Source organism: Cetorhinus maximus, chromosome 6 (genome assembly GCF_964194155.1).
Source record: "Cetorhinus maximus chromosome 6, sCetMax3.hap1.1, whole genome shotgun sequence".
NCBI lineage: Eukaryota > Metazoa > Chordata > Chondrichthyes > Lamniformes > Cetorhinidae > Cetorhinus > Cetorhinus maximus.
Genome location: NC_135884.1, coordinates 5,735,953 through 5,866,852, shown reverse-complemented (window position 1 = coordinate 5,866,852; position 130,900 = coordinate 5,735,953). Strand labels below are relative to the sequence as shown.

Sequence of the window (130,900 nt, the reverse complement as noted above, 5' to 3'; positions counted from 1 at the left end):
TCTTCGAACAGAGGCCTGAATAATCCCCATCCACCACCGCTCTCTGTCTGGCTGAACTTGTTCTCTCACTGAACAATTTCTCCTTAAACTTGTCTAAAAAGCTCTGAAGAAGGGTCATACAGACTTGAAACGTTAACTCTGTTTCTCTCTCCACAGATGTTATCAGATCTGCTGATTTTTTTTCAGCATTTTCCATTTTTAACTCAAGTTGACTGGGATCAGTGACCATGCATGGGAAATCCTTGCTGCTGACTGGAATGCCTGAAGAAAAAATGTCAACTGTGATTAAATATACCCCATGCTCCAGCCATTATTTGGCCAATACATCCATCCTTGTGACGCACTGCCTTCCTATACTAATTGGAAAGCAAAAAGGCACATTACTCAATTGGGCGATGGGGAGAAGGCGGGAGAATGGGGTTGAGAAACTTATCAGCCATGATTGAATGGCGGAGCAGACTCGATGGGCCGAATGGCCTAATTTCTGCTCCTATGTCTTATGGTCTTGACTGTCAGCCAAACAGCCTTTTGTTTGCCCTATTTTCAATATTCTTATATCTGGTAAAGAGAGATATTCAAAGATTTTTTTTTAAAACTATCCTTTCTAAAACCATCTTTTTTCCAGGATTGTACAGAGCAGTGGCCTGAAGATTGATCTTCAATTCCTGGAGACTCCAGGTCAATCCTGGAGGGTTGCCATCTCTAGTCAGGAAGGGAAGAAGAGCATGGCAAAAGTAGAGGGCAAAAGAGATGACCAGATAACGGGAAAGAGAACCCGCCAAAAGGAAAAAAACATCAGTTGACCTTGGGCCAGCGCTATTCATCGGTGCCAGCTGAAGAAGGGACAGCCACTCACAAATCGGCCTCTACAGCTACAACAGACAATGTTTAAATACAAAAGTGATATGCATCCCAGGCGCTGCCTATCATTGCCCGAGATGGTTGGATGCCAAAGAGATCCAAAGGAACCTGCCCCTCCCAATCCCTGTGTCCTCCTCCAGCCATTCAACCCTCCAAGATCTCCACACTCCTCCAATTTTGCCCTCTTGAGCACCATTGCCAAAGTTCATTGCTCCACCATTGGCAGCTATGTCTTCAGCTGACAAAGCCCTAGGCTCAGGGTTTCCCTCCCCAAACCTTTCCCTCTCTCTTTCCCCACTTAAGACGCTCCTTAAAACCTACCATCTTGACAAAGCTTTTGGGTCACCTTTGGTAAAACCTCTATATGTAGGTCGGTTTCAAATTTTATTTGTTAATGCTCGTGTGAAGCATCTTGGGACATTTACTTAAGGGCGCTATATAAATACAAGCTCAAGAAGAACCCAGCAGCAAGGAAGTGTTTGTGGGGTTGGGGTTGGAGGGTTAATGAAAGGTGCAGTTCAGGAGCCTTTAGAAGCGGAGGAGAGACACAGCAAGGTGAATCAGTTTAGTAAGGAATAACAAGGCTTAAACATGATGATACCAAATTATCTAAACAGTTTGGAATGATTCGAACTTGGATTAGTGAATAATTCCATCGAGTGACTGCATATTTATTCTTCTGTCCTGCGGTATTAAATAATAGGATTTGCACCATAATATTCCAATTGAATGTGTAGAAGTGACCTGCTCCATTAGCTACAGTGTTTTTATGGCTGGTCCAAATAAGTTTCTCATCAATGGTAGGAGGTTCAGCAATGTAAAGGGGTGATGGTTAGATTCTCTCTCATTGGAGATGGACATTGTCTGACACTTGTGTGGTGCAAATGCTACTTTCCACTTAACAACCCAAGCCTGAATACATGCACACAGGCTGCTTCAATATTGGAGGAGTTGCGAATGCTACTGAACAGTGCAAAGATCCCCACCACTGATCGTGTGATGGAGACAAGATCATTGATGAAAAAGCTGAAGATATTTGGCCTAGAATGCTACCCTGAGCAATTCCAGCAGTGATGTCTGAGATGATTGACCTCCAACAACCACAACTATCTTCCTTTGTGTTATGTATGACTCCAGCCAGTGGAGAGTTTCCCCCCCTGATTCTCATTGGCTTCAGTTTTGCTCGGGCTCCTTGATGCCACACTTAGTCAAATGCTGCCTCGATGTCAAGGGCAGCTATCCTCACCTCACCGCGGGAGTTCAGCCCTTTTTGTCCATGTTTGGGCCAAGGCTGCAAAGAGGTCTGGAGCCGAACGCCCTGGCAGAACCCAAACTGAGATTCAGTGAGCAGCTTATTGCTTTGTCAGTGCCGCTGGAGAGCTCTGTCAACGACCCCTTCCATCACTTTGGTAATGATCGAGAGTAGATTGATATGGCAGTAAATGGCTGGATTGGATTTGTCCTACTTTTTGTGGACAGGATATACTGGGACAATTTTCCACTTTGTTGGATAGATGCCAGTGATGTAGCTGCACTGGAACAGCTTGGCGAGGGGTATGGCCAGTTCTGGAGCACAAGTCTTCAATTCTATTGCCAAATGTTGTTACGACCCATAGCCTTTGCAGTATCCAGTGCCTTCAGTCATTTCTTGATATCATGTGGAATGTGTCGAATTGGCTGAAGACTGGCAATTGTGATGCTGGGGACCTCATCAGCAGGAGGCCGAGATGGATCATCCACTCAGCACTTCTGGCTGCTGATGGTTGCAACTGCTTCAGCATTATCTTTTGCATTGATGTGCTCAGCCCTCCCATCATTGAGGGTGTGGATATTTGTGGATATTTCTCTTCCTATTAGTTGTTCAATTGTCCACCACCATTTGTGACTGGATGTGAAATGACTGCTCCATTGGCAGCTGTGACTTAGGCTGTCTGGACCCTAAGCTCTGGAATTCCCTCGCTAAACCTCTCCACCTTTCACTCCACCTTAAAACTTAGATCTTTGATCATACTTTTGGTCTATAGAGGGGCTTTCCCAGGGATCGGTACCAGGACCACTGCTTTTCTTGATCTATATTAATGATCTAGACTTGGGTATACAGGGCACGATTTCAAAATTTGCAGATGGAAATATTGTGAACTGTGAGGATAGTGATGGATTTCAAGAGGACATAGACAGGCTGGCGGAATGGGCAGACAATTATAGATAAAATTTATTGCAGAGAAGCGTTTTTACTCATTCACGGGATGTGGGCTTCGCTGGCTGCACCAGCATTTATTGCCCATCCCTAGTTGCCCTTGAGAAGGTGGTGGTGAGCTGCCTTCTTGAACTGCTGCGGTCCATGTGGTGTAGGTACACCCACATTGCTGTTAGGAACAGAGTTCCAGGATTTAGACCCAAAGACAGTGAAGGAATGGTGAAATATTTCCAAGTCAGGATGGTGAGTGGCTTGGAGGGGAACTTGAAGGTTGTGGCGTTCCCATGTGTCTACTGCCCTTGTCCTTCTAGATGGTAGTGGTCATGTGTTTGGAAGGTGCTATCTAAGGAGCCTTGGTGAATTCCTGTAGTGCATCTTGTAGATGGTACACACTGTTGCTACTGTGTGTTGGTGGTGGAGAGAGTGAACGTTTGTGGATGTGGTGCCAATCAAGCGGGTTGCTTTGTCCTGGACTGTGTCAAACTTCTTGAGAGTTGTTGGAGCTGCACTCATCCAGGAAAGTGGGGAGTATTCCACCACACTCCTGACTTGTGCCTTGTAGATGGTGGACAGGCTTCGGGGAATCAGGAGGTGAGTTACCCGTTGCAGGATTCATAGCCCCTGACCTGCTCTTGTAGCCGCAGTATTTATATGGCTAGTCCAGTTCAGTTTCTGGTCAATGGTAACACCCAGGATGTTGATAATGGGGGATCCAGTGATGGTACTGCCATTGAACGTCAAGGGGCTATGGTTAGATTCTCTCTTGTTGGAAATGGTCATTGCCTGACACTTGTGTGGCACAAATGTTACTTGCCACTTGTTAGCCCAATCCTAGATATTGTCCAGGTCTTGCTGCATTTGAACATGGACTGCTTCAGGATCTGAGGAGTCGTGAATAGTGCTGAACATCTTGCAATCATCAGTGAACAACCCCACTTCTGACCTTATGATGGAAGGAAGGTCATTGGTGAAGCAGCTGAAGATGGTTGGACCCAGGACATTGCCTGAGGGACTCCTGGAGTGATGTCCTGGAGCTGAGATGACTGACATCCAATAACCACAACAATCTTCCTTTGTGCTAGGTATGACTCCGACCAGTGGAGAGTTTTCCCCGATTCCCATTGACTCCAGTTTTGCTAGGACTCCTTGATGCCACAATTGGTCGAATGCGGCCTTGATGTCAAGGGCAGTCACTCTCACCTCACCTTGGGAGTTCAGCTCTTTTGTCCATGTTTGAACCAAGGCTGTAATGAGGTCAGGAGCTGAGTGGCCCTGGCGGAATCCAAACTGGGCATCAGTGAGCAGGTTATTGCTGAGCAAGTGCTGCTTGAAAGCACTGTTGATGACCCCTTCCATTACTTTACTGATGATCGAGAATAGGCCAATGGGATGGTAATTGGCCGGGCTGGGTTTGTTTGCTTTTTGTGTACAGGACATACCTGGGCAATTTTCCACATAGCCGGGTATTTGCCAGTATTATAGCTGTACTGGAACAGCTTGGCTAGGGACGTGGCAAATTCTGGAGCACAAGTCTTCAGTACTATTGCCGGAATATTGTCATGGTCCATAGTCTTTGCACTATCCAGTGCCTTCAGCTGTTTATTGATATCACGTGGAGTGAATCGAATTGACTGAAGCCTGGCATCTGTGATGCTGGGGACCTCCGGAGGAGGCCAAAGATGGATCATCCACTCGGCATTTCTGGCTGAATATTGTAGCAAATGCTTCAGCCTTATCTTTTGCACTGATGTGCTGGGCTCCCCCATCATTGAGGATGGGGATATTTGTGGAGCCTCCTCCTCCAGTGAGTTGTTTAATTGTCCACCACCATTCATGACTGGATGTGGCAGGACTGCAGAGCTTAGATTTGATCCTTTGGTTGTGGAGTTGCTCAGCTCTGTCTATCACTTGCTGTTTATGCAGTTTGGCACGCAAGTAGTCCTGTTTTATAGCTTCACCAGGCTGACACCTCATTTTTAGGTATGCCCGGTGCTGCTCCTGGCATGCCCTCCTGCACTCTTCATTGAACCAAGGTTGATCCCCTGGCTTGATGGTAATGGTAGAGTGGGGGATAGGCTGGGTCATGAGGTTACAGATTGTGTTTGAGTACAATTCTGTTGCTGCTGATGGCCCACAGCACCTCATGGATGCCCAGTCTTGACTTACTAGATCTGTTTGAAATCTATCCCATTTAGCATGGTGGTACTGCCACAGAACTATGGAGGGAATCCTCAATGTGAAGGCAGGACTTCGTCTCCACAACAGTTGTGCGGTGGTCACTCCTACCGATACTGTCATGGACAGATGCATCTACAGCAGGCAGGTTGGTGAGGATGAGGTCAAATACGTTTTTCCCTCTTGTTGGTTCCCTCACCACCTGCCGCAGACCCAGTCTAGCAGCTATGTTGCTTAGTACTCAGCCAGCTTGGTCAGTAGTGGTGCTACCGAGCCACTCTTGGTGATGGACATTGAAGTCCCCTACCCAGAGTACATTCTGCACCCTTGCCACCCTCAGCACTTCCTCCGAATGGTGTTCAACATGGAGGAGCACTGATTCATCAGCTGAGAGAGGGCAGTACATGGTAATCGGTTAGAGGTTTCCTTGCCCATGTTTGACCTGATGCCATGAAACTTCATGGGGCCCAGAGTCGACACTGAGGACTCACAGGGCAACTCCCTCCCAAACTGTATACCACTGTGCCGCCACCTCTGCTGGGTCTGTCCTGTCAGTGGGACAGGACTTAGCCAGGGATGGTGATGGTGGTGTCTGGGACATTATCTGTGAGATATGATTCCGTGAGGATAACTATGTCAGGCTGTTGCTTGACTAGTCTGTGAGACAGCTCTCCCAATTTTGGCACTTGCCCCCAAATGCTAGTAAGGAGGACTTTGCCGAAATGTGAGGTGATACATTTTGGTAGGAAGAATGATGAGAGGCAATATAAAATAAAGGGAACAATTTTAAATAGGGCGCTGGAGCAGGGGTACCTGGAGGTGTATGTGCATAAATCATTGAAAGTGGCAAAGCGAGTTGAGAAAGAGGTTAATAAAGCATACAGGAGGCTGAGCTTTACAGATAGAGGGGTGGAGTACAAAAGCAAGGAAGTTACGGTGAACTTTATAAACCACTGGTTCAGCCTCAACTGGAGTATTGTATCCGATTCTGGGCACTGCACTTTATGAAGGATGTGAAGGCATCAGTGAGGGTGCAGGAAAGCTTTAGAAGAATGGTTCCGGGGAACAGCGACTTAAGTTGCGAGGAGGACTGGAGAAGCTGGGGCTATTCTCCTTAGAGAGAAGGTTGAGAGGAGATTTAATAGGGCCGTTCAAAATCATAAGAGGTCCGAACAGCGTAGATAGGAAGAGGTTGCTCCTATTGGCGGAACGGTCGAGGACCAGAAGACACTGATTTAAGGTGATTGGCAAAAGAACCAGAGGCAACGTGAGGAAATTATTTTTTATGCAGCGAGCGGTTAGGATCTGGAATGAATTACCTGAGAGTGTGGTGGTGACAGGTTCGAAAGGAAATTGAGTAATTAGCTGAAAAGAAATGACATGTCTGTGGGAAAAAGGCAGGGATGTGGGACTGGTTAATTTGCACTTACAGATGGCCCAGATACGATCAAATGTAACCATTCTATGATTCTATCTGTCCTGATTCCTCCTTATGTGATCAAATTTTGTCTGATTTTGTCAGCTCCTGTGAAGTATCTTGGGACGTTTTACTATGTTAAATGTGCTATATAAATGCAAGTGAAGTAAAGCTTTTACTTGATAGCATAAGTGGGAATCTGTCTATTAATTTCACAAGTTCTGCTGGCTTTTCCCTCTGCTGGCTCATTTCACTGGATGAAAAGCTGGCTGTTGATAAATCTCCTGAGACTGGAGTTCATCTGAAATTACCCATATCTACACCAGAACATGAAGACAAGGAACTGTTGTTGTGTACGTTGGACTTTACAGGACAGTTATGTTTTAAACTGTCACCTTTAATTCAAGGCAAATTGGAGTAGTTTGGAGTGAGGGACCTGACCTTCTACAAAATCTGACCAGAGACAAGCCCATGTGGCCTGGTTGCCATGGGGACAGGGACCCAGGTCAAAACTTATTGAAAGGTACAAGTTTAACACATGGAAACAAAGGAGGAAGCAGCTGGTCTTTCTGCATACAGACTCTCAGAGTCAGTCAGACAGAGAGATTTGGGGAAGAAGACCCACAACTATACAAGGCACTAGTTAGACCACGCCTAGAGTGCTGTTAACAGTTTTGGTCCCCTTATCTAAGGAAAGATATACTCGCATTGGAGGCAGTCCAGAGAAGGCTCACTAGATTGATTCTGGGGATGGAGGGATTTTCTTATGAGGAGATGTTGAGTAGGTTGGGCCTGTATTCATTGGAGTTTAGAAGAATGAGAGGCGACCTTATTGAAACATATAAGTTTTTAGGGGGCTTGACAGGGTAGATGCTGAGAGGTTGTTTCCCCTTGTGGGAGAGTCTAGGACCAGAAGATATAATCTCAGAGTAAGGGGTCACCCATTTAAAACAGAGATGAGGAGGAATTTATTCTCTCAGAGGGTAGTGAATCTGTGGAATTCTTTACCGCACAGAGCTGTAGAGGCTGGGTCGTTAAGTATATTCAAGGCTGAGACAGGCAGATTTTTAATCAGTAAGGGAGTCAAGAGTTATGGGCAAAAAGCAGGAAAGTGGAGTTGAGGATTACCAGATCAGCCATGATCTCATTGAATGGCGGAGCAGACTCGATGGGCTGAATGGCCTACTTCTGATCCTATGTTTTATGGCCTTATGGTTATGATCTAACAGGTGCTGCTATGCCAAGCAGAAAAAAAGGACTATTTTCGAGTTAACCACCAAGCAGAGTGCTGGTGAGAAAGGATTCCCAGTTTGAAGAACCAAGGTTTGTGGAGAGTTATAGACCAAGGAGTCGTCAGAAGTTGCCTTGCTACTGGAAGTCCAATTGACTATGATCAGAGGATGGAGTGAAGAGACTTTGTTTAAAATGGCACTGGAGGATTCACCCTGGTGGGGGGCAGGAGGAGCTTGGGACTTTAAACACAAAACTATACATTTCTGCTGAGAATCTGGTATAATGTATAAATGTGGTGTGGGATTTTCAGTAGTGTTCAGAAAATAATGGGGAACACTTTTCTGTAGTTTAATGGATTAGTTGCCTACTAAGTAAATGTTCAGTCAATGTTATTTGTAGTTTGTTTGCTACAGTAAAAGTCTGGGAACGTGAAATCTAGTGCGATTGCTTTGGTCACTGGAAAATTCATTTTCTTTTAAAAAGCTTTCGCTCTCCACGGGGATTGTAACACTATTTCCAGATGTGTGTATATATTGTTTAGCTTTAGCCACAGGATCAAGAGCCAGAGGGCACTGATTTAAGGTAATTGGCAAAAGAAGCAATGGTGACCTTAAGAAAATCTTTATCGCGCAGCAAGTGTTTAAGATCTGGATTGCACTGCCTGAGAGAGTGAGTGGAGACAGGTTCAGGCAAGGCATTCAAGAAGAACTTGGATTGGCATCTGGAAAGGAAGCATATGCAGGGCTATGAGGAGAAGGCCGGGGGTTGGCACTAGGTAAATTGCTCTTTTGGAGAGTTGGCGCCGACACGACGGGCTGAATGGCCACCTTCAATGCTGTAACAATTCTGTGATATATAATATAGATTTTAATCCCTCCTATTTTGTCAGGTTCCTTCTGGTGGCACAGCTTTTCCATAGGAACAGACACTTCTAATCAGCGCACTCAACTGGAGTTTGCTGGTACTGCAGGTTTTGCATGCAAGAAACAGAATCCTGCACCTCTACAGTGTTGAAAAAAAACTAAAGAGCAGAATATCAACATCTAAAAAGACGAAAGCTGGGTTAATGATTCAGGCATAGATTTTACCCTCCATAAACTTAAACTCATCCAAATCTCTGCTACCCACATACTAGCTTGCACCACATTCTGTTCACCCATCATCCCTATGCTCGATGACCTACATTGACTCCCAATCTGGTGATGCCTCAACTTTAAACTTCTTATCCTCATCTTCAAATCCTTCCATGGCCTTGCCCACCTCCTTAAAGCTCTCTCCTCTCTAGCTCTCTCTCTCTCCTCCTTTAAGACACTCTTTAAAAGCCTATCTCTTCGAGGAAGCTTTTGGTCACTTGTCCAGATGTGTCCTTATGTGGCTCATTGTCAAGTTTTGCTTGATAACCCTCCTGTGAGGTGCCTTGGGATGTTTTACTTGGTGAAAGACATGATATAAGTGCAGGTTATTGTTGAAGTTGATGGAAATGGAAAAAAATGGGGGAGATTCCCAATAGGTTCCCAATCACATGGTCAAAATCTATACATTAGGAGGAGTACAGCCCCTGTTGTGGGTTGTGGTGGGGGCAGGGGAAGAGAATACCAATTCCATGTTATGGTACCCATCATGGGATATAAAAATTGTTCTCCCACTCCACATTTACATTTGTGCTGTGGTTGAATTTTGGCTGCCGAATTGAGTTAATCAAAATTGTTAGAACATCAAAAGGCCAGACAAATTGATGGGATGGGCAGGTAGGTGGCAGATGAAGTTAAAAGCAGAGAAATGTGAAGTGATTCATTTTGGTAGAAAGAACATGGAGAGACAGTATAAAATAGAGGGTACAACTCTAAAGGAGGTGCAGGAGAGGGACCTGGGCGTATATGTACCTAAGTCATTGAAGATGGCAGGACAGGTTGAGAAAGCAGTTAATAAAGCATACAGTATCCTGGGCTTTATTAGTAGGGGCATAGTGTACAGGAGCATAGAGTACAAGAGCGAGGAGGTTATGTTGAACTTGTATAAGTCACTGGTTCGGCCTCAGCTGTGGTATGGTGTCCAGTTCTGGGTGGTGCACTTTAGGAAGGATGTGAAGGCATTGGACAGAATGCAGAAAAGAGTCACGAGAACGGTTTGAGGAATGAGCAACTTCAGTTATGAAGACAGGTTGGAGAAGTTAGGACTGTTTTCATTAGAGAAAAGAAGGCTGAGAGGAGATTTGACAGAGGTGTTCAAAATCATGAGTGGTCTGGACAGAGTAGATAGGGAGAAACTATTCCCACTCATGAAAGGATCGAGAATGATTTAAAGTAGTTAGTAAAAGAAGCAATAGTGATATGAGGAGAATTTTTTTCACTCAGCGAGGGGTTAGGGTTTGGAACGCTCTTCCTGAGAAAGTGGGGGAGGCAGGCTCAACTGAAACATTGAGAAGGGAATTAGACTGTTATCTGAAAAGGAAGAATGTGCAGGGTTACAGGGCTAAGGCGGGAGAAAGGAACTAGGTGAGTTTCACATTGGGAGAGCTGGTGCAGGCACAATGGGCCAAATGGCCTCCTTCTGCACCATAACAATTCCTGTGATTCTGCGAAAATAAAAACACCATCCTACTCAAAGAGGCTTCCTGCTCCCGACATAATTTCTTCCTGTTGGGAAGAGAGGTACCACTGATGTTAATGGAAGCTAGAAGGGCAGAGGAGCCTCCAGTGAATCTGTATATGGTACATGCCCAACAGCAGCCTGGGGAGAAACAGGGACGCGGAGGGAGAGGGGGACGCGGAGGGACTGTGCGCGAGTGAGTGAGAGAAGGGGGAAAATGAGAAAAGGAAGACACCCAAGAAATCGGGGTCAATTTTACATCACACCTGCCTTCCCTTATGGAGCCCTATAAAGGAAGGCATCCAATGCAGGGAGAATGAATTTTTAAAAACATACATAAAAATAATAGCTACGGCAGGATTTGGAAAGGCACAGTACCCCTAAGACTAACAGCTAGGGTGCCCTCCTGGAAAGTGTGTGCTACACGCACACGGACGTCAGGCCTGGAGGATCGGGCTCAACGTGAATGGAATAGCCCAGCTATAGTCATCGTTTAGCCTCCTCAATGGAGGATGGACCTATGGGTGAGGTTCAGGGGAGTGGATAGTTGGGACAGATGGTCATTTTCCCCAACCCCTTTTCTTTATCCCGACAGAATTGAAACCTAGTCAGACATCTACCCCTCCCACCACCCCCCCGCCCCCACCTCCCAGCCCCCACGAATCCCTCCATTCCACAGCCCTCAGGAAAGACACGCAGAAAGGGGTTTGAACACAGTGTCCCGACTGCATGGGCAGCCCAGCTGACCAGGGGTTTGCTTGCACTCGGTTCATAAAATTAATAACATATCATAATAAACTCAAACACTGTATAAGGGAAAAAAAAAACTTGCAATGATTCGAAAGTATGCAAAGACAAAAAGATTTAAAAATAAATTTTTTTTAATTAAATTCCCTCCATCCTTCAATAAACAGCACCCGGCGGGTGGAGTCCTCAACAGTGACCCATGTCTAAAGGTCAGAGAGCCCAGCAGAGCCACAGTTACCTAAAGGCAGTGAAATTCCCCAACCAGTATACCATCGCCAAGCAACAGCCATTCATAATGAAGAGAACCATCTTAATTAATACTGCGGCAGACAGACATCGTCTCCTCTCTCTTCACCCATCCTCCGCCCGCACCCCCCACCCCCCTCCCCCCCCACCCACCCACCCCCCGAGAATTAATAAGGGAACTTAAGTGGGGCAACGACGGTGGAGTAATAGAGAGCGAGCAAACACTGGGAGAACAGGGGGTGGCCACAATTTCAAACTTTCCCTGTATTCTTTTGTTTCAAATTTCATTTGTTCCAGAGTAACTTCAGCAGGAGAGGAGGGGAAAATAAATTAGCCTCCGGCTCGCGAGCGTTTGGAGAGACAATACTGTTTAATAGACGCAAACACAAAGAAACACCACAACTTTCCAACAATGGGGCTCGGAGCAATGCCTGGAATTTTCTCCCCCCCCACAAAGTTTGGGGGCGGGGGGGTCGTTGGGAGGAGATGGTGGGGGGGGGTTGCTGGCATGAAGAAAAAATTAAGCACCTCACCCCCACCCCCCCAAGCCCCAAAGGAATGTGACGGGGGGGTGGGAGGGGAGGGGCATAGTTGTGGGGTTGTGGGAGGGGGCCACAACTCTCATGTTCACAGATTGGCAAGTGTATTCAAAACAGGTGGATTTATAAAATCCCATAATCGGTACATTCCAAAACTGAAATCTCAGGATGTTGGATGAGGCAGCGGAAGGAGTGATGTGGCAGGTTTTCCCCTAACTCTCAGCATTCCCCAACATCCCCCCTGCCCCCCGCCCCCCACCCCACCCCCGTCCACCCTCAAGCATTCATAATTTTCCACCGATCACTGTCGATACTGTTGATGCTTCCGACTGTCAGATCGTCCAGGTAAGAAGCTGAGCTGTCAATCTGTGTATTGGAATAGGGGCCGGGCTCCAGTGCCTCCTTCTTTGCGACAGAGTGGGTCTGGGGCAGATGCACGTCGGTGTCATCCGGCTCATCGACCTGCGACTTGTAGGAGAAGAGAATCTTGGGCTCGGACCTGCAGGGATGAGCAGACACTGTAAACTGCCAAAAACTCAAAGGAAGATTGGCTGCCATGTTTCCCTACATTACTGTTACTTTGAACAATAGTTCATTGGCCCTGAAGCAATGAGGCTTGGGTTAGAGAAGCAAGACCTGTAACTCAACCAATGCTGTCCTTAGGGAAGCTCTCTCAACCCCTCCCTCAGTTGTGGCTCAGTGGGTCCCACCTCTTGATTCAGAGGGTCATGGGTTTAATCTTCACCCCAGGGACTTGAGTGCCATATTTAGGCCCATGCGCTCAGTGTAATACTGAAGGAGTAGTGCTGCATCAGCGCAGCTGCCACCATACGTAGATGTAAAAGATGCACTGCAATTTGCCAAGGCTCCTTGGACAGCACCTTCCAAACCCACGACCTCTAACACCCAGAAGGACGAGGACAGCAGACGCATGGGAAAACCAGCACCTGCAAGTTCCCCTCTAAGCCACACACAATCCTGACTTGCAACTATATCACCGCTCCTTCACTGTCTCTGAGAAAAAATCCTAGAGCTCGCCACTTAACAACACTGGGGGCGTACCTAAACCACATGGACTGCAGTAGTTCAAGGCGCCAGCTCATTACCATTTTCAAGGGCAATTAGGGATGGACAATAAATGATGGCCTTGGCAGTGATGCTCACATCCAATGAATGAATAAGAAAAAAAATCCCATGGCACTATTTTGAAGTTTGGTCTGGCCAATATTTATCCTGCATAAAATATCATTAAAACAGGTTACCCTGGTCATTATCTCATTGCTGTTTGTGGGAACTTGCTCTGTGCAAATAGGCTGCCCTGTTTTCTACATTACAACAGTGATTACACTTCAAAAAAATACTTCATTGGCTATAAAGCATTTTAGGGTGTCCTGAGCTTGTGAAAGATTCTACAGAAATGCAAATCCTTCAATTGTTAGGCTCATGGCATAGAAACTATAAATAAAAGCATTGATTTTACTTTGGAAATTAATGGTGCTGACTGAGATAGACTTATAAGCACTGGTAGCTTACCCAAAGAAACCCTTCAGGAATGTAACATACATCAGCGGAGCAAATAGACTGAAATAAAGGAACGTGGTGACATCCACACAGCTACAACAGGAGAGAAGGGAAATGTGTTACACAAGTTACAACCAACAGTAAATTAATGCATCATGTGGAGAAGTTATGTTAAACTTGTATCAAGCCTTGGTTAGACTATAATAAAAAACAGAAAATTCTGGAAAAACTCAACAGGCCTGGCAGCATCTGTAGAGAGAGAAACAGAGTTAATGTTTCCAGTCCATATGACTCCTCTTCACCTGAAGAAGGTTCATACGGACTCGAAACGTTAACTCTGTCTCTCTCTCCACAGATGCTGCCAGGCCTGTTGAGTTTTTCCAGCATTTACTGTTTTTATTTCAGATTTCAAGCATCCGCAGCGTTTTGCTTTTATCTTGGTTGGGCTATACCTGGAGGGCTGTGCATCATTTAGAAAAAGGATGTAGAGGCACTGGAGAAAGTACAGAAAAAGATTTACAAGGATGATACCAGGACTGAGAAGTTATAGCTGTCAGGAAATACAGAACAGACTTCTCCAGAAACGGGAAGTCAGAAAGATGGGCTGGTAAGTCTTTAAAGTTCGATAGGATGAATGCGAAGATGATGTTTCATATCTGGAGTACTGTGTACTATTTTGGCCTCCTTACTGGAAAAGAATATATAATTGCATTAGCAGTTCCAAAAGGGTTCACTCAGCTCATTCCTGGCATGAGGGGCTTATCTTATGAAGAAAGGTTGAACAGGTTGGGCCGATACCCATTGGAGTTTAGAAGAATGACAGGTGATCCAATTGAAACATAGAAGATCCTGGGGGGACTTGATAGGGTGGATAGCGGAAGACTAGAACCAGGGGACACAGTTTAAGAATAAGAGGTCTCCCTTTTAAGAAGGAGATGAGGAGAATTTTTTTTCTCTCAGAGGGTCTTTGGTCTGTGGAATTCTCTTCCTCAGAAAGCAGTGGAGTCTGGGTCATTGAATTTATTCAAGGCACAATTCGATAGGTTTTTGATAGACGTGGGAGGCAAAGGATATGGGGAACAGACAGGAAAGCGGAATTGAGACCACAACCAGGTCAGCCACGATCTTATGGAATGGTGGAGCAGGTTCAAAGGGCAGAATGGCCTACTCTTGCTCATAAGTCCCATGTTCCTATGTTCCCCCTTGTGGGGAGACTAGAACTAGGGTCTATATATATAAGATAATCACTAATAATTCCAATAGGGAGAAACTTCTTTTGCCCAGAGTGGTGAGAATGTGCAACTCGTTACCACATAAGTACTTGTAGCGAAAAGAATACAGGAATTTAAGGAAGCTTGATAAGCACTATGGAGAAAGGAACAGAAGGATATGCTGATGGGATTAGATGAAGAGGGTTGGGAGGACGTTCCTGTTCAACAGCAACACCATCATCGAACCGTTGGGCCGAATGACCTGTTTCTGTGGTGTAAAACTTTATGCTTGGTTTGGAAAGAGCAGTTCTGGGCACTGTTGCATCTTTGTTGCATAAATCTGTCCTTCTCTGTCCTTTCTTTCAGTTCTGTATCTTCACCCACCACCTTCACCCATACCCCCGGAAATGCCTTCACCATTGTGTAATCCTGCAGTGGGCTTCCTTAATCTATATGTGTTTCAATAGGTATGTTCAGTTTGCATATTTTGATACAGAATGAAAGCTTTTAATTTTTTTTAAAAACACTAAACCATTAATACCATTTGATGCCTCAATGTCGACTTCAATGATGGCATTTCACCTCAGTCAGAAGCCTGCAGGGTCAACCCCCATAACAGGATTTAATCTGGACAGGGGCTCCAGAGCAATAGAGTTTGGTATTGTCGGAAAGGGTAAATCCCCTTCTGACCACCTTCCCCATAAACCATGTGGGTTGCCAAAATAAGAGCATAAGAAATAAGAGCAGGGAGTAGGCCATTTAGCCCCTTAAATCTGCTCTGTCATTCAATAAGATCATGGCCGATCTAAATTGGGCCAATGCTCGCTGGAGGTTAGAAGAATGAATGGCGATCTCATTGAAACATACAAGATTCTGAAGGGGATTGACAGGGTAGACACAGAGAGGTTGTTTCCCCTGACTGGGGAATCTAGAACAGGGGGGCACAGCCTCAGGATAAGGGGTTGATCATTTAGGACTGAGATGATGAGAAATTTCTTCACTCAAAGGGTTGTGAATCTTTGGAATTGTCTTCCCCAGAGGGTTGTGGATGCTGCATTGTTGTGTACATTGTAGACTGAGATTAATAGATTTTCATCTCCCAGGGATTTGAGGGATATGGAGAATGGGCGGGAAAATACGGTAGAAGATGATTGTATTGAATGGCGGAACTAGCCTGAGAGGCCAAATGATCCACTCCCGCTCCTATTTCTTGCGCTCTCATAGAGAATTCCAAAGATTTGCAACAATCTTGAGTGAAGAAATTTCCCATCTCATTCTGAGCCCTTATACTGAGACTACGGTCCCTATTTCCTGACTTCCCAGCCAGGGGAAACAGCCTAGAATACACGCAAAACAATCTCCAATAGCTCCTGTATATAGCTCTCACCACCCCAGTCCTGTTGTAATATTAACCCACACTTACCACAATCCCACTGTAACATTAGCGCACAGCAGTGCACTGCCAACCCCTTGGATCAGGTTCAATAACGACAAGATCGCAGCATAGATGTAGAAGCTTTTCTTGGCTGCAGGGGTTTGGAAAAGAAAACAAGTCAAGACAAAGCTCTGAAGAAGAGTCATTTGGACTCGAACCGCTAACTCTGTTTCTCTCCCCACAGATGCTGCCAGACCTGCTGACTTTTTCCAGCATTTTCTGTTTTTATTTCAAGACAAAGCTGGGTTCCTTTCAGGGAGAAGTGCAAAAGGAAACTAAAAGGTGAAGCAGGTTCACTGGCCACTAATTTTGTGAAAACGTGGTGTGTGTCTGTACTCAGGAATGAACTGACCCACAGGCTGCCAACTCTTATTGGACATATTCTTGCAGATCACATCACATGACACTCTCACCAACCACCCTTCGACTCCCACCTAGTTAAACAGCTTTTTTAAAACAAAAAAATCCTTTCCTCAATAGTTTTACAATAATTACTTAAAATGCACTTTTTTTTTTAAATGCCACCTTCTATTATTTCTCTACCTGTTTTTCGTTTTGCTCACAGCACCGCCCTGGATGGTGGACACTGATCTTTAATTGCTGGAGACTCCAGGGCAAAACTGAAGGGTTACTGACACCGGAAGAGTGAATCAGTACTCTGCTTTACTTGTTTGGGCATCAGTGCCTGATCTACAGCTGAGAAACATGGCCAGAGGCGTCAGTCACAGCTCCCTCACTCATAGGTCACCACTCACTCATGGTCAGTCCACTCTTACTCTATCAAACTAGGAGTTCCATGAGGAAGAACTTTTTTACACAGAGGGTAGTGGGTGTCTGGAATTCGCTGCCCAAGTTGGTGGTAGAGGCAGAAACTCTAAACTCTTTTAAAAAGTGCCTGGATCTGCACCTTAAGTGCTGTAAGCTGCAGGGCTTTGGGCCAGGAGCAGGAAGGTGGGATTAGAAAGGGCACCCGGGTGTCCTCGGGCTGGCATGGACAAGATGGGCCAAATGGCTTCCTTCTGTGCTGTAACTTTTCTATGGTTCTATTAGTACTCTCTAGCTCAGAGGCATGAAAAAATTATGTTTTGATTTTGTGGGCCGCTTCACACAGCCTCAGGCCACATACAAAAGCATAAATCCACTGTCCCATTAACTTGTACAATTTAGCATCAAAACAAAAGCTGTTGAATGCTAAACGTGCAGTGGAAATGCAATCCCAACCCCTTGGTAACGTTGGCTTCAACTGCTTCATAACAGCATCATTTCGAAGGAGAGGTAGGCAATTCTCCCTCATCCCCAGCCCCCATTTGCATCCTGGTCAATATTTATCCAACATTCATTGAAACAGATCATCTGGTCATTCCATAAAATGGTTATAGCACAGAAGGAGGCCATTCAGGTCTTCATGTCCATGCCAACTCTCTGCAAGAGCAACTCAACTAGTCCCACTCCCCTGCCCTTTCTCATCAAGTCTTGCAAATTTTTCCTCTTCAGGTGCTTACCCAATTCTCTTTTGAAAGCCCCAATCCACTGCATGTTCAGGCAGTCCATTCCAGGTCCTAACCAATCACTGTGTAAAAAAGCTTGTCCTCATGTCACCATTGCCAAAAGAACCAATCAAATTAAATTGATGTCCTCTGGTTCACAACCTCTCTGCCAATGGGAACAGTTTCTCTCTATCTTCTCTGTTCAGATCCCTCAAGATCTTGAACGCCTCTATCAAATCTCCTCTCAGCCTTCTTTTCTCAAAGGAGAACAACCCCAGTTTCTCCAATCTATCCATGTGACTCAAGCCCCTCATCCCCGGAACCATTCTCATAAATCTTTTGTGCACCTTCCCTAAAGGCTTCACATCCTTCCTAAAGTGCGGTGCCCAGAATTTGACACAATACTCCAGCTGAGGCCACACCAGAGTTTTATAGAGGCTCATCATAACTTCCTTGCTTTTGTACTCTACGTCCATGTTTATAAAGCCCATGATCCTGTATGCTTTATTAGCCACGTTTTCAACCTGCCCTGCGACTTTCAATGATTCATGTATATATACTCCTAGACCTCTCTGTTTCTGTGCCTTTTAAGAATTGTATCTTTTTATTTTATATTACCTCTCCTCAATCTTCCAAAATCACTTCACACTTCTCAGGATTAAACTTCATCTGCCCGTATTTCACCCACCTAGCTATGTCCTCTTGAAGTCTATCATTTTCACAATACTTCCAAGTTTAGTGCCATTTACAAGTGTTGAAATTGTGCCATGTATACCCAAGTCTAGGTCATTAATATATATCAAGAATAGCAGTGGTGCCAGTACTGATCCTTGGGGAACCCCACTGTATACCCTCCTCCAGTTCACCACTACTCTCTGTTTCCTATCACTCAGCCAATATCATATTCACATTGCCACTTTATTCCATGGGCTTCAACTTTGTGGCAAGTCTATAATGTGGCACTTTATAAAATGCCTTATTGGAAGTCCACATTCACCACATCAACCATATTCCCCTTACCTCATCAAAAAACTCAATCACGTTAGTTAAACACAATTTGTCTAATCCATGCTGGCTTTCCCTAAGTAATTCACACTTTGCCCAAGTGACTGCAAATTTGCTCCCGGATCATCACCTCCAAAAGCTTTCCCATCACCAAGTCGAACTGACTGGCCTGTAGTTGCTGGATTACATTGCTGCTTGCGGGATCTTGCTGTGCACAAATTGACTGCCACATTTCCCTACAACAGTGACTATAGTTCAAGGTTACTTCATTGGCTGTAAAGCGCTTTGGGATGCCCTGAAGTTGCAAAAGGCGCTATAGGAATGAAAGTTTTTTTCCTTCTTTCTATTTCCTGGGCAAAAGCAGAGAATAACTGGGCCTATAGAAAACACATGAAAGGCTCAGTTCCCAGGTGCAAAAACAAAGGGAAAATGGGCAGAGACTCCAGGACCCTCCCACCCACACGCTGTGTGGTCCTGGGGTTTCCCCATGCAAATGAAGCAGGGCTGACCACAGCCTAATTTTAACCCATCACCCACTTACAGAATGGCGTCCAGAAAGAGGAAGAGAAGCCAGAGCCTCCGCGCCCGGTCCTGTCTCAGATGGTTCAGCTCAGAGAGACCGGCCATCTGCCCTCGCATCTTGTGAACGGCCTTCAAAGCAATGTACAGGAGGAGTTTTGCCAACCCTACTTGGAACTGCACCCATCAGCAGGGGTCCCCATCTTCAGGGAGGGGGAGGGGGCACAAATTGGGGGCAACAGGAATGAGACACCCCAGCCGCCCATAAATACCGGTTAGTAAAGCAGAAGAGAGCATTAAATGACTCACATGGCAGAGATATTCTCTCCCGCAGAGGGGTTTTTGGGAGAATGACGATCATTGAGTAAACCTGGAGGGAAGACAGAACATCATGAGAAGGCCTTTAAACAAAACTGTAAAATGTACACTTCAACCAAAACTAATGGAGCATACGGTACATGTGCAAGTTGTCAAAATTTCATGTTTCGTCCTTACACTAAAGCCACCTCCCCACCCCCCAACCCCCCGCAATTTTCTCTCCTTCCTGGGTATCATAGAGGCATTCTCTTGTAGGTTTTGTCACTGTTAATCCTTCAGTTTCAGGTTTGAATGTCAGAGCTGTCCAATTGTGAGGTCTCATGGCTGGTTCCGTTCTTACCGAACATCCACTTTAAATTACACTCAACAGTCGGGGTCAATAAACAAATCTGGAGCAAAATGCCTGGCCGATGTTTTTCCTCCCTCGCCACCCCTTCACTGCCCAACGCCCCCATCTCAATCCAGTGCCCAGCTCTGGAGCACGAGCGTAAATATTACAGGGGCATTGGCATAGTGGTAGTATTTTCAGACTAGTAATCCAGAGGCCTGGGCTAATGCTCTGGAGACACGAGTTCAAATCCAATCATGGCAGCGGGTGGGAATTTACATTCAATTAATTAACAAAGCTGGAATAAAACGCCAGCCTCTGTAGTAATGACCATGAAACGACTGGATTGCCACAAAAACCCATCCGGTTTACTGATGACCTTCAGGGGAGAAAATCTGACACCCTTACCTGTTCTGGCGTAGAGGGGAAAACACACCCATAGCAAGGTGGTTGACTCTTAACTGCCCTCTGAAGCGGCCTAGCAAGATATTCAGTTGTATCAAACCACTACACAAAAAAATCACTGGGTGTACCCACACCATATGCATTGCAGCGGTTCAAGAAGGCAGCTCACCACCACCTTCTCAAGGACAATTAGGGATCAGCAAAAAATGCTGGCCTTACCAGCAGTCTTTACATCCCTGAACGAATATTTTTTTTAGAATCAGGTGATGTCAGGATTGGCTTTTATTGGTGTCACACCACCCCCAACTTCTACTAACCCTTTGTCCGGACTCAAATATGAATAATGTTCTTACAACAGCCTGCAATCATATAGCGCCCTTAACATAATAAAGGTGCTTCATAGGAGCAATGCCAAACAAAATTTGACACTGAGTCACACGGGAGATAGTTTTACAGATGACCAACAGCTTGATCAAAGGTTTTAAGGCTCATCTTGAAAGACCAGAAGCAGAGAGTAAGAGGGGTTTAAGGAGGGAATTCCAGAGCTTAGGGCCAAGGCAGCTGAAGGCATGGCCACTAATGGTGGAGTGATTAAAATCAGAATGATCAAGAGGCAGAGATGTTGAAAGGTTGAAAGACTAGAAGAGGTTAAAGAGATGGGGGAGGGTTGGGCAAGATCATGGAAAGATTTGAATACAAGAACGAGAATTGTAAATTTGAGGCATTGCTGGTCTCGAACCAAGCGAGTGATGGGTGATGGAGGCTCGGTGTAAGTTAGGATACAGGCAGCATTAAACCCTTACATTACTTCAGCTTTCCTCTAATTCCTTTCAATCTCTGCTGCATTCTGCACTGTAAGCTTTAGACTTTTCATAGGGAAGAAGCAAAGACTGAGAGGTTGGCAACAGAGGGCAGCAGATGAGCAACTAACTCAAGTCGCTTCCAATGCATCAACACTCAACAAATTTCCTAGTCACAGGTGCAAGGCAGCTCAGCCACAGCCAACTTCAGGATTAATTGAAGCCTGCTTGCCAGATTGGAATTCAACCTGCCGTTTCTAGTGGTGGAGGAGGTTACAGAGATGGAGGGGGCATGAGGCCATGGAAAGATTTGGAAATGAGGAAGAGAATTTTAAAACCGAGGCATTGCAAGACCAGGAGCCAATGTACGTCAGGAAGCTCGGGGGGTGATGGGCGAACATGACCTGGTGAGAGTTAAGACATAGGCAGCAGAATTTCAGATAAGCTCAAGTTTGGCTGAAAGAAATCTATCCATCCTTCACGAGAGTGTTTAAAGCTGCAACATTATGTTCTCTGGAACAATGAGAGTGCTAACGTAAGCCAGGGTGAGAAAGAGAGGGCAGGTAAATAGACAGGATTGCTGCATCAAAAACGCTATCCAATCACCTTACTGCAACCAAGGGAAAGGTTGGGCTCCATGTGAAAACAAAAAAGACGAACAAAAGTAAAAGATACAAACATTTTTAAGTGTAGAAAATCAAAAATAATCTTGAGTTTACCATCACGCTCCAGGGCAGTAGACCTAATCATGCAGTGAGTATCAGTTCACCAGAGTCCTTTAGAAAGGTAATTCTCAGGCAAGGCCAGCCTTTATTGCTCGTCCCTTGTTGCCCGGCAGAAGGGAGTGGTGAGCCGCCTTCTTGAACTGCTGCCGTCTATGTGGTGAAGGCTCTCCGACAATGGTATTAGGAAGGGAGTTCCAGGACTATGACCTAGTGATACTGAAGGAATAAGGAGGCAATACAGCTCCTGGAACCTAGTTCATTTGTCTTAGGGAATCAGGAGAATTTTCTAACCTTTATCCTGAATTTGCTTCTCTGAGGATGGGTGGGCTAGGGTCAGTGATGCCTGTGGATTCATCATGAGTGAGCTCGGCAAGTCTGACAACTTCTACTCATCCTTATTTTTTTCACATAACACAAAGTTCTTGAACCGCGGTGAATGGCAGCCCTGGGGGTGCTGCTCATGTTGAATGGTAGCACTTGCAGAGCAGGTCACGAGCTAGATGATGACGGGGCAACTTGCCCCAAAATGGCAAGTTTGGGGCTCCTGCACAATAAGTGGCAGCAGTCATCAGCGTGTATTTCAAAGCTATACTAGCTCAAACCAAATATATAAGAGGATCGAGTGAAAATCAAGCAACAGCCAAGAGCATCCTGTTAGATTTTAATGACAAGGCATAAAAGCAGGAAGCTTTAAAAAATCACCATTGCCTCTTCCGTGGAGCCAGGCAAGACCCGTGACCTCCATCAACTGGAAGGACTAGGGCAGCAAAGGTCCAAAATTCACCTCCAAGCCACTCACCATCCTGACTTGGAAGTATATTGCCGTTCCTTCACTGTCGCTGGGTCAAAATCCTGGAACTCCCTCCCTAACAGCACTGTGGGTGTACCTACACCACAGGGACTGCAGCGGCTCAAGAAGGCAGAGTACAGCTGCATCAATTTTGTATGATTTATTCAAATTGTGAACTGTTTGCCAAATATTTCTTCAAGCCAATTTGCTCTTTTTAATATTTCTGAAAAGGAAAAGCTGGGGAGGGTACAGGGGGCTTAATATTGCACAAATGTTCATGAAATTCAAATGCAGTCTTGTGGGATATGCTCAATTAGTGCTCAAGCTGAGCCTGAGCGTATGGTGGGGGTTGGCATGACACAGCTAAGCATGTGGGCAAAACGAAGAAGTGCATTTGATAGAAAAATTGCACCTTGAAAGTTATTACTGAATCTGCTTCCACTGCCCTTTAGGCAGAACATTCCAGATCACAACAAATCGCTACGTTAAAAAAAAAAAATCCCCTCTAGTTCTTTTGCCATTTACTTTAAATCTGCTCCTCTGGTCATCGACCCTCTTGTCAACGGGAGCACTTTCTCCCTATATACTCAAATCAAAACGCTTTGTGATCTTGAACACCTCAATTAAATAAATCTTCTCTGTTCAAAGGGAAGCTCAGCTTCTCTAATCTCTCCCGATGACAACTCCCTGCAAAGGGAAAAGTGAAGTTTCCTCATCACCCCTCTGGTTCAAAAATCAAGAGGGATCTAGACAGGGTGCACAGAGAGAAACCATTCCCATTGGCTGGAAGGATCAAAAACTAGAGGACACCAATTTAAAGTGACTGGTTTTTGGCCAATGCCGAGATGAGGAAAAACTTTTTTTATTTAAATGCATTGAGTAGTTAGGATCTGAAATGCACTGTCTGAAAGGATGATGGAGATAGGTCAAGTCGTGGCTTTCAAAGGGGAACTAGATCAAGAACTGAAGCAAAAAATTTGCAAGGCCAAGGGAAAAGGGTAGAGAGTGGGGCTAGCTAAATTCCTCATGCAGAGAGTCAGCATTGGTGAGAGAGGCGGAATACTGTAACCATGCTATGGACCTTCTGCCCCATTATCTTAAACCTGGTTATCTGGTTAAATTTCAAATATTAGGGACAAAAAAAAAATGAAATATTTGTAATGCACACCTTGAAAATCTCCTGTGAAACTTCTCAGAGATGAGTGACAGTGAAATGGGTATAAAGTTTATAGACATGTATATTGTGAATTTTTTATGGAGCGACTCATGAAAAATTGAAGGATGTTTGATTAATGCAATGCATGGAACGCACCACTGGGTGGTGTATTTTAGTTGTTGCGACTAAAGATGATGTTGCTTAAAAAATGAATGTTACGAAGCTTAAATGGTAGAGATATATTATTTAGAAAAATTGGAATGAATGCAATTGAAAAGTTGTATATTGGAAATGTTATATCATTGGAGAGGTTTAGGAATAAAAGGAATCGGAATTAAAATCAATGTGAAATAATGTATTTTTGAAACATTTCCAGAGTATGAATAGCTTATTTAATGTGCATTTGATTAAATTGTATGGAGTATTTTCTACATTGATATAATATTCAGGGAAATGTGCATATAAGTGTCAGAGGTCTTGTGGTGCAGTGAGTAGCGTACGTGCCTCTGAGGCCGACACTCTGGGTTCAAGTCCCGCTCCAGGACTTGATGGCCAAGGAAGGTGTGTTCATAATGTGATAAATCCTTCCAACACACGCCAATGGTAGGTGGCGAGAGTGAGAGTGTGTCCTGGAAAGCTGCCTGGCTGTTCTGAGCAATCAAATTGGTGACTTAGGCTTTGCACAAACACAATGGGCCAAGTATAAAAGGGCAGTCAAATAAAACATGAAAACATATTCCACACTAGGGGACAAACTCTTATTTTCTTTCCCTGGAGAAATTATTTCTTCCATTTCTTTTCTCCACAAGATTGCAAAAAAAAAGGGTTTCTTGCTTCATGGCAAAAGCTGCCTCCAAAGTTACCAATCTCGGAACGATTTAGGGACCAGAACCAGGTTTAATAAAGTGTTTATGTTTTTAAAGCGAGTTGTCTCCAGTGACTGGACCGGTAATATTTGAGAGCTCCCCTTCCCTTTGATTCTATTGGCTTGTAATAGTGGCTGAAGGAGGTGAAGAGGTTTCCACAGGACATGAGGCTGTGGGAAAGGGTTAGTTGCAGTTGGAGATGATGCAATTTCTACTGAGGATTTGGTGAGGAGAAAGAATGTAGCCAACATTAAAAATGAGGAGTTCGGAGTTTCTTACCAGAAAGAAGAAACAAGAGCTGGCAAGCCAGAAATGGCGGCCCCCATGTCCATAAACATTGAAGTCCTCGGGAGACAGATGTGCATCAGGATACAAGATCTCCAAGGTCCCCTGGAAAGAGACACGTCGGAAGTGCTGATCAGACACACCAAAGTAGATTTCCCTTATCACATCCCCCATCCCGCTCCTTGCCCACACAATGCATTAAAAAGCATTTTATTATTGCGTGGAAAAGGCAGCACCATTAAAAATCACGTCCAAGGTCAACGCGCCTCACACAGGCCAGAGTATTGGATTGGGTTCACAACTTTAGATAGTGCTAGTTCCACACCTTGCCATCCTGATGTGAAATGCCTCTGAACATTGGCCAGCCTGAGGGAAAGAATGTGAGTAAACTGAGGCGGACTGGGATCTTGCTGTGCACATATTTGCCAAGCCATTTACCTACTCAACGACAGCGACTACACTTCAAAAGTACTTCATTGGGTTTAAAATACTTTGGGGACATTCTGAGGGTGCAAGAGTCATTATACAAATAGGGAAGGGGGTGAAAAGAGGGAAGGGGTGAAGGAGACAGACAGGATGAAGAGAAAAGAAAAAAGGGAAGAAAGGAAGAGAGAGCGAGAGAGAGAGAGGGAGAGCGAGAGAGAGACTAGCATTTAAATAGAGTGTTCCACTAAGTGCTCTACAGCCGATTAAGTAGTTTTGAAGTGTACTCACTGTTGTAATGCAGGACCAAGATCCATGCAGTGAGGGAGAGTATGAAAGGCAAAGTGTGATGTGCAGGCACATCAACATCTGCTTAAACTGTAATTTGAAGGGACGCATCCACAGTTACTAAACCATTATTGAAACCATTATGATTAACCAAGAAAACCAGAATCAGCCTAAAGAGGCCGACTGGATTATTTTTCAGCTTCATTAGATCCCACTGTATCCACAAAAATAAATAACTCACATATATGTAGCACATTTCACAATCTCAGGACATCCAAAGCCAATCAAGTACTTAAAGTGTAGTCACTGTTGTAATGGAGGAAACACAGCAACCAATTTGCATGCAGCAAGGTCCCAAAAACAGCAATACGATAATGACCAGATCTGTGTTTTTTGTTTAAAGTGGCATTAGTTGAGAGATAAATATCAGCCAGAACTCCCCAGCTCATCTTCCAATAGCCGTGGGAACTCTTACGTTGACCTGAGAGGGCAGGCCATTATTTTTAACATCTCATCCAGACGATGTCAACTCAGACAGTGCAGCTCACCCTCAGTACTGCACCGGGATTGTCTGCCTGGATTATGTGCTCAAGTCTCTGGAGTGGGACTTGAACCCATGACCTCTTTCCTCAGATGTTAAGAGTGTTATCAACTGATAAAATGCAAAAATAAGACATTACTGTTGAAAACAAGAACATTCAGACAGACCTGTGTTATCGAGTAGGCCAGAGCAAGTACTGTTGTTATGGTCAATACACGCTTAATACTGGAGTTACTTTCAAGGTGTCCTAAACCCAGGAATAATGAGAAAAAAATGTACATTAATATCAGTGCATAGTGTGTATTTATTACACAAGTACATAAGACATAGGAGCAAGAGTAGGCCATTCAGCCCATCAAGCCTGTTCTGCTATTCAATAAGGTCATGGCTGATCTGATGTGGCCTTATCTCCACTTCCTTGCCTGCCCCCCACCCCATAACCCTTAACTCCCTTGTCAATCAAAAATCTGTTTAGCTCAGCCTTGAATATCTTCAATGACCCAGCTTCCACTCCTCTCTGTGGAAGAGAATTCCAAACACCAATGAACCTCAAAGAAGGAATTCCTCCTCATTTCAGTCTTAAAATCTATATCAATGACTTGGATGAAGGCACTGAATGCAAGGGAGCGAAATTTGCTGATGACATCAAGATAGGTAGAAATGTAGGTTGTCAAGAGGAGGTAGAAAGTCTGCAAAGGGATATAGATAGGTTAAGTGAGTGGGCAAAAATTTGGCAGATGGAGTATAATGTGGTTAAATGTGAACCTCTTCATTTTGGCAGGAAGAATGGAAAAGCAGTATACTATTTAAATTGAGAAAGATTGCAGAGCTCGGTGGTACAGCAGGATCTGGGTGTCCTGATACATGAATCACAAAAAGTTAGCATGCAGGTACAGCATGTGATTAGGAAGCCAAATGGAATGTTGGCCTTTATTGCAAGAGGAATGGAATATAAAAGTGGGAAGTTTTACTGCAGCTGTACAGGGCCTTGGTGAGACCACATCTGGAGTACTGTGTACAGTTTTGGTCTCCTTATTTGAAAACAGTTATAACTGCTTTAGAAGCAGTTCAAAGGCTTATTTGACTCATTCCTAAAATGAAGGGCTTATCCTATGAAGAAAGGTTGAAAAGGTTGGGCCTATACCCATTGTAGTCAAGAAGAACGAGAGGTGACCTCGTTGAAACATTCGATCTTGAGGGGACTTGAGAGGGTGGATACCCAGAGGATGTTTCCTCTTGTGTAGGAGACTAAAACTAGGAGGACACAGTATAAGAATAAGAGGTCTCCTGTTTAAGGCAGAGATGAGGAGAATTTTTTTTCTCTCAGAGGGTCATTAGTCCGTGGAATTCTCTTCCCCAGTAAGTAGTGGAGGCCGGGTCTTTAAATTTATTCAAGGCTGAGTTTGATGGATTTTTGATAGACAGGGGAGTCAAGATTAGGGGGCCAGACAGGAAAGTGGAACTGAGACCACAACCAAATTGAATGGTGGAGCAGGCTTGAGGGGCCAAAAGGTCTACTTCTGCTCCTAAGTCCTATGTTCTTATGTTCCTAAATGGAAGATCTTTTATTTTTAAACTGTGCCCCCTAGTTCTAGATCCCTCACGAGAGGAAACATCCTCTTAGCATCTATCCTGTTGAACCTCCGCAAAACCTTATATGTTTCAATGAGGTCACCTTCCATTCTTCTAAACTCCAATGAGTATAGGCCCAACCTGCTCAACCTTTCCTCATAAGACAAACTCCTTCATCCCAAAAATCAGCCGAGTGAGCCTTCTTGGAACTGCTTCCAATGCAAGTATAGCCCTCCTTAACCTTAAAACTGTGCACATAAGAATCAATTTACCATTTTCTCAATGCTGAAATGACAACTTTAATTTATATAGCAGATTTTACATAGTGGAACGTGCCAATGTGCTTCACAGGAATGTTACCAAGCAAAATTTGACACCAAGCTACCTAAGGCGATATGAAGGCAGATTGGTCAAAGAGCTAGGTTTCATGTGGATGGAGAGTGGAAAAGCAGGATCGAGCTTCTCTGTGGTGCCTTTCATAGTTAGATAGCCAACCAGCATTCCTTGTCACAGCTGACACAAGTAAAAGGACACTTGAGGGCGGTGCCAAGGGCAAGTGCCACCTATGGGACAGCAGCCTAATGAGGATGCCAATGTCCTCGGGGAAAGAGGGGAGAAATGCTGGAGAGGAAAAATCTCTCAAAAATAAAAGTAAGTCTTTTTCAATGCTGCACTGAAAAAAATCAGCTTAAATAAGAAATTCCTCTCTAGTACTCTCTTCTCCAGACTGAAGAGTAAATCCCAATTTCCTGGCAATGGTGAGATAGATCAAACAGAGCTAATGTTCCCTGGATGTTGTGCAGGGAAGCACCTGTCTCTTCACACCTATGTCCCCAAGATAGAATAACGGAGAATAGGATTCCCTACTGGGAGCAGCATGCCAGGATTGTGGTACCCAAGTCTTAAAGGAGGAGAAAGAGACAAAGTGACGGAGAGGTTTACAGAGGGAATTTCAGGGCTTAGGACCCTGGCAGCTGAAAGCACGGCAACCAATGGTGGGGCGATTAAATCGGTCTAGCACAAGAGTTCGGAATTGGAGAACCATAGAGATCTCAGAGGGTTGTGGGGCTGGAGGATGTTACAGGGGTAGGGAGGGGCGAGGCCCTCAAGGGATTCAAAAGCAAGGGTGGGAATTTTTTAAATTGAGATATTGCTCTACTGGGGGCCAATGGCATCATAACTGGATAAACTCGACAACTTACCAAATGCCAAGCCTAATATTATTACGCTCAGCTCAGTCGCCAACAGAAAGAATCGTGAGATCTCCCAAAGGATCTAAAAGAGAAACAGCAAATGTATCAATCATTGATGGCATTCACTGTGCAAACCGGTCAAAATGCTTTATTCCTCATTTTAAATGGTGGGCTGAGCTGTGGAGGCTCCACTGCTTCCAGATCTCATTTGCCGAGGCTTGCACACAAAGAACTGTCACTTGGGGGAGAAAGGCAAGTGAATCTGCAACCCAGTGTCTCAGGGCAAGGGAGAAAACTGGGGACTGGCAAGGGTGGGGGATGGGGAAGGAGGGGGAAAGAGGGTTGTTCTTGGAACACATTTGAGGTATGGTAGACTAACCAAGCGTGAGATAAATTGCAGCCAGTGTAGGACTTCCAGAACTGCCACAAACTCGTTCCTTGGTCATCATCTCCATCCCTCTCCCTGGTCAGTGCCTGAGATTGCACAAGATCATCAGAAATCTGAGCTCTGATTGTGACATCATATCCATTTCATCACCAAGACTATCTACTACCACCTCCAAAACATCACCATCTCTGCCTCAGCTTATCTGCTGCTGAAACCTTCATCCATGCCTTTGCCTCTTGGCTATACTCTTTTAAAGATCTTCTGGCCCAGCCTCCCATTTTCCACACTCCATAAACTTAAATTCATCCAAAACTCTAATGCCCAAATCCCAACTCGCAGCAAGGTCCTATTACCACGGGTCCTACTTCTAATGCCATCCATTGATGACTTCTAGTAAAGTACAAATGTGTGGACGGAGAGTGAAAAACAGGATTGAGCTCTGCTGTGATGCCTTTCATGGCCAGACAGTTGGCCAACATTTCTCATCCCGGCTGACACAAGTAAAAGGACAATTGGGGGTAGTGCGGAGGGACGGCACCCTAATGTAGATGCCAAGATCTTCAGGGAAAGAGGGGAGGAATATTGGAGAGGAAAAATCTCAATAATGAAAGTGAATCTTTTTCAATGCTACACTGAAAAGAAATTCCTTCCCAGTACTCTCCTGTCCAGGCTGAAGAGTAAATCCCAATTTCCTCACAACGTTGTGATAGAGCAAACAGAGTAATGTTCCCTGGACATTGTATAAATAAAATAAGGTTCCTTGCTGGGAGCAGCATGCCAGGATTATAGTACCCAAGTCAACAAACAGCCCTGAAAAGACTTCAAAATTTATTTTAAACATATAAATCTAACGAAAGAATTGATAGCAGAAGAAAAACTTTCTCCACCTACCTTGTCCGTTACTATAGCCACTGTGGACGCACTGACTGTCATGGAAACAATAGCACGTGTGATGCCCACTGTTGCCACAACAAAAACCTGCAGAAGAAAAATTACCCGATTAACTTTTCTAAAACTTTCACAGGATGGTGGGTGTTGCTGGCTAGGCCAGCATTTGTTGTCCATCCCTAATTGTCCTCGAGAAGGTGGTGGTGAGCCGCCTTCTTGAACCGCTGCAGTCCAAGTGGTGTAGGTACACCCACAGTGCTGTTAGGAAGGGAGTTCCAGGATTTTGATCCAGCGACAGTGAAGGAACGGTGATATATTTCCAAGTCAGGATGGTGAGTGGCTTGGAGGGGAACTTCCAGGTGGTTGATGTTCCCATGTGTCTGTATATAATGTCTTTTTGGGTCCAGTTTTTACAGACTAGATTTGTACTCCGAGTACAGAAGATTAAGGGGTGATCTAATGGAGGTATTTATGATGATCAAAGAAATTGATATGGTAGATGGAGAGAAACTATTACCTCTAGCGGGAGAGTCCAGAACAAGGGGGCATAACCTTAAAATTCAAGCTAGGCAGTTCAGGGGGTGGTGTCAGGAAGCACTTCTTCACACAAAGGGTAGTGGAAATCCGGAACGCTCTCCCACTAAAAACTGTTGAAGCTGGGGAGTCAATTCAAAATGTCAAAACTGATATAGGTAATTTTTTGTCAGAGAAGGATATTAAAGGATATGGAACCAAGGCAGATAAATGAAGTACTCCAAAATAAAAAAAGTTCGCCATGAGTCAACACATACCCAAGGATTTGTACTTCACTACATCTCCCCAACATGAGTAACATGTGGGGTTTTGGACCCCACCATTCCCCTGCATCTCAATGTCTCTATGCCCTATCACCGAGTTTTCAATGGAGATCATGCTTGTGGTAAAGTAGGAGAGAAAAATGTGGAAGAATTTAAAGAATGAAAAAGATGCACAGATAGTCCATGATAGAAAATGCTTCCATGAAGCTATAACTTGTATAAAAACTTCAGGCGCTTTTGCATTACAAAGTGTTTGTCTGTCTTATGGCATTACCATCATTGAATCCCCCACGATCAACATCCTGCAGGTTACCATTGACCTGAAACTGAACTGGACTAGCCATATAAATACCATGGCTACAAGAGCAGGTCAGAGGCTAGGAATCCTGTGGCGTGTTACTCACCTCCTGACTCCCCAAAGCCTGTCCACCATCTACAAGGCAAAAGTCAGGAATGTGATGGAATACTCTCTACTTGCCTGGATGAGTGCAGCTCCAACAACACTCAAGAAGCTTGACACCATTGAGGACAAAGCAGCCCGCTTGATTGGCACCACATCCATAAACATTCACTCCCTCCACCACTAATGCACAGTGGCAGAAGTGCAGATCATCTATAAGATGCACTGCAGGAACTCACCAAGCCTCCTTAGACAGCGCCTTCCAAACCAATGACCACTACCACCTAAAAGGACAAGGGCAGCAAACACATGAGAACACCACCACCAGCAAGTTCCCCTCCAAGCCACTCACCATCCTGACTTGGAAATATATCGCCATTCCTTCACTGTCGCTGGGTCAAAATCCTGCAACTCCCTCCCTAACAGCATTGTGGGTGGACTGCAGCAGTTCAAGAAGGCAGCTCACCACCACCTTCCCAAAGGCAATTGGGGATGGGATTAAATGCTGGCCTAGCCAGCGATGCCAAATCCCGCGAACAAATAAAAACCTGCTCATGAAAACTATTCTGGTGATAGTGGATGTTTGAGGTTGCGCAAATGCTGGCAACTTTGCAGCTCTGGTACCTGGCTGATCCCCAATGACGAACAGCATCATGAGGAAACTTGAACTGCCACTCTCCTGCAACCAATGCGACAATACAAAAGTTCCCTTTAACTACTCCACAACTTGAGCCCATAATTTCAGCTGACACTCCCAGTACGGAGGGCATGCTGCATTGCTGGAGGTGTCATGAAAATCATTAAGCCAAAGTTCTGTTTGATAGTTCAGGTGGACCTTATAAAATTCCATGGTTCTATTCGAAGAGGAGCAGGGGAGTTTGTTCTTCATTCCTCTCTTCACCACCACTCAAATTAACAGGTTAACTTGTCATTTTTTAGACCAGTATGTCGAGGAACCGACTAGGGAACAGGCTTTCCTGGATTTGGTATTGTGTATTGAGAAGGGGTTAATTAATAATCTGGTTGTGCTCCTTTAGGGAATAGTGACCATAACATGGTAACATTCTTCATTAGAATGGAAAGTGAAGTAGTCCAATCTGAAACTAGGGTCCTAAATCTTAAAAAAGAAAACTACGAAGGTATGAGGCGTGAGTTGGCTAAGATAAATTGGGAAACTTCATTAAAAGGCATGACGGTGAATAAGCAATGGCTAATATTTAAGGAACAAATGTCTGCATTGCAACAGTTATACATTCCTTTCTGGCGCAAAAACACAACAGGAAAAGCGACCCAACCATGGCTAATGAAAGAAATTAAGGATTGTATTAGATTCATAGAGGAGTCAAATAAAGTTGCTCGAAAAAGTAGCAAGCCTGAGAATTGGAAGCAGTTTAGAATTCAGCAAAGGAGGACCAAGAGATTGATTAAGAGGGGGAAAATAGAGTATGAGAAATAAACTTGCAAGGAACATAAAAGCTGACTCTAAAAGCTTCTATAAGTATGTAAAAAGAACAAAATTAGTGAAGACAAATGTAGGTCCCTTACAGGCTGAAATGGGAGAATTTATAACAGAAAACAAGGAAATGGCAGAGCAATTAAACAAGTACTTTAGTTCTGTCTTCATGGAGGAAGACACAAATAACTTCCCAGAAATACTGGATTCCAAGGGTTCAGCGAGAAGGAGAAATTGAAGGAAATTAGTATTATTAAACAATAGTGCTGGTGAAATTAATGGAACTGAAAGCCGATAAATCCCCAGGGCCTGATAATCTACATCCCAGTGTTCTAAAGGAAGTGGCCACAGAAATAGAGGATGCGTAGGTTGTCGTTTTCCAATATTTTGTAGATTCTGGAACAGACCCGGCAGTTTGGAGGGTGGCAAATGTAACCCCACTTTTTAAAAAAGGAGGGAGAAAACAGTGAATCACACACCGGTTAGCCTAACCTCTGTGGTAGGAAAAATGCTGGAGTCTATTATAAAGGACGTGATAACAGGACACTTAGAAAATACCAACGGGATTAGACAAAGTCAACATGGATTTATGAAAGGGAAATCATGTTTGACAAACCTACTGGAGTTCTTTGAGGACATAACTAGCAGAATAGATGATGGAGAGCCAGTGGATGTGGTATATTTGGGTTTTCAGCAAGCTTTTGATAAAATCCCACATAAGAGGTTAGTGTATAAAATTAAAGCACATAGGATTGAAGGTAATACATTGGCATGGATTGAGAACTGGTTAGCAAACAGGAGAGTAGGAATAAATGGGTCTTTTTCAGCGTGGCAGGCAGTGACTAGTGGGGTACCACAGGGATCAGTGCTTGGGCCCCAGCTATTCACAGTATATATCAATGATTTGGATGAGGGAACCAAATGTAATATTTCCAAATTTGCTGATGACATAAAACTCAGTGGGAATGTGAGTGATGAGGAGAGTGTTAAGAGGTTTCAGGGCAATTTAGGCAGGTTCAACGAGTGGGCAAATACAAGGCAGATGATTGTGAAGTTATCCACTTCGGTAGGAAAAACAGAATGGCAGAGTATTATTTCAATGGTGATAGATTGGGAAATGTTGATGCACAAAGGGACCTGGGTGTCCTTGTACACCAATCACTGAAAGCAAGCATGCAGGTGCAGCAAGCAGTTAAGAAGGCAAATTATATGTTGGCCTTCATTGCGAGAGGACTTGAGTACAGGGGCGAGGATGTCTTACTGCAGCTGTACAGGGCCTTGATGAGACCACACCTGAAATAGTGTGTGCAGTTTTGGTCTCCTTACCCAAGAAAGGATATACTTGCCATTAGAGGGAGTGCAGCGAAGGTTCATCAGATTGATTCCTGGGATGGCAGGATTGTCGTATAAGGAGATATTGGGCCTGTATTCACTGGGGTTTAGAAGAATGAGAGGAGATCTCATTGAAACATATAAAATTCTGACAGGGATGATATTTCCTCTGGCGGGGGGTGGTGGGGGCATCTAGAATGAGGGGTCACAATCTCAGAATACGGGGTAGATCATTTAGAACTGAGATGAGGAGAAACTTCTTCACTCAGAGGGTGGTGAACCTATGGAACTCTTTACCACAGAAGGCTGTGGAGGCCAAGTCATTGAATATATTTAAAGGAGGAAATAGATAGATTTCTGGACTCTAAAGGTGTCAAGGGGTATGGGGAGAGTGCAGGAGTATGGCCTTGAGATAGAGGATCAGCCTTGATCATATCGAATGGCAGAGAAGGCTCCAAGGGCTGAATGACCTACTCCTGCTCCCATTGTCCATGTTTCTATGTTTTTCATATTGTTTTGCGTCGGATCTTATATTGCAAAAAAATGGCTGTCACATCCACCTGAGTAACAATAGTTTCAAAGTTGTTCACTGCACGTGAAGTGCTTTGGAGCATTAGAGATTTTCCTTTTAAAAGAAAAATCACTCTTGGGATGCAGGCATTGCTGGCAAAGACCATATTTATTGCCTTTTCTGAGTGTCTTTTGAGGTGGTGGTGGTGAGCCATGCAGCGAAGGTGCACCAGTGAAGGTAACAGTGCTGTTAGAGAGGAAGTATTAGGAATTTACCCCAGAGAAGATGAAGGAATGGCCATATATAAATTTTATATATTTGCTACACTTGTTCTGGGTGGTGGAGATTGTGGGTTTGCGAGATTCTGGTGAAGATTCTGGTGATGAGCTGCTGCAGATGCAGCAAAATGCTACCATAGATACAAGTTCCTTTTCTTTAAAAGCCACCCATTCAAAATACACATCACAAATATCTCTGATGCTGAGGATTTTTTTTCACAGGGTGGGCCAGGCACTTGTTCCTTTATGAACTTTTTCAATTCCCAACGTTGTTTATTCTCCTGCTGGTGAGAAATGTCTCACTCCTTATAAAATCAAATTGATGTCAATAAGTAGGAACTTCCAGCTGCGCCTATGGAATTATCTCTCAGACTGCTCAGTTAACCCTTTTGTATGCTCAGGATGGCTCCTTAAAAACACAGTCTGCTGATTCCTTTGGCAGTAGGTTTTGAGGTGGAGGGTGATTATGGAGAAAGGCCAAATTCCTGCGAATTATCTCAGTTCTCTTTCAACACATCACTGGGACTAAGAGTCTAAATTTTGTGATTAAACATCTCAGGAGTGGAACTTCAACCCTAAACTTTATAACTCAGAGGCAAGAACGCTATCAACTCAGGCACAGCTGAAAAAGGGCAGTGGGGCTCCTGGCATTTAGGAGTTCTCTTCATTGCCAATAATTATCACTGAAACCAAATGCAGATTATCTGGTCCGTATCACATTGGTGGGCAGTGAACCTTGCTGCGTACAACTTGGCTGCCGTGTTTCTACATTATGACTCTTATCTCTCCATAGAGTCAAGGATCCTTACAGCTTCCAAATATCTGCCCCAAAATACCCAACATATTACAAATGTCAATCAAATCTTTAGTCGTGTGGCCAGGAACTTTAGTCTCCTGCATCCTCGTTGAGTAAAAACTAGTTCCAAAGGCATTTTTTAAAAAAAGAATTAAGTAACAAGAAACTAACTCAGGGGTCAAATTTTATTTATGTTTGTGGGATCTTGCAGTACATAATTTGGCTGCCATATTTCCCCACATTATGAAGTGCGGTCGCTGAAGTAAAGTGCTTTGATGGCTGTGGAGTTCAGTGGACTGTCTCGAGGGTTTGAAAAATGCCACAGAAAAGAAAGTTTGCTCGTATCAATATGACTTTAAAATGTGCAAAATACAGGTGAAAATAATAGAAAATAAAAATCAAAATAGAAAATGCAGAAGAGTGATCGCTGCAGGTCAGTCACACTCAAACCAAAAATCTCTTTCTGTCAGATGCCCATAGCTGCGTTTTTCCTCATTTTTCAATTTCCGGTAACAGGCGTAGTCTCTACATAAAACCATTGATATTAAATGAATTACATCAATTACAGTCATGAGGAGAGACTCAAAATTGGTCTGCATGCATTAGAGCAGAGGAGATTAAAGGGAATCCAAAATTCAAGTTCCAAAATTCAAGAAAGATTTTCAAAGAGTATATAATAAATGTGGTGAACAAATACCTCAAGGTTAGCAAGGAAAGTATAAAAGGGGAATTCAGGAACAATTCTTTCATGCAAAAGGTTACTTGACTGTGAAAATTTAGAACTCCCTCCTCTTGGGGTCTGTTGATGCTGGAGTCACTTTGGGTTTTCAAGACAGATTGTTAAATGTTCATGGCATAAGGGTATCAAGGAATATAGAGCAAAGGTGAGCAACTTGAACTGAGGTTCACATCAGCCATGATCTCACTGAATGGCAAGCAGAGCAGGCTCAAGGGTCTGAATGGCCACCTCCCGTTCCTCATATATTAACAACTCAAATAGTTTCTGAAGCAGAGATAATCATGACATTTAGCAGGGAATTAAATCTACATCTAACAGTGAAAACAGAGGAGGGAGCTGGGAAGTGGGATTAGAAGTAGTTAACTCTGGGAGCAGGAATGTCCACAGGTGGCACCAACTGGTCAAAATGACCTCCTTCTGTGCCAAGATTCAGGTTTTCTTTTCATTCATTCAATGGGATGTGGGCATCGCTGGCTAGGCCAGCATTTATTGCCCATGCCGAATTGCCCTTGAGAAGATGGAAGTGAGCCACCATCTTGAACCGCTGCAGTCCATGTGGTGTAGGTACAGCCACAATGCCGCTAGGAATGGAGTTCCAGGATTTTGACCCAGTGACAGGGAAGAAACAACAACCTAGTTCCAAGTCAGGTTGGTGAGTGGCTTGGACGGGAATTTGCAGATGGTGGTGTTCCCATGCATCTGCTGCCCTTGTCCTTCTAGGTAATAGACGTCGTGGGTTTGGAAAGTGCTGTCGAAGGAGCCTTGGTGAGTTGCTGCAGTGCATCTTGTAGATGGTACACACTGCTGCTACTGTTCGTTGGTAATGGAGGGGGTGAACGTTGAAGATGGTGGATGTGGTGCCAATCAAGCGGGTTGCTTTGTCCTGGATGGTGCTGAGCTTCTTGAGTGTTGTTGGAGCTGCACTCATCCAGGCAAGTGAAGGCTACTCCATCACATTCCTGACTTGTGCTTTGCAGATGGTGGACAAGCTTTGGGGAGTCAGGAGGTGAGTTACTCGCCACAGAATTCCCAGACTCTGACCTGCTCTTGTAGCCACAGTATTTATATGGTTGGTCCAGTTCAGTTTCTGGTCAATGGTAACCCTCAGGATGTTGATAGTGGGGGATTCAACAATGGTAATGCCATTGAATGTCAAGAGGAGATGGTTAGATTCTCTCCTGTTGGAGATGGGCACAGTAAACAAAAAGGTTAAAATTCTAAAAATATCTCTTGGCATAGCAATTACGGCTCTGAATATATGTTCTTATGCTTCTCAGTACAGATTGTAAGAAATAGGAAGAGTAAGCCATGCAGTCACTTGAACCTGCTTCAGCAATCAATAAGATCACGGCTGATCTTCTACCTCAATGCACTTTCCTAACCATTCCCCAGATCCTGGAATTTCCTGAATGCCCATAAATTTATTGACCTCACTCTTGACTGAGCATCCAAAGCTCTCTGGGATAGAAAATTCCAAAGATTCACAACCCGGAGTGAAGGAATTTCTCCTCATCTTTGTCCTAATTGATCATCCCTTTATCCTAAGACTATGCGTCTAGTTAAGACCATAGTAAGACCACAAGATGTAGGAGCAGAAGTAGGCCATTCAGCCCATCGAGTCTGCTCCACCATTCAATGAGTTCATGGCAGATCTGATAATACTCAACTCCAATTGCCTGTCTTTTCCTCATAACCCTTGATTCCCTTACTGATTAAAATCTGTCTATCTCAGCCTTGAATATACTTAACGACCCAGCCTCTACAGCCCTCTGAGGTAAAGAATTCCACAGATTCACTACCCTCAGAAGAAATTCCTCCTCATCCCGGTCTTAAATGGGTGACCCCTTACTCTGAGATTGTGCCCTCTGGTCCTAGACTCTCCCACAAGGGGAACAACCTCTCAGCATCTACCCTGTCAAGCCCCCGAAGAATCTTATTTGTTTCAATAAAGGCACCTCTCATTCTTCTAAACTCCAATGAGGACAGGCCCAAACTACTCAACCTCTCCTCATAAGAAAATCCCCCTATGCCTGGGATCAACCTAGTGAACCTTCTCCAGACTGCCTCCAATGCCAGTATATGTTTCCTTAGATAAAGGGACCAAAATTGTTCACGGTATTCCAAGTGTGGTATAACTAGTGCCTTGTATAGCTTTAGCAAGACTTCCCTATTTTTATACTCCATTCCCTTTGAAATAAAGACCAACAATCCATTGGCCTTCCCTATTACCTGCTGAACTTGTATGTTAGCTTTTTGGGATTCATGCACGAGGACTCCCAGATCCCTGTGTGCTGCAGCCTTCTGCAGTCTTTCTCCATTTAAATAATATTCAGCTCCTCTATTCTTCCTGCCAAAGTGCATAACCTCACATTTTCCCACATTACATTCCATCTGCCAAGTTTTTGCCCACTCATTCACCTGTCTCTATCTCTCTGTAGATTCCTTGTGTCATCCTCACCACTTGCCTTCCCACCTGCTTTTGTGTCATCTGCACACTTGGCGATAGTACATTCACTTCATCTAAGTCATTAATATATATTGTAAATAATTGAGGCCCTGGCACTGATCCCTCTGGCTCTCCACTAGTTACAAGTTGTCATCCCGAAAATGCCTCCCTTATTCCAGCTCTCTGTCTTCTATTAGTTAGCCAATCCTCTATCCATACTAATAAACTACCCGCAACTCCATGGGCTCTCATCTTATCAATTGGGCTTATGTGGGGTATCTTATCGAACGCCTTTTGGAAATCCAAATATATTACATCTACTGATACCCCTTATTCTATTCTGCTTGTTACTCCCTCAAAGAATTCTAATACATTTGTTAGGTATGACTTCCCCTTCATGAAGCCATGCTGACTCTGCTCCATCAGATTATGTATTTCTAAATGCTCTGCCATTGCATCCTTTATAATAGACATTTTCCCATTGTCAGACGTTAAGCTAACTGGCCTATAGTTACTGTTTTCTGTTTCCCTCTCTTTCTGAATAAGTTCTAGACTCTCCAACCAGAGGGAAACAGCCTCTCAGCATCCACCCTGCAAGCCCTCTCAGAATCTCATACATTTCAATGAGATCACACATCATTCTTTTAAACTCCTAAGATTATAGACCCATTTTACTCAAATAATTATACTGTACTGCAGCTGCAGCAGGCAGCATCCTATTTATGTGGGTCTCTTGTGAAGCGTGTGCTCCAAGGCACTCAGAACCATCTGTTCTCACAAGCTTCCAGTCGCTTGCCATTTTAATTCTACATCCCGCTCCAACCTCTCTGTGCCGGCCTCCTACATGGTTCCAATGCATCACAAGGGGCAGCACCACTTTCCCTGACTTGGAACTTTGACAGCCTTCAGTGCTCAACACTGGGCTCAACCATCATAGATCAAACTGCTCCATTAATTCAGACAGCAGGATCTGCTAAACCATTTACACATGCTCTAGACACATCTTTTTCTTCCTTATTATCCCAATACCCACCCCCTATCACCCAGTTATTTAATCAGAGATTTTTCCTTTTTCTTTCATGGAGTATGGGCATCACTGGCAAGGCCAACATTTGTTGCCCATCCCTAATTATCCTTGAGAAGGTGGTGGGTGAGCTGCCTTCTTGAACCGCTGCAGTCCATGTGGTGTAGGTACACCCACAGTGCTGTTAGGGAGGGAGTTCCAGGTTTTCGACCCAGCGACAGTGAAGAAATGACGATATAGTTCCAAGTCAGGATGGTTTGGGGCTTGGAGGGCAACTTGTAGGTGCTGGTGGTGTTCCCATGCATCTGCTGCCCTTGTCCTTCTAGATAGTCGAGGCTGCGGGTTTGGAAGGTGCTGTTGGAAGGTGAGTTGCTGCAGTGCATCTTGTACATGGTACACAGTGCTGTCACTGTGCGTGGTGGAGGGAATGAATGTTGAAGGTGTGGGTAGGGATCCAACCAAACAGGCTGCTTTGTCCTGGATTGTGTCAAGCTTCTCGAGTGTTGTTGACCCCGCACTCATCCAAACAAGTGGAAAGTATTCCATCACACTCCTGACTTGTGGAATACTCTCCACTTTCCTCTCCCGCCTTTGTATTTACTTATAATCTCTAATTTCTTCCTGTTCTGATGAAAGGTCACCTGAAACATTAATTCTTATTTCTCTCTCTACACAAACTGATGACTTGCTGAGTGCTTTCTAGCATTTTCTGCTTTTATTTCAAGATTTCCAGCATCTGTAGTATTTTGCTTTAGTCAACAGACTCAGGTAGTTTCTATATTTGCAGAAGAGATCTCTGACCTTACAGCTGCTGTTCTATCGAGGTCTGAAAGGTCCTAGTGCTGTCAGTTACCATGGTGTCAGTCTCCCTGGTAGTCAGCCTTAGAGAAGGTTTATGTCGGAACCAGCAAGCATGCCGGAGCCAGGCATCATGAAGCAACAGTCCAAACAATCCACTTCAAGGCAACGGAGGAGGCTCAGGAAATAACCACACACAAAAGGGTGGCATGTTACCAAGATACTTTAAGAAAAAAACAAGCTGTTTTTCCCTTGTTGAACTAGAAAGGGAAGAGGAAGTTCTGATAAAATGTAATTGATCTTAAGTTTCTTTCTCCACAGATGCTGCCAGGCCTGCTGAGTATTTTCAGTTCTTATTTCAGATTTCCAGCGTCTACAGGGTTTTGCATTTGTAAGGTAAGAGGGGATGTGAAGAACGTGACTGCCTCTCTCTCTCTCTCTTTTTCTCGACCTGTGCCAAGTTCTCCATTTCAGTCAACAACTTGAAATATGTGCATCGGGTCACTCAGGAGTTTCAGAGAGATCAATTCAAATCTTTAAAGGTGTTAACTATATCTTACTGAGTAGCACTTTCACCTCAGAAGGCTGCGAGTTTAAGTACCACTCTATAGGCTTGAGCCCATAATCCAGGTTAACGCTCCCGGTGCGGTATTGAGGGAGTGCTGCAGTCAGGGGTGTCGTCTTTTGGACAAGTTGTGAAACCAAAGCCCCGTCTGCCCTCTCAAGTAGATGCACCAAAGTGCTTTATAGCCAATAGAGTACTTTACAAGTGTAGTCACTGTTGTAATGTAGGAGATGAGGCAGTCGATCATTGTACAGCAAGCTCCTACAAACAGCAATGAGGTAAGTGACCAGATAATCTATTTCAGTATGATGTTTAAGGAATAAATGTTGACCAGAACACCATGAGACCTCAAATAAAAACAGAAAGCGCTGAAAAAATACGAAGCAGGTCTCGCAGCATCTGTGGAGAGAGAAACAGTTAATGTTTCAAGTCTAATATGACTCTTCATCAGAGGTATTCACCAAGAGATGTCCCCTGCTCTTCTTTGGAATAACACCATGGGATCTTTTACATCCACTTGACAGGGCAGACTGGACCTCCATTTAATATGTCACCCAAAAGACGGCAAATATGACAGTGCAGCTCGCCCGCAGTGCCACACTCAACAGCCTAGATATTGTGCTTAAGTCATTGAATTGGGTGTCCAGAGCTGATGGTCAAGGCAGCTGAAGGCACTGCCAGCAATGGTGGGGAGACACACAAGAGGCCAGTATTGGAGGAACGCAGTATCAATGTCTTCAATGCAGTGGAGCTAAGCGGTGGGCAGCGGGGGTGGTGAGAGGTACAGAAAGTAAAAAGAAGAGATGGCCTGAAGCTGTGTGAGGGATCTGTGCAGCAGCTCAAGTGTTTCTAACTGGATTCCAATTGCCAGGGCATCTTGCAGTTATCTCATATGTCACACCAGTTTGCTAATGCACTGCAGGAGACTTACCAGTATGTAGAATGTAGTGAAGATGGGACTAGATGTGGCCCGAATCTTTGCTCTTGCGGATGGAAGCTTCCAGAGCAAAAACGCAAAGAAAAGCACATTGGGGATAAGCAGGAAGACATCCCAGAATCGAACTCTGTTAGGAAATGGTGGTGAAAAAAAATCCATTAGAAAAGATGTGAAACTCACACACACACACAACTTTCCAACAACATCTTGCATTTATATAGCAACTTTAAAGTGGTAAAACATCCCAAAATGCAGCACAGAAGCGTTAGCAAATTAAGTTTGACACTGAGCCACACAAGGAGATATTAGGGCAGTTTGGTCAAAGAGATAGGTTTCAAGATGCATCTTAAAAGAGGAGCAAGAGAGAGAGGCAGAGAAGTTTAAAGAGGGAACTCCAGAGCTCAGGGCCCCAGCAGGTAAAGGTGGGGCCACCAACAATGGGGCAAAGGAGAATCAGGGATATGCAGAGGCCAAAACTGGAGGAGTGCAGATATCGCAGAACATTGTAGGGCTTGAGGTGGTTACAGAAATAAGGGGAGGCAAAACTGTGGAAGGATTTGAAAAAGAGCGTAAGGAAAAAAAATTAACTTCTTTAATTTTACTATAAAGTTTGACCAAACTAAAATATTGTAGACAGCCACTATCTGATTGAGTGGCAGAATGGGTTTGGGGGCTGAATGGCCTACTCCCACAAAGAAACATCCAGCTCCTCTCAATACTCCAGTCCCTGCCAAAATGTGAACTTCCTTTTGTGAAGCATTATAGAGGAGGTCGAGGTTGTAATGTACATGGACTTGCAAGAGATATTTGATAAAGTGCCACCTAACACGCTTATCGGCAAAGTCAAAGCACATGGAATCAAAGGGACAGTGGCAGCATGGAGACCAAGTTGGCTGAGTGACAGGAAACAGAATAGTGGTGAACAGTTGTTTTTGGGACCGGAGGTGGTGCTCCCCAGGAGTCGCCACTAGGACCTCAACTTTTCTTGGTCTATAATGATACAGACTTGAGTGTTCAGGGCACAATTTAAAAATCTGCTAATTTCACCAAACTTGGAAGTATTGCGGACTGTGAGGAGATAGTGAAGACACTTCAAAAAGACATAGACAGGCCGGTGAAATGGGCAGACACATAACAGATGTAATTTAATGGAGAGAAATGCAAAATGATATATTTTGGTAGAAGAGTGAACAAAGGCAATGTAAAATAAAAAGAGAACAATTCCACAAGGAGTGCAGGAGCAGAGAGGCCTGGGGGTATATGTGCATAAATCAGTGAAAGTGGTAAATCAAGTTGAGAAAGTGATTTGAAAAAGCAAAGAGGGTTCTGAGCTTTACAAATAGGGGCACTGAATACAAAAGCAAGGTAATTATGGTGAAACGAAAACAAAAAATGCTGGAAAAACACAGCAGGTCTGACAGCATCTGTGGAGAGAGAGAGAGATAACGTTTTGAGTCCATATGACTCTTTCACCATAATCAGAGTCATACGGGGGACTCGAAATGTTATCTCTGTCTCTCTCTCCACAGATGCTGTCAGACCTGCTGAGTTTTTCCAGCATTTTTTGTTTTTGTTTTTGTTTCAGATTTCCAGCATCCGCAGTATTTTACCTTTATTTTTATGCCTGTAATTATGGTGAACCACTTTAAAACTGTGCTCAGCCTCAACAGGAGAACTGTATCCAATTTTGCACGCCACACTTTAGGAATATGTGAAGGCATTGGGATAAAGAAAGATTTACAAAACAGGGATGAGGAACTTCAGTTACACGGATAGGTAGGAGAAGCTGGAACTGTTCTCTTTGGAGAAGAGAGGGTTGAAAGGAGATGTGATAGAAGTGTTCAAAATCATGAGGGGCCTGGAAAAAGTAGATAGAGAGAAACTGCTCCCATTGGCAGAAAGTGAATGGCAAATAACCAAAGGCAACATGAGGAACAGCTTTTTTTTAAAACGCAGTGAGTGTTTACAATTGGGAATGCACAGCAAGAGGGAGTGATGGAGACAAATTCAATAATGGCTTTCAAAAGGGAATTGGATAGTTCTCTGAGGAGAAAAAAATTTACAAGGCTACAGGGAATGGGACTAGCTGAGTTGTTCTTCCAAAGGGCCAGCATGGACATAAGACCCCATGTGGGCACCTTCTGTGCTGTAACCATTCTATGATTCTTACATAGTTGTGGCATTTCCTCACCCTCAAGCTCCACTATGTTAAAGAAAGAAAGATTTTGCCTTTATATATCATCTCTCACAACCTCAGAACGTCCCAAAGCGCTTTGCAGCCAATGAAACACATTCGAGTTTAGTCACTGAATGTGATGTAGGAAACACAATAGCCAATCTGCACACCACAAGCTCCCACAAGCAGCAATGGGCAGATAAGTTGCTTTTTTAATGATATTGATTGAGTGATAAATACCAGGACACTGGGGAGAATTCATCTGCTCTTTGAAATAATGCCGTGTGGATCTTTTGCTTCCACTCGAGAGGCCAGACGGGGTCTCGGTTTAACGCCGCATCCAAAAGATGGCTCCAACAAAATGCAGCACTCCCTCAGTACTGCACTGGGAAAATTAGCATGCCTTTTTGTGCTCATCAGTACCCTTCCCTTTGGTTGGGAAGACAGAATCTTGTGCACTGTAGAGCCAGGCCCCATGGATACTACAAGGAACACACATGCACTAACACACAACAGCAGCAGGTTTGTTCCCTAGTCTGACTGGAGTCTCAATATCTCCCCCCAACCCAGGTGAGGAAAAGAAAAGTGATCAGTTTGGGGTTCACTGCTAATCAGTATGCATCACACTCATGGTCAAGTGAGCCTCAGCGTAGGGGCAGGGGACAGGAATATGATGCCCTGTTTTGCTGAACAGCTAGTTAAAACTCACTATTTGGACCCCTGTGTGACGGTCGAGGGGGCTGCTAGCAACTATGGAATCACACAACAGCATAAATTTGTGTCTTTAGGATAGGCGGTAGGGTAGCAAGCGGAATGCATGATCTAAAGAAATGTAGACCAAGTGAAGAGTTAAAATCGAGTCTGCAAGCTGAATGTACATTCACCAGAGAACAACTTTATTATCCCGCGTTAATAAATGTTAAGGTTCTAGATTCAGTTTCTAAGAAGCAAACCATAAAGACTACACACAGCAGTGTTTGAGCTTTGCAGTTCAGCATGGTTTTCCCTGGTCTCCTGGGTGATTACAACACAAATCAATTCTAATATTCATTAAAGGAAATTGAGTTCGCAGAAAGAATCATGTTCAAGTGCAATTCAATTAGCTCATCAGGCAGCCTGTGGGTTGGTTTATTAAACAGCTGCTGTCTAAGATGAATGCTGCCCTCCCCAACACCACTACTGAGCTGAGTCGGCTGGTCTGAGTCAGGGGTTAGCACTCAAGGTTGTACAAGTGGCCTCAAATGCCCTGATCAACATCCAGTGATACCCCTGGAGAAAGCGCTTACAATTGGGGCTTGTAAACAACCGAGAAGTTGTTGAACCTTAAAATAACTGATTCTTTCAACGTATTTTTCTCATGTTCAAATTTTCAGCGAGTTATATTGGTTGAAGAGCATGGGAAGTAACAGCATGAGTGGGGCCATATGGTCCCATTTGATAAGATAATGGCGGAACTTTTACATCAAATCTACTTTCCTGCCCTATCCCCGTATCCCTTGTTTTCTCCTTAGTATCCACAAATCTATCGATCTCTATCTTGAATATACAGAAGGACTGAGCATCCACAGCTCTCAGGTAGAGAATTCCAAAGATTCACAACCCTTTGGGTGAAGACATTTTTCTTCATCTCAGTCCTAAATGGCTGACCCCCTTACCCTGAGACTACGTTCTAGGTTCCTGGTTCTTACCCTGGTTCTAGGTACTCCAGAGCAAACAGCCTCTCAGCACTTACCCTGTTAAGCCCTCTAGAGATCAGATGTTTTCTGTTGTTTAACAGCTCCAGGTTCTTAGTTCTGCAATGAGGACAATGAACAATCTTGCCCCTTTATCCTAACATGCTGTCACTTAGCCACAAGAGTAAATTAAACAGTCCCCTCTCCACCTAGCCCTGAGTATGCCATCTTAAATATCTGGAAGGGCATCACAACCCACTGGTTTTTAGATTGCTCACTATCCTTCACCTCAAATGTAGGTTCAAGGACCAGGAAATAGAGACGTTTGATCAATAAAAATGTAAAAACATAAGAAATAGGAGCAGGAGAAGGCCATTCAATAAGATCATCGTCAATCTTCTACCTCAGCTACATTTTCCTGCACTATCCCCATATTCCTTGATTGCCTTAGTATCCAAAAATTTGTATATCTCTTAACTTGAATAGATTCAGTGTCTGAGCATCCATAGTAATACAACCCATTGCATGCAGTGCCTGTGGGATCAAGATCAGTCACTCACAGGACATAGTTAGGCTTCTCTCCAACACTTGCAATAGTCCGGGGTCAGAGGGTACAAAGTTTCTAAAATACAGCAGTGTCAGCTTGTTCAGTGGTTAAGCCATTAACCATCATTCAATTCACAGCTCCACTAACGTCTTTTTTTTTTAGGTGTATTACACTCTGGATGTTCCCCATGCATGAGTGCTCACTCTGATTCTCCGCAACCTTTAACCCTCCCCTCTTTGGATTCTTCGCCAACCACCTTGGAATCTACTCAGAAATGCACTGCTCATGGGATGGGCAATAAATATCCGTCGGTGACACAGGACAACGCTTACTCGCTGTGGGTAGGATGTTCCTTACTTTTACAAAAGTTCAACTATTCAATAAAATTACAATTGCTATCATCCATGTGAAAGGGAAATAAAAACACAATACTACCATGGACATTAACTTTCAAAGTCGTAGAATAATAAAACTGCTCAATTTTGAAGCCTAGCTTACTCAGTTAAATACATGAAAAAAACTACAATAGATTCCTTAAATTAACTTTGCTGAGAATGTGGTAATTGACTGTACACAGCTTTATGTAAAATAGTCTTATTCAACCTCAACAATTATGCTATTCCACCTATATAATGAACAAAAGGTCCAGCTCAAGACGCCATGCAACTAAAATCATATTACACAGGAGGAAACAAATCTTGCTTGACTTTGGAAGTACTGCCCAAACATGTTTGGCAGGAGGTGAGGAAGCTAATTTCCATGAACTGATTGGATGACATGCACCATGAACTGGATGCGACTGAAAACCAATCTTTACACTCTCCCAGAAAAACATATTCAAGGTGACATTATCCACCATGAATAGATTTTCTGAGGCCCCTTGCTGCACTATATTAGTGCACAAATCTCTCTGATTTATGGAATGGCACAGATAGCTGGCGGAAGGCACAACGTTTCAAATGGCAGATTACAAAATAAGTCCAAAGGACATTGTGCATCAGTACCTTGCCCCTTTTTCTTTTTAATTTGCTCATGGGATCTGGGCGTCGCTGGCTGGGCCAGCATTTATTGCCCATCCCTAATTGCCCTTGAGAACTGAGTGGCTTGCCTGGCCATTTCAAAGGGTATTTAAGAGTCAACCACCATTGCTGTGGGTCTGGAGTCCTCTCAGTTCCGTGGAGTTGTCTGATGGGTTAGCAATCTCATCAAGTTGCACTTTAGGTTTTGACCCTCCACCAACACCCCCTCCATCCCCTCACACTACCTAGTGCTAATAATTGAGGTCAGAACCTCAAGTAAAGATGAACAGCAAGACTTTCAAAAAGGAAAGAAAACTCAATTCAAATTTTATTGATGGTTTTCAGAAAAGCCCAGCAGACACGTTTCTTTAAAGTCGATGGTTCAAGGTTGAGTGAAATCACACTTAACAATTCCACTTTTCCTCCCACTCCTAATTTAACAACAAAAAAATCAAGTCTTTGCCCTTTCTCCAACTCATGTAACTAATGTGAACCAACACAATTCATGCTGATTTTTCTTTTCGTAAAAAAAACTAGCTTGGCAGGGGTGTGGGAACTAAGATAATATGAAAACCCTTTAACTCAGGGGACTGGAAAATTGCAAATGTTACATCCTTGTTTAAAAAAGGGGGGTAAAAATAGGCCCAGCAACTCCAAGTTTAACCTCAGAGATGTGAAAATATTTAGGAATGATAATTCAGGACAAAATTAATAAGTCACTTGGGAAAATGCAGGAAAGCCAGGGGGTTTTTAAAGTGAGGTTTAACAGAGAGTTGATGAAGGTAATGCTGTTGACATGGACTTCCAAAAGGCAGTTGATTAAGTGCCACATAACAGACATGTGAGCGCAGTTGGAGGTCATGGAATAAAACCAGAGGACACAGATAATTGGCAAAAGAAGCGATGGCAACATGAGGAAAACCTTCTTCACAAAGTGAGTCTTTAGGATCTGGAAGGTACTGCCTGAGACTGTGGTGGAGGTAGGGTCAATTGAGACTTTAAAGGAATTGGATCATTATCTGAAATGGAAAAAATTGCACGGCTATGGGGAACAGACAAGGAACTAGTACTAGGTAAATTTCCTCCTTCAGAGGGCCAGCACAGACATGACGTGCCAAATGGCCTCCTTCTGTGCTGTAACCATTATATGATTAATGCTGATCTTGCTAGCGATGCTCATGTCTCACAGATGAATATTTTTAAAAAACCTCTCACACTTGCCACTGCTGTGCTGAAGAGTCTGGATAGTCCACTTGTGTGTCTGTCTGACGTATGTTTTGACCTAATTTAACCTAACAGCACTCTAACTCATCTACTTATAAAATTCTATATAAACCAGACTGCTGTTCCAAGACAGCAGTGAGGGAGTGCTGCAATGTCACAGGTGACATCTTTCGAAGGCCCCATCTGCCCCTCAGAATCTATGGTACTATTTCGAAGGAGAGTGGAGGGGTTCTCCTCTGTGTCCCAGCCAATATTTATTCATTAACCAACAGCACTAAGGAACAGATGATGACCTAGTCTTTACAGGGCTTGCTTTGCACAAATTGGCTGTCGTATTTCCTGAATCACACCAGTGACTACACTTCAAAGGTAATTCATTGGCTGAAAAATGTGCTCAAGAGAGGTGCTATGTTAAATGAAAATTTATTTAAAAAAAGAACTAGCTTATTTTACTTAATAGTCTAAACGTACCTATCCTTACACAGCTGAGCCCAATCCTGTAACTGGTTGATGTTCACGTATGTGTGCTCTCCAAGGGTTGCCACATAGCATTCCTTAGCAGGAACCCTGGCTAATTTCCCCACTGCCTTAACTTGCCAGCCCAACATCAACGAGAACATAAGGAATAGGAGCAGGAATAGACATGTGGGCCCTTCAAGCCTGCTCTCCCATTCAATAAAATCTTTGACTTTCCCACCCTATCCTCCATACCCCTTAATTCAGCGCAGAAGTCCAGAGCTTCCCAATAAGTCCCATTCCAGCCCCACACTCCTGACATTTCCACATAGCCTTTTACCATTTTTAAAAAAAATTTGTCTCATGGGAGGATTTTAGAATTCAGCAAAGAAGGGCCAAGGAACTGAAAGAGAAAAGAATAGAATATGAATCTAAACTAGCAAAAGGCATAAAAACGAACTAAAAGCTGCTTTAGGTGCATAAAAAGGAAACGTTTGGCTAAGACAAACATGGGTCCATTACAGGCAGAGTCAGGAAAATTTATATGAGGAATAGAGAAATGGCAGAGAAGCTAAATCATTACTTTGTGTCTGTCTTCACTGAGGAAGATACAAGAAATATCCCAGAGTTAGAGATCCAAGGGACTAGGGAGAATGAGGAATTGAAGGAAATTAGTATTAGTAAGAAGGTTGTATTGGAGAAATTAATGGGACTGAAGGTCGATAAGTCCTTGAGACCTGATTTTCTACATCCCGGAGCGTTAAAGGAGGTTGCTATGGAGATAGTGGATGCATTGGTGGTCATTTTCAAAATTTCTACAGATTCTGCAACGGTTCCTGCAGGTTGTAAAGTAGCACATGTCACCCCACTATTTAAGAAAGGAGGGAGAGAGAATGCAGGGAACTACAGACCTGTTAGCCTTACATCAGTAGTAGGAAAAATGCTAGAATCTATTATAAACAATTTGATAAATGGATACCTGGATAATAACAATCTGATTGGATATAGTCGACATGGGTTTATGAATGGGAAATCATGTTTGATGAACCTGTTGGAGGATGTTCCTAACAGAATTGATAAAGGGGAGTCGGTGGACATAGTGTACTTGGATTTTCAGAAGGCTTTTGATGAAGTCCCCCACAGAGGGTTGGTTAGCAAAATTAAAGCACGTGGGATAGGAGGTAATATACTGGCATGGATTAAGGATTGATTAACAGGCAGAAAACAGAGAGCAGGAATAAACAGGTCATTCTCATGTTGGCAGGCTGTGACTAGTGGGACACTGCAGGGATCAGTTCTTGGGCCCCGGCTGTTCACAATATATATCGATGATTTGAATGTGAGGACCAAATGTAATATTTCTAAGTTCGTGGACGACACAAAGCAAGGTGGGAATGTGTTGTGAGGATGATGTAAAGCAGCTTCAAGAGGATTTGGACAGAGTTAGTGGTGGACAAGAACACGGCAGATGTAATATAATGAGGAAAAACGTGAGATTGCCCACTTTGGTAGGAGGTACAGATGTGCAGAGTATTTCTTAAATGGTAAGAGATTAGAAAGTGTAGATGTACAAAGGGTGTCCCCCATCAGGTGTCCCCATCAATAAGTCACTGAAAGCTAACTTACAGGTGCAGCAAGCAATTAGGAAAGCTAATGGTATGTTGGCTTTTATTGCAAGAGTATTGGACGACAAGAGCAGCAAAGTCTTGCTTCAGTGGTATAGAACCTTGGTTATACCGCACTTGGAGCACTGTGTGCAGTTTTGGTCCCCTTACTTTAGGAAGGATATTATTGCCACAGAGGGAGTGCAACCAATGTTTACCAGACTTGTTCCTATGAAGAGAGATTGGGGAAATTGGCCTGTATTTTCTAGAGTTTTGAAGAACGAGAGGTGATTTCACTGAAACCTACAAAATACTTAAAGAGGTAGGCAGGGTTGATGCGGGTAAGATGTTTCCCCCGGCTGGGGAGTCTAGAATCAGGGGATACAATTTCAAAATAAGGGGGAAGCCACTTAGGACCAAAATGACGAGAAATTTTTTTACTCAGGGGGCTATGAATCTTTGGAATTATCTACCCTAGAGGGATATGGAAGCTCAGTCATCGAGTATGTTTAAGGCAGAGATTGGACAGATTTCTAAATACCAATGACAAAGGGATATAGGGATGGTGTGGGGAAAAAGGCATTGAAGTGGATGATCAGCCATGATCATATTGAATGGCAGAGCAAGCTTGAGGGGCTGAATGGCCTACTACTGCTTCTATGTTCCTATGGGATGGGGGTGTCACTGGCAAGGCCGGCATTTGTTGCCCAACCCTATTTGCCCTTCAACTGAGTGGCCTGCTAGGCCATTTCAGAGGGGAGTTATGAGTCAGCCACATTGCTGAGGGTCTGGAGTTGCATGCAGGCCAGACCAGGTAAGGACAGCAGATTTCCTTCCCTAAAGGACATTAATGTGCCAGATGGGTTTTTACAACAATCAATGATAGTTTGATGGTCACCCTTACTGAGACTAGATTTTCAATTCCAGATTATTAATTGAATTTAAATTCCACCAGCCTCTCTGGTGGAATTTGAACACTTGTCCCCAGAACATTAGCCTGGGCCGCTGGGTTTCAAGTCCAGTGGCATTACCTATATGTCACCATCTCCCCATCCTGAGCTGTTGTCCAGTCTGTATGAAATGGGAAGCCTGGCAACAAAAGAATAAACACTTTACCGTGATTGACCGATGTCTTCATATAGCACTAACAGGCATTGGTGTGGTTGGGTAATGTTGGTTGCTGTGCCAGCAGCTGTTGTGGAGGTCCACCATGGAACTGGGGCTGCAGAGCTGGTGCTCATGGACATGGCTGATTTCTCATGCACAGTTGTGCTCGAATTACTGTAATCCGCAAATCGTACCACAGATGAAACAAACCTCGTCATCTTGACTCGATCCTGTCCAAAACAAAAAAGGAAACAGGTTTTAAAAAGGTCAACAATTAACAAGTCGCCCTAGCCAAAGTCTCTGGTGAAAATAATCCTTTACAAAGTGCAGAGAATGGCGCAGAACTAGGAAGTGTTGTAAATAGTGAGGAAGATGGCAACAGATATCAAGAAGGCAGTGACAGGCTGGTGGAATAAGCAGATACATGGCAGACTGAAATCCAGTGCAGATGAGTGCGAGGTGATTTTGTTGGGAAGAATAGGCAGAGATGATATAAACTAAATGGTACAATTTTAAAAAGGGTGCCTAAACAGCGAACTGGGGGTTTTGGTGCATAAATCTGTAAAGGTGGCCAGACAGGTCAGCAAAGCAGTTAATAAAACATATGGGGTCCTCAGCTTTATAAATAGAAGCATAGAGTACAAAAGCTAGGAAATTATATTGAACCTATATAAAACACTAGTCCGCCCCGAGCTAGGGTATTATGTCCAATTCTGGGAGCTACACTTTTGGAAGGGTCCGTAGACGTTAGAGAGAGTACAGAGGAGATTTGTTAGAATAGTTCCAGGGATGAGGAATTACAGTTACATGGATAGACTGGAGAAACTGGGGTTGCTCACTTTAAATCAGAGAAGGCTCAGGGGAGTTTGATAGAAGTGCTTAAAAATCATGCGTTAACATAGAGTAAATAAAGAGAAACTGTTTCCAATGGCTAAAAAAACATTTTTACACAATGACTGGTTAAGACTTGGAAGGCACTGTCTAATGTGGTGGACACAGGCTCACTAATAGCTTTCAAAGTGGAAATGGATAGATAAGTACTTGAAGGGGAAAGTATTGCAGGGATATGGGGGACAAAAAGCAGGTGAGTGGGCTAACTGTTGTGCTTTGAAAGAGCTGATGCAAATCTGATGGGCCAAATGGCCTCATTTTGTGCTATATTATCCTACCAGTCTGAATGGCAGAGCACTTAGCAATGAAGCTCAGGACAGTCTTGCCTTTAGTCCCTGTGCTGAGTTGGCTGAGGGCTGAGACAACTACAAGTGTTTTCAGCACCCACCTGGGGAGTACAAAGAGAAAAGAAGCAGGCATCCCATTGCTTATACATCCAAAGATTTTCCTCTGGAGATGTGCATGTCTATGAGGGAGACCAGGGTCAGATTGTCATAGAGTCATACAGCACAGAAACAGACCCTTTGGCCCATCATGTCCATGCTGGCCATCAAGCACTCATGTATTCTAATCCCATTTTCCAGCACTTGGCCCATAGCCCTGTATGCTATGGCGTTTCAAGTGCTCATCTAAATACTTCTTAAATGTTGTGAGGGTTTCTGCCTCTACCACCCCCTCAGGCAGTGTCTTCCAGATTACAACCGCCCTCTGGGTGAAAAAAATCCCCATATCCCAGTTCCTGTGGAATTGTTTCCTAGTTCGGAGTTAGCAGCTTCATGACAGGAAAAATGCAGAGAGAGAACAAAGTATAATACTACAAGGCAAAAACCAAAAATACTTGAGGCACTGACAAAACAGCTCTGACACTAAAACCTCTTCATGTCCGTACTGAACCACGATCTGGTTTCAATCCTTACAGAGTAGGCACACAGCATAGCTATCTCTCTCTCCAGATTAAACTTTCCACTCAGCAGAAACTGGGCCAAGTGCCAAAGGCTCAATTAATTACGGAATGACGTGCTTGAATCATCTCCAGGTCACCATTGGCCATCAGCTGTTTAAGTGACAGGCCAGATTGCTGAAACACGCTGGCAGCAGAATGCTGACTTATCAAACAGAGCAAATCAGCACAAAGTGAACAGAAATCTTTTGGAGCTGACAGGTTTGCTGATCACTCATATCCAGCTAACAGATATAAAATAACATAAGATATGGCCTTTTAACCTTTTAGCGTTACAAGATTCGATGTATTAAATGCAGGAAATTGAAAAAGCATTTCACAGATAGGAACAGGAGCAGGCGATTCAGCCCCGAACCTATACCAATGAGATCATGTATTTAAATTTTATTTAGTCGCATTTGATGGTTCATACCAGCAAACACTATCTAGCTCAGTCTTGAAAATTTCAATTGACTTCCCAGCACCCAGTCTTTTGAGAAGCAGAGATTCAGATTTCCGCTCCCAGTTGCATGAAAGTGTTTCCCGATTTCACTCTTAAATGGCCTAAGAGTCAGATTTTAAATTATGTTCTTTTGTTCTTGATTTCCTACTAGAGGAAATAATTTCACAATATCTGCCCTATCGAATCCGTTTAACATTTTAAACGCCTCAGCCAAAATCACCCTTCAATTTTCTATACTCAAGGGAATACAAGCCAAGTTTATGTAACCACCCATAATTAAATCCTCTCAAGCCCAGTATCATTGACTATAGTTTAACATAGTTTACAATACACCTGGAAGCAGCAGCTCAGGTTCAAAAGGGTCATTTGGAAATTGAAACAGGCTGAGCAGTTCATATTTGCAGATAATGTATGCGTAATCTACCCCAATATGCTCCAGGTTGACAATTCAGCGGGTGCCAGTTTGTCTCAGTGGCTGCACGGTCACCTCCGAGTCAGAAGACTGTGGGTTAAAATCACATCCCAGGATTTGAGTATGTAATCTGGGTTGGCGCTACAGGAGGTGACACACCGCAGATGAGACGTGCGAGCTTGGTTTGCCTGTTTTTTTAAATTTATCCTTTCACGGGATCTGGGTGCTGGTGACAAGGCCAGCATTTGTTGCCCCATCCCTAATTGCCCTTGAACTGAGTGGCTTGCTAGGCCATTTTAGAGGCCAGTTAAGAGTCTGTGGGTCTGGAGTCACATGTAGGCCAGACTTGAGTAAGGCAGATTTCCTTCCCTAAAAAAGGACATTAGTGACCCCAGATTTTTTTTTAAAGCAACAATTGATAATAGTTTCATGGTCACCATTACCGAGACTAGCTTTCAATTCCAGATTTTATGAATTGAATTTGAATTCAACCAGCTGCAGTGATGGGATTTGAACCCATGTCTCCACGGAGCATGAGCATGGGCCTCTGGATCACATACGAACTAGGAGCAGGAGTAGGCCACTCGGCCCCTCGAGCCTGCTCCACCATTCAATGAGATCATGGCTGATCTGATTGTAACCTCAACTCCTCATTCCTGCCTACCCCCAATAGCCTTTCACCCCCTTTCTTATCAAGAATAGATCTACTTCTGCCTCCAAAATATTTAAAGACTCTGCTTCGACTGTCTTTTGAGGAAGAGTTCCAAAGACTCATGACCCTCAGAAAAAAGGTCTCCATACCCCTGTCTTAAATGGGCAACTGCTCATTTTTAAATAGTGACCCCTAGTTCTAGATTCTCCCACAAGGGTAAACATCCTGTCTTACGTCGACCCTGTCAAGAAAGCTCAGGATCTTATATGTTTCAATCAAGTCGCCTCCTACTCTTCTAAACTCCAGCAGATACAAGCCTAGCCTGTCCAACCTTTCCTCATCAGACAGCCTGCCTACTTGTCCAGTGACATTACCACTAGGCCACCATCTCTCCAAAAGATGCAAGGGAATGTTAAAGATCCCATGGTACTTTGGCCAATATTCTTCCCCAAATCAACGGCACCAAAAACACGCTAACTGGTCATTTATCTCACCATTATTTGTGTGCTTTTGCAGCGCACAGAATGGTTGGTGTGTTTGCCTGCACAATAGTCACTGATCTTGTTAAAGCACAGCACTTTTCAGATGTGCTGACAAACAAGACGATATTGTTTAGGGACAAGGTTTTGCCTTTCTTTCTATGTAGACATTGCCGACATGAGCTTTTTCATGCTTTCCCATGGTCCCACCTCAATTCATTGAAAAAGGAGAAAATAGCACTCAGCGTGCGTCAAAGGCCGAATTCACAATGGCTGGCATCCATGAAGGAGGAAGCCAATCCTTGTAAACACAACAAGAACCACTCCCTGACAGACAAAAGCCTCTGGTTAGCCGAGGCATTCAGATACATGTGACAGCTCCAGGAGGAGAGATGGACCAGGAAACCAAATTTATTTTAGGCAGGAATGGAGGAACTGAGAGGATGGCCACAGATGGCTTTAAATTTATTCTCTTTCTTTCATTCCTCCCCACAAAAAGCCTCTTTAAAATGGCAGGGATGGGAAGAAAACATACTGAATTATACTGCAGGTATGAAATATTAAAAATTTTAGTCATTTTTGTTTTTTTTTTAGATAGGGTTACCTGATCAAGGTCATTGAAGGGTTTGATGGGGTTAACGTAGAGATGTTGCTTCCACTTGGGAAGAGACCAGAACAAGGGGGCAAAAATATAAGATAGTCATTAATAAATCCAATATCAGATCCAGGAGAAACTTATTTATGCAGAAAGTGGTTGCAATGTGGAATTCCCTAGCACATGGAGTGGTTGAGGTGAAAAGCACAGTGTATTCAAAGCAAATGAGGGAGAAAGGAATAGAAGAACATGCTAAAAGGCTGAAATGGAGGAGGTTAATGTTGAGCATAAACACACTGGCATAGACCAGCTGGAACATGTGGTCTGTTCCTGTGCTGTACATGCTATGTTTAAAAAAATATCTATACCCGCTCCAAGTGAGCAAGTGAGAAGCAAATCAGGATTCCTTCCAGCACATGGTTATCAGCGCATAAAAATAGCATTTGTAAATTGCCTCAATACAAAATGCAGTAAGATTTTTTTCTCTCAGATTCAATTCTAACTGCATGAAGTGGATTTAAACCTCGCTCATGAGACTTGAGCATCTAATCTAGGTTAAGACAGCACTGAGGGAGTGTTGCTCTGTCAGAAGAATCACCTTAAACCAAGGCTGTCTATTTCTTCAGAGGAATGCAAAAAGATTCCAAGATACAATTCAAAGTTCTCCCACTATCTGAACCAACATTCAACCCACAACCAACACCACCAAAACAGATTCATTTGTTGTTTGTGGATCTTACTGTTGCAAATTGCCAAATTTGCTGACACAAGATTAACAACACACTGAAAATAATTTTTTGGTTGTGAAGTGTGGGAGCGCCTTCACCGTGCAGACTGTAGCAGTTCAAGAAGGTGGCACACCACCATCTTCTCAGGGTGAGAATAAATGATGGCCTAGTCAGCCACACCCATATCTTAAAGGATAAGGGTAAAGTGTTTAGGAGCCCTGTATAAACACAAGTCCTTTTCCCTTTTACTTTTTTTGTTAAATATAGGTAAAATTTTATTCCCAGGCTCCCAAGTGTTCCTTCTGTCATTGTTCTTGTCCTATCTTGTGCTGTAATCACTGATGTAAATGAATCACATTGGCATGACCTCCAATAGCTTACATAGGTAAACAACAAGATAAACAGTAAGTGGTTGGCAGTTGACAGTGAATACTGTTGTACAGTCCCCTTCAGTATGTTTTCAGCTTGAAAACAAAACAAAGTTCCATAATCTCTCAGACACAGTTCAAGGATTCCTGTGAAAACAAAAATGGGAACACACACACACACCACTCAAACACCTTGGCCCTCCTACTCAAATGTCTGGCCTTGTGGGTTAAGGCATTTAGTGGAATTTGTGAATCACACATATCAGAAGATTGTGTATTACAATTTGTAGTATGCAATTAGTTACCAAATCTAGAGCAGCAATCAATGGTACACTTAGCCCTGGTCCAGGGTGGTGTGGGTTGGGATGGGGGTGCAGGGAGAAGAGGAGTCATAAATCTGGTGGGTCCAGGGAAACCTTTTCAAACTAGAGGCAATGCCCTTAACAAGTATTTAAGCTGAGGAGCATACCAGGTGTCCTACATATTACATGGTTTCCCAGAGTTTGTGAGCATGTAATGCAGAGAACAGCAGAGTAATAAGCATTCACCAGCTGATTATGAAAGGGAGTTGGTATCTTAGGCCTACTCAAATGCCAACAGCAGTGAAGGTGGCATCTAACATGAATGCAACAAAGAGCTTAAAAAGAGTACTGTAGCTTCACCCAGTATTTTGGAGTACATACAGTACATAAGTTGAATCATGAACATATGGGAAGTGCAGTATGCTTGGGAGAAATGGGCAACTTTGCATTTATGGTTCCCAAAATTTTCCACCACTGGGGGATTTTCGACACCTCATGTCTGGGTCTGTTGTAGATTCATTGATAAAGTTTGATTGCTACAGTCAGTCAACAACTTTATTATCTTTGTATAATCTGTCTATCAGGATGGTAGGAGGTAAAATAAATGGACCTTGGGTTTTTGTCCCCCCAACAATGCATTTCCCAATGTTGAATCAAAATCAACTTGAATTTATGAAAGGACCCCTATGGGAGCTTGGCTCAGTTGGTCACGTACTCATCTCTGAATCAGAGGATAATGGGTTCGAGACCCACTCCAGGACTGGAGCACATAAATTAGGGGTGCACTGCAATGAGGGCACTGTGCTGATGAGGTACCACCCTTTGACCTATGGCTACCTGTCCCTGCAGTGCAGGCAGACACAGAAGAATGGACAACTCCGTCTGAAGAGCAGAGAATTCTTGGGTCCCAGTCAACATGCCTCCCTCAAACATCACAAGCAAATCAAAACAATGCGACTTATAGGATCTTGCTGCATTTGCAATTCATGGCAAGTGAAGCACTTTGAGGTGTTTAAGAGACAGGATGAGGCTCTGTATAAATAATACATGTTCCTTTCATACAGAAGAATATCTCAGTAGTGCTTGGGGCAGGGGAATGCAGGATGCTGTGCAGAAACTGCTAGAGATCGGAGGTATCTGAAAGCATGGCCCAGATGATAGGATTAGATGTTATGGAAGGGAGGGAAAGAGCTAGTTAGACAAATACATTTTCCAGGAAAGGGTTACAAAGTGCTAGGGAGATATTAACTTCAAGAATCATTCTCTGCCAGTGTAGCAGACCAGTGTCAGTCCCAGGTTATGCAGCTTATGAATAGTTGGTCATGACATCAGTAAAACTGCAATAATTAAATCACACAGCAGAGCCAACCACGAACAAGCCCAATTAGAGCATTGCCCATAGTTGCCTGTACTTCTAATATAACAGCACAGAATACATTAAACTTTCAGTAGTGTGTAAATGCAAGGTGTAAAAATTTTCATACAAGTACATTGTTCATGGCATCGTCAATGGTCAGTTGAGATATAAAATTTTATTTAAATACACAAAATGACGAGAGACAGATTTTGGAAATTTGCCCCATGGAGCCACCCAATGACCAGAGCCTCCGAACTAAATTGTGGCAGCTACCATAACAACATTGAATGGGAAAATGTTGACATAACAAATTTCAATGACCAATGTTGATACAAAACAACAGGAGTTAAGATATGGAGAAAGGAACAGTGTGCTCTTTTTTTAATCGTAACTTGACACACAATATTTTGCCTTTGGGCAATAGTGGGGAGGTGGTGAAGGATTCCCAGGCTGATTATCTGCCCACTGAACTGCATCACGTATGCTCCTTCCATGTCAACAAGTCCTGGCTTTTAACTAATATACTAGTCAATTGCTCATGACACTGAGGGAGAATCAAGAGTGGTCTTCAGCTGAAGGGATAACCAGGGGAGGATAATTGGCTCAGGTAGACATAATTATGCAGACATAATTCAATCCCTATAATTCAGCTATCCCTCGATAGTTGAATGTTAAACCCAGACAGCAATACTATTCCAGATTAGGATTGTGTCTAGAGATGGTAAATTGAGCAGCATGAGCAGTGAAATGCAAGTGATCGTATACCTGTGAGCAGTGGTAGCAGCAACCCGAGATATTGAATCTGGTTACAAATCTGTATTTGTACTGCTGGATGCTTTTACTGGCAGCTGATGTAGGCACAGTGAAAAGGCTTCACACACCTGCTGTCACATTATACTGAAGCCCAGCATCAAAGCTAAAACTTGCAAAGCAATGCCTCAGGAGAAAGTCCCTGCTCAGGTCACATGAATCTTTCGCTTGTGTTACAAAGAAAACCCTGAATTCCAAGCCACCATTTACACAGAAAATGTCAAAGGATTGTTGTTAGTCTTGAAGGGGATTTGGAGCTTAATTATAGGTCAGATGTGTCATCCCACAACAACAGTTATTGCAGCACTGCCTCAACAGCTAACTACAACTGTCTAAGCAAACAGCAACAGATTCCCTCAGCACATTGCTCCAAACATTAGTTGCAGTCTTAGAACGTTATGTTGTTCCATGGTTAACCATCCCATTGCCTTCAGTCAATGTTGTACTGCCCATATAACTAGTGAATAACTCTCTATGAGGCCCCTGCCTTACTAGAAATCCCAAAGTTCAAAGAAAGAACTTGCATTTATACATAGCCTTTCATGATCTCACAATGTCCCAATGTTCTTTATAGCCAGTGAAGTACTATTGAAGTTCAGTCATGGTTGCAAATAATGTAAGGATAATGTTGGCATACATCTCAGGATTCTGATTCAAGCAGATCTTGGTGTTAGAACAGATCTATCCTTTTGGATAAGGTGTTAAACTGAGGCCCTGCCGATCTCTCAAGATGAACGTAAAAGATCCTATAGCACTATGCTGAAGAGGAGGAGCAGGGGAGTTATCCCCATTGATTTAGCCAATATTTAACCCTCAACTGGCATTCACTTCAAAGAAACAGATTATCTGGCCATTATCATATTGTTGCTTTTGGGAACTTGCTGTGCGCAGATTGGCTGCTGCATTTCTCAACATTGCAACCATGACTACACTTCAAAAATACTTAATTGGCTGTAAAACACTTTCTTTGATGTGTCCTGAGGTCGTGAAAGGTGCTATATAAACAAAAGTTTGTTCTTTTAGGATTTATCCTCTGTGAGCCACCTTTGATTTTGCGGCTTTCCTAACTTCCAGGGGCATAAAATTCAAACAACATGAACCAGTGAGCAAGAAACGAGAGGACAAGCATAGCTCATTTACCCAAACTACTTTTGAGGGATTGGATTACCATGAATTGGGGTGGGGAGGGGGCATATCTGTACACACAAGCTAATGAACCATTCCTTTCACAGTCTGGAATACAAACAGTACCTATCAATATTGTTCCAGAACTGCCAACTTCCAGGTTAATTTATTTTACATAGGGGTTAGCAGATTGCTTGTATATTACTACTTGCATTCAAAGAAGCTTGTATGAAAGAGTCTTTTGTTTTTATAAAAGGAATCCTCCTGCCCTTACCTGGTCTGGGTGCATATGTGATTCCAGGCCCACTCCGATCTGGTTGGCTCCTAATTGTCTTTTGAAGTGGCTTCTCAAGTATAATTTGCTTGTACCAAACTGCTACAAAGAATGGAGTGTAGCAGTTGAAGGAGGAGGGCTACCACCACCCTCTCAAGGACAACTCAGGATGAACAATAAATGCTGGCCTTGTACATAGAAAGTACATCCCAGGAACAGGCCATTCAGCCCAACTGATCCATGCTAATGTTTATGTTCCACACAAGCCACCACCCCCCACCCTCCCACACATCTTCATCTAATTCTATCAGTATATTCTTCCATTCATTTCTCCTTTGTTTATCTGGCTTTCACTTAAATGCATTTATACTAATCATCTCAACTATACTCTATGGTAACAGGTTCCACATTCTAGCTATTCTCTGGGCAAATATGTGTCTTCTGAACTCCCTATTAGATTTATTAATGACAACCTTATATTCATGGCCCCTAGTTTTTGTCTTCCCCACAAACAGCAGAACCCAGCTTTGACTGTGAGATGGTGATACTGAAAACTGAGAGCAACGTTGCATTATAACAACAACCTATATTTATATAGCAGTTTATTATGTGATAAAGCGTTCCAAGGTGCTTCACTGGGGCATTATGAAACAAAATGTGACATCAAGCCATAAGGCGATATAAGGTCAGATGACCAAAAGCTTGGTCAAAGTGTGTCTGAAAGGGGAAAGCAAGGTAGAGAAGTGGAGAGACGTAGGGAGGGAATTCCAGAGCTTGGGGCTTGGCAACAGAAGGCACAGCCACCAATGCTGGAGCAATTAAAATAGACAATGGTCAAAAAAATTATAAACTGAAAGTAGTTAATCAGTGAAGCTGTAACATCGAACAGAGTCGCACGGCATTAACTTGAACGTGGTTATTGATCTGCTGCTGGCAAATTATGGCGCTGACATGACTTTCCATTAATTAATTAGAGAGTTGTAGGCATCTACCATGACACCAAATATAAACAGAAATGAAAACGTCACTGTTAACTCGCCATGCATACAAACGTTCTGTTGTCTCCAGTTGACCACTTCCCTGCACAGTAAGCACCAATTCTGGGGTATATTTCCCAGAATCACGCCACAAATGGTCACTTATGGCAGGTGAGGCAACGACCCGCGGAGAGCATCACAGCAGTGCCCCATTTTCCCTGCATCTAGTGTTTGTACATTTTCGCATGCCAGGAGGAGTCAATGCATTCTCACTAGGAGTGAGAATTCTTCCTCAAACACAAACTTCATTAAAGCATACAGCATGGGAGCAGGCCATTCAGCCCACCATGTCTGTGCTTAGCCTTTGAAAGAGCCATCCAATTAGCCATTTGGCTCACATGGTGATACTGAGCCACTTACCAAAAGCTTCTGCAGCTGGATAGGCATCTCACCACCTATGCCTGAACCATGCAGTGGCGGTATGGTTTTACCTGTGGCGGTATGGTTTTACCACTACACCCCCTGATCTCTCTGCCCGCTATTTTCTCCTCCTCTGAGCACATACCAAAGTTCAACCCCTCTCACCGCTCCTTGAAAATCTCAAATGTCTGCTAATCCCCAACCTTCACCCTCAGCTTCTTTCCAAGGCATCGTCCCTCATCCTCCACAGTGAGTGTCAGGCCATCCTCACTGATTTCAATCTCCATCTCAGCTCCCCCAGCACTCCCTCCTCTGAATCCACTGCCTTATATTTCCCTTGAACCCATCCTCATTTTATCTCTCAAAGCCATCTCCAGTGTCATTCCTTTGACCTGGCCATCTTCTGTGGCCTCTCAACTTATTTTTATGGTCATCTTAAACCACTTCCTTGCAGCCCTAATCACTCACATCCTTCTGTGTCCACTTCAAGAAAACTAACTTTACCAAGTCACTTACAACTGTACTTTCTAATTCTAAACTACCTAGCATTTGGCTTTCCTTTTGCCACGATGCTTCTACAGCTGTTGATTTACTCAATCACTCCCTCATCCCTACCTTTGATGCCCTTGCCCCCAGAAAAACCTTAACACTCTTCCACCCTTCTATGTCCACCCATCTTTGCTCGCTCAAGTCTACGGAGCACAAACCTCAGCGTATCTGGCTTAGCTATTCATCTCCATGATCTAGTTGGATCGGGGACGAATCCCTGATTAGTGGACTAATGGACCTCACTGTCTACTGCCAAACCTGCCCAATAGTCCACAAGTATCCTGGAGAGCAAAGATAACCCCTCTTTATATTTTTCGCTACCAACTATCTCCTTAAATTACTCTCGCCAGCCCCCTTTACCCTCGCCAACAAGTTTGAGGAGCTCATTGATTATTTTGCCATTAAGATCAAGACCATCCGTTCAGCTGCCTCTACTGCTTCTCCCTTTCCCAGCAAACCAAATCTCCCTTCCAGGCTCACCGTGTCCAAGCCCTGAATTCCCGTTTCCTGCCTACCTCCCCGCCTGCCCTCTCCCAACTAATCTGTCCATGAGACGCACCTCTGCTCCCTCGACCCAATTCCTGCCAACCACCTAACTTCCCTTCTAGATTGCACCCAGTTATTGTCCCCTTCCCTTTCAAAGCTCCCTCCTCAAACATTCCACCCTTCAAAATCCTTAAACATGTTACATCTCCCAAATCCATATCCGTTTTTCCTGCAACTCTGGTGCTTGAAATTCTCAAATCAGTATTTCATGCTTTCAAAAGCACTGCAACAGCCCAACCAAAGTCACAAGTCACATCCCCTGTGAATATGGCACATTTTCATTCCCTACAGCCTTTGACACAATTGACCAATAACCACAACATAGCAGGCAGATTTTCTCCTTGCCCCCTAGTTCTTACCTCTAGATTCCCCCTTACTCATCTAAATATCTGCCCATGACATTAATAGACATGGGGTCAGCCAGAACGACCGTTGCTGAACACTGTCAGACTGATTATCTGACTTCCAGTCTCAATGAGCCACAATTTCCTTCAGCCAAAAACTAGGAAGATCAAAGCCAACATCTTTGGCTACCCACAACCATCTCTACACCCTTGCTACAAATTCCACACACGCTCAGATTGAGCCAAACATTGTAACCGTGAAATCCTCATGAACCCTGAACTGAGCTTTTGACCTCATGCCTTCTCCTTGACAAAGGCCACTTCTAATACACTAGGTGCCTTTAGTCCACCTGCCTCTACTACCCCAACCATCCTGGATCATCTCCAGGCTTCACGATTTCAATTCTCCTTCCTCCACAAATTTCAACTCAGTCAAAGCCATGATGCATCTATCCAATCCCAGACCAATTCTCACTCATCCACCATTGCTGTTCTTGCTGATTTTACATTGGCTCCCAGATCCTCGATGTCTAAAATTCTCAATCCCTCCACAGCCTCCAACCCACCTGCCCAAGCTCTCCCCAAACTCTGTTTGTCTGACTCTGGATGCCTGTGCAAGCTCCATCGCACCCACCCGCTTTACCATATGTAGCCTTGCCTTCAACCACCTAGGCCCCCCACTCTGAATTTCCCTCCTAAAACCCTCCACCTCCCTCTGCTCCTTTAAGACCCTCCTTGTAGGCCAAGTTTTTGGTCACCCCTCCTAATTTCTCCTCCTAGGGCTCTGAGTTCAATATTTAATTTATGCCTCTGTGAAGTAGCTTAGGAGGAAGTTCTTGTGGCGCAGTGGGTAGCATCCCTGCCACTGAGCCAGAAGCTCTGGGATCAGGTCCCACCCCAGATCTTGATGGCCACAGAAGGTGCGCCCATAATGTAGCCAAACAGATTGATTATCAACCTGTAAGTCCTTCCAATATGCCTATGGCAGGCGGTAAGAGCGGAAGAGTCTCCTGGTCATCCATACTGCAGAAGGCAACAGCAACCACTGCAGCACCTTGCCAAGCATAACCATGGACCAACACAGAAGTCCATGGTTGCCAACACGCATTCAGGGCATGGTACCTGAAGAGTGAGAGAGAGGGAAGAAGCCTAGGATATTTTTCTATGTAATGAGCACCATATAAATACAAATTGTGTCTGAATGTGTAGCTATAGATAAGCAGGTATATTGCAAACATACATACACTCACACATCAATTATAGATCCTCCACCAAGCTGAAAACCTTAGTTACAGTTCAAAGCAGTATTCTGATCCCTAAAAATATACTTGTGATTTTGAACCTAGCTGAACATACCAATACAGTACTGTCTTACGATATACCCTGACCCTGCATAGACATCAATCTTTAACGATCACATAAAGTATCAGTAACACTGGGTTGCACACTCTCACATTACCCACCTCGGTTGATCCACCTTCATTTTAACCGAGGTTAAACGCAAGAACGACGATACAAGTGCATCTCTCCCCTTGTATTGTTATCGAACATTAATCTTCCTCCGACAGCCATTCAATTTGATGCGTCGGTTTCTGTTTTGCTTTCAATTTAGCGTCTAGGCCAAAATCCCCTTTCTCAACCTAAAGGTCGATACTTCCTTTTTTTTAAAAAAAAACCAGGACTGAAAGGGAGACAGTGCAATTAAGAAAAAAAAAATAACTATCTCGGTCAAAATAAGAAGATCCACTTAACCTGATAGCTCCATGTAAAAGGGGATCCCAATCAGAATGGATACAATGTAACAGACACACACTGTAAGCAACTGAACAATGTGTCAATTTCAATCTGCTACAATCCGCATAAAGCTGATCGCTACTTACAGATCGCAATGTCTTCCAGGGGGATTAGAATGGGATTCGTAGCTCTCTTCCGCACCTCAAGATCGAACACATCTCTGCCTTTCTCTCTCTATCTCGGGCTGCTTTATGGACTTGCACAGGGTCAGCAAATCACCTGACTGCAGCCTCCTTCCACATAGACTCGGCACAGGAGCAGTTTCCTGCTGGACGGGCACTTCCCTCTTACCCCCGCCCTCGGGCCAAACTTTTGGCACTGTCTCCAAACTGCACAAACTGACGAAACGGACAGTGGGGGGATGACTGGTTGAATCTTGCAGCACACAGGGAATCCATTCGGTCCATCGTGCTTGTTGGAAGAGCAATTCAATTAGTCCGGCTCTTCCTCCTGCCATTAACGCATAGCCTTAAAAATGTTCCTTTTCAAAATATACCAAAAAAAATCGTACATTTACATAACGCCTTTCACTACCTCAGGATACCTCAAGGCGCTTGACAGTAAATTAAACCCTTTTTGGAGTACAGTCATTGTACTAAGGCAGGGTACACCGCAGCCAATTTGCACACAGCAAGCTCCCATAACCGTTATTATGACTGGATAAATGATGTCTTAGTGAGTTGTTTGAGGGATCAATGTTGGCCCAGGATACCAGGGAGGACTCCCCTGTTCTCCTTCAAAATAGAATCATGTCTCTCCCGCCCACTTGACAAGGCAGGCAGGGCCTCGGTTTAACACTAAAATAAGGACAAATTACTGTGGATGCTGGAGTTCTGAAATAAAAACAAAGTGCTGGAAAAACTAAGCAGGTCTGGTAGCTTCTCTGGAGAAAGAAATAGAGTTTCGAGTCAAATGTGACTTTTCTTCTGAACTTGAGTTCCGAAGAAGAGTCATTAACTCTGTTTCTCTCTCCACAGATGCTGCCAGACCGGCCAAGCTTTTCCAGCACTTTCGATTTAATACCTCGTCCAAAAGACCCAACGGGTGGTGAGAATGTGGAAATTGCTACCCCAGGGAGTAGATGAATCAAATCACATAGATGCATTTAAGGGGAAGTTAAATAAGTACATGGGGGAAAAATTAGCAGAAAGATAGGACAGGATTAGGTTTGCCAACTTTGATTAAATGTATTCCTGGAGGTTTCATCACATGACTTGCCCTTACGCTCCAGCCATTAGTCGGTCAACACATCCATCCTTGTGACACACTGCCGCCTTATACCAATTGGAAAGCAAAAAGACTCATTACCCAATTGGATGATGCTTGACTGTCAGCCGAACAGCCTTTCATTCCACCGTTTTCAATATTTTTATATCTGGTAAAGAGAAATGCTCAAAGATGACAAAAATAAACAAATATTATTAATGTCCTGATGATTTTTCTCCAGGGTTGCACACAGCAGTGTGCTGGAGATTGATCTTCAATTCCTGGAGTCTCCAGGCTAATCCTGGAGGGTTGGCACGCTAGGCAGGATGAAGGGCAGTGGGAGGATGCTCATGTGGAGCATAAACCCCAGCACAGACTAACTGGGCCGAATGGCCTGTTTCTATACATAAATGTTTGTATAACAATGTCAGCAATCTAAGATAAAAGCAAAACTACTGCGGATGCTGGAAATCTGAAACAAAAACAAAAATAGCCGGAAAAACTCAGCAAGTCTGACAGCATCTGCGGAGAGGAACACAGTTAACGTTTCGAGTCAGCAATCTAAGGTTTAGTGAAAATTAGAATACATTAATGGTTTATAGCTGAGTTTGACTAAATTTGTGTGACTCATGAGCAGTGTAAATAGAAATACATTTTAAAAATAGCAGCTTGGAAAGGGAAGTGAAGCAGATATAACAATGAGATCACGTGCTGGCATTGGATGCATTGTTTTAACATTCAGAAGTGCAAATCACCGAGATTAATATTCACTTGTGGCCTTGTCTCCATCTATATTAATTACACCCAATTTTTCTTCTGGGAAAAAACACCATTTAATTTTTAACTGTGAGGAGCCTCACCCACCAACATATTTAGCTATTAAGATTCCCCCATTTGAATTTGCGGAATTTAAAATATGTAGTTTGTTTTTTTGCCTTTTCCATCTTTGTTCACTAACGTCCCTAGTGTTCATAGTTACAATGGTGTGCAAAGTATTAAGAGGGAAAGCATTGTGTACTATCTTCCATTAATGTTAACACGGGATCATTAATGTTAACTCGCTAGTGTCTCTCAGACTGGAGATATAATACATTTGGTGCCTCATGCCTTCAATGTAAAAAAAACATTAAATATACAACCTGGAGTAAGCCATACAGCACCTCTAACCTGCTCTGCCATTTTTTAAGATCCTGACTGATTTTCTACCTCATCTCCACTTTTCTGCCCCATCCATATATCCCAAAGAATCAGAGAATGGTTACAGCACAGAAGGAGGCCACTTGGCCCATTGAGCCCATATCAGCTCTCTGCAAGAGAAATTTAGCTAGTTTTCACCCCCAACCTTATCTCATGGCCCTGTATTTTTTTTCTCTTTGGGTGTTTATCCAATTCCCTTTTGAAAGCCATGAGTGAATCTGTCTCCACCACACTCTTAGGCTTTGCATTCCAGATCCTAACCACTCACTACGTATATTTTTTCCTCATGTCACCTTTGATTGTTTTTTGTCACTCGCCTTAAATCGGTGTCCTCTAGTTCTCGACCATTCCGCCAATGGGAACAGGTTCTCTCAATCTACTGCATCTAGATCCCTCATGATTTTCAACACCTCTATCAAAGCTACTCTCAAACTTTTCGTCTCCAAGGAGAACAATGCTAGCTTCTGCAATCTGAACTGAAGTCCCTCATCTTTGGAACCATTCTTGTAAATCATTTCTACACCCTCTCTAAAGCCTTTGGATCCTTAAGTGTACAAAAATCTATCAACCTCAGGCCTGAATATATTCAATGACTGAGTGTCCGCAGCCCTCTGGATTAGAGGATCGCAAAGATTCGCAACACATGCTTGAAGTACTGGCTGCCATAGGAAAGTCTTTAAGAGTGAAAAACTCTCCGTGATTGTTCGTGAGATTAGTGAGGTCTGTTAAATCTTCAGTATTCATTGACACCACTGTGTCAGCCAATGAACTGGAGGCAGGGCAGACTTGTGGCAATACCCATAGCAAACAGTCCATTTTACAGCATACAGTGACATACTAGTCCCGATGGAGGTGATTGGGTAATGCTCCCATCAGTCACACTTAGAGACCAAAACAAAAACAGAATTACCTGGAAAAACTCAGCAGGTCTGGCAGCATCGGTGGAGAAGAAAAGAGTCGACGTTTCGGGTCCACACGACCCTTCAACAGAACTGAAGTATAGTTAGGAGAGGGGTGAAATATAAGCTGGTTTAAGGTGGGGGGGGCGGGGGTAGAGAAGTTGAGGGTGGGGTGGTTGTAGGGACAAGCAAGCAGTGATAGGAGCTGATAATCAAAAGATGTCACAGACAAAAGGATCAAAGAGGTGTTGAAGGTGGTGATATTATCTAAGAAAAGTGCTAATTAAGAATGGATGGCAGGATATTCAAGGTACAGCTCTAGTGGGGGTGGGGTGGAAAGACTAACAAGGTATTAATTGTAGATTTAAAAATAATGGAAATAGGTGGGAAAAGAAGAATCTATATAAATTATTGGAAAAAAAAGGGGGAGGGGGAAGAAACGGAAAGGGGATGGGGGGAGGGGGAGTTTAAGATCTAAAGTTGTTGAATTCAATATTCAGCCCGGAAGGCTGTAAAGTGCCTAGTCGGAAGATGAGGTGCTGTTCCTCCAGTTTGCGTTGGGCTTCACTGGAACAATGCAGCAAGCCAAGGACAGACATGTGGGCAAGAGAGCAGGGTGGAGTGTTAAAATGGCAAGCGACAGGGAGGTTTGGGTCTTTCTTGCGGACAGACCGCAGGTGTTCTGCAAAGCGGTCGCCCAGTTTGCGTTTGGTCTCTCCAATGTAGAAGAGACCGCATTGGGAGCAACGAATGCAGTAGACTAAGTTAGGGGAAATGCAAGTGAAATGCTGCTTCACTTGAAAGGAGTGTTTGGGCCCTTGGACAGTGAGGAGAGAGGAAGTGAAGGGGCAGGTGTTGCATTTTTATCTCTGTGCTCACTAACTTGGAATAGAAACTTCCCTTACCAATTTGTCTTTCATCTGGCTTGTCTGACTTGCTCGCTCAGGTAAAAGATCACATGGTGCCATTTTGAAAGAGTAGGGTGCTATCCCCAATGTCCTGGCCAATATTTATCCCTGAAGCAACATCACTGAAAAAGATTATCTGGTCATTATCATATTGTTGTTTGTGGGAACTCGGTATTCGAAAATTGGCTGTGGCATTTCCCGCATTACAAAAAACACAGACTACACTTCAAAAGTACTTGATTGGCTGTAAATTAGCACTTTGGGACGTCCTGAGGTCATGAATGAGGCTTCAGAATTGCAAGTCTTTCTTTCCTAGTTCTCTCATCAAACGAAAACCGCATTGTGACATTTTCCTCCCCCACCTCCATCACAGTATGGGCACAAAAAATGGGAACAGTTTGGCACTTTCACTGTTATAATACCATATACAAATGATCCACTCCTCTTCACTCCTCTAATTACTTTTCTGTTTATCTTGTTGTTTGTTTCACTTTTTCTTTCTCTCTCAGTATGGTTCTCACAATTTCTCATTCATATGTCAGCCTTTCCCATTTTTCACTCCCCTCTTCTGTACAAGGCAAATATTCAATTGTAAGGAAATCTACAAGATCTTGTAATCGAGTAAGAATTACTGCTTGGCTAGGAAAGTAAAACTTTGGCAGTCGTAATTTAGCATCGTCATTCATTTATTGATCACAAGTAAGTGGCACGTTCAGTGGGTTCCAACCAACATTGCACTTTATACAGGGATAGGAGGAGGCCATTCAGCCTCTTGAGCCTGTTCTGCCGTTCAATCAGGTCATGCTCACTTCCCTGCTGGGGTTCTATATCCCTCATGCAGCTGGACAAAATATTCTTTGAATTCTTGTTATGTAGGTTGTCTTAATGTAGAACCAACTCAAAAGCAAGTTAGATGCAGCATCTTATATTAAAGCATAAACATAGGGTATATTCCGGGACATTTTTAAAAGAATTTTGCTAATCATCCCTATATCAAACAGGTACTAAAGTCTGCAACTTGGTTTCCAATTTTAATGGAAGCTCAGAAGGAACACACTAAAATTCCGACATATCCAACAACATTGCCAAACAGCAACACACACGTCACTTCACTGCTATTAACCAATAAACTGGCTCAGAAAACTACACATCATTTTTTAAAAAAGTTATATGGTACATATATTTTGTATATAGTCCAAAGGTTATGATATGAAGAAATTGAATCCGGTCCTATGGAAGATTTATTCAAATTTTCCCTTTGCACTATGTTAATTTCTTTTTTTCTCTCCTCTTCCAGTGATCCTCTGTCACGTTTCTCCTGTAGTCAGCTCCTAATCGTCTATTGATGAAACTTACCAAGTGGTCACTCAAGAAGGTACAATAAAAACATATGAAATAAGTGTCCCTGAGACTGTTCACCATTCATTAAGATGATGGCTGATTTTCTACATCAACTCCATTGTCCCACTCTATCCTATATAACTTCATTCTATTTGTGCCAAAAAAAATGTCATCCTCGATCTTCAATATACTCAACAGCTGACTATCCACAGACTTTTTGTATCGAGAATTCCAAAGATTCAGAACCACCGAGTGAAGAAATTCCGCATCTCAATCCTAAATGGCCAACCTTTTATTCTGAGACTGTGACCTCAAATTCTAAACTCTCCAACCAGGAAAAACAGTCTCTCAGCATCTTTCCTGTCAAGCTGCACTGTCAAGCTAAGAATTTTTCGATACTTCAATGAGATCACCTCCCATTTTTCTAAACTCCAAGACAACGTAGGCCTGTTCTAGTCACTCTCTCCTGACAGGACAGCCCTATCAGCCCAGGAATAAATCTTGTGAAACTTTGCTGCGCCTCCTTGAAGGCAAGTATACCTTTCCTCAGATAAGGAAACCAAAACTATGGACAGGTACTTGAGGCTCCCCAGGACTAACGCGCCCTCTAATTCCATCCCACCATCCCCGCCCACCCCTACCCCCAACTGTTCCTCTGAAGAAGCAACATGATTAAAAAAGGTTTACCCCTGAGATTCCCTTAACCTCCGTTGGCTGAGTGCGGCCAGCTTGTTGCACTGCCGAGGTCTCTTTAAGTTTGACACTCAGCAAGAGCCTGCAAACAACATATGATGATAATCAAATAATACATTTTAGAGATATTGGTTACGGGATAAATATTAGCCAGGTCACTAAGGAGAACTCTTCCTTGGAACTGTGCCATGGGATCTTTTACCCCTACTTGAGAGGGCAGAAGGGGTCTCAGTTTAAAATCTCACCCAAACGATGGTACCTCCAGCAGTGCAGCATTCCCTCAATATTGCACTGGGAGTTATGTGCTCAAGTCTCTGAAGTGGGACTTGAACTCACAACCTTCTGACTCAGAAGTGAAAGTGCAACCCATAAAATGAACAGAGTGCATACAGCAAAGCTCCAGCTTCCTTCTTGGTCATAGTTTCTCATCCACTAAACTTAAGAAAATATCAGTCAGTGATCATATGTCAGTTTGGCTCAGTTGGCAGTACTGTCGCCTGAGTCATAGAATCATAGAATGGTTGCTGCACTGAATGATGCCATTCAGCTCGTCAAGTCTGGGCTGGCTCACTGTAAGAGCTAGTCTCACTCCCGCGCCCTTTACCCATAGCCCTTCAATTTTTTTCCGTCTTCAGGTGCTTATCCAATTCTCTTTTGAAAAGCATTTTGACTCTGCCACCACCACCCTCTCAGGCAGTGCTGTCCAGAGCTCAACCATTCGTTGCCTGAAAATTGCTTTTGGCTCTTCTGCCAATCACCTTAAAATTAATGGGTTAGTTATTAATTGCTGGTTGAGGGATCTTCCAAGTAAAAACTAGCTATGCTTACACTACCTACATTTCAAAATGAATCCGTTGTCTCTAAAGTGTTTTGTAAGATCTTGAGGATTTACATTTATATGGTGCCTTAATCATAGACAAAAATTTCAATATGCTTCACAAAGGCGTAATCTGACAAAAAAGCAACACTTTGACAAAGGCAATATTAGAAGTGGTGACCATAAGTTTGATCAAGGAGGGTCTTAAAGGACACTGGGCAGAGGAATTTGGGGAGAGTAGGGGTAGAATCCAGAGCTCAGGGCCTAGGTGGCAGAAGGTATGGCCACCAATAGCATGGTGAAAGGAGGGGTGCGTGGGCAGCGAGTTCAGAGTAATGAAGAGTTCAGAGGAGGGTGGGAGGTTTTAGGGTTGGAGGAGGACACAGAGATAGGGACATAATGAATGGAAGCAATAGAATAAATACAAGGAAGAGAATTTTAAATATAAGGTGTGACACTGAAAGCCAATGTAGGTCAGCAAGAACTGCAGTGATAGGTAAGTGGATGCAGGATAGGGTACAGGCAGCCATGTTTTGATTCAAGTTTACAGAATGTGGAGGATGCGAGGCTGACTAAAACACCAGTTGAATCTGGAAGTCACAAGGGCATTCATTAGGTTTCAGCAGCTTATGGGCTGAGGCAGGAGTAAGGGCAAGTGATATAAAAACAGTGGAAGTAATCAGTCTTTATGATGGATAGTGCATTGGATCAGAAATCCAGGTCAGGGACACAAACTGGCAGACAATCTGGTTCAGCCAAGCACAATGGCCGGTGACAGGGATGGAATAGGTGACAAGGATGTAGAGCTTATGGTAGAGGGCTGGAATGTAGTGGCCTTATTCTTCAATGTTTAGTCAGAAGCAATTGTAACTCCTCCAAGACTGGATATTGGACAAGTGGTTTTCTAACATAAAAGTAGTGCAGGGGGTCCAGAAAGGTGATGAATAGTGCTCAGTGTCATCAGCGAATATTTAGATGCTGACCCCATGTCTGTGGATGATATTTCAGAGGCAACATATTGATGTGGCCAAGGAGGGGGCTGAGGATGGATCCTTGGGAGGCTCCAGACATATTGGGTGCAAGAGGACCCATTGCCATGGACAATACATTGTGGATCCAACCAGGCATTAGGCTATTTTGGATCTGGTAATGTGTAACAAGGCAAGTTTAATATATGATCTCAAGATCCCCTAGGAAACAGTGACCATAACATGGTAGAATTTGGCATTCAGTTTGAGAGTGAGAAACTTGAGTCTGAAACAACTTGAATAAGGGTAATTACAAAGAATGAGGGCAGAGCTGGCTGGAGTGGACTGGGAAAGCTGTTTAGCAGAAAAGACAGTTGATGAACAATGGCAAACACTTAAGAAAATAGTTCATGACTCACAACAAAGAGTGAGGAAGAAGGATTCTAGGACGAGGATAAACTAACCATGGTTAACCAAATTGAAAGAAAAAACATACAATGTGGCAAAAATTAGTGGTAAGCCAGAGGATAGAGAAATTTTTAAAAACCAACAAAAGATGACCAAAAAAAAGAAAATAAACTTTATATTACTTGCTAGTTTACCCTCAGACGGACAGTAAGAGCTTCTTTAAATATATAAAAAGGAAGAGAGAGGCCAAAGTGAACATAGGCCCCTTAGAGAATGGAGCTGGGGAAATAATAATGGGGAACCAGGGAATGGCAGAGGAGTTGAATAAATACTTTGCATCAGTCTTCACGGTACAAGACACTAATAGCATTCCAAAAATATGAAAAATCAAGGGGCAAAGGGGGAGGAAATAAATACAATAACTATCACTAGAGAAAAAGTACTAGGGAAACTGATGGGGCTAAAGGTCGATAAGTTCCCTGGACCTGATGGGTTGCATCCTAGGATATTAAAGGAAGTAGCTACAGAGATAGTGGATGCACTGATAGTAATCTTTAGATTCTGGAAAAGTCCCAGAGGATTGGAAAACCTATTCAAAAAGGGAGGGAGACAAAAAAAAAGGTAACTATAGGCCAATCGAGCTTAACATCTGTAATTGGGAAAATGTTGGAGTCTATTATAAAGGATGTAATAGCAGAGCATTTAGAAATACATAATCTAATCAAGCAGAGTCAGCATGGTTTCATGAAGGAGAAATCATACCTGACAAATTTATTAGAATTCTTTGAGGAGGCAACAAGCAGGATAGATAAAGGGGAATCAGTAGATGTAATATATTTGGATTTCCAAAAGGAGTTCGATAAGGTACCGCACATAAGGCTACTTAATAAGATAAGAGCCCATGGTGTTGGGGGTAGTATATTAACATGGATAGAGGATTGGCTAACTAATAGAGGACAGAGAGTTGGGATATGGGGGGCATTTTCAGGATGGCAACTTGTAACTAGTGGAGTGCCACAGGGGTCAGTGCTGGGGCCACAATTATTTATACTACATATATTAATGACTTGGATGAGGTAAATGAATGCACTATCGCCAAGTTTGCAGATGACACAAAAATAGGTGGGAAGGCAAGTGGTGAGGATGACACAAAGAGTCTACAGAGAATATAGACAGGTGACTAGGACAAAAACTTGGCAGATGGAATATAATGTGGGAAAATGTGAGGTTATGCACTTTGGCAGGAAGAAAGAGGAGCTGAATATTATTTAAATGGAGAAAGACTGCAGAAAGCTGCAGCACAGAGGGATTTGGAGGTCCTCGTGCATGAATCCCAAAAAGCTAACATACAAGTTCAGCAGGTAATAGGGAAGGCCAATGGAATGTTGGCCTTTATTTCAAAGGGAATGGAGAATAAAAATAGGGAAGTCTTGCTGAAACTATACAAGACATTAGTTAGACCACACCTAGAATACTGTGAACAGTTTTGGTCTGCTTATCTTAAGGAAAGATATGCTGGCATTGGAGGCAGTCCAGGGAAGGTTCACTAGTTTGATCCTGGGTATGGAGGGATTTTCTTATGAGGAGAGGTTGAGTAGGTTGGGCCTGTACTCATTGGAATTTAGAAGAATGAGCGACGACCTTATTGGAACATGTAAGATTCTTAGGGGGCTTGACAGGGTAGATGCTGAGAGGTTGTTTTCCCTTGTGGGAGGGTCTAGGACCAGAGAGCATAATCTCAGAGTAAGGGGTCACAGAGATGAGGAGGAATTTCTTCTCTCAGAGGGTAGTGAATCTGTGGAATTCTTTACTGCAGAAGGCTGTAGAGGCTGGGTCGTTAAGTATATTCAAGGCTGGGATTCATATTTTTAATCAGTAAAGGGAATGAAGGATTATGGGGAAAAGGCAGGAAAGTGGAATTGAGGATTATCAGATTAGCCATGATCTCATTGAATGGCGGAGCAGACTCGATGGACCGAATGGCCTACTTCTGCTCCTACGTCTTATGGACATTGGTCAGGCTACAATTGATTAACATGGAGCTAAGGCAATATCCCACTGAGCTAGCTCACAGAGAAGAGGTGTCGAGAACAATTAATAGAATGGTCCACCGAGTCCAAAGGCTGTACTGAAAAATCAAGGATGGATATAAATGTAAATTCTTTTTTAACCTCCTTTGAAATTTGGACATCATCCCTTAATAGCAGGTTAATTGACAGGTCAGCTAGCCAATCAGCCGGCGAGGTAGGGCCACAATGCCACTGCCAAAAGCCAATCACAGTTGCTGGAAGGCGGGATCTGAGCTGTCATTGTTCTTGTTCATTCCATTCATTGACTTAATCTTTCTTTTCGTTATTAAGTTACTTATATCTTGCTAAAAATAATTAATATATACAGTTTGATGCATATTCTAGGTCACAAACCGGTCTTTTTATTACAATACATACGCCCCATCTTCCAAGGCTCCATACTGATTAACGTTCGCGCAGCGCTGATGACGTCGAGCAAATTTAATGTGCGGGGCTCGTTTGTGACGTCAGGAGTTCTCTCCGATTAATATTCATATTGAGCCGCTTTTGATTGGTCCCATTCTCCGTTAATTAATATGCAGGAGGGCGCGATGACGTGACGCGCACGACCGGGTTTTGGCGCGACTTTCGGGTCAGGTGGGCGGTTTGGCGCGAAAAAGTTTCGTCCACTTTTTCCTGAGGAGAGAGGGAGAGAGAGAGAGAAAAACAGACAATGGCGGTGAGTGAGGGGAGGGAGCGCCGGAGAATATAATCTGAGGGAAAAGTGGTTGGGTTTGCGGTGTCCCGGCGATTCCGACCTCTCTCGCCGGTTGGTGATGTTAAGGAGCCGGCCTGGCGATGAACCCCCGCCGCCTTGCACCAACACACCGGGCTACCCGAATGGAGCTGGGGGCTTGAACCCTGACACAAAAATTGTTGATTTGGGGCCGAGGGTGGGTGTGGGGATCAGGTGGGGGAATCACCTGTCCATTGCCCCCCCCCCCCCCCCCTCTCCCCCAGGTCGAAATACCCAAACTAAAACTAAATCCGGCGTAATATAGAATCTCAGAATTGTTACGGTGCAGAAGGATATTTAGACGACTTTTAAAAATGTTTTGGGTGCCAGAGGAAAGGCAATGAGGTGCCCCTTATTTGTTTTTTTGCCTCTCTAACATGCTGGCTGAGCTCCCGTGGCGTTGCTCATTGTGAAGCTCTGTGTGTGTGTGTGATTGCAAAGTGTGACAGGATGAAAGTGTGACAGGATGAAAGTGTGACAGGATGAAAGTGTGACAGGATGAAAGTGTGACAGGATGAAAGTGTGACAGCAAAGTGTGATAGCAAAGTGTGACAGGATGTAGGTGTGACAGCAAAGTGTGATAACAAAGTGTGACAGGACCCGTGCTAATGCATAACTCGTTAAGCTCGAGTGAAATTTTGCTCTGGTATCCTAACTCGCGCTAAATCCCATCCACCCGTCACCCTTTGTGTTTGTTGACCTGCGTTGGCGCCTGGCCTGGCAAAGCCTCGATTTTTAAAATTCACATCCTTGCGTTCGCTGCTTCGCTCCCTCTTCCTGCCCCCCCTCAGATCTCTGGGCTCCTCCAATTCTGGCCTTTTGTTTATCCCTCACTCCTTTGCACCCCCCCCCCCCCCCCCCCCCCCCCCAATTGGCGGTTGTGCTTTTCTCTCTGTCTGACCCTGAGAGCTTTGAAATTTCCTCCATAAGCCAACTCCTTTCATACGCTGCTCAAAATCTACCTTTTAGATCAAGTTTCTGGTCACCTCTCCTAATATTTCCTTTGCCCATTCCTTTCTCTTAATACGCAATACTTGTGTGGTTTGTTAGGATATTTTGCTACATGCTATAGAAATAAAAGTTGCTAGTAGGCCCCACAGTTACAGTTAAACATTTTGAGTAGCTCTGTTTAAGTGTTATTGCCACTGCTGCTTGGGTGAATCTGTGTGAAGCATTTTTAATGTTTGGCCAAATCGGTTGGTACAAAGGAATTTTTCCCCTCTGTTTGGGGATTTTTTTTTTTGAAAATCGACAGCCATGACAACAGAACAGAAACAGAAATACCTGGAAAAACTCAGCAGGTCTGGCAGCATCGGCGGAGAAGAGCACAGTTGACGTTTCGAGTCCTCATGACCCTTCAACAAAACAGTTTAGTTGTGTTGAAGGGTCATGAGGACTCGAAACGTCAACTGTGCTCTTCTCCGCCGATGCTGCCAGACCTGCTGAGTTTTTCCAGGTATTTCCTGTTTCTGTTTTTGTTTTGGATTTCCAGCATCCGCAGTTTTTTTTTGACAACAGAACAATTGTACCCCTGACCAGATTCTCCCCAGCAACAAAGATCAGCCATGAATGTGTTTAGATTTTCTTCTACATCTATCCCCATTCAATGCTTTTGCCCTATTTCCATTATTGGGATTGGAATTTGGAGTTTACAAGGAACTTTTAAAAATGGTTGTAAGCTTATGCAAGCTGCTGAAGTTGAAGACAGCTTCAAATGTGAACTCATTTCTATTGCACCATTCAACCTTCAAGATATCCCAAAGCATTTTACAGCCAATGAAGTACTTTTAGTTAAAAGCAAAAAACTGGATGCTGGAAATTCGAAACAAAAACAAAAATACCTGGAAAAACTCAGCAGGTCTGACAGCATCTGCGGAGAGGAATACAGTTAACGTTTTGAGTCCATATGACTCTTCATACGGACTCAATGTTAACTGTATTCCTCTCCGCAGATGCTGTCAGGCCTGCTGAGTTTTTCAAAGTACTTACATTACAACAGTACTAAAAGGTAACGGGACAGCCAATTTTCACACAGCAAGCTCCTGCAAACAGTATTGTGTTAATTACCTGTTTTTAGTAAATGTTGGTTAAGTGACACCAAGGTGCACTCCCCTGTTCTTTAAAATTTTGCGATGGAATCTTTGCCAATACATTCATCTGTGAAAGAGCAGACAGGGCCTGGGTTTGACATCTCATCCAAAAGATTGCACCTCTGATAGTGCTCCCTCAATACCACACTGGGAATGTTGGTCTAGATTTTGAACTTGAGTCTCTGTCTTCTGATTCAGTCAAGATGCTACAGTCGTTGAGGCCTTCCACGTCACTTTGCCCCACAATTGCGGAGTGGTGCCCCTCAGGTTTGTGGCTCAGGGTCAGAGAGAGGAAGGTACAGCCATCAATAGCAGGGCAAAGGAGTGAGGGATAGATAAAAGGCCAGAATTGGAGGAGCCCAGAGATCTGAGGGGACTGGGCGCTGAGAATTTTAAAATCGAGGCTTTGCCAAGCCAGGTCAACAAACACATTATTCATTCGTGGGATATGGGCATCGCTGACTAGGTCAGCATTTATTGCCCATCCCTTGTTTAAAGGGCAATTAAGAGTGAACCACATTGCTGTGGGTCACATGTCAGCCAGACCAGGTAAGGATGGTGGATTTCCTTCCCTAAAGGACATTAGTGAACCAGATGGGATTTTATGATTTTATTTTCATTTGTTTCATTTTATTGAATTCAATTTCAATTGCCATGGTGGGATTCGAACCCGGGTCCCCAGAGTTTTACCTTGGGCCTCTGGAATACTAGTCAGTGACAATACCTCTAGGCTGCCACCACCTCTCCCTGAATTTCTCTAATGAAGAGAGAAGCCAATGGCCCTTTGTTGACTATGGCTAATTACTTACTTATAGTCATTGGAACGTGTAACTTTAAAGGGTTCAACCTGTACAGTTCTGACTGCATCTGAAGTCCACTTTTTCATGAGCCTTGCAAACTCAGACTCAGTTGATTTGCTACACTGTTAAATGTGCGCCCTATTACATAAGCCAAATATTTGGTGAAAATTGCACAGATGCCTTTGGCTGAGTGTTAGCTTGTAGAAAATATGTAAACCCATTCGCAACTAATAGTTTATGATTTATGATATGCCGAATGTGAACAATCTATGTCCTGTTGACTTAAGATATTTTGCACGGGCTAGGAGACTAATTAGTTCTAACTTGAGTCACCTTATGTGATTCTCCTGTTTTGCCTGCCCTCACCCCATTTAGGATTCTTCCGAGTCATTCACAATGGCTACCAGCCCCAACCGAACCCCTCGGCGTGGTGACGCCTTAACTTCTAGCCCGGGAAGAGATCTCCCCCCGTTTGAAGATGAATCGGAAGGATTGCTGGGAACTGATGTGCTGGCGGAGGAGGAAGAGGATGGAGAGGATCTGATGGGAGATGATCTGGAACGGTCAGTAATGATCGCAGCATGACAAATAGTGTAATGTTACCTGGTGTTTGCTCTCTTTGTGGAAGCCTGTGAGATTGTTTGTGAACACATGTGTATCTACCTGATTACGTTTTGGGACTTGAACCGTAGTTTCCAGCTTCTAATTGACGTCACTTGCAGCCTTGTCTAATTGTTAATTTTGAAAATGTGAAGCTGCTTTCTTTAGCCATGGCTGGCAGCTGCTCTGCTGATGGAAAGGGGACAAATTAATCTTGTGCTTCAGTAGCTCAGTATAATAATTGTGGAAAGTTGTTATTTATTGTCTCCTTGTGCATCCACAGCAGTGATCAAGAGCTCCATATGCTGGTGGCAGCTGAGATTTTTACCTCTTCGTAGCACATAATGAAGGTTGTTTTTTTTTTCAATCCTTCTTTTAAAGGACATTAGACATAATCAAATAGAAATTACACAAGCTTTTTAAAGGTGTTAAGAGGATTGGAAAGTTTGCACAAAATGTGGGGTTATGACAAGACGCTAGGTGTCAAAACTGGGGATCACCAATCACTGCACCAGTGTGGATTTCTCCATTTCCCACATTGCTGTCCTGGTGTATTCCAGCAGAGTCAGTTCTGCACTAGGATATTGCATCTAATCTTGCTAACGTTGTCCATCCCCGTGCCATATGCAGCCAGCAATACTGAAGCAAATTTTTGTCCTAACTCTAACCTGTCTTTGAGCCAGGGTTCCAGAAGTGAAAAGCCCACATCTAAAAATGTTCTCTTTCTCTTCTCTACTGCTGCCCCCAAGGATCCCTCGAGAATAGCCTACCCTTTATAATTGCCTTTGTTTCCCCATATTAATTGTAAAACAATGTGTTGCACGTTCCCACCTTCCAGCGACTACCTTGCCATTCCGGAACTGGACGTCTACGAGCGGGAAGGCCTAGATGATGAAGAGGACCTGGAGGAGATGACTGCTAGCCAACGAGCAGAAGCTGAAAGAGAAATGCGCAGGAGAGACCATGCAGAGGGTTTGCGCCAGGGCCGAATGAGGATAGATCTTCTGTACGGTAAGTGCCTGTCCTTTGTGCTGTGCTTAAAGTACCTTGTAGGAAGATTGGCCCCAGCCAGTTAATTCTTTAAGTTATCCATTTATTATCATTCTCTTTTTTTTTCTCTTGATCTTGTGGACCGGGAATGTATTTTGACAGTACTAGACTTATCTTGACGCAAGAATGTGTATAAAAGCTAGCTTGCGGTCTAAGTCTTTTGGCAGGGAATAGCAGAATACGGAGGGAAGTAAGGGTGGGAATTGCGGAAGCGCTGACCATAATCTGCAAATCCTCCTTAGAGACAGGGGTGGTGCCAAAGGGCTGGAGAATTACAAATGTCGAACCCTTTTTGTTTTAGAAAAAGGGTATAAGGGTGAGCCCAGCAACAAGCCTGTCATCTTAACCTTGGTGGTGGGGCAGCTTTGAGAAATGACAATGTGGGACAAAATTAAGAGTCACTTGGACAAATGTGGATTAAGTAAGGGAAGCCAGAACTCATTTGTTAAGGGCAAATTGTGTTTAAATAACTTGCTTGAGTTTTATGATGAGGTAACAGAGGGCTGATGAAGGTAATGCTGTTGACGTGGGATATGTGGCCTTCCAAAAGATATTTAACAAAGTATCACATGACAGGCTTGTGAGCAAAGTTTAGAACCTATGAAATAAAAAGAACAGTGATGGCAGATTCCTCACAGGTGAAAGTCATTGGAAGGCCTGTCTCTGTGGTAGCTGGTGACTGAAGAAGCCAACTCTTGAACTACATGCTCTTGAGCAGTTGGGGCATGGGAACTACTGGTTTGAAAGGGCTCTGGTATAAGCCTGGTGCCATGAATAAGGGCAATAGGTCATGAAAGCAAGAATTTGTATTTACATAATACCTTTCAGAACTTCATAACCAATGAAATATTTATGAAGCCAATTTGCGCACTGCAAGCTCCCACAAACAGCAATGTGATAATGACCACAAGGTGAGCAGGAGCGCTCCCTTGCTCTTCATGGGATCTTTTTTGTCCACCTGAGAAGGCAGGTGAGGTCTTGGATTAACAGCTCATCTGAAAGACCTCACCTCTAACAGTGCAGCACTCCCTCGATATTGAACTGGAATGTCAGCCTAGGTTATGTGCTCAAGTCTTTGGAGTGGGCTTTGAACCTACAAACAGTGTCATTAGGGAAGGCCTAGGAGGGCCATTTAGCCCATTGAGTCCATGCCAGCTCTCCAGAGCAATCCAATCAATTTTTAAACACTGAAACCTGATAAAAGGTGTAAGGGATAAGGGGGTGTGAAAGAGGGATATTAGGCATGGAAAGCATCAAAGAGATGTCTTTTGTTTCAGAAAGTGACGATGAGGATGAAGAGCGGCCAGCAAGAAAGCGCCGGCTGGCAGAGCGAGCAGCAGATGGGGCAGTCGATGATGACGAGGAGGTGAGCATGACCCTGTTTCTAACAAAGGAAAATGACAGGCAAAGAATTACTCATCCATGCAGCCTGACTCACTCAGCTGAGATGTCCTGTGCATGATATTAAATACACTCACCCATCCACCCTTTAATCTCCTAGGACAGGCAAAAAACTCATTGATCCTGTGAATCCTGCTAAAGCAGGTAGGATGGATTGAGTGAAAATACATTGTACAACAATCCACTGACAGTGTATTGGGTGACTGACTCATTCAGAGATCCATAACACAACGCAAATTAGCAGCAACAGCATGATGAAGGCCAATCTAGAAATCTTATGCTAGGCTTATTGCTACCTTCGTCCAGTCTCTGAGCTATCCTCGTGCCCAGTTATATCGTGTATGGTGCATGCTGTAAGAAGGAAAATTGACTGTCCTTTGGATCTACCAGTAAAACAGTTGAAATGGGGCCTATGGCAGTTTCTAACTAGGTGTTTTTTTTTCTCTCCTCTTCCCCCTTGTGCAGATGATTGAGAGTATTGAGAACCTGGAGGACATGAAGGGTCACTCAGTCAGGGAGTGGGTCTCCATGACAGCCCCCAGACTGGAAATCTACCACCGTTTCAAGAATTTCCTGAGGACCCATGTCGATGAGCATGGGCACAATGTTTTCAAGGAAAAGATTAGTGACATGTGCAAAGGTTAGTCTAGTAGAGGCACCGGTGTCGGGGAAATATCTGGCATCAGCCCTGGCACAAATGTTGACGGTCAGTCTGGAGCGAGAGTGGCAAGACCCGGAAGCAGCTTCCCTCTGCTCATGAAAAACAAGTTAGGCAAAAATGTTATCAATTTATATAAAGAGGGCGGAACAAATTGGTCTTACACGCACAATTTGTGTTATGTAACTATCCTCCACTCACTGCGTTTTGCTGGAGAAATAATCAGGCTTTTTGTCACAGACTTTGCTGTCGTTTTTGTTTGCTGTTAAATCGATCTTTAATTGTCTTGCCATCCTCCCAGCTGATTGATATATAGAGACCCTTTTTAATAATCTCTAAAATGGCAATCCCAATGCATGACGCAGTCTTTCAGCTGATACTGCCTGTAGTCAAAGAGTGGCTGTTGTGCTTGCAGAAAACAGAGAGAGCCTCGTGGTTAATTATGAGGACTTGGCTGCGAGGGAACACGTGTTGGCCTACTTTCTGCCTGAGGCTCCGGCAGAAATGTTGAAGATATTTGACGAAGCGGCCAAAGAGGTGGTCCTCTCCATGTACCCGAAGTATGACCGGATTGCCAAGGAGATTCACGTCAGGATTTCCAGCCTGCCTCTGGTCGAGGAGCTCCGATCACTCAGGTACAGTAGCCTGATGGTTTTCAGTAAAGGTGTATATTGTGCCTTTAAGCGACTTGTTTGTTTAATTAGCCCTGTCTCGAATGTATATTTTTAATTATATGTTGTCCACAAATACCTAATTGGAGACCTCTTTCATAGAGCTGTCACAGGCATGATAGGTCAACTGGCCTTCCCTGTGCGGTATGATTCCAAAAACAAAAATGTCAACATCAAGCTTCCCTAGGTCAAGTATGACATTGGCACATGTCAAAGTTAACCCCACCTCATTAGAGCAACCTATTATGCTCCATGGTTGAAATATTGTGTTTTTTTGATGGGGGGGGTGGTGGGTGGTCTCTTGGCTTCTAGTTTGAATAATATTTGGTATTCACTTTTCAAGTTTTTTGGGGGGGCAGGGAGGAGAAGAAGAGCTGTAGTTTTTTTATGCATTTTTAAAAATCATTTTGACTGACTTTATTCAAAGCTTTGTTTAAAAAATGTCAATTATTTCACTTCTCGCATTCCAAGACCACAAAAAATGCTCAGTAAAGAGTCAGCTTCAATTTGAGTTCTTTTACAAGGTTTTTGGGCTGTTTGCCATCGCTTTAGTCTGGGATGCTTATTTTTGTGTCTCTTGACTGCTAGCTTCAGTTGTGTACTTCATTAAGTACATTAGGTCTCATATTAAATTGAGAAAAAAGCATTAATTTTAGATGACTTTTTGCCTCATTTTTAGTTAAATGCATCATCATAATTCATTAGTATGACATTAATCTTTTCTCAGAACAGTCGCTATGACTCCACTGCACCTAATGCGTGGCTTATGTCCAAAAGTTACTTAGGTTAATAGGTTGGTTCTCACAGCCCCCTCATGACAAGCAGGTCCCATCAGTCTGGGCTGGAGTCACATCCAAGTTCTAGAGCTGCAGGAATGCTGTGCTAATTCACTGCATAGCCCACTCTTCTTCGTGATTTTCACAGGCTGAGATGGTCTCACTGACAGTGATTGTTCACTCCTTGTGCTAGAGTGAATCTACATGCACCACTTTTACCTCTCTCGTGATTTTAACTGACTCCGAGGGCAGTGCTCATTCTCCACGCTCGCGGTTATTCTGACAGCTGAGCCCAGCAGGCTCAATGAACTTTTCAATTGGAGGTGTTACATTTAAGGCCTGTGATTTCATCACCTGCATGCACCCCTGCTGATTCTGGTGTTTTGGAATCATGCCTGTTCTATTTTTTCCTTTTAATCCAACTGATGAGTCCTGGGGCCAGTCATAGCTCCTACTGCTGCCTCACTTGATACAAACTTTAACATTTAAATATTTGTATCCCAGTCACCTTGACACCGGTTGCCAAGTTTAAGTAATTTTGAACTCGAGTGCTCTGGAGTTCTTGCAAGTGACAAAAATTTGACTTTCACGTGATGTGTTAAACCCAGAGTCGTCATCAGTCCGTTATGATTTGGCAGGTGATACGTGCTAGGCGGACCAAATTCACGAGGGAAACTTGGCCACGCTATCACGATGGTTTTGCAATTTGTATTTATTTCGAGAAAGTTGCATTCAGAAGTAGTGAGTCCACTAACACCTTTTAGTGATTTTAAAAATTGAATTAAAACATTTATTAACAAAAGAAAAGAATTCAAACACACGCATAAGATTACAGTTGACATTATAACAAATCCCAAAATTCCTAATTAACCTGACTCCCAACTACACACCCCTTTAAGGCAACAGTCCAAAATAGATTTTAAATTTAAATAAGCAATCCAGCCAGGTTACCCCACACACCCACTCAACGGTGGAATTCCAAAGTCTTTTTAATGCATCTTTAGTTACAGGACACAGCAGACTTCTGCAAAAGTGGCCAGAGGTTTTTCCCCAAGGCTGCTTTACATGGCGTACCTTTCAAGATTTTATATGGCCACCCCCTACATAGCCTGCCATCCTCCTTTATATATGTTTCTCTTTCTTTAATGTGTAAAATTTCATTGTTCTACATGCCTTTAGAAATGTATTTTTCCCATGATATAGAAATCTTTCATGTCAATATGGCCAGTACTTTTGGGAAAAATCAATGTAATAACTTCGCCCTATTTATCTTAGTTTTAAATATCCTACCCATCCCTTTGAAAATCAAACAACTCCCACTTATCTTAAAATGCAATTTCATTCACACCTTATCTACTGACTCTTATACTCTTGCTCACTCATTAGCATTTCAAATTCCATTTTTACATATGACTCTTCTGATAATTTCAACCTTGCAGTCTATCTGACTCTTAATTCAATTAAATCATCCACACTCGCACCCAAAGCCTACAGTAATTTTATGAAAAATATTAGTTTCGTGACAAGTCTTAGAATGATGCAGCACAGAAGAGGCTATTTGGTCCATTGTGCCCATGTCAGTTCTATGAACGAGCTATCCAGTTAATTCCACTACATTGCTCCTTCCCCGAAGCTCTGCAAATTTTTCTTTTAACGTATGAAACAGAAGTAGGAGTGGGCTATTCGGTCCATCAAACCTGTTCCACCATTTAATCATCAGTATAGGCTAACCCTGGACTCCGCTTTCCTCTGAATTTCCATATCTCTTGGATTAGAGAATTCCAAAGATTTACAACCATGAAGAAGAAATTCCTCATCTCATTCCAAAATGGCCTTTAGCCTGAGCCTATGCCCCCCCCTGATTCTAGAACTCCCAGATGGGGAAACACCCTCTTTCAACATCTACCCTGCCAAGCATCCTCATAATTTTGGGGTTTCAGTGAGATCATGGCTCGTTTCTCTAAACTCCATAGAATTTTACTCCATCCTTCCTCATTGGACAACCCCCTCATTCCCAGAATTCAATATAGAGCCAATTATATATCCAATTTCCTTTTAAAAGTTACTATTGAATCATCGTCTCTCTTTCAAGCAGCACATTCCACATCATAACTCATTGCATTAAAAATGTCGCACCATTGCTCTTCTGGTTCTTTTGCCAATTATCTTTTGCCAGTTTCTCCCAAATTATTAAAATCCTTCATGATTTTGACTACCTATTACTCCTCCTTAAGCTTCTCTGCTCCAAGGAGAAGAGCCCTGGATTTGGTGGCCTCTGGGACAGATGAGGGCTAACCGATAACATATGCAAGTTTTTAGAATAATGTCCTTGCTTTTGTACTCTGTATCCCAGGGTCCAATCTTTTTTAACAGCCTTATCAAATTGTCCTGCTGTCTTCAAAGCCCCACTTATTATTTTTATTACAGGCAGCTTCACTTGAATCAGCTGATCCGGACAAGTGGCGTGGTCACCAGTTCTACAGGGGTCCTGCCGCAGCTCAGCATGATTAAGTACAATTGTAACAAGTGTAACTTCATCCTGGGACCGTTCTTCCAGTCCCAGAACCAGGAAGTGAAGCCAGGCTCTTGTCCTGAGTGTCAGTCTTCGGGGCCATTTGAAATCAACATGGAGGAGGTATGTTGCCTCAGTCCTTTGGGAGATTCAATCTGGTATTGCATGTAACATCTCTTTGATTGATTTATTCTGCTGGGCAGCTAGGCAAGAGGTGGTGTGACAAGCTGGTCATAACCACTACTCATTTTTTAAAAAGTAATTAGAATTATGTGGTAGAATTTACAGCACAGAAACAGGTAATTTGACCCAACTGATCTGTCAGTGTTTCTTCTGCTTCAGTTGTGTCAACTTCACAGACTATTACCTGTGTTCTGCCAATATTTATACGGGTAACGCTAGCTAAACCAGACGTAACCTCCTGAGATGGTAGTCCTGATAATGAAAACTTTTAAAAATGTAAATAACCTATGGATGGGTCTTGAAGATTTCAAGTGATGGGGCTGTGTCTATTTCCTTTGGTAGCTTGTTTCCATTGTGGGATTGTCCTTGGGAAGAAAGGTTATTGATACACATTGTCTTGAAAACAAATGTTCTTTGAAGTTTGTGTGGATGACTGCCTTATGTTTTGTCATTGCTGGAGGGCAGCAGGTACTTGTTTCTGTCCATTCCAGGATCCGTATGGATCTCCTGCCGCCATACTTCATCCAATGCTACCTGCATAACCTGCTGCTGTTTTGTCCTTTTGTGTTTACCGTCAAACAAGCCTTTTAAGAAAAAGGTTATTGGCCTGAAATGTTAACTGCTGCTGTCTCCAAAGATGTGCCTGACCGACTATTCCCAGTATTTTCCGTTTTTATTTAAGTCTTTTTTTTTTAAATTGCCGGTGAGAATGTGGAACTTAACTACCACGTGGAGTAGTTGAGGCAACTAGCGTAGATACAATTAAGAGGAAGCTAGATAAACACTGGGTGGGGTACGGGTAAAAGGAATAAATAGAAGATACTTTGGGAGTAAATGAAGAGAGATGCCAGGTAGCTCGTGGGTGGGCATGTTGGGCCAGGTGGCTAGTTTCTGTGCTGTAATTATTATTTAAGGAAATTACTCCTGAATTCATTATTGGTTTTATTAGTGGCTATCTTTGTTGAATTTTTAAAATTTATATAGCTGGAGAAGCAGTTATTGTTTGTCGTGGTTGACAATCCATTCAACGGCTTCAGCTGACGCAGTCTGGTTGTGATGCCACCAGGAATGGACCTCTCGAGGCAGAAGTTTAGTATACAGACAATAGTCTGACTTGTATGGTCGCAGTCACAATTTGAGTTGTTCTGCATGGTGCACTTGTGAAGCATGTGGTCACCATCTTCCCTGGTGCTTATGTTAATGATGGTCTTCCCCACAAGTACAGTCATCCCTACACCCACTTTATCAAACCCCTTCATAATTTGAAAGATGTCTATCAGGTCACCCACCAGCCTTCTGTTTTCTAGATATTATCATGTTTGTTAATCCAGATATGGATTACTAAACAGGATAACCCTTGTAAACCAGAAGGGTTTATTCAGTATCTTTAGGAGTGGAAGAATGAAAGGGATGGGAGGAGTGTGGAATAAATTGGTTGCTTTCATGGACTGAAATTTTGCCTCATCTCTGATTTGAATTTTCACTTCTTTAAATGCAGTTTACAGAGGACAGTTGAATCAGATTTCAGGGCATTACCAACGGTTACAATTTACATGAATCATCTTTCACCAGCTCTTTTCCTCAGCATGGTGTTTCCAGGGCTCTAGCAGACAAGGAACCATCACGCTGCCCTGGACCAAGGTGTCCTTGGTCCTCCAGCCTCTGTCCTTCAAAACTCCAAATAGCATTGATTCATGTTTCTCATTTGTTGGTGTGCTTCTTTGAATTTTGAGAGCCTGGTAGTTTGGAAAAGGTTTACCTTGTGGATCTTGTGTCATTGGTGGATAAATTCTAAATCAACACAGGTAATCTCTAAATAACAGTCGCTTGAGCTTCTTGCAAGTTAATGACTGTTTATTTTTGTTGGGGCCCCTAAACTTACAAGTTTCACACCTACGGTATGAGGCTTATGAAGACAGTGATGATCATTTCTGGCATCATGTATTTGTTCCCTCTTTTTTTAAAAGAAAAATTAATGAATAGAAATCAAATCACTAATTATGGTGAAATTATGGCGGAAAACCAAAAAAACCCTATTTGCTTCTGACCGGGTAGCATTTAAATGTTTTATCTTTCTCCATTTAAAGGTGCTTTTAAAATTGGTGATGTTTAGCTTCACTCAGTTCTAACCTAGACATGCTCTTCCAGTTAAACATGAATGCTTGCTGTGAACTGAGTTTTGTACCAATGTCCTGTTTACAGATCAGTCTCTTGTTTCCCTTCAGACTGTGTATCAGAATTACCAAAGGATCACCATTCAGGAAAGCCCAGGCAAGGTTGCAGCCGGGAGGCTACCACGCTCAAAGGATGCGATTCTTCTTGCAGACCTGGTGGACACCTGCAAACCAGGTGACGAAATTGTAAGTTTTCAATCCTTTTTGTGTCCACGTGGGGAATCATACAGGGAAGAAAAGCACATTTCTTTTCCAGACAAGTTTTAAAAGGAAGGCCACTTTATATGCCAGTTGCATTGTGCAATTTGTGACTATGAAGTAGTTTCAGCTTTGTCAACTTCATAGTGTTAATACTTTCTCAAAAATTTCCCAACTCCCAGTCCTGATAAATTGAGATCCCAGTATAGCTGCGATCAGTGCCACATAAACCTGTCAGACCAGCAGTATAACTGACCTCAGTCACGTGTTACTCTTGCATTATTGATCTCAAACTAATATACACAAAGCATAAGATAGAACTATACAGAATAGTTGTCTGCGTAGTGTTGAAAGTTAGTGAAGCATCAAGAAGCTGAATTGGTGTTTTAACCCTGAAATGTGTTCCTTCAGAATTCTAGGCTGTGTTTATAGCAGAGAGTAAAGTCCCACTTGTTAATGGGGGAAAGAATAAAATAACAGGGATAGTGGGTGGGGGATGGTGGGGTGAAGAATGTAGGTCTTTTTTTTTAAAAAAATTAAGATTTGAGCCAGATAAGCAAATAGGACTATTCCCATCGAGCCTATCTGCTATTCAACAAGACTGGAACTGATAGCCTCAACCAAGTTTTTTTTTCCCTGCCCACCCCAGTCACCAAATGGACTGAATGAATCTTAATCATTTGCATTTTATAGTAATATGATTATATGATTTAAATGTTTTAATTTGCTGTTATTCTGATGGGTTATTGATATGTATGCTTGTTCTGTCTGTTCTTGCAGGAGCTCACCGGCATATATCATAATAACTATGATGGTTCCCTCAATACTGCTAATGGGTTCCCAGTCTTTGCTACAGTGATCATGGCAAATCACATCACAAAGAAGGACAATAAAGTGGCTGTTGGTGAACTAACAGATGAAGACATCAAGGCCATTGTGGGTCTTTCAAAAGATGAACGCATTGGAGAGAGGGTGAGTGCGTGTTGTGATGATGAGACCTCAAGAAGCAAAGTAAGCTATCAAAGTTGACTAATGTACTTAGGCAGAAAATAGAACAGCACAAAGTAAATCTCCTACTTGTGTGGGTGGGTCATGTATGTGTGCATATACATACACAAATACATGTGCATTTTATATGTTTATTTTCTGGAGGCATATTTGAGCTGAAGTCCGCTCATGAATGCAAGTCAAAAACATTTTTCTTGGTGGTCTCATCTTTTTAAGGGGTGCCAGTTAGGCCTTTCTGCGACCCAGGAAAAACTGAGCTCTGTTTATGCCAAATTTGGCCAGAGAGTCTTAAAAGACAGGATCTATCAGCTGGTTAGCATATTCAAAGAGCAGAGCATCTGTTTCAAGCAGGCCCTCAAGACCCTTGGATATTGCTGGCTGTTAAGTTGGCAGCTGGTAGGTACACTTCCAGAGAACATTAGGTGCAGGACCCTGCTGCCGAAAAATTCATTCGTTTTTTTCCCCTTCTTTCCCCCTCCCCCATGCATATTTTTTCACCTGATAATAAAGCGTGGTCCAATATCTCCTACTATGATCACTTAGCAAATCTTTTGGTTTTGTGGGTTTCAGCGCTAAGTCAAACAAACAAGTCATCCCCAGATGCTCTTTGGACCCATGTCCAGAAGGCATTGAGAACTTGGAGTGCATATTTTGTTGCATCCAGAAGGTGTAGTCTTCGCATGGTAATGTACATGATTGGGCTTTACTCAGCATCCACCCAACATTGTCCATGCCCCATGTGGAGAGTTTAAAATTACCATGTTATCAGAAGATCCTCAAGGTATATTCTGCTCCTGGTCTTTAATAAACCAGACCTGTTATTCGTAATGCTTGTTCCGGATAGCAGGAGTGGGAAAATAATTCAGTCTCCACCCTCCCCAGCACCAGCAGTCGTTCGCCTGAATAATGTGAAAATTTTGGGCTGCGTATAAATTTGAAAATCTTTCTGGCAATCAAACTTCACCTTTTGTTTTAAAACATGGGATCAATTTGGGCTGTAGCAGCATATTGTACATTATACATAGACTGATTGTGGCTCAGATCGACATAATCGTGAGGCTGTTCTGTCTGTGTACCAGCAGTGGTATTCATGAAGTCTGCATCTTTTTGAAATTAATTTTGTGTGAGATCATGAAATTTTTAAGTTTACTTCGTGTTTGTGTGATGTGCAAAGTGGATTCCTGTTGTACACTGGGACATTGTAGATGGCACATTTTACACCACTGGATACTAGCCAGACAGGTTCTAGTGTTACTGTGTAACGATTGAACTGTCTAACCATTCTGCTACAACTGATTTTGTAACTATGCCTATCGATTATAACGTCTGTTGTTCCTCTCTTCTAGATCTTTGCTAGCATGGCACCTTCTATATATGGTCATGAGGACATAAAAAGGGGCCTTGCACTGGCACTGTTTGGAGGTGAAGCCAAAAACCCAGGTAGGTCTTATCTATTAGGAAATTAAGCTTCCTTATTAGCATTGGCGGCTTTGCCATGTTCCTCTTTTTTTTCCCTCCTTAAGAACCATCCCTTGGACCAAGCTTTTGATCACCCCTCATTATATCTCATCATTTGGCTCTGCCAGTTTTTATTTATTGCACCTTTGAATGTTTTTGTAAATTTAAAGGTGCTCTATAAATTGATTTTTTAATTCTTCAGTGTGTAATCTTTTTGAATTCACTGTTTACTTTAAAGGTTCACTTCATTTTAAAATCTTCTAAGACATAACTATGGTATCACCTAATTACCACTGCTTGATCTATTGCATCATCTGTTAATCTGCACCTTTTAACCCTTTTCTCCCAAGAGGTAGCATTGCTGACAAAAATGATTTTTCATTCTATTTTTGCCCTTTAAGTCCTGTGCATTGCTTTTTATTTGTTTTTATATATCCTATATATCGTTCATCTAACCCAGTCAGCAAACCCTTGTATTCCTTTACAAAAACAGAATTACCTGGAAAAACTCAGCAAGTCTGGCAGTATCGGCGGAGAAGAAATCAGTTAACGTTTCGAGCCTTCATGGCCCTTTGGCAGAACTGCAGCATAGTTTCAACAAGGGAGAAATATAAATTGGTTTAAGGTTGTGGTGGTGGTGGTGGTGGGTTGGGGGTGGGGGGGGCGGGGGGAGACACATTGAGGGTGTGGTGTGAGCAGATAATCAAAAGATGTCACAGACAAAAGGGTCAAAGAGGTGTTGAAGGTGGTGGTCTTTGTCTGAGAAAAGTGCTAATTAAGAATGGAAAACAGGATATTCAAAGTACAGCTCTAGTGGGGGTGGGGTGGAAAGACTAAAGGTTTTAGTTTTAGATTTAAAAATAATGGAAATAGGCGGGGAAAGAAGAATCTATATAAATTATTGAAAAAAAAAGCGGGTGGGGGGGGAAAAGAAACGGGGTGGGGATGGGGGGAGGGGGAGTTTAAGATCTAAAGTTGTTGAATTCAATATTCAGCCCAGAGGGCTGTAAAGTGCCTAGGACAGACATGTTGGCAAGAGAACAGGGTGGAGTGTTAAAATGGCAAGCGACAGGGAGGTTTGGGTCTTTCTTGCGGACAGACCGCAGGTGTTCCGCAAAACGGTCGCCCAGTTTGCGTTTGGTCTCTCCAATGTAGAGGAGACCGCATTGGGAGCAACGAATGCAGTAGACTAAGTTAGGGGAAATGCAAGTGAAATGCTGCTTCACTTGAAAGGAGTGTTTGGGCCCTTGGACGGTGAGGAGAGAGGAAGTGAAGGGGCAGGTGTTGCATCTTCTGCGTGGGCATGGGGAGGTGCCATAAGTGGGGGTTGAGGAGTAGGGGGTGATGGAGGAGTGGACCAGGGTGTCCCAGAGGGAACGATCCCTACGGAATGCCGTCAAGGGGGGTGAAGGGAAGATGTGTTTGGTGGTGGCATCATGCTGGAGTTGGCGGAAATGGCGGAGGATGATCCTTTGAATGCGGAGGCTGGTGGGGTGATAAGTGAGGACAACGGGGACCCTATCATGTTTCTGGGAAGGAGGAGAAGGCGTGAGGGAGGATGCGCGGGATATGGGCCGGACACGGTTGAGGGCCCTGTCAACGACCGTGGATGGAAAACCTCGGTTAAGGAAGAAGGAGGACATGTCAGAGGAGCTGTTTTTGAAGGTAGCGTCATCAGAACAGATGCGACGGAGGCGAAGGAACTGAGAGAATGGGATGGAGTCTTTACAGGAAGCGGGGTGTGAGGAGCTGTAGTCGAGGTAGCTGTGGGAGTCGGTAGGCTTGTAATGGATATTGGTGGACAGTCTATCATCAGAAATTGAGACAGAGAGGTCAAGGAAGGGAAGAGAAGTGTCAGAGATGGACCATGTGAAGATGATGGAGGGGTGGAGATTGGAAGCAAAATTAATAAATTTTTCCAGGTCCCGACGAGAGCATGAAGCAGCACCGAAGTAATCATCGATGTACCGGAGAAAGAGTTGTGGGAGGGGGCCGGAGTAGGACTGGAACAAGGAATGTTCCACATACCCCATAAAGAGACAGGCATAGCTGGGGCCCATGACCCTTTTGTCTGTGACATCTTTTGATTATCTGCTCACACCACACCCTCAATGTGTCTCTTCCCCCACCACCCCCCCCCCCCCCACCCACCTTAAACCAATTTATATTTCTCCCTTGTTGAAACTATGCTGCAGTTCTGCCGAAGGGCCATGAAGGCTCGAAACGTTAACTGATTTCTTCTCCGCCGATGCTGCCAGACTTGCTGAGTTTTTCCAGGTAATTCTGTTTTTGTTTTGGATTTCCAGCATCCGCAGTAGCTTTTAGCTTTTTGTTTTTATCCTTGTATTCCTTTCGCCATCATGTAGCTTCCCCTTAAATTCACCTATGCTGTTTGACTCAACTTTATGGTACGAATTCCACATTCTAATCACTGTGGGTTTAGAAGCTTCCCTTGAGCTCTCTACTGAATTTATTAGTGAGTGTCTTATATTTGTAATCCCTTGTATTGGATTTCTCACAAGTGGAGACTAATGTATTAGCTTCTTGAAGACTAGATTTTCCTTGATGCTACTTTTGATGATTTTAAACAAATTTCTCTTTCTGGTTGCCTGGGGCTTCAGGTGGGAAGCACAAGGTCCGTGGGGACATCAATGTCCTGCTATGTGGTGACCCAGGCACGGCCAAATCACAGTTCCTGAAGTATGCTGAGAAGGTCTCCAGTCGAGCGGTCTTTACCACTGGTCAAGGTGCTTCTGCTGTTGGTCTAACTGCCTACGTGCAGAGGAACCCAGTGAGCAGGGAATGGACTTTGGAGGCTGGTGCTTTGGTGTTAGCAGATAGAGGAGTCTGTCTCATAGATGAGTTTGACAAGGTAAGAAAACCCGTACTTAGAAATATTTTAGTTTCTCTTTTCTTAGCCTGCAAACCACCCCACGCGCTCCCCCCCTCCTCACTACTTGTACTGAGTTGTGCTCTCCTTGGCTGCCAGTTGGGGTTTGGAACTTTTCCCAGTTGCTATTCTTTGCAGGTTTTTAAATATATTTTGGAAGGGGTAGTTCACTCCTGAGCCATATCCAATCCTTTCCTCTTACTTGCGTGGGTTTGGTAGTGTAGTGACTGTTGCTGGACTAATGATCCCGCCATGACAGTTTGAGAATTTGAATTCGGGTTAAAAGGAAACCTGGAATGAATAAGCAAAGCTACCAGCTTGTTGCACAAAGCTCTTGGTTCACCCCATGCCCCACTGGGAAAGAAAATGTGCTGCTCTTACCCAAACGGCCTGTAACTCCCATCCAATACCAATGTAGTTGATTCGACGGCTTCTGAAAAGTGGTGTAGCAAGCCACTTGGTTGCAACAAAACCCACTCTAGAAGACAGGACATGACCACTTAAAGGTGACTATGGATTGACAATAAATGCCTTTCCTGAGAATAAAGAGGGGGGAGAAAAACAGCATGCACCTTCTACCAGTTGTCATGCAAAAGAAATAATGGACTTGGCACTGTGGTTGTTCTTTCCCAGAGAGCATCAGCGAATTAATGGGTTGCTATGGCCAGTAGTTTCGCTCTAAAAACAGCTTAACTCCACGCAGGCTCCACAAGGCAGCCCGCTTGATTGGCACACCTTCCACAAACATTCACTCACTCTACCATCGATGCGCAGTGGCAGCAGTGTGTACCATCTACAAGGTGCACTGCAGAAACTCACCAAAACTCCTTAGGCAGCACCTTCCAAACCCACGACCACTACCATCTAGAAAGACAAGTGAAGCAGACACATGGGAACACCACCCCCTCCAAGACACTCATCATCCTGACTTGGAAATATATTGCCATTCCTTCACTGTCGCTGGGTCAAAATCCTGGAACTCCCTCCCTAACAGCACTGTGGGTGTACCTGCACCACAGGGACTGCAGCGGTTGAAGAAGACAGCTCACCACCACCTTCTCAAGGGCAACTAGGGATGGGCAATAAATGTTGGCCTAACCAGCGACGCTTACATCCCGTAAATGAATTTTTTTTAAAAAAGGTGGGGAAATCAAACCTGGTTCCTGTAGCAAGTTTCAAAAATTTACTGGAAGAAAGACTGATATTTATAGTGCCTTTCACAACCATAGAATGTCCCAATGCAATTTACAGACAATGAAGCAATTTTGAAGTATAATCACTGTTGTAATGGAGGAAACAAAGCAGCCAGTTTACTTGCAGGGAGTTCCCACAAACAGCAATGTGATAATGACCAGATTATCTGTTTTTGTGACGCTGGTTTGAGGGATGGATATTAGCCAGGAGACTGGGGATAACCTCCTGCTATTGAAAATGAAGTGCCGTGGGATCTTTTACATCCAACTGAGATTTTTGACAAAGCATCAGTTTAACATCTCATTCGAAAGAGCAATGTGTGTGATAATGCTGCTTTTATACTTTCAGATGAATGAACAGGACAGGACCAGTATTCACGAGGCGATGGAACAGCAGAGCATCTCCATCTCAAAGGCTGGTATCGTGACTTCTCTTCAGGCCAGATGCACGATAATTGCTGCTGCCAATCCCATAGGTGGGAATAAATCAGACAATACCTTCTGTGCAATGCATTTGGGGGTGCAGAATCCAAACTTGCTGCAGGTTGGAATGTGACCACAATGTAATGCTCGTCAGCAGTAATTGGGAGAAAATATTTAGGTGGTGCTTGTAAAAAGTTTCAAATGCGTACTGAAAAAAGACTTGCATTTATATAGTGCCTTTCTTAGACTCAGGATGTCCCAATGCACTTTACAATCAATGAAGTATTTGAGCATCGTTTGATATACTGAATGGCTTGTTCTGCCACATTAGAGGGTAGTTAAAAGTCAACTGCTTATGTGGCCCTATGGCTGCAAAGGATCGCCAACACTGGGATTTTCGTTGTCTGGGTCTGTTGCAAATAATTGATGGTTGCGATCAGTTGACAGCTCCATTAGTTTAATGAACAACCACTAGGATGGTGTCAGGGGAACCAGAAGGATCTTTTTTTGATCTAGCAAGCATTTCTATGTTCCTACTTTTGGAAGCAGGATTTGGATCCCTTGCTGTATGATAAGTGCAGTATGTACAGTATAATCCCCTGTTTGAATTCACTGTAACTAACTTAAACAGTTACAACAGATGGTGGCTAAGTGATAATTTCACTGGACTAGTAATCCAGAGACCCAGGCTAATCCTCTGGGGCCATGTGTTCATATCCCACCATAGCAGCTGGTGGAATTCATATTCAATTAATAAATCTGGAATTGAAAGCTGGTATCAGTAATGGTGACCATGAAACTCGTTGATTGTCGTAAAGACCCATCTGGTTCGCCAGTGTCCTTTTAGGGAGGGAAATCTGCTGTCCTTACTCAGCCTGGCCTACATGTAGTTGACTCTTAACTGCCCAAGGGCAATTAGGGATGGGCAACAAATGCTGGCTTTGACTGTGATGCCCACATCCTATGAAAGAATAAAGAAGAAAAAAATCAGTTACTTGTGCTTCTGCCCTCACCTGGAGAACTGGCTTGAAGGGCACACACTCCAGAAATAGAGAAGCTGAATCTATCTTTGCAGTTGAAATGTATATACACCTGTGCTAATGATTTTAATTCTATCAATACTTCCTCTTTATAATATTATACAATTCAAACCAATTCTTTTCCCCTCCCTCAATGTTTTCAGCCTAGCCTGTATCAATAGGAAAAAAGAGGTAAAGCAGAGAGAGAAAATATAACCATTACATAAGGCAAGCTTTTTTTTAAAACAAGTGCTGATGGTGATCGCTCAGTGGGTAGTCCTTGCTTCCTAAGTGAGAAGGTTGAGAGTTTACCTCATTCGTCAGACTTGAGTGCACAATCTAGGCTGACGCACCCAGTGCAGAGAGGGTGCCATGCTGTCTTTGAAATGAGACATTAAACTGCGGCTTAATCAGCTTTATTAGGTTAATAGGGGAAAAAAGTTCCAAAGCACTACTTCGGGGGAGTTCTTACTGCCCAGGACAGTATGTATCCCACAACCAAAATTGCTTTGTTTATATTTTTTAAAAATTATCTGGCCATTTGTCTCATTGCTGTTTGTGGGAGCTTGCTAAGTGCAGATTGGCTGTGCTTTCTCCATTAAAACAGTGACTATACAGCGAAGGTGCTTAATTGGATATAAAGTACTTTCAGATGCTCAGGTTCTTTAGAAATGCAATTTTTTGCTTTTGAGTTAGAAGGTTGTGGCTCAAGCCTTATACAAAGCATTCCAGGGCAGTACTGAGGAGCTAACAGGCCTTGGTTCAACATCTTAAAATGAAGGACAAGGCCATGTTTGGGTGGGTTGTAGGATTTCTTGGTAGCGTTCCGGGTAGAATAGGGAGTTTACCTGGTGTCCTGGCCACCATTTTCCCCTCAACTGAATACTGCCAATTTTGGTCATTTATGTCATTAGGCTTGTGGGATGTTCCTGAGCATACAATTGCTATTTACAGAATAATTTGTGCAAGTCTTACTTAAAGTGAGCAGCCACTCCTGGGCATGACTTTTCTAAACTACTGGCACTGCAAACCAACAAATGGCATGCTTGGCACTGATTTATGTTTTGAAAAATTATGGAATTGTTTAGCTTTTAATTGCATCCAAAGTTTTATAAAAACACTGCAAATTCTGGAATTAAAATAGTAGATGCTGGAAATATATAGCTGATCTATTGTATCTGTAGAGAGGAAAAAGGATTGGTTCAAATTTTTAATTTTTGAATATTCCGAATTGTGGTTTTAGTGTATTTCACTCTCTTCCGTCTGAGATTTGACCTGTTTTGAATCCACAAAAGACTTTTTTTTTTACAGCACAAGTTTTATTCTATTCCCTTTCTCTGAAAAAGACTTGGAATTTAGCACCTTTATCAAACCTCAAACTTTGGAGCAAAGTTGTTGTGAATTTTATGCAGGTCCTAAACTCTGCAGAACAAAATCCTGCACCATTAAAGACCCAGGAGTGGGGGAGGGTGGTGTGTGGGGAGAAATACTGGCCAGGATTCATGTGGGAAAGAGAACTCCTGTCCTCCCGTGAATACTGTTGGGGATTTTTATAGTCTGTTTGAATCCGTGGAACAGGCCTACTGGGCCTAATTCCAACATCTTTTCAGACAGTGCTGGGACCTCTGACAATGCCACACTTTGCAGTCATTGCTGCTTTAGCCTTGAGCCTGTGCTGGAGTGGGATGGAGATGTCCCAGCTGATCCATGCTGACATTTAGTGTGTAATACATTAAGTTTAACAAGTAGTGAAAGAATGTTCTAGGGATGATGTGAGATTTATTTACGTACCTTGTGTTCTGTTCAGGTGGTCGGTATGACCCTTCTTTGACCTTTGCGGAGAATGTGGATCTGTCGGAGCCTATTGTGTCCAGATTTGACGTCCTTTGTGTTGTTAGAGACACTATTGACCCTGTTCAGGTATGGATTAAATTCTGTTCTCATTATTGATGCAGTATTTTTTTGATGTAAATGTCCTATTTAACTTCCTGCTTAAAAAAGGAAGGCTATACCTGCCCCTGAGTTAATGCTGTGATTTAAAGTTATCCCAGGCTACTGCAGTAATATAAGTAGAACAATTTGACTGAGTGGTTTTTTTTGTGCTAGGATATGTTATTTGCATATTAATTGTATTTAATTGAACACAAGTGATGGGCATGAACTGGGGATTCAGTTGAGCCCCTATAAATGGATAGATTTGAAACTGTGGTTGTTAGGTTAGGAGGTGTATGCTTGTAATGTTGTAACTCTGTAAATAAGTGTGAAAGTATGTAGAGATTAGCTCCAGTTCTATACTTCACCAATTGACTTTCTGGAACAGAACAGGGGTCAAGACAAGATTTGACAGGAAGTAATGTGGAATATTAGAGCATGTGATCGGAGGTAAATTTTACTGTCTTGAGAATAACAGGGCAGAGAGTTTTAGGAAGGGAATTCCAGAGCTTAGGGTCCATGTAGCTAAAGGCATGGCCACCAGTAGTGAAGTGAAGGAAATCTGTTGCGCAAGAGGCCAGAATTAGAGTAAAGCATTGATCTGAGAGTTGTAGGACTGAAGGTGGTTGGTTAGAGAGGGCTGAAGCCATGGAGGGATTTGAACACAAGTATAAGGATTTCAAATTCGAGGCTACGATGGATCGGGAGCCAATGAAGAGAACGGGATTTGGTGTGAGCCTAGGAGTTGGCGTGAATAAGTATATTTTTTTTAAATGTTGTTCTCGGGAGTAAAAAGTTTGCGGTTAATACAAAAATTGGCTGTGCGATAATGAGGGGAAAAAGCTGTAGGCTGCAGGGAGATACCAATGGACTAATCAGGTGGACAGAAAAGTGGCAAAGGGAATTCAGTCCAGAGAAGTCCGAGATAATGTACCTGGGGAGGGCAAAAATGGCAAAGGAATACACAGTATGTGGTAGGATGCTGAGAAGTGTAGAGGGACAGAGACTTTGAAGTGTTCACTGATCCCTGAAGGTAGCAGGACAAGTGGATAAGGTGGCTAAAAAGGTGTAAGACATACTTTTATTAGCAAGGCATAGAATATAAGAGCAGGGAGGTTATGCTTGAACTGTATAAAATACTCGTTAGGCCACAGCTAGAGTACTGCATACAGTTCTGGTCATCACATTACAGGAAGGATGTGATCACTAGAGAGGATACAGTGGAGACTGGTAAGGATGTTGCCAGGAATGGAGAGCTCTAGCTATGAAACATTGGATAAGCTGGGGTTATTTTATTTGAAACAGGGGAGGTTGAATTGATGTGTAGAAAATCTGGGGTTGGTGGGAGGGGAAGGGTGTGGTGGTGATTGGATAGTGGACAGGAAAGACCTGTTTCTGTTAGTGAGGTCAATAACCAGGTGGTATAGAATTAAGGTAATTGGCAGGAAGATTAGAGGGGAGTTGAGAATTTTTTCACGCAGAGGGCTGTTGGGGCCTGGAACACTCTACCTGAAAGTGTGATAGAGGCAGAAATGCTCATCACGTCCTTTTTTTAAAACAAAATCACGCAGCTGAAGTGGTGCAATCCACAGGACTACAGACCAAGAGCTAAAAGTGGGATTAGGCTGGATAATGCTTGACACTGACACAGGCAGAATGGGCTTCCATGTCGTAAATTTTCCATGTTTCTTCTCCCCTAATCTAGTGCTTGGACTACCAGGATACTGTGCTTTCCTTCCTTATCCTCTATTAGTTAGTTTTTAATTATGTCATTCAATGACCGCTGTAAATATTCATCACCTTATCTTGCATAGGATGAATTGCTGGCTCGCTTTGTCGTGGCCAGTCACATCAAACACCACCCAAGCAACAAAGATTGTATGAATGGAGAAACAGGAGAAGCTTATTTGCCAAACACGTACGGGGTGGATCCCCTCCCACAAGAGCTGCTGAAGAAATACATCATCTATGGCAAGGAGAAAGTCCATCCCAAACTAAACCAGATGGACCAGGACAAAGTGGCCAAGATGTACAGTGATCTCCGAAAGGAGTCAATGGTAAGAAAAGACATTATTGTGTTTTTGCTCCTTCGCTCTCCCTGGGTTTTTTAATGACTTTCTGCAAACTCCTCTGTTTTCTCAATAACTATCCAAGCAATATTCCCTTACTGCTTTCTTGCTTTGCTATCCTGCCTCTGTATCAATTACAAATTTAGGCACACTTTTTTTTTCTCTAACCCTCTGTCCAAATCATTGACTTCTGCAGCCTTAGAGATGTCAAAATCATGGGCTATTTACTTTTATTTTTATTCATTGATTTACTATTCATTTTCCCCAACCCCCAAAAGGGCCACCTGTTACTTGTTCCATGTTGTTTTTTCAGAGTGCTGACCCTTGTCCTGTTATTTACACATTCTGCTTTCTTACCTTCATGCCTCTTCATGTCCCTTGTTCAATACTACAGCCGATTATTAGATCCATTTATCAAAGCACTACTAATATACCCATTGACACAGCCCCATTTCTGTAGCAATTGTACCCATTTACCAGATCCTCAATGCTGCAATGATTTTGAAGTACTCGGGTAAGGTCCATCTCCCTTTTGTGAAAATGGGTGTTCCATTGGTCGCTGTCCAATTATTCAACGCACGTTCACACTCAGTAGAACTCCAGTGTAATTTCTAAGTCCTCTATTCTTCTCTTGTTTCTGTGTCCAACCAGGTGTCTTACCTTCTTCACATTACCTTCTTCAGCACTGACCATTAACACTCTTTGTCTTGTGTCCGTAGCATCTTTGTCAGTCTCTCCTTAGCCCCCGCCTGTCGCTGACCTTCTATCCTGCTTTACCTGCTCCATCCCCTTTTATGCTGAAACTGAATAAACAGCAGTTAGGCCATGGATAGAGTACTGCATGCAGTTCTGGTCATTGTACTATAGGAAAGGAGCGGTTGCATTAGAGAGGGTGCAGAGGAGATTTTTCTATGATTTTGAAGTACTCAGGTAAGGTCCATCTCTCTTTTGTGAAAATGGGTATTACATTGGTCACTCTCCAATTATTCAACGCACATCTACACTCAGTAGAACTCCAATGTAATTTCTGAGTCCTCTATTCTTCTCTTGTTTCTGTGTCCAACCAGGTGTCTTACTTTTTGCTCCTTTTAGATTAAATAGCTTTTCTATTTTAAATTTGTTAGAACAGCTTTTATCTCACCTTCAATCTCCTTAGTAAAGAAAGACTTGCATTTCTATAGCACCTCTCACGACCACTGGATGCCCCAAGTGCTTTACCAACCAATTAAGTACTTTTGAAGTGTAGTCACTATTGCAATGTAGGAAACACGCAGCCAGTTTGTGTACAGCAAGCTCCCACAAACAGCAATGACTAAGTAATCTTTGATGTTGATTGACGGACAAATAATTGGCCAGGACAACAGGGATAACTCCCCTGCCCGTCTTTGAAATAGTGACATGGGATCTTTTATATTCACAGGGCTATGGCTTAACCCCCTCATCCAAAGACTAGCACCTCCAGTGGTGTAGCATCCTCTCGATAGCTCAGATTCTGGGTTTGAACCCTCCCCTTCCGTTCCAAACATGAGCTGAACTGTCTTAAATCTGCTTGTAATGTGATCCAAGTGTATTTCTTCGTACTACCTTCTGCCTCTTATCCTGTTCTTCATTTTGTGAAAATGTATGGGGAGGTTTATTAAGGAGTAGCTTCATTCATCGAATTTAAGAGCAAATAACACTTGGCAGATGTTGAATTTTTTTTCAATTATAAGATCTCAACTACACTTCTAAACAACCACCACTCTAATATATCAGCTTCTCTAATGCAATTTGTTCCAAGTGTAGATAAGAATGCACAGGCTTGCTGCAGAAGGAAGGAGGTGGCATCTCCCAGTTAACTGACTGTCTCACAGACATTGCACAGAATTGCATTGTCCAAAATTGACATTCATCAGCATTACAATCACTGATTCCCCCGCTATCAACATCCTGGGGGTTACCATTGACCAGAAACTGAACTGGACTAGCTATATAAATACTGTGGCTACAAGAGCAGATCAGAGGCTGGAAATTCTGCAGACAGCAACTCACTGCATGACTGTCCATCTACAAGGCACAAGTCAGGAGTGCGATGGAATACTCTCCACTTGCCTGGATAAGTGCAGCTCCAACAACACTCAATAAGCTTGACACCATCCAGGGCGAAGCAGCCACTTGATTGGTGCCCCGTCCACTGCAATAAACATTCACTCACTCCCTCCACCACAGTGGAACCGTGTGTACCACCTAGAAGATGCACTACAGCAACTCACCAAGGCTCCTTCGGCATCTTCCAAATCTGCAACTTCTGCCACCTAGAAGGTCGAGGGCAGCAATGCATGGGAAAACCACTGCCTGCAAGTTCCCCTCCAAGCCACACACTATCGTGACTTGGAACTATGTCACTGTTCTTTCAGTGTCATCGGGTCAAAATCCTGACTCCCTTTCTAGCAACACTCTGGCTGTACCTGCACCACATGGACTGCAGCGGTTCAAGAAGGCTGCATGCCACCACCTTCTTGAGGGCAATTGGGATGGCAGTAAATGCTGGCCTAGCCAGCAATGCCCACGTCCCATGAATGAATATTTTTAAAAAATGGGCCATTTAGCCCAGCTGGTCTTTGCTGATTTATGCTCCACACGAGCCTCCCACCCCCCTCAGTTTATCATATCATTGTATCTTTCCATCCCCTTCTCACTCATATTTATCTTGCTTTTCCCTTAAGTGTATTGCTATTCACCTCTAAATAAAACAGTAAATTTATATTTTTGTTGAAATACACGCCATTGAAGCTATACAAAATAATGAAAAGCCCATGCTTTTATTCGTAAGCAGATATCCTGTGCAAAAACTTTACAGAAAGGGCTTTTATACCCATCTTCTCCAGGTACACACACGCACTCCCATTGTGAGGCTAAGGCAATAGAACAACTCTACTACTTAGAATCGTACAGCTGGCTGTACTTGCTGGGGTTTGGGGGTGGGGGTTGGGTGGGGTACTGGCATCTTCTCTTTCTGGCTGGGAGAGCAAAAGAAAGGACTCGTGACCTATGTTGTTTCAGAACAACCTAGCACATAGTAGTGTTTCAGCCTTAGGACTCTTCAACCTCCTTACAAGATGATGGTTTTGATTTATTTTATTTAGTGGATGCAATTCCCCAAAGCTAAGCGATAGCCTCTGCATTTGCTGAGTTTGTGATTGGTCCACTGCTCAGTCCCGATATGGGACGCTCATGGTTAATGTGCATCATTGTTTGTGTCTCTCCAAGCACATAAGGGGTTTGTACTGAGGCAGAACGTTGGAGGTTGGCTGCACTGAAGCCTTGGCTTGTCCTGAACCTGTTTAGCAAAGTCTACACTCGCTGTAGTAGTTCAAAGTCTGCCATTCGACAGATGGGGTTTGTTACAAGAAACTTGTGCTTCCTATTTCTTGATCCAAAGGATGCTCGCTAGTAGATCCTACTCGGGAAGGTTGTTCCATATGGGGAACTGAGTTGGAAGGCGGGCAGTAGGTAGATTTAACAGAGTGCTAAACAAACTATAAACAACAGCTTTTTAAACACCGCAAAATAAATGCACATCAAGCTGGAGGCTTAACCTTGCCTTGGGGTGGAGGTTAGGGGAGGGGGGTAACCTGTACTTATTGTTAGGCATTCTCAAATGTCACTTATTTCATACATATATTTTTCTCCCTCACAGGCCACAGGCAGTATTCCCATCACAGTGCGACACATCGAATCCATGATTCGCATGGCCGAGGCACATGCTCGCATCTACCTGAGAGACTATGTGATGGAGGATGATGTCAACATGGCCATTCGGGTCATGCTGGAGAGCTTTATTGACACGCAGAAGTTTAGCGTCATGAGAAGTATGAGGAAGGTGAGTGGAAGGGAGGTTGTTTTAGTGGTTTTTGTTGTTGCTCTTGCTACTGTTGAGTGATTGCTCATGAGGAGAGATGGAAGATGGCTTCAGTTTTTTGTGATTGACAAATGTGAAACTTACATCTCTTTTACTAGATATTGGGTTTCCTTACAGAGAAAATACATGGGTATGAATTGCTTTCTTTCCCCATTGCTATTCTTGGCCTTATTGTGTCGATCTTGCCTCAATCTTTGTTCGACCCCTGAGTGTGAATGATACTGGATTGGCAAAGACCGTTCTGTCAGGCTGACTGGAAATTTGTAGGGTTTAACCCAGTGGTTTTCAGTCCTCTAACGAGAAACCCCTCCAAATGACTACTCCTGGGCGATTGTGGATCATGTCAGCTATCCAAAAGAATATTGTGACAGAAAATGTTGTTTAGTATACTGCAGAAAAAGAAATGTGGCTGGTAGGCCTATAATAGGGAGAAAGAAGATGTATAAAGCACAATTCTTGATGTCTGATTTCAGATGCTGATAATCCAGACCTTGTGAATTCTCTGGAATCTCCTCATGTACCTGATTTCAAAGACCTATGGTTAAATCTATGGCAACATGGCATCTGTTGCAAGAACACAGGAAATAGGAGCAGGAGTAGACCAAATGGCCCATTGACCCTGCTCTGCCATTCAGTACAATCATGGCTGGGCTTCAACTCCATCTTCCTGCCCACTCCCTATATCCCTTAGTTCCCTGAGAGACCATAAACCTGTCGGCCCCAGCCTTAAATTCATTTAATGGAGACATGTCCGCAGCCCTCTGGGGTTGAGAATTCCAAAGATTCACAACCCTGAGTGGAATAGTTTCTTCAAGTCTCAGTCCTAAATGGTTAGCCCCTTATCCTGAAACTGTGCCCCCAGTTCCCTGACCCAATGGAAACAATCTCTCAGCGTCCACCATATCAAGGCCCTTCAAAATTTTGTAGGTTTCAGTGAATCACCTCATTCTTCTAAACTCCAGAGAATATAAGCCCAATTTACTTAACCCTTCATCATAGGACAATCCCTCATCTCAGGGATCAATTTAGTGAACCTCTGCTGTACTGCCTCCAGTGCACGTATATCCTACCTTAAATGTGGAGACCAAAACCCTGCACACTGCTCCTGATGTGGTCTCTCCAAAACCCTGTACACCTGCAGCAAGACTTCTTCATTCTTGTACTCCAGTCACTTTGCAAAAAAGACCAACATGACATTTACCTTCCTAATTGCTTGCTGCACCTGCATGCCAACTCTGTTCCTTGTACAAGCACATCCAAGTCTCTGTGAACATCAGCACTTAAAGTTTCACACCTTTTTCAAAAAAAATCCTGGTTTTTTTATTCGTACAACCAAAGTGAATAACTTCACACTTCCTACATTATACTCAATTTGCCATCTTGTTGCCCACTCACCTAACCTGTCTTTTTTTTGAAGCCCGTGTCCTCTGTACAGCTTACCTTCCCACCTAGCTTGGTATTTTTTTTTTGGCAAAGTTTAATACATTACTCTGTCTTTTCTTCCAAGTCATTAATAAAGATTCTAAATAGCTGCAGTCCCACCACTGATCTTTGGGGTATCCACTGTTCACTGCTGGCCAACTTGAAAAAACCCCATTTATGCCCCCTCTCTGCTTTCTATCCATTAACCAATCCTCTATCCACGCTAAAGTGTTGCCCCCAACTCCATGAGCCCTTATCTTGCCTATTAACTTTTTGTATGGCACCTTATGGAAGACTTTTGGAAATCCATCTACTGGTTCCCCTTTATCTACCCGAGCAGTTGCACCCTCAAAAAAACTATAAATTTGTCAGATACTATTTCCCTTTAGTAAAACCATGTTGATGTGTTCTAATCATGCTATGCTCTTCTAAGTGCATTGTTAAGACTTCCTTAATAATAGATTGCAGCATTTTCCCAACAACTGATGTTAGTCTAACTGGTCGGTAGCTCACTGTTTTCTCTCCCTCCTTTCTTGAAAAGTTGCATAATTAAATCACCCAGCAACATTAAATTAAGTGCACCAGTGGTTGCTCAGTTTTGTTTAAAGTTGTGACTGTAATGACAGAATTTGTTTTTTATCGAAACAAAATTAAATTTGCAAACCTCCTAACTTCTGCTTGGCCCACCTGCCAACGGGAATCTAAGTAATAGTGTTTGTGCTACTGAGATTCACTGATCTGGTAATTAATGGTATTGCACTGGGGATATTTGATTGCATTGTTGGGTCCGCGCCCTCTAGCTCTATCCAAATTCATTACACATGGGGATCAAGGAGAGAGTTCAGTCATGCTGGGCAGGACTAAAATGGATGCTGGAAGCAAAAGGCTTCCTGCATTAAGTTTCATTCCGTTTTTTTTAAACTGAACTCGTGGGAGATGTGTTAATCAAAGTTTATTTCTAACCACTGCAATTATGTTTTCTCACTCTTTTTCTTCCCCCTCAGACATTTTCAAGGTACTTGACATTCAAGCGAGACAATAATGAGCTACTACTCTTCGTTCTGAAGCAGCTAGTGGCGGAACAGGCCACTTACCAACGCAATAGATATGGGGCACAACAGGACACCATTGAAATACCAGAAAAAGATTTGGTAGAAAAGGTAAATTAAAATATGGCTGTGGTGTTGCAGTTTATGCTGAAATTTGTGGTCTTCCAACTTTGTTGAAACTATACATTGCAATAAAAGTTTTAAGATCTAATTATATTAACTGAAAATGAAACACACCAACTTGATTAAGTATTGTGCCCGACATGTTACAGACCAGAAAGCTCCCAGTTTCAATCCTTGTCGAGAGGGACTCGCTTGGTAATTTGGGCAAAGGTAGCAATAAGGATTCACTGGCCTTGAGCTAAGAAGGAGTGGGGTGGGGGGGAAATCAACTACTGTTCTGTGTTGATCACTGTCCAGTGACCCATAGTGGAACTGGATAGACCCCTAGGACACAATTTGGTATGTTCCCCATGGCAAAGTAATTTGCTAATGCTGAGGCATGCAGACCTGGGAGCAGATACGATGTAGTATAAGTCTGTCTATGCCTGTGGATCTATATCCTTGCATGAGTTAGCTTGTCATCTGAAGGGTTGGATTGCTTAGTTTGTAGCTGTGTCTGTGTCCTCCAGTACTCTGTGCCTGGGTTCTGAATCGTATACAGCAAGGGATAAGATAGATGATGTGAGACCGTTTCTAGTACTTGGGTCCTGTGCTGTAGTGCGGAACATATAACTCCTGGGCGAGGTGAGAAGCCAGGTTAAAAACCCGTGCCAGTTAGTTTGGTGGGGGTGGGGTAGAGGGAAATTTGTATATTCCCCTCGACTTCTGCCCCGCCACCACCCCCAACCCTGCCCAAGCAAAACACTGCTGCACATGCATTTTTTCTTTGAAGAATTATAAATTTAGGAATCTCTGGATGATAATTGGCCATGTTAATTCAGTGACCAAGTCCAACCCTGTTTCATTGCGTGGAATTCCAAAATTTTCGTGTGGTGTTTGGGGAATTCCGGCAACTATTCTATCCCTTTTCCTGTGAAAGCCAGCTGGCTGGAGGATTTAAATACAGTGCAAGAAGTTTCTTGAGATAAATGTGGGCAAAGCAATGAAACAACTTTTTGTAGTTATAGGGACATTGTATTTAAGACTTCAAAGTGGGGCCTGAACTACGTTTGTGTTCCTGATATAATTATCATTTGTGTTCTGGTTGACATGAAGTGTACATTTTGTGTGCCTGTTTACCTGTAATATTGAAGGTTATCGAATCCAATTGTTGTATTGTCAGTATTCAATTTAAAAGAAGCTATTGAGAGCCTCTTGTTTTACGCTGATTTTCCTGGTTTGGTTGTTTTAAAGCTTTGCCCTTTTTTCTCTCTAGGCTCGTCAGATCAACATTCACAACATGACCTCGTTCTATGAAAGCGACCTCTTCAAAATTAACAAGTTCGCTCATGATGTGCGAAGGAAGTTGATCGTACAGCAGTTCTAATTTTTAAAAAAGGAGAGAAGAGGAAAGCTCTGTGGAGGTTGGCATAATGCAAAAGCTGAAAGCTTGCCCTTGGCATAGATGAGCGTTTTTGGGTGATAACAATGAAGTGCGTACTTTCTGCAGGATGGGTTAAGAAAAAGGCTATTTGACCCATCAAAAGCTCATTCCTCGAAGTACCTTGAACACACTCATCCAGTTGCATTTTGAATGCCCCCTTTGGATTTTGTTCCCCCATCTTGCCTGCCAACTTTACCAACTAATGTCTGTATTTTCAACAGATTTTTTTTTTGAAAAAGGAACATGTGCAAAGACTTCCCTTTTTACAAAAAAAGCTACTACTTCATTGAAACTGAAAGTCTGTCACTTTTTTAAACTGAAGCTATCCTATTTGCATAATGACTCTTCCCCCCGCCGCCCCCCCCCCCACACAGTTGTGCTTGTTTCTCTGTGTATCAGTAAAACTAGGTGTACATTCTCTAATTTGTGTTGTAGTAACTATCAATAAAGATGTTTTTCCAAGTTTTTGCATCTTGTTTCAAACCATTCCAAGAGTTGTCAAGCTGGAGACTTCAAGCATGTTTATGACCTCATTGCCCCCCTGTAACCTCCTCCTAGCCCTGCCGCCTCCAGGAGCTCTGCTTTCCTCCAATTCAGACCTCTTCCTACATCCTTGATTTTTTCTTAAGTGTCTTGTCATTGATAGCTAAGCCTTCAGCTTCCTGAACTCCAGGATTCTCTTCCTAAATCACTCAGTCCCTGTGCTTTACTCTCCTTTTAAGCATCTCCTACCCCTGACCAAGCTTTTGGTCATCTGTCCTAATGTTTCCTCATTTGGCTCAGTGTCAATTTTTGTCTGATTACACTCCTGTGAAGTACCCATGGAATGTTTTGCTATGTAAAAGGTGTTGAATAAGTGCACGTTGGTTGGTGGTCAGTGGTGATTGAGTGATTGCAGCGCCTTCAATAATTTTTCAAGATTCTTCATAGTGAAAAGATCAGCAGGATAAAAATATTGTCAGTGCAGCTGCACTTAACCTTAATTTAAAGCTGTGGGTTCGTGTTGGCTACATGCCTCTTGCAGGTATTGATTTTTCTACTAATTGTGTGTGTGCCAGATAGGTAAAGCAATCGTGCTGTTAGCATTGTGCTTTGCCCAGTGCAATCTAGTGCATAACCCCCAGTTCAGAAAAACAATTGGTTAACTTCCATAACACAAAGCTAGCAGAGCCATAAGAATAACTTTTGATGGTTTATCATGGTTTCCACATTTAGGGCGTTGAGGTTAAGAATGCTGCCCGCTGTCCTCTATTACATGCAGATGCCTATTTTGTGTTCTTCAGTGTCACTATAGGGAAAAACAACCCAGACTAGCTTTTTTCCAATATCTGATGGGAACTGCATTTAATGTTGTACCATCTGCATTTGCTCTGCCTGATGGTTAATGACCTTAAGCAGCTAAATTTACTCAGCAGCTTGGAGCAACCTATGCTGATCATGGTAAAGGTTTGTTGATCAATGTTACAAATAAGGGATGTTACTGTTCAAGGCATTGAAATTTGTATGTTTTTCATTCTCCGGAAAGGCTAGCATTTTACTGCCCATCACTGGTGTTCTGGCCAAAATTTACCCTTCAACTAGCATCACAAATGGATTACTTTGTTATCATATTGCTGTTTGTGGGTGCTTACTGTGCACTGATTGCCACATTTCCTACATTAAACAGTGACTACATTTTCAAAAGAGGCTGCAAGTGCTTCGGGATGCCCTGACTTATGAAAGGTACTATATGGTCAGAGGTAGGTTTTAGGGAGGAAACATAGAAACTAGGAGCAGGAGTAGGCCATTCGGCCCTTAGAGCCTTCTCCGCCATTCAATATGATCATGGCTGATCCTCTTATCTCAATTCCTGCTTTCTCTCCATACCCTTGATGCCCCTAATATCCAAAAATTTATCAATTTCTTTCTTGAATATACTCTGACCCGGCCTCCACAGCCTTCTGTGGTAGAGAATTCCACAGGTTGACCACTCTTGAGTGAAGAAATTTTTCCTTGCATCAGTCATAAATGACCTGCCCCATATCCTGAGACTGTGGCCCCTGGTTCTAGACTTCCCAACCAGGGGAAACATCCTCCCTGCATCCAGTTTGTCTATCCCTGCTAGAATTTTATACGTTTCAATCACATCCCCTCTCATTCTTCTAAACTCTAACGTATACAGGCCCAGTTGAACCAATCTCTCATGCGACAGTCCCACCATCCCTGGTATCAGCCGAGTGAACCTTCGCTGCACTCCCTCTATGGCAAGTATATCCTTTCTTAGGTAAGGAGACCAAAACTGCGCACACTACTCCAGGTGTGGTATCACCAAGGCCCTGTATAACTGCAGTAAGACACTTGAACTCAAATCCTCTTGCAATGAAGGTCAACATACCATTTGCCTTCCTAATTGCTTGCTACACCTGCCTATTTACTTTCAAGGACATCCAGATCTCTTTTGTACATCCACATTTCCCAATATATCACCATTTAAATAATACTCTGCCTTTTCTGTTCTGCACACCAAAGCATATAAATTCACGCTCATCAACGTGATACTGCATCTGCCATGTGTTTGCCCACAAACAACTTGTCTAGATCGCCCTGAAGCCTCCTTGCATCCTCCTCGCAACTCTCAACCCCGCTCAGTTTTGTGTCATCAGCAAACTTGGAAATATTGCATTTGGTTCCCTCATACAAGTCATTTATATATATCATGAATAGCTGGGGCCCAAGCACTGATCCCTGTGGTAGACCACTGGTCACCGCCTGCTAACCAGAAAAAGACCCATTTATTTCCGATCTGTCAATCAATTCTCAATGGATGCCCCAATCCCATGTGCTTTAATTTTACCCACTAGCCTTTTATGTGCGACCTTATCAAAAGCCTTGAAATCCAAATACACCATATTCACTGATTCTCCCTTTATCTATTCTACTAGTTACATCCTCAAAAAACTCCAGTTGATTAGTTAAGCATGATTCCCCTTTCATAAATCCATGCTGACTTTGTCTAATCCCGTTATTGCTTTCCAAGTGTTCTGTTACCATGTCTTTTATAATAGACTCTAGCATTTTCCTCACTACTGATGTGAGGCTAACTGGTCTGTAATTCTCTTTTTTTTCTCTCCCTCATTTTTTAAATAGTGGGGTTACATTTGCCACCCTCCAATCTGTAGGAACTGCTCCAGAGTCTATAGAATTTTGGAAGATGACCACCAATACATCCAATATTTCCAGGGCCACTTCCTTTAGTACTCTGGGATGTAGATTATCAGGCCCTGGGGATTTTTTTGAGCCTTTAACCCCATTAATTTCTCTAGCACCATTTATTTACTAATATTGATTTTCTTCAATTCCTCACACTCACTAGACCCTTGATTCCCTAATATTTCTGAAAAATTATTTATGTCCTCTTTTGTGAAGACAATTAAAATGTGTTCAATTCTTCTGCCATTTTTTGGTTCCCATTATAATTTCCCCTGTTTCTGACTGTTAAAGGACCTATGTTTATCTTTGCTAATCTTTTTCTCTTCACATATTTATAGAAGCTTTTACAGGCAGTTTTTATGTTCCTTGCAAGTTTACTCCTATACTCCATTTTCCCCTTCTTGATCAATCTTTTTATCCACTTTTGCTGAATTCTAAACTGCTCCCAATCCTCAGGTTTTCTGCTTTTTCTGGCAATTTTATGTCTCCTCTTTGGAACTAATACCATCCCTAAATTCTTCTGTAAGCCATGGTTGAGCCACATTTCCTGTTTTATTTTTGCGCCAGACAGGAATGAATAATTGTTGTAGTTCATGCATACATTCCTTAAATATTAGCCGTTGACTATCCACTGTCAACCCTTTTAGCAACATTCCCCAATCCATCATTGCCAACTCGCGCATCATACCTTCGTAGTTCCCTTTATTTAGATTCAGGACCCTAATTTTGGGTTCAACTCCTTCACTCTCCATCCTAATGAACAATCCATCATTTTATGATCGCTCTTCCCCAAGGGACACCGCACAACAAGATTGTTAATTAATCCTTTCTCATTGCACAATACCCAATCTAGGATAGCCTGCTCCCTAGTTGGTTCCTCAGCGTATTGGTCTAATAAACCATCATGCACACACTCCAGGAAATCCTCCTCCACAGTATTATTGCTAGTTTGGTTTGTCCAATCTATATATACATTCAAGTCACCCGTGATTATAGTTGTACCCTTATTGCATGCATCTCTAATTTCCTGCTTAATGCCTTCCCTTACATCTCCATTATTGTTTGGGGACCTTTACACAAACCCCACTAACGTTTTTTATCTCCATCCAAACAGATTCCACATCGTGATTTTCCAAGCCAATATCCTTCCTCACTATTGCGTTGATTTCCTCCTTTTCTAACAATGCTATCCCACCTCCTTTCCCTATTTGCCTGTCCTTCCTAAATATTAAATATCTCTGGATGTTCAGTTCCCATCCTTGGTCACTCTGCAGCTATGTCTCTGTAATTGCAACGATATCATAACCGTTTATATCTATTTGTGCTGATAATTCATCTACCATATTGCAAATGCTCCGCGCGTTAAGATACAATGCCTTTAGGCTTGTCTTTGTTAACCTCGTTAGTCATCTTAGCTTTATTTTGCACTATGACCCCATTTGCTTTTCACCCATGTTTTTTCTGCCTTCCACTTTTGCTTCTTACTTTTCTGTCTTTCATTTCTATCCTTGTTTCCCCCTCCTTTGTCTCCCTGCTCATGTTCCCATCCCCCTGCCCTTCTAGTTTAAACCCTCGCCGACCGCACTAGCAAACACCTGCCTGAGGACATTGGGCCCGGTCCTGCCCACATACAACTCGTCCTGTTTGTACTGGTCCCACCTTCCCAGAGCCGGTCCCAATGTCCCAGGAATCGGAATACCTTTCCCTACGCCATTTCTTCAGCCACGTATTAATCTGATATATCCTGTTATTTCTACTGTCGCTAGCATGTGGCACTGGTAGTAATCCTGAGATTACTACCTTTTGAAGTCCTTTTTAATTTGCATCCTAACTCCCTATATTCAGCTTGTAGGACCTCATCCCTTTTATTACCTATGTTGTTGGTACCAATATGTACCACGACCACTGGCTGTTCACCCTCCACCCTCAGATTGCCCTGCAGCCTCTGAGACACCAGGGAGGCAACATACCATCCTGGATTCTCTTTTGTGGCTGCAGAAATGTCTGTCTGTTCCCCTTACCATTGATCCGCTACTGCTATAGCTCTGTCACTCTTCTTCCTCCCCTCTTGTTAGAGAGGGGGACGGTCACAGGGGACTCCAGTATTACCTACCTTCCTATACTCTGCCTGGTGGTCACCCATTCCCTTTCTGCCTATTAAGTTTTTACCTGCGGTGTGACCACCTCACTGAACGTGCTGTCCATAATAATCTCAGCATCACGGATGCTCCACAGTGAATCCACCCGTAGCTCCAGCTCCAAAATGCAGTTAGCCATTAGCTGCAGCTGGACACACTTCCTGCACACATGGTTGCCAGGCACACTGGAATTGTCCATGGCTTCCCACATTGTGCAGGAGGAGCATATCACGGGTGTGAGCTCTGCTGCCATGATTTCCCTTTAGATTAAGCTCATTGGTTACTCCCTTTTAAAGAATACTAATCACGCTAGGAGCCTTATTCCACTCCAGACATTGCCACTACTGTCCAAAGTCCTCTCCTTATTTTGTTTAAGCTAATGGACAGTTTAATTAGTAAAAAAAAGTAGAAATACTCACCTAACCCTACTTAACAATCTGCTGCCTCTTCTGCATCGCCACTTTTTGAATCATGACACCCTCATGCTGCTTTCAGCCCCGAGTCCAGTGCCCGCTCTTTTCAAATCTCCACTCAGACTCTCAGCTCCCACTCTTTTTTTTTTAAAAATCTGTGCTCAGACTCTCAGCTCCCGCTCTTTTTAAATCTTTGCCCTGACTCTTGGCTCCCGCTCCTTTTAAATCTTTGCTCTGAATCTCAGTTCCTGCTCTTATTAAAACTCTTCCATTCTCTCTTTAAGGAGAAGAGAGGCAGAGGGGGTGTTGAGAGGTACTTCTGGAGCTTAGGTCCCAAGCAGCTTAAGGCATGGCAATTAATTAAGCTGCAATTAAAACGAGGAATCAGATGTGTATCAGTTGTTAGCACACTCCCCTTTGGATCACGATGTTCTTCATTCAAGGCCCCTCTCCAGGGTTTGAGCACAAAACCCAAAGCTGACGATCCAGTGCAGTAGAGAGGGAGATTCGTGCTCTGAGGTGTGCCGTCTTTCAGATGAGACATTAAAACAAGGCCCCATGTCCCTGCTCGGGTGGATGTAAAAAGGTCCCATAGCACTATTTCAAAGAAGAGCAGGGGGAGTTATCCCTGGTGTCCTGGCCACTATTATCCCTCAATCAATGTCCTAAAGACAGGTTATCTGGTCATTATCTAATTGCTGTTTGTGGGAGCTTGCTGTGCACAAGTTAGCTGCCACGTTTCTACATTACAACAGCGACTACACTTCAAAAATATTTCATTGGCTATAGAGCACTTCGAGATGTCTGGTTATGAAAAGCGCTATCTAAATGCAAGTCTGATCTATAACTGTACACCTTACTTTCTGATGCAATTGAGCAATTCTGGTCTCGCACCAATGTATGGACAACTGCTGTGGTGAAGTTTGAACTCTTGCTGGATTGCAAGTCCAGAAACATAAGATGTCAGATTTTTCCTCCTTTGTACATAAAGCAGATGCAACTAAGGCATCTTTAGTGACGCTTGGAATGTGTTCTCACTGTGAGTTAGTGGATTTTCTGTCGCAGTTAATATCATACTTAATGTCTGTTACCTCCTCCAGCCTACAAACACTCTAAAATTTCTGCCTTCAGCACCGTTTGCTACTTCTCAGATACTTAAGAAGTCCATGTCCAAATGCTATTCTAAATGATATTCTATAAGTATATCAATGGGAAGAGGATAACCAGGGAAAGAGTAGGGCCTATAAGGGACCAAGAGGGCAATCTATGGGTGGAGCCAGAGGACATCGCTAGAGTGTTGAATGAATACTTCACGTCCATCTTCACCTAAGAATGAGGATGAAGGTATCGAACTCGGGGAGAGAGACTGCGAGGTGCTTAAACAAATTGATATAGGGAGTGACAAGGTATTGGAGGTGTTGGCAGGCTTAAAAGTGGACAAATCTCCAGGTCTGGATGATTTGTATCCCAGACTGCTGAGGGAGGCAAGGGAGGAGATCGCAGGGGCTCTGACCCAAATTTTTAATTCCTCTCTGGCCACGGGGTAGATGCCAGAGGACTGGAGAACAGCTAATGTGGTTCCGCTATTTAAGAAGGGTTGTAGAGATAAGCCAGGGAACTACAGACCAGTGAATCTCATGTCAGTGGTAGGGAAACTATTGGAGAAAGTTCTGAAGGAGAGTATCTATCTCCATTTGGAGAGGCAAGGTTTGATCAGGGATAGTCAGCATAGCTTTGTCAGAGGGAGGTCATGCCTAACAAATTTGATTGAATTTTTTGAGTAGGTGACCAGGTGTGTAGATGAGGGTAGTGCAATTGATGTAGTTTATATGGATTTCAGCAAAGTCTTTGACAAGGCCCCACATGGGAGACTTATAAAGAAGGCAAAGGCACATGGGATACAGGGTAATTTGATAAGGTGGATTCAAAATTGGCTTAGTTGTAGGAGGCAGAGTTTGATGACAGAAGGATGCTTTAGTGACTGGAAGCCAGTGTCCAGTGGCGTGCCACAGGGATCTGTGCTCGGTCCCCTATTATTTGTCATTTCTATAAACGACATAGATGACTATGTGGGGGGTAGGATTAGTAAGTTTTTGGATGACACAAAGATTGGCCAGGTGGTTAACAGTGAGGTTGAGTGTCTTGGGCTACAGGAAGATATAGATGGGATGGTCAAATGAGCAGATAAGTGGCCAATGGAATTTAACCCTGAAAAGTGTGAGGTGATACACTGTGGAAGGAGTAATTTGACAAGGAAGTATTCAATGAACAGCATGGCACTAGGAAGTTCTGAGGAACAAAGGGACCTTGGCGTGTGTGCCCATAGATCTCTGAAGGCGGAGGGGCATGTTAGTGGGGTGGTGAAAAAGGCATATGGGACACTTGCCTTTATCAATCAAGGCATAGATCACAAAAGTAGGGAGGTCATGTTGCAGTTGTATAGAGCCTTGGTGAGACCATAGCTGGAATATTGTGTGCAGTTCTGGTTGCCACATTATAGGAAGGATGTGATTGCACTGGAGGGGGTGCAGAGGAGATTCACCAGGACGTTGTCTGGGATGAAACATTTAAGTTATGAAGAGAGGTTGGATAGACTTGGTTTGTTTTCATTGGAGCAGAGAAGACTGAGGGGCGACCTGATCGAGGTGTACAAGATTATGAGGGGCATGGACAGGGTGGATAGGGAGCAGCTGTTCCCCTTAGTTGAAGGGTCAGTCACAAGGGGGCATAAGTTCAAGGTGAGGGGCAGGAGGTTTAGGGGGGATGTGAGGAAAAACTTTTTTACCCAGAGGGTGGTGACAGTCTGGAATGCGCTGCGTGGGAGGGTGGTGGAGGCGGGTTGCCTCACATCCTTTAATAAGTACCTGGATGAGCACTTGGCACGTCATAACATTCAAGGCTATGGGCCAAGTGCTGGTCAATGGGATTAGGTAGGTAGGTCAGGTGTTTCTCACGTGTTGATGCAGACTCGATGGGCCGAAGGGCCTCTTCTGCACTTTGATTCTGTGATTCTGTGTGATCTGACTCTTGATTTGTATTGTGTGGTGGATGGGGAGCCAGGAGGTGAGGTGATTGCTGCAGAATACCCAGCCAATGACCCCAAACTAAAGGCACATTATTTAAGTGACTGGTTAAGTTTTTAATCAATAGTGACACCCAAGATATTGATGGTGGGGAATTCAGCAATGGTAATGTCAGAATGTGATTGGTTAGATGCGCTCCCATTGGAGATGCTCATTGCCTGGCACTTGTGTGGTATGAATGTTACTCGTCGCATATCTCCCAAGCCTGAAAGTTGACCAGGTCTTGCAAGCAGGCATGGATTGCTTCATTATGCAAGGAATTGAGAATGAAATGGAACACTCTGTCATCATTAGTGAATATCTTCATTTCTGATCTTATGAAGGAAGGGGGAGGTCATGGGGGAAGTCGTATCCATGACTTCCCCCATCCATGCAAAGCCCTCCTTACTAACATCTGGGGGCTAGTGCCAAAATTGGGAGAGCTGTCTCACGAAGTAGTCAAGCAACAGCCTGACATCATCAACCTCACACGCAATCATATCTTACAGATAATGCCCCAGACGCCACCATCACCATCCCTGGGTATGCCCTGTCCCACCGGCAGGACAGACCCAGCAGAGGTGGCGGCACAGTGGGGAGGGAGTTGCCCTGGGAGTCCTCAACATCGACTCCGGACCCCATGAAGTCTCATGGGATCACGTCAAATTCACGCAAGTTGTGTGGGTGAAAGTTGGCAGAACTGGTGAAAGAAACCGCAGCTGGTTGAAGCTCTTGGGCTTGGATGCGCACGGGAAAAGCTGCTGCTGTTTCTAGCCCTGAGTTCCGGGAAGTGGTCACTCAATGGCTCTAGTGTGCATGTGTTTGTGTGAATAATATCACAACACCATCAGCTTCGTTAAATATCCTCCTCTGCTTAAGTAAAGATTTGTTAGTTGGGATGAGAGGATGGCTGTGGATCTGCATCCCTGCTGTTTCATGCCCCAAGGCAGGCACATAACAAGTAACCATGATTTAGAAACTCTTATGCTGATTTGAAAGATCGATGGTAAAAGAGATTGAGCTACACAAAGAATCAATAGATGAATGTACCAACGAAGATGATCCATGCCTCTGGAGCAAGATTGACATGGAGGCCTATGGCCCCCAGTGCCTTCTTAGGGCATGGTGCTTGAAGAGGGAGAGAGCAGGGGCTTGAGCACAAAAATTATAGGCTACACTCCAGTGCAGTACTGAGGGAGTGACTTCTAGTTATTGACACCATTCCTTCTTCCTGGCAACAGTCTGAGGCTGAACCAAGCTGTTTACAAGTTTGGTGCCATATTTGATTTTCTGAATATATAGTGACGCCATCACTTGGCTGCCTAATTCCACCTCTGTAAAATTGCTCAATTCATCCATTGCCTCAGCTCATGTGTTGCCGAGACCTTCATTCATGCCTTTGCTACCTCTTGGTCTGGCTGTTCCAAGGCATCCCTGGCAGGTTTATCACATTCTACCCTACATAAATCTGAGGTCATCCAAAACTCATGTCCTAACTTGTGCCAAGTTTCATTCACCCTTTACCCCTGTACTGGCTGACCTACTTTGGTTCCCAGTTAAGAACATCTCGATTTTAAAATTCCCATCCTTGTTCTCAAATCTCTCCATGGTCTCACCCTTCCCTATCTCTGTAACCTCCACCAGCCCCACAACTTTCTGAGATATCCGAACTCGGCTAATTGTGGCTAATTCTGGAGATAAGCAGTCAGGAAGGACATGGAAAAGGCAGAGGACAAAATAAATGACCAGAGGGTGGAAAAGAGAGCCCAGCGGAAGGAAAAATGATCAGTTGACCTCGGGCCAACACTATACATCTGTGCCAGCTGCGGAAGGAACTGCCACTCATGAATCGGCCTCTACAACCACAACAGATGATGTTCAATCCAAAAGTGACATACACCCTGGGTGCAGTCCATCACCTCTTGGACGTCTACCACTGCCATGGTCTCACCCCTCCCTATCTCTGTAACCCTCCTCCAGCCCCGCAACTCTCTGTAATATCTGATCTCATCTAATTCTAGCTTCGTGAGCATCCACAATTTTAATTCCTTCACCATTTGTGGCCATGCCTTCAGATGCCTAAGCCCTTAGTTCTGGAGTTACCTCCTAATTCTTTTCACCTATCTCTCTTTCCTCCTTTAAAACACTCTCCAAGATCTACCTCTTTGACCAAGCTTTTGACTAACTATCCTAATACCTCCTTATGTGTCCTGGTGTCAAATTTTGTTTTATAATGCTCCTGTGAAGAGCCTTGGGGTGTTTTATTATGTTAAAGGCCCTTGGGTTACATTAAACCATGTTGTTTTTGAATAGTAGCTGCCATAAGGTAGGAAATTTGCTAGGGTTGCCAACTGCAGTTAAAAGTATTCTTGGAAGTTTCATCACATGACTTGATCCAACTTCTTGCCATTAATTGGCCAACGCATCCATCCTTGTGATGCACTGCCTTTCTACACCAGTTGGAAAGCAAAAAAGACTCATTACCCAATTGGATAATGCTTGACTGTCAACCAAATAGCCTTCCCTCCCACCTCCCACCCCATTTTATATCTGGTAAAGAGAAATGTTTAAAGAAAATTAAAAAAACGTTATTTTTAATGCCCCCGGGTGATTTTTCTGCAGGGTTGCACACAGCAGTGTCCTGGAGATTGATGTTCAATTCCAGGAGTCTTCAGGCCAATCCTGGAGGGTTGGCAACCTACAATTTATGCACAGCAAGCTCTCACAAAAAGCAATGTGATAATGAATAATGATGCTTTAGTGACATTAGTTGAGGGATAAATGTTGGCCAGGACACTGGCGAGAACACCCATGTCCTTCTTCAAATACTGCCATGGGATGGTTTATGCCTATCTGAGAGGGGAGGCAAGTTTCAGTTTAATGTCTTAATGTTTAATGTTTTAATGTTTAATAACGGACAGCACCTCCTACCATGCAGCACTCCTTTGGTACCGACACTGAGAGCGCGGATTGGTATCAATTTTCATACTCCAGTTCCTGGAATGTGACCTGAACCCCATAATCTTCTAACTCAGAGGCAAGAATCCTTGCCACTGAACCATGGCTGATAACTAACGAATAGCTGTTCGGCTGAGGTACCAGGGAGTGACTTTCCAGAAAGACTTCCCTCTTCCTCCTCTTCATCCAACCTGAGAAAAATCAGAGGAACAAATTACCCTTCAACAGGCCTACATGTTTAAGGTGTGAATCTCACTTTTACAGCCCATAGATACTCCTCTTGATTCCCCTTATGGTGTAACCATCCTGGCAGTGTGTTGAATATTTGATCTATCTGCACTTTATAAAACAACAAGAACCATTTTTTGGGAGGTCTGGGTGTAGGGTGGAACCAGTGAATAGGCTGTTGATGTTAATTCTGATTGACATGTGGGAAAATTGTGCTTTGCAATGTGAAGCTTGAGAACATAAAGTCCAATCTGCAAGGAGCAATATTGTTGAGGCTCTCAAGAGGTTCACCAATTATTTCAAGACTGGCCTGAAACAAGGATGGCTCTGTGTCTGCTGGCAACTCAGTTGAACCATACGAATGTGTGTGTGTACACATCAGTGGAGAGAATTTCTGCTTCCAGGCTGTTAGCCAGTAATGGGGTCCATCAATGGGATCCTTTGTTGGAACTCATAGCCTCTGCCAAGCCCTTGATCCAGCCTGAGCCTGCCGACTGATTAAAGCTCTCCCAAGAGGTCCAACGGCCTGCAGGAGTCTGTCAAAGTGCAGGACTTATTCGCCACTGAGTTTGCAGGCCAAATGGTTGCCCTCCCAAACCCTAACAACCCCACCCAGTCAATTCAGACCCATTCCCAACTGGATTTGTTACACCCTGGTTTGCACATCAGCTGTAACTCAGTGGGTCGCACTTTCATACTGAGTCAGAAGGCCATGGATTTATAGTCCCACTCTAGGGACTGGTGCATAAAATCTAGGCTGCAACTCCCGAAGGCACGGATGAGGGAGAGCTGTACTGTCAGTTTTGGGTGAGATATGATAGATCCCACAATTTTTCAAAGAAGAACAGGCGAATTCTCCCTGGTGTCTCAGCTGATATTTATCCTTCAACCAATTCAGCTAAACACAGATTATCTGGCTAGTGAGCACTGTTCCCAGGGTGTTTTTGCTAGCAAAAAGTATTATTAGATGACTGTACCTTCTTTACATTCCATGAACAGGAGGCACAATCATAATAATAGACACCAGGGGGCGGAATTATCCAAACCTTTTATGAACATATTTTTTTGTATCAGAGATTTTCACATTTTCCTCCACATTGGATCTCCAGCAAGGGTTATAATCTCCGGATTACTACCCGAGCCACGTGCAAATTGGCATAGGGACGCGAGAATAAGGGAAGTAAACACGTGGCTAAAGGAGTGGTGCGGGAAAGAGGGGTTCCATTTCGTGGGGCACTGGCATCAGTATTGGAACAGGAGGGATCTGTACCATTGGGACGGTCTCCACCTGAACCGATCTGGGACCGATGTTCTAGCAAAAAGGGTAAATAGGGTGGTCAACAGGACTTTAAACTAGAAAGTGGGGGGGAAGGGAAGGGTAAAACTCCAAGAAGTATGACTAATGGGAAACAAAGCAGCAGGTTAGCGTGTGGAGGGGTGGATTCAACTTCATGGAAAATTATGAAACAACTGAAAAGAAAGGAGAGCCCAGGAGAGGCTATTAAAGTCCCCAGAACACAAAATAGGACAGAGTGTTTGGAACGGGCTAGGAATCTAACTTCAAGCACATCAGATAAAGGGACGACAATGAGAAAGGGGATGGGAAATACAGGACTGAAGGTGTTGTATCTGAATGCACGCAGTATACGAAATAAGATAAATGAGCTTGTGGCGCAGATTGAAATTGGCAGGTATGATGTGGTGGGCATCACGGAGACATGGCTGCAAGGGGATCAGAACTGGGAGCTAAATATCCAAGGATATGCATCCTATCGAAAAGATAGGCAGGTTGGCAGAGGGGGTGGGGTTGCTTTGTTAGTAAGAAATGAAATTAAATCAATAGCAAGAAATGACATAAGGTCAGATGATGTAGAATCTGTGTGGGTAGAGTTGAGGAACCGCAAAGGTAAAAAAACCATAATGGGGGTTATGTACAGGCCTCCGAACAGTAGTCAGGATGTGGGGCACAAGATACACCAGGAGATAGAAAAGGCGTGTAAGAAAGGCAAGGTTACAGTGATCATAGGGGATTTCAATATGCAGGTAGATTGGGAAAATCAGGTTGGTAGTGGATCCCAAGAAAAGGAATTTGTGGAATGTCTACGAGATGGCTTTTTGGAGCAGCTTGTGGTGGAGCCCACTAGGGAACAGGCAATTCTAGATTTAGTAATGTGTAATGAGGCAGATTTGATAAGGGAGCTTAAGGTGAAGGAACCCTTAGGAGGAAGTAACCATAACATGATAGAATTTACCCTGCAATTTGAGGGGAAAAAGCTGGAATCAGATGTAACGGTATTACAGTTGAATAAAGGAAACTACAGAGGCATGAGGGAGGAGCTGGCCAGAATTGACTGGGAGATGAGCCTAGCAGGAAAGACAGTGGAACAGCAATGGCAGGAGTTTCTGGGAATAATTTGGGAGACACAGCAAAAATTCATCCCTAGGAAGATGAAGCATACTAAAGGGAGGACGAGGCAACCATGGCTGACAAGGGAAGTCAGGGACAGCATAAAAACTAAAGAGAAAGCATACAATGCGGCAAAGAGCAGTGGGAAACCAGGGGTTTGGGAAGCCTACAAAGACCAACAGAGGACAACTAAAAAGAAATAAGGAGGGAGAAGATTATATATGAGAGTAAACTAGCCAGTAATATAAAAGAAGATTGCAAGAGTTTTTTTTTAGATATATAAAGGGTAAGAGAGAGGCAAAAGTGGACATTGGGCCTCTGGAAAATGACGCTGGAGAAGTAGTAGTGGGGAACAAAGAAATGGCGGAGGAACTGAATAGATACTTTGCGTCAGTCTTCATGGTGGAAGACACGAGTAACATCCCCAAAGTTCAAGAGAGTTGGGGGGCAGAGGTGAGTATGGTGGCCATTACCAAGGAGAAGGTGCTAGGAAAACTGAAAGGTCTGAAGGTGGATAAATCACCTGGACCAGATGGATTACACCCCAGAGTTCTGAAGGAGATAGCTGAAGAGATAGTGGAGGCATTAGTGGTGATCTTTCAGGAATCACTGGAGTCAGGGAGGGTCCCAGAGGCCTGGAAAATCGCTAATGTAACCCCCCTGTTTAAGAAGGGAGTGAGGCAAAAGACGAGAAATTACAGGCTGATTAGCCTGACCTCGGTCGTTGGTAAGATTTTAGAGTCCATTATTAAGGATGAGATTTCAGAATACTTGGAAGTGCATGGTAAAATAGGGCAAAGTCAGCATGGTTTCATCAAGGGGAGGTCATGCCTGACAAATCTGTTAGAATTCTTTGAGGAGGTAACGAGTAGGTTAGACAAAGGAGAGCCAATGAATGTTATTTACTTGGACTTCCAGAAGGCCTTTGACAAGGTGCCGCACAGGAGGCTGCTCAGTAAGGTAAGAGCCCATGGTGTTAGAGGCAAGGTACTAGCATGGATAGAAGATTGGCTGTCTGGCAGGAGGCAGAGAGTGGGGATAAGGGGTCCTTCTCAGGATGGCGGCCGGTGACTAGTGGAGTTCCGCAGGGGTCAGTGTTGGGACCACAACTTTTCACTTTATACATTAATGATCTAGATGAAGGAACTGAGGGCATCCTGGCTAAGTTTGCAGATGATACAAAGATAGGTGGAGGGACAGGTAGTATTGAGGAGGCGGGGAGGCTGCAGAGGATTTGGAGGATTGGTTAGGAGAATGGGCAAAGAAGTGGCAGATGGAATACAATGCGGGCAAGTGTGAGGTCATGCACTTTGGTAGGAAAAATAGAGGCATAGACTATTTTCTAAATGGGGAGAGAATTCAGAAATCTGGAGTGCAAAGGGACTTGGGAGTCCCAGTCCAGGATTCTCTTAAGGTTAACTTGTAGGTTGAGTCAGTAGTTAGGAAGGCAAATGCAATGTTGGCATTTATTTTGAGAGGACTAGAATATAAAAGCAGGGATGTGCTGCTGAGGCTTTATAAGGCTCTGGTCAGACCACATTTAGAATATTGTGAGCAATTTTGGGCCCTGTATCTCAGGAAGGATGTGCTGGCCCTGAAGAGGGTCCAGAGGAGGTTCACGAGAACGATCCCAGGAATGAAGGGCTTAACATATGGGGAACGTTTGAGGACTCTGGGTCCATACTCGATGGAGTTTAGAAGGATGAGGGGGGATCTGATTGAAACTTACAGAATACTGAAAGGCCTGGATAGAGTGGACGAGGGGAAGATGTTTCTATTAGTAGGAGAGACTAGGATCCGAGGGCACAGCCTCAGAGTAAAGGGAAGATCTTTTAGAACAGAGATGAGGAGAAACTTCTTTAGCCAGAGAGTGGTGAATCTATGGAATTCGTTGCCACAGAAGGCTGTGGAGGCCAGGTCATTGAGTGTATTTAAGACCGAGATAGATAGGTTCTTGATTGGTAAGGGGATCAAAGGTTACGGGGACAGGGCGGGAGAATGGGGTTGAGAAACTTATCAGCCATGATTGAATGGCGGAGCAGACTCGATGGGCCGAATGGCCTAATTTCTGCTCCTATGTCTTATGGTCTTATACTGACACACTTTTAAGGCCCAGTGTTAGTGTTATGATTCCCCCAGGGACTGCCCCGCCACCTACCACCTTGTCCCTTGTGGCATTAATCCTCGGGGCAACCACCCCACACCCTCTGCACCCTCCCCCTGGCCAAATTGAGAAATCTCCCTAGCTTAGCATCCTCTTCTATTCTGCGACAATCATCGACGGACTCCGGGAGCTGGCAAATCTCACAAGGAGGTCCTGCTCCAACTTTGGCTAGAAAGTGGCAGCTACGTTGATGGAAGCAGTGCGAGTAAAGGCACAAGAAATACTACGCCAATAACAACATCAATTTATGTAGCACCTTTAACATAATGAAAGGTGCCCAAAGTGCTTCGCAGGAGCTTTATAAAACAAAGCATGACACCAAACCACATAAGAAGATATTAAGTCAGATGACCCAAGGCTTGGACTTAGAGGTAGGTTTTGAGGAATGTCTTAAAGGAGGAAAGCAAGGTGGAGAGGTGCAGGGAGCGAATTCCAGAGCTTGGGGCTACAATGGCAGGGCAATTAAAATTGGGGATGGCCAAAAAGCCAGAACTAGAAGAGTGCATATATGGATGAGGATTGTGAGGTTAGAGGGGAATTACAGGGATAGGGAGAGACGAGACTATGAAAGGATTTGAAAACAATGGTGAAAATTTTCAAACCAAGACGTTGCTTGACCAGCTGCCAATGTCGGTCAGCGAGCTCAGGGATAATAGGGGAGATAATGTCAGTAAATGCTGAATGCAGATGACTCGGGATCCCACAAGGTCTAGGGACACCAACTCTACACCAGTTTACTTGAAGGGTAGGGTCCTCCTTTTTAGCCAAGAATATTTAGGGTTATGGAGCCAAGGTATGTAGATGGAGTTGAGATACAGATCAGTCATGATCTAACTGAGTGGCAGAACAGGCTCAAGGGGCTGAATGGCCTCCTCCTGTTCCTGTCCTGTTGGTGCTTTAGTTGTTGTAATCTTTTCATTTGAACAACAAAACTGACAGTGAGTCGGTAGCAGACAGGTGAGGCCAAGCTTGGGCTGTGGGAAAGAGTGGGTGAAAGAGGGTTCATTGAGGGATAAATATTGGTCAGGACTCTGGGGAGAACTACACTGGTCCTCTTCAAATTGGTGCCATGTGATCTTTTAGTTTCATCTGTTGGGGCAAATGGGATCTCATTTAATGCCTCATTTGAAAGACAACACCTCTGACAGTGTGGCACTCCCTCAGTACTGCAGTGGAGTGCCAGCCCCTGAGTAAAGCAGTGTAATGTTGAGATCATTCAGTGGAATATTCAGGTTGTAGCAGTTAGCTGACACCAAGCTCAGGTTTTAGGAGAGGGGTGACTGAGGTATTTAAGGAGGATCAGGGTTTTTATGAGCCCTGAGAAAGTGCGAGTTAGAGCAGGAGGTGGTGTGATGAGTCAGTGCAGTAAGAGATGAGGGAAATGTGTAGGATGTTGTGTTTATAGTTCAGGAGGAACAAGAGCATGAACAGCAGCAAAGCAAGGAGAGGTGAGAAAGGGCTGTGAGAGAAAAGGAACTGGAGCCAATTCAGTAGTAAGTTCCATGCTTAGCACACAGCATCTTCAAAAATAAAGGATCTTGCATCTAAAATGTGCCATTCACAACCTCAGGATGTCCCAATGTCCTTCACGGCTTTTTGAAGTATAGTCATTGCTGTAATGTAGCAAACATAGCAGCCAGTTTGTGCACAGCAAGATTCCACACACAGCAACGAGTCAATGAGCTGATGATCTGATTTAATCAAGGGCCAAATGTTGGCTAGGTTACCAGGAAGATCTCCTCTGCTCTTCTTTAAAATAATACCGTGGGATCTTTTACATCCACCTAAGAGGGCAGACAGGGTCTCGGTTTAAGGTCTCGCCTGAAAGATGACACCACTGATAGTACAGCACTTCCTGGTGCTGCACTGGAGTGTGAGCCAAGATAATGTGCTCAGGTCTCCGGAGTGGGACTATGAACCTATAACCTTCTGACTCTGAGGCAGGAGCCCTACCCACTCAGCCCATTGATTCGGAAAGATACAGAAGACCAGTCCCAATGGTTGAGTCCTTTATTTAAGACTAAGATGAGGAGGAACTTCTTCTCTCAGAGGGTTATTAATCTTTGGAATTCTCTACCAAAGAGAACAATGGAGGCTGGGCCGTTGAATCTATTCAAGGTTGACTTAGACAGGTTTTTGATCTACGAGAGAATTGAGGATTATGGGGAACAGGCAGGAGGAGTTGAGGCCATGAACAGGTGTGCAAGCTCGAAGGGCAAAATGGCCTCGACTGCTGCTCCTAATTCTTATGTTCTTATCCTTATCAGTAGCTGATAGACAACTACAGTCTGGACTTAATGCTTCAGGGCCATACTGAGAAGAGGTGAAAGCACTTGGATCTTTCTCTGTCAATGACCATTAAGGTTAAGGTAAGATTTAATAGTGATGTCTAAAGTTTTGAGGGGTTTTAAGAGAGTAAACAGGAGATACTGTTTCCAATGGTAGTTGAGGTGGGGGGAGGGGTGATGGTCAGTAACCAGTGCACACAGATCTAAACTGTGGAAAGAAGCCAGAGGGAGGGGAGGTGATGAAAGTATATTTTATGCTGCCAGTTGTTGTAATCTGAAATGTGCTGCCTGCAAGGATGGTGGAAGCAGATTCAATAATAACTTTCAGAAGAGAATTGGATATGTATCTGAAAGGGAAAAAATCTGCAGGGCGATGGGGAAAGGGCAGAGGAGTGGGTCCAATTGGATAGCTCCTTCTCAGGACCAGCACAGCCACGAGGGGTCGAATGGCCTCCTTCTGTGCACGTTTGAATCGTGTGACTTGCAGCTAAGGCTACACGACTTAGGATGTCTGAACTGAGTCAAACGCTGTTTGAATTGCATGGGGAGGAATTTTTGACTTTTGGGATTTTCTTTGGAAACCAGAAAATGCCAGGGTGATGATGATGATGATGATGTAAGAGTTCCCCTATGTACCAATGAAGCCTTGTCTTTTTTTTAGGGGGGGCGGATGGGGGTGTGGAGGAGGGGAGGAGGAATGAGACGTAGATGCGACAACTTTGAAAAGTTATTGCAAGCCAGGAAGCTGAACTCCACCCCAATTTTGCCTGTTACAGGCGGCACTTAGGACCCAGAAGAGAAAAAGGAACTTGACCGGGAGAACAGACACTGCGCAATCATCGGTGGATTTCTCTCCCTCCCTCTCTCTCTCTCTCTCTGCTTTTCTGTGTCCAGAATCCCGGAGATCAGCAATTCTGCAGAAGCCCGCAAACTCGCTGTGGAGGGGGCAGAAGAGGATAACTTATTGGCAATAGTTCATCAGCAGCAACAAACAGAGGGAAGAGAGAGAGAGAGAGAGAGACAAGGCGAAGAGGTGCTGGGGGGGGGAAGAGAGGGGGAGAGAGGGAGAGATGCATGTGTGAAATTAATTGCACCGTAAGTTTCATTCATCTCGTCTGCAATTGCCCTCCGGGAGCTGTCTGAGCGGCTGCGCGCCTGTGATTGATTGAAATATGTATTCATGCAATTTTTATGCGATTGTTCTCCCAGGGCAAGGACGACATTAGGGGCGAAGGGTACCAGACGTTCGGTGGCTGCTGTTTAACCCATTGCATTGAGGAACCTTATCGAGAAGCCTCCCATAGAGAGAGAGACAGAGAGAGACACATTCAGTCACAGGGAGGGAAAAGCAGCGAAGGGGGCGAAGAAAATTCACCCTTTCTCTCCCTCTCTCTCTCCACCATGAGCCTCGCACAGTATCTCCTTTGTCCATTGGGTGAGTGAAAGTATTTGATTTTTCTCTTTCTCTCTTCCCTTGTGGAGGGGAGGGAGATGGGGGTTTTGTTTGGAGACTGGGGGCGGGGGGAAGTTCTCAGGTTTTTTTGGGGGGGGGGTGGGAAAGAAGCATTGTTCAGGTGACTGTCAAATATTGCTGAGGATTATCTATTTGAAAAGGTTATTTAGCTGCTCCGGGGTTCAAGCCCTTTGGCGGGGGGGGGTGGGGGGGAGAGATGCTGCATGGAACGAATTCGCTGATTTATGAATGAAAAGGGCTTGCATTTACATAGCGCCT

At 43.5% G+C, this 130,900-nt stretch overlaps 3 protein-coding genes across 6 annotated transcripts in view; 2 read left to right on the top strand and 1 right to left on the bottom strand.

Moving 5' to 3' along the window:
- Window positions 1-11,335: 11,335 nt before the first annotated feature.
- tpra1 (transmembrane protein, adipocyte asscociated 1) lies at window positions 11,336-76,959 on the bottom strand. Of its 2 annotated transcripts, none has more exons than XM_078543129.1 (11): window positions 76,941-76,959; window positions 52,040-52,260; window positions 42,219-42,351; window positions 30,152-30,238; window positions 28,882-28,954; window positions 26,275-26,354; window positions 24,850-24,960; window positions 19,492-19,552; window positions 16,160-16,262; window positions 13,538-13,618; window positions 11,336-12,503 (listed from the first exon to the last, which is right to left on the bottom strand). In XM_078543129.1, the coding sequence occupies exons 2-11, from the start codon at window positions 52,246-52,248 to the stop codon at window positions 12,281-12,283; spliced, it is 1,161 nt and encodes a 386-aa protein (XP_078399255.1). In that variant the 5' UTR covers window positions 52,249-52,260; window positions 76,941-76,959; the 3' UTR covers window positions 11,336-12,280. The 2 variants fall into 2 exon arrangements, with proteins under 2 accessions (XP_078399255.1, XP_078399254.1); XM_078543128.1 differs by lacking the exon at window positions 76,941-76,959 and adding an exon at window positions 66,143-66,341.
- Window positions 76,960-77,109: 150 nt separating this feature from the next.
- On the top strand, window positions 77,110-110,783 carry mcm2 (minichromosome maintenance complex component 2). Its single transcript, XM_078543130.1, has 17 exons — window positions 77,110-77,241; window positions 80,564-80,751; window positions 81,627-81,799; window positions 83,116-83,204; window positions 83,705-83,879; window positions 84,313-84,532; window positions 87,772-87,979; window positions 90,265-90,399; window positions 91,192-91,383; window positions 92,766-92,859; window positions 95,499-95,749; window positions 97,310-97,436; window positions 100,210-100,322; window positions 102,149-102,391; window positions 106,083-106,265; window positions 108,731-108,886; window positions 110,154-110,783. The coding sequence occupies exons 1-17, from the start codon at window positions 77,236-77,238 to the stop codon at window positions 110,262-110,264; spliced, it is 2,664 nt and encodes an 887-aa protein (XP_078399256.1). The 5' UTR covers window positions 77,110-77,235; the 3' UTR covers window positions 110,265-110,783.
- A 19,600-nt stretch (window positions 110,784-130,383) lies between these two features.
- Window positions 130,384-130,900, top strand: part of podxl2 (podocalyxin-like 2) — a 59,316-nt gene continuing 58,799 nt past the window's right edge. For 2 of the 3 annotated variants that reach the window (XM_078543126.1, XM_078543127.1), the window contains exon 1: window positions 130,497-130,603. In XM_078543126.1, the coding sequence (XP_078399252.1) occupies window positions 130,570-130,603 (34 nt within the window). In that variant the 5' untranslated portion in view covers window positions 130,497-130,569. Of the gene's footprint in view, window positions 130,604-130,900 lie in introns of all 3 variants that reach the window. The other variant, XM_078543125.1, reaches the window with a different exon arrangement.

Coding starts and splice junctions, on each gene's coding strand:
- tpra1 (XM_078543129.1), bottom strand. CDS start 52,248: ATGACGAGGTTTGTTTCATCTGTGGTACGATTTGCGGATTACAGTAAT. Junction 26,355..28,881: donor AATATTAGGCTTGGCATTTG/GTAAGTTGTCGA, acceptor TCCTGGGTTTAG/GACACCTTGAAAGTAACTCC. Junction 16,263..19,491: donor GGAGAGAATATCTCTGCCAT/GTGAGTCATTTA, acceptor AAACCCCTGCAG/CCAAGAAAAGCTTCTACATC.
- mcm2 (XM_078543130.1), top strand. Junction 81,800..83,115: donor GAGGATAGATCTTCTGTACG/GTAAGTGCCTGT, acceptor CTTTTGTTTCAG/AAAGTGACGATGAGGATGAA. Junction 106,266..108,730: donor TCATGAGAAGTATGAGGAAG/GTGAGTGGAAGG, acceptor CTTCCCCCTCAG/ACATTTTCAAGGTACTTGAC.